The sequence below is a fragment of the Arachis hypogaea genome, chromosome 2, assembly GCF_003086295.3.
Source record: "Arachis hypogaea cultivar Tifrunner chromosome 2, arahy.Tifrunner.gnm2.J5K5, whole genome shotgun sequence".
NCBI lineage: Eukaryota > Viridiplantae > Streptophyta > Magnoliopsida > Fabales > Fabaceae > Arachis > Arachis hypogaea.
The window spans coordinates 82635548-82779726 of NC_092037.1; the positions used below are offsets into that span (position 1 = coordinate 82635548).

The 144179-nt window shown below is 29.3% G+C and overlaps 5 protein-coding genes, 1 long non-coding RNA gene and 2 pseudogenes across 9 annotated transcripts in view; 5 read left to right on the forward strand and 3 right to left on the reverse strand.

Moving 5' to 3' along the window:
- Nucleotides 1-771, forward strand: part of LOC112748075 (uncharacterized) — a 5836-nt gene extending 5065 nt beyond the window's left edge. For both annotated transcript variants that reach the window (XM_025796284.3, XM_025796289.3), the window contains 2 exons: nt 64-130; nt 220-771. In XM_025796284.3, coding sequence (XP_025652069.1) covers nt 64-130; nt 220-500 — 348 coding nt within the window. In that variant the 3' untranslated portion in view covers nt 501-771. The remainder of the gene's footprint in view (nt 1-63; nt 131-219) is intronic.
- An 11945-nt stretch (nt 772-12716) lies between these two features.
- LOC112748087 (uncharacterized) lies at nt 12717-18510 on the forward strand. 2 transcript variants are annotated; one of them, XM_025796298.3, is made up of 4 exons: nt 12717-13641; nt 15210-15458; nt 15970-16381; nt 17375-18510. In XM_025796298.3, exons 1-4 carry the CDS (start codon nt 13155-13157, stop codon nt 17451-17453), a joined length of 1227 nt encoding a protein of 408 aa, XP_025652083.3. In that variant the 5' UTR covers nt 12717-13154; the 3' UTR covers nt 17454-18510. The 2 variants fall into 2 exon arrangements, with proteins under 2 accessions (XP_025652083.3, XP_072075239.1); XM_072219138.1 differs by having other exon boundaries at nt 12718-13641; nt 17697-18510.
- Nucleotides 18511-32664: 14154 nt separating this feature from the next.
- On the forward strand, nt 32665-33648 carry LOC112748102 (uncharacterized; annotated as a pseudogene).
- Nucleotides 33649-35438: 1790 nt separating this feature from the next.
- Nucleotides 35439-44786, forward strand: LOC112748120 (pre-mRNA-processing protein 40A-like; annotated as a pseudogene).
- Nucleotides 44787-44904: 118 nt separating this feature from the next.
- Nucleotides 44905-47428, reverse strand: LOC112748107 (uncharacterized). Of its 2 annotated transcripts, none has more exons than XM_025796325.3 (3): nt 46997-47428; nt 46454-46524; nt 44905-45404 (listed from the first exon to the last, which is right to left on the reverse strand). In XM_025796325.3, exons 1-3 carry the CDS (start codon nt 47290-47292, stop codon nt 44998-45000), a joined length of 774 nt encoding a protein of 257 aa, XP_025652110.1. In that variant the 5' UTR covers nt 47293-47428; the 3' UTR covers nt 44905-44997. The 2 variants fall into 2 exon arrangements, with proteins under 2 accessions (XP_025652110.1, XP_025652101.1); XM_025796316.3 differs by having other exon boundaries at nt 44905-45407.
- A 7306-nt stretch (nt 47429-54734) lies between these two features.
- On the reverse strand, nt 54735-56984 carry LOC112748130 (large ribosomal subunit protein uL1). The gene is made up of 6 exons (XM_025796342.3): nt 56834-56984; nt 56656-56700; nt 56256-56475; nt 55618-55783; nt 55181-55386; nt 54735-54940 (listed from the first exon to the last, which is right to left on the reverse strand). The coding sequence occupies exons 2-6, from the start codon at nt 56658-56660 to the stop codon at nt 54887-54889; spliced, it is 651 nt and encodes a 216-aa protein (XP_025652127.1). The 5' UTR covers nt 56661-56700; nt 56834-56984; the 3' UTR covers nt 54735-54886.
- A 25878-nt stretch (nt 56985-82862) lies between these two features.
- Nucleotides 82863-85112, reverse strand: LOC112748138 (large ribosomal subunit protein uL1). Its single transcript, XM_025796348.3, has 6 exons — nt 84962-85112; nt 84784-84828; nt 84384-84603; nt 83746-83911; nt 83309-83514; nt 82863-83068 (listed from the first exon to the last, which is right to left on the reverse strand). Exons 2-6 carry the CDS (start codon nt 84786-84788, stop codon nt 83015-83017), a joined length of 651 nt encoding a protein of 216 aa, XP_025652133.1. The 5' UTR covers nt 84789-84828; nt 84962-85112; the 3' UTR covers nt 82863-83014.
- A 10045-nt stretch (nt 85113-95157) lies between these two features.
- On the forward strand, nt 95158-97919 carry LOC112748147 (uncharacterized). The gene is made up of 2 exons (XR_011873414.1): nt 95158-95575; nt 97320-97919. It is a non-coding gene; the product is annotated as an uncharacterized lncRNA (long non-coding RNA).
- Nucleotides 97920-144179: the final 46260 nt, after the last annotated feature.

The window sequence follows — 144179 nt, forward strand, 5'->3', positions numbered from 1 at the left end:
TCCATGATCTGTGCTGGGAAATGCAGAATTGGAAACTTATGTTTTAAGTTATAAGCACTGCAGGGTATTACTCAAGCCCAAGGAAATGCCGTAAATAATCATGGATTGGATGCAGAGCGCCTCATTGTTGGTAACGCTACAAATTTTGCAATTGTGTAACTTAATTTGTTTAGCCACTTTGTTTAAATCCGTGCTGATGCTGTTTCATATTTGTTGCAGCTGAAGCGTTTGTTGGAAAAGGATTATTCCGGAAGAAAGTTTCTTACCATTCCAAAGGAAGAGCCGGCATCAAAGTCAAACCGGAGTGCAAGCTAACAGTTGTAGTAAGAGAAATAACCGCTGAAGAAGAGGCGAAGATTGCGAGGTTGAAGGTTCACAATTTCCGCAAGCTCACGAAGCGTGAGAAACGGCTTGTGCCGCATCAGCTTATTGTGTCCAATCCTGTTTGGGGCCGCAAAAACAAATCTAGCGATCAAAACTCGAGTGCCACTGCTGCATGAGCTTTTTAAATATTTCAGATTTTCAAAATAGTTGTTTAATGGTTGTGGCATATTCTTGTTATCCATCTTCATGTGATAGAAATAGTTGTTCAGAAATATCCTGGCTAGTTTCACATCTGAGAGTAACTCCAAATGTTAGGATATGTATGGAGAAATTTGTCTACCCCTTAATTCTAAGGTGGTTACTCCAATGAAGACATTGTGAACTGTTAGATAGCTTAATATATTTGATTGAACTATTTAAAGGTTCATAATATCATTTTCACAAAAATGCTTTTATGGAAACAGCCACCTCATTCGAATAATAAAATTGTGTTTGAACAATTTCCCTCTTTTATTATTATTTCCCTACATGTCGATACTTCCTCTCTTCTCAGATTCAGCAGAACTTAAACCTTTTCACAGATTCTCTCCACTTTTTCTATTACCACTGTCTACCACCCTCCTCCTCCCTCACCGTCGTGCTTTCCCTTCTTACTGCTTCCCCCTCTCACTTTGAAGGTTACCACAGCACCGTCGTCGCGCGCCTGAGAAACCTGTCCGAGGAGAACGTCGTCATCGCGTGCCTCATCTAGCCCGAGAAGAATCGTCGTGTCAGATGCAGAACCGTCGTTGTCTTCGTCGTGTCAAAGGAGAATCATCTTCTTCGCCGTCCAGTAAGATCGTCAGAGTTAGAATCGTGTTTGTTCGTCCTCTATCGCCGTCGACAACCTCTTTTCTGTTGGCCGCTCTTCCTTTTGGTAAGTCAGCCTCTGTAATTTCTGTGATTTTCATTTACCTTGAAAGTATTTATTAATTATTATAGCATTATTGTGATATCTGTGATTTTATATTTCTGTGATTTTTCGTGATTTCTGTGATTAATCAATTAATTCTGCACTGTTATCCAACTAATTACTAATTCATGCCCAGTGGCTGAAGGGAAATTGGAATTGAATGGTTGAAGTTATTGTGGATTTGTAACGACAATTGAGGATTATTTTTTTATTTCAAATTTTTCTGTTTTTTTTTTATTTTCTTTAACTTTTAAAATACGCGAATATCTCTGGAGACCCCGATGCCCGACGGATACCGATGTCCGATGTCCGTTGCCTGTTGTCCGGGGCCGGGGCCGGGGCCGGACTATGGACTGCGTTTGTTTACAGAAACAGGGACACTGAAATCGTGTTTGACAGAAGAGACATAGGCAGAGACAATGTGTTCAGAGACACTAACAAGGAACACAATTTATTTTTCATTTTTTTTCATTATTCTTGTTAATTTTTTATAATTATATTTTTTATTATTATATTTTTCATTTCAAATTTTTTGAATGAAAAAAAGAGAATAAATTAGATTTTCATAATTTGTTTTAGTTTATCACTAAACAGAATATAAGAATACAAAATTTTGTCTTTATCTATTAGTATCTTATCCTATTATGTTCTCAATGTCTTGTCATATCATATTCTCAGAAACAAATACAGCCATGAAGACGGAGACAGAGCATGTCCCGCCCCCGTGGAACCTATTGCCATCACTAGATTCTACGCCATTTAAGCCGCTAGTTGTATTAAAAGAAAAAATAGTTGATTTGAATATTGTTCTTGTGATCCTAAACTTTGTATGACATTTGATAAATTTGCTTCGTTTTTTAATTTCCTTAAACAACCTATTGATTAGAAGTGACGAGTGTGTCACGTGCTGATGCATCTTTCTTCATGCAGGTGCAGCCCACTACACTACTTTGGCCTTTTTTTAAAACTTAAAAAATCAATTGTTTAAGATATTAATTTTCTATACATACACTCAAACTCAAGTAATTTATTTTAAAATTTCATTAGTTTTATAATTAATTAATATAATAAAAAATTGATTGCAACATATTATTAAATATTTAATACAATAATTTAATACTATTAAACGAATTATATTATTTATAGGGTGTGTAGCTTTGTTTTGAGTCACGGTCTACTCTAGTGTTTTCTGGGAGAGGGCATTTATGGAAAGTTGACAAAAATTGGAATGTCGCTGAAGTGAGAAGGACATGGATGTCTTTTTATGCAAGAGGCTAGCTATTACCAGGTTCTACAACGTTTGTCATGTCTTCTTTTGTATTTTTTTTTTCAAAATCAAACCATGTTAAAAAAAATTTCTCTCTCACTTTTTTAATTTTTTTTCATCTTTTAATGAAACTAGAGTGATAGAGTTTAAGTAGCTTGAATAGATAGCTATTAATCTTATATGGTAATATTTTTGGGTTTATCTACTGTATAGATGCATTTTTGTACAGATTTACAGATTTTGATTTAAAAGCGTATCACTAAAAGTGTTGCTTAAAGAGAAAGTGTTACCCTTAATCGTTAACTTAGCTCTGATACCAATTTTTAAAGTCATCTTTTCTTTTAATTTCTTTTTCGAAATTTCTATTAACTCTTTGAATAATTTGCCAATTCATAATAAAAAGTATTGACCGTATTACTAGTATTTATAATTCTGATTTTTATAGTGTTTCAATCTTGTTTTAGTTTATAATATTCTTTTTTGCATGGATTATTGTATATAAAATCTTTTATCTGTTTGTCTTTTTCTTTAATATAATTTCTTAAATCCTCAAAAACTTCTTTTATTTCTACACTTTCTGTTGTTTCTAAATATCTTTTTAATTTTTCAACTTCATTTTCCATTTTTTCTTTTAACAGATTTAATTCTTTTAAGTCATAATATGGTTTTCCAGGCATTTATAAATTTTTTAAGTTTAACTCCAACTTGTTTATATTTATTCTTATTTCTATCCTTTTTATTATAAGGTCATCAATTTCGATCTGAAGATTATTTAATTTCCTTTTATACTCTTTTATTCTACTTTTTAATTTTTTTGCCCTTTTCCTTTTTATTTTATTTTCTGGTCTTTCAATCTTTGTATGCTTCATTATTTATCTTAGAATTTCTGCAAATTCTATCATCGATTCATTACTATTTTCTAGAGATTCTATTAATTTTTTTAGCTCTTCGACTTCTCTTTTTAACTTGTCATAGATTATTTTTAGAGCTTCAAATGCTCTTTGATTTATTTCAGAAAATTGAAAATAATTCAACCGATTTTCTCTTTCAAAGAGCTCTTGTTTCTTGTCTTGATAAGTTACATATATTTTTTCTTTATTTATTGTCATAATTTAATGTTTAGGGTTTCATTTAATTTTTCGACCTTTTTTGTTAATTCTTTTATTTCAGAATTTTCTTCTTTAATCTTTAACTTGGATAAACTTAAAGGGCTATTAATTTTAGATTCTCTTATTTGAAAATTCGATGAAAGTAATTTTCCTGATGGTTCTTTTAATAATAGAACTGGGTTTTCAATAGCTTTATATTTTGGTATTTCTGTTTTTACAATTTTCTAAAATAATTCATCAACATAAATTCTTTCTCTGTTTTTAAATATTATACTATGATGGCTATTTGTTAAAGCATAATTTATTGCATATGTAATTGAAAAAGGTTCATCGTCTTGTTCCATTAGATTCTTTCTATGAAATTTATAAGCCAAACTTATAGATCTTCCAAGGTTTTCAGTTGACAAAGGTATAGCATATCCAAGATGGGCATTGAATTTAACATTTACGTTTGCCAAGTTCCCATGAACAATTCCAATTATTTGATCTATTGGGTCATAAGTAATTCTTTTGTCACAGATTGCTAAACTTATTGGTGAATTAATTCCTTTCATATATGTAGATTTGATTAAGACTTGTATAGTACTAATATAAATCCATCCAATTTTAGATCTTTTTTGTTGATCCTTAATTTTCTTAATCTGTTTACTCAATTCTTCATCATTTATCAAAGCTATTTCAAGTTCTCCATTGGCGAATTTTATCCTTATAGGGGCTTCAAGTTGAATTTTTCCATAGTATATTATATTTTTTCTATTAAAAACTTCTTTTAAAAGATTTTGTTTATTAAAATTTTCATTTGATTTGAGATTTAATTATGTTTTTAGAACAGCCTGTTTTTCATTATCTAATAAAGCAGTTAATCTATAATAATCAGATTCTTCTGTTAATTCTAAGCTTTCTAAATAATTCATAACTAAGAGATTAGGATAAAGGCGTACCTTTCTGGAGAAAAACTTCCTTTATTTAGTATATTTTACATAAGATGTTTTTATCTCTTGGTTGCGGCCCTTTCCCGGACCCTGCGTTAAACGCGGGACGCTTGTGCACCGGGTTTTTATCTCCAGAGGGGAGATTGTAAATACTAACTCCAGAGGGGGGTTTAGAATTGGTTTTCCCTAAGCGAATTCTTCTTTAGACTATAGAATCGCCTCGGCAGCTTCCTCCTTGCTCTCTTAGCATATGAGTACTCTTAGCCTCCTGCTTTCTATTGTCTGATGCCTTCTACAATTACCTAAGTAACCTATTTATAATAGTTAGGTTTGATGGACAATTCCCATCCTTACCCTTCTTATGACGTCATTGCTTACGTCATTGTTTGCTATTTTGTACCAGCTACATTGTTGGTGCTTTATGACCTAAGTGCTTACATCACTATGCAATAATGTTGAGAGATGCTTCAGATGTGCTGTCCTCCTCTTTCATCATGTGACCTTCAGATGCGTTGTCTTCTTCCTTTATCATGTGGGTTGATTCCGTTTCATTATTGCTTTCTTCATATATCTCTGAGGTACATAGCTGGCACTTGTGGTCTTCTCTGTCTTTTATTAAATAGCAGAGATTCCTCTTTATCCCTTCAGGGAGCTTTTCTAAAAGTCCAGATAAGTTGTAGAATGCTGATTCAAATTCCACCAAGAGTCTCATCTCTCTTTCTTCAATTTCATTTCTTTTACTGGACACAAGCAGAGTATTTCTACTTTTATAATTAATCCTTGTGTGAGATTCCTTCGTTATTTTTTGAGTTCTTTCAAAGACCCTTGCTAATGTGCTGGCTAGCCTTCCTTCATGACTGTAAATTGTTAAATCTTGAATCTGATCAATTGGTTGAAAATTTCTTGGGAAGACGGACATGAATATTACTTGGTGTGCTGGAACCAAGCATTCTTCTTCTTCATTAAAAATAGGTTGACTGTTTGTAAATTTTAGGGATATATCCCTTGAATTTACATTGTCAATCATATTTTTAAATCTGTTTACTGCATCAATGAATCCTGTAGGAAACTCACTAATAATTTTTAGATCATTAAAAATTAAAATTGTATCAATTAATCCATACTGGAAAAACTAATAGGTGTCAGATAGGAAAGCATCTGGAAATATAACCAGCTTTGTTAGCTGTTCTTTGGCAATAGGATAATATCCCAAGATTGCCCTTTTTTCTTCAGTCCAATTCAGGACTATGTTAAGGGTTTCTCTGAGATTTGATCTACAGACCCTTTTCTTTTCCTTGATTTCAGCCCTTGTAGGAATGTTTCTTATTATCCCTGTTCTCTGGGTTTGAATTGGAGCTTTATCTGCTCTTTTTAGGGTTTGCTCTGGATGAAGAGCTTCATATTCCCTGAAGGATTCCTTTGCTTCGTCCAGTGTTAAAAACCCTCCTTTATGAATTATCCTTGATTGATGTGTAAATGGTGCTACTTTTTCCCAGGCATCATATACTCCCTTCATGGGGCCATTATAAATTACATAATATTTTTTATCTTGGGTGGATTTTTTGATAATTTCAGCAATTGTTTTATTTTCTGAAATTTTTTCTTCACCTGATTTGTCCACCACGCTTAGCTGGCTGAACTCTGATGGTTTTGGTTGTTGTGTTGATTTCATTGCTTCGATGGCCTTCTTGAGGGATTGGATGTGTGTCCTTATTTGCTGACAATGCTTGCATTTTTCGAGTTCTTGTTCATATTTTTGAATTTCTTGATCTAATGCGTTGTAGACGAACTCCATTCTCTTGTTAATGTATCTTTCTAAAACTATTAATAATTTTTGAAGATGATCTTCTTTATCTTGTTTTGTAAAAATTAGTATATCATCAATGTACACTAAAACAAATTCATTTAACTCTTTTAGATTTTCTTCCATAAATCTTTGATAAATACCTGGGGCTTGTTTTAATCCGAATGGTAATACATTCCATTCATAGAGCAACACACTTGTTGATTCTTTTGTTGGGCAAGTAAAAGCAGTTAATTTTTTTGTTTCTTCATCTAAACGAAGTTGCCAATATCCTGATTTTGCATCAAGAGATGAAAACCAAGTTGCTCCTTTGATTTTTTCTAAAATAGAATCTTTTCTTGGAAGTTTATGAGCATCACCAATAGTTGCTTCATTCATCTTCTTATAGTTAATAACCATTCTTCGTTTTTCCCTTTTAATTTCATTATTGTTTTCGACATAAAAGGCTGGAGCCGCATGAGGACTTTTACTTAATCTTATAATTTCTTTTTCCAAAAGATCTCTACATTCTAATGAGAACTCTTCTCTATCTTTTGCGGAATAAGGAATTTTATTTGGAACATTTATCTCTTTTGTAGGATCTTTTAATTTAATGCTTACTAATTCGTTATTTGTATTTTTAATATCTAAAAGATTTTCAGCACAAATTTCATCCAAAAGTTCTTCTATCTTTATTTCAAGATTATTTTTTGGAATGTTTATCTGAAAGTATAAATTTAAATAAAATGTTTCTAATATAGAAAATATTTTAAATTTTAAGATCTTATCTATAGTAGTAGTTGGTATTTTTATACGTTTTGATTTTTGATTTATTGAAGAATCGTGTGGAGCTTTTAAAACTATATATGTTAATTCTTGAATGAATGGATGATATAGCTTTAAAAAGTTATTTCCTATGATAAAATCCATTCCAGAATCTAACATATATATAGATGGAACAATGAACCTATAATTTTGAATAAAAATTTCAACCATCTCTGCTTTTTGGTCAATTTTATGTATTGATTTGTCAGCTATTCTAACTCTTAATGGTTTCTTTAATTTTTTCCAATCAAGTTTTATATTTGAACTAGCAAAGCATTGTGTTGCTCCAGAATCTATGAAAGCATTTATAAACTTTTCTGTTATTTTTATAGTAATAAATGTGGCATTATTACTCAGTCTCTGAGTCTATTTCCGAGACATATTCAAGAATATAGTCTAAGTTATCATCAGATTCCTCTAATGGTTCCATGAAACAAGACTTAGCAATTTCTATTTGTTTAGTAAGATCCTTTTTATCCTTCTTTTTCGGGCATTCATTTGTATAGTGTTCTTCTTCTTGGCAATATCAACACTTACAATTTTCTTTTTTATTCGGGCAATAGTCATTTCTTTGTCTTTTGTTTTTATCGTTATTTCTTTTTCTAAAATACCTCTTTTTTCTCCAGTTTGGATAGTATTTTCTTTTTCTAAATTGATATTTTCTTTTTCTTTGAAAATTTTTATTAAGACCATATTTTTGGGGTATCTCTTCATTATCCTGACAGCAAATTCTAATTATATTCGCAAATCTTTTTTGAGTTTCTTCTTGCATACAACGTTTTTTTATTTCCTCTCTTATTGCAGAGGTTGCTCCACCAAAATTATTTTCAATTGTCCCTCTATTTATTTCTCTTATAAATCTTCCCATTATAAATTCATTAGCAGGATATGGAAGTTTTGTTATATACATACTAAGATAATGATTTTTATCTTCTTCTTTTAATTTGTAATAATGTATTCTATATTCGCATATATAAGATTCCACATTACATAGATCATATATCTGAATATTAGCTAAATGGTTTTTTACTTCTTGATATTCTTTGTTATAGACTTCTTGTCTATGATCTATAATATTTTTTCCAAAAAATTCTTTATATAGAATCATCATTATATATAATATCTTATCATAAGCTGTTGTTTTTGTTGCTAAATCTTCTATTATTTGGTTTTCTATTGATGTCATATAATCTCTTATAGTTCCTTTAGTATGAAACTCTATGTAATTCCAAATATCTCTTCCAGAAAATTCACTAAGCTTTGGATTAGTAAAAGCTTCTAATAAAAAGGAATTCAACCAATTTTCGAAAATTTCTTTTTCATTCTTTTTACAGTCTAAGTCAAGCATTCTTTCTCCTTCCATTTCTTGGATTTTAAGAACGTATTTTGATGGTATTTTTGTATATTTTGAATCTTTATGTATAAACCCTTTTTTAAAAGCATAATTATCAAAACTTGTTTCCCATTTAAATTGAGATTGATTATCCTTAGATGTTCCAGCTTCATTTTTTACTTGTATTGGAATTGCTGGTTCCTCGTCACTTGAATAATCTAGAATGTGTTCTTCATTTTCTATATTTTCAGAATTTACTAATTCTTCTTCTATTTGAAAACCATGTTCCATAATATTATTTTCTTGAGCCATTTTTAATTGTTTAAAAAGTATTGTAACTTCTTCTAATTTTTCTTCAATATTCATAATTTCAATGGTGGTTTTACTTTTAAGTCTGTTATATTGATTATATTTTGAAATTTTTCTTCTTTGGAATTTTCTTTTTCCTTATTTCTTTGAAATTTTATGGATACTAATATTTCTTCAAGCATATCTACTATAGAATTTAATTGTGGGTTAAAAGTATGATAAAGATGTGGGGAATCATTTCCATGGTAGCATTTTTTAGAAATTCCGTGTGAAAAATAAGTTTTTTCAGGTTTTTGAAGTCTTTCAATAAAACTTATAGTAAAATAAAGATTTTGAGAAAAATCATTTTGTATTGATTTTAAGAATTCGGTGTCATTACAATTAACATTAGTTAAAATCATTGATTTTTGATCTATTAATTTTGATAATTTAATTATTTTTTCTCTTAAATCTTCTAATTTACTTTTTTCCATTAAGTGACGCTTTTCTTTGTGAAAAGTTACGGTTTTAGGTGAAAAGTGTGACTTTAGAATATATGGTTTATATTTTGCCACGTAAGCATATCTTTAAACTTTGATGTGTACCTTATATTTTGCCAACATTTTTTGATTCCATATTTAGATGGTAATATAATAAAAGAGAGATTCAAGTTGATAACCAATTTTTATTTTTTTATATATTATTTATTAATTATATATTTTAAGTTATATATATTAACTTGATTAACTTTGATAATTCAATATTTATTCTCTCTAAATAAATCTTGAATATTAAAAGAATATTGTTAAAAGAATTTTACTCTTTTTTGAGTAAAATAAAGAGTAAAATTAATTAGAGGTCCATGAATTTCAATTGCTAAGTGATAATAATCCAACAAAAATGAAAAGGGATTTCACTCATTTAATAAAATATTAATTATCTTCGAAATACGATTTTCCACAGGATCGGGACATATAATCCTTATCCCATAAAATTTACAACAAAAATTATTGGCCTCATCTTATCCTTATTTTTGAATATTCCCACAAATACCCACAATTACATTGATATTGAGGCATTGTTTGTTAGCAAAAATTAGAGCGACAAAAACAAAGAGATACATAAAAAGTATTGTCCTTATATTTGATTTGGTAGTAATAAGAATTAGTGATAGATGTTTATTAATTAAGTAAACATGATTATTGATCCGTTCGTTGGCTATAATTCGGCTCAGGACTATAAATCGAAATTAATTTGGTTAAAATTAAATACACACGTGCAGGTTCAAAACTATAAATCGGAATTAATCTGATTAAAACTAAATACACACATGGAGGAATACGTGGAGAGTACGTGTTTTGCTCTTCTAACGAACTTATCGTATACAATCAAATAACTACGTGCCAACCCAGATGGCACAAGAATCTCTCCACAAATCTCTCTAAATAAACTCACTAAAGCAGTTATCACATAATTATCCCACTAAGTAACAGCTCTACAATATTAGAGTAATCGTACTACAACAATTCTATAAATACGTCCACCTCCAATCTTAGGGTACACAACACTATTCATTCTGAGTCATTTGATATTCATCTTATACTCTTACTAACTTGAGCGTTGGAGTCTCTTTGCAGGTCCCAACCTCCTCCGGTGTTCCTTGACGGCTAGCTCGGCATCTGTGCTCTTAGGACAGAAAACTCCATACACACGGAAGAAGGATTACTGGACAGGAACATATGGCGCCCACCGTGGAGCCGAGTTTACTTAACCCCACTACCGTTTTTTCTACCGAATTATTTATCCTATTTTACAGGTTATAATCAATAGCGGATCGGAAGCTAAAGCCGCGGTGATAAACACCCAAAGCTCGAGATACATACATTTTGTGGCAATACAAGTACAGGAAATATCTTTTTAATATTTACTTTTTTACTTTTAATTTTTTTTCTATTAATCTTCCTTGATCTATAAGCCATACACGATCAAATCAAAACTGAACTATACTCCAATTTCCAAATGCACAAGATACCAACTTATCTATTATGTCCAATTATCCCTAATAACCGCCGGACACTCAAGTTCAAATACAACACACACGTGATACTTTGATGCAATCATTCAACTTCAAAATATCAATCCTAAAAATACCAATAAAAAAATAAACTCGATTAGCAATGATCGTTACTTTGATACATGGGTAATGGACTCATCTCTTTTATTTTTCTATTTTACAATAATTTATGCATGTTTACTTTCAACTCATTTTATTTATGTTACAAATCTTTATTATTCAGTCAATATTCAATAATTAATTGCTTTGGACAAGAAATTCGTCAATAAATTATTGTGGGTCGAAAAAATTCTCAAAGACAATTGATCATTACATTCTCGGATCATACAATCGATTCGATAGAAAAGTATCCCCCACATAATTATATTGATCGAACAACTCTTACCATTCAATTGTTTTTGAATAAATATCGACTAACTGGCTAAGTTTGGGAGCTACCACTGATTGAATAGCCATAACTATCCCACCTTTTTTATTCATCTTTATTTATTTGTTTATCTATTTCATCTGTTACTACCATTTTTTTTTCATTTTTCTCTCTTTTCAATCTAACAAGTTGAGCTTGGGGGTTGCCATAATCACAATTTCGATTTATAGGTCGAAAGCTCAACCAGTTTAATTGAAAATTTTCACAGGTCAAGCTTGGGGGCTATGATCCGTCCGTTGGCTATAATTCGGCTCAGGACTATAAATCGGAATCAATCTGTTTAAAACTAAATACACACGTGCAGGCTCAAAACTATAAATCGGAATCAATCTGGTTAAAACTAAATACACACATGAAGGAGTACGTGGAGAGTACGTGTTTTGCTCTCCTAACGAACATATCATATACAATCAAATAACTACATGCCAACAGCACAGGAATCTCTCCACAAATCTCTCTAACTCCACAAATCTCTCTAAACAAACTCACTAGAGCAGTTATCACATAATTATCCCACTAAGTAGAGTAATCGTATTACAACAATTCTATAAATACGTCCACCTCCAATCTTAGGTACACAACACTATTCATTTTGAGTCATTTGTCTTATACTCTTACTAACTTGAGCGTAGAGTCTCTTTGCAGGTCCCAACCTCCTCCGGTGTTCCTTGACGGCTGAAGTATAGCTCGGCATCTGTGCTCTTAGGACAGAAAACTCCATACACACGGAAGAAGGAGTTATATCTCGACACTAGAAGGAGTTATACCTCGACTCAAATTACTGCACAGGAACAATTATAAAAAAAAAAAAGTCATCTACAAAGGCAACTCAACTCGGATAAACATGATTATTCTGTTAATCTAGTCGAGCAATCAGTTTCTATTCATTTTCAGGTATATATTTTTAAAGAAACTTACAGCAAAATCTCATATTTATCATGCATGATCTTATTTTTGGAGATACACAAAACATAAAAAAAATTTTAGTATTAATAATAATCAACGGTCGACTAATTTTTTTTGTTATAAAAATAAAAGTGGTGATATATTTTAATATTGTAATTTTTGGTATTTTTTAAAACTGTAAAAATGCCGATTTGTGTACCTCAAATTTTTTTATTTTTTTAACACAAATTGGACGGTCTAATTTTTTACCTTTAATAAATCGAACGATTTAATTTATACTTTTCTAATTAAACGATTTCATATTTAAGTATAACATCCTTAATAATCCACATTTCAAAAAAATACCACTGTCCAATATTAAAAATAAAAAATTCTGAAAGGTCTATAATAATTTTATTTTTTGAAGGGATGTTGTGTATATATGGTACTAAAAACAATAATATTATTTTATTAGTATGTCCCAGAGATATATACCATGCCTAGTCATAAGCTTCTTCTTCCATCATATTATATATACTTTAAATTTCTCTCTCTATCTCTATCTCTATCTCTATCTCCAATTATTTTATCCTTGGCAAAGAACAAAACCATTCCGGTTTCTAGTTTCAGCTAAGTAGCTTTAAAGGTGTCACAAAAACTAGTAGCATCTCTCTCTCTCTCTCTCTCTCTCTCTCTCTCTCTCTCTCTCTCTCTCTCTCTCTCTCTCTCTCTCTCTCTCTCTCTCTCTCTCTCTCTCTCTCTCTCTCTCTCTCTCTCTCTCTCTCTCTCTCTCTCTCTCTCTCTCTCTCAAGGGACATTGTGTACTTTTATTCTCGTTATTGTTGTTGTTCCAACTAAAGAACAAGATGCATCATTTTAATTTTTCTCTAATATAGTTTTAAGTCTTTTTTTTTTGAATAGTTATATTTATAGTTGTATTAATTTGTGGTGTTATATGGATCTTGGTGTGGTGGGTTCAGAAGCTGGGTTTGTTCCATTTGGATCTGGGTTCGTTAAGCATCAAAGATCTGAAGAGGAGGTGAGTAATAATGATCATAATAATAGAAGAGGGGCAAAACTGTCAAAGGTTAATATTACTACTGGTGATGATGATGATGTCATCACAACAACAACATCAAAGGGAATGTTGTTTTTTCAGAATCATCAGAGGAACAACAACAACAATAGCTCTTGTTGTAATGTGTTGTTGAGATCTAATAATAATAATAATAATAATAATAATAATAATAATAATAATAATAATGGAAATGACAATGTTGCCATTGCTCTCTTCAAACAAGAAGGAGAAGAGAAGATGCTGAGTTTCTCAACAACACCAACACCAAAGTCAGAGACTTTGATTGTGGAAAAGGCTTCTTCAAATGCTACATTGCACACTTCTTATCACCCTTTCTCTAGTTACAACATAAATAATAATGCAGGTATATTTATTTATTAATATTTCTTATTTGAGGTCTTTTTGTTGTTACTCATGCATATTACTCAAATATCTTTAATCATTAAGTCATTTCTAATAATGGGTTATTTTTATTTGAATTTTTTTGGGGGTTTATGGATGGTTGGATTTGGATTTGTAATTTGTAGGTTTTTTTTTGTATGAAAAAGTAATAAGAATTCAAAATGAAAAAGGTCGTCTTATTCAAAACCCCAATTATGAATAAGACGGGGCTAAAGTCCGGAAAAGAAGACCTAAATAGAGGTGCCGATTGCCTCGCTCGCAAAGGTTTAGAGCTAGAACCAGGATTACATTTTTAGAATACACCTTCTAGAGAGATTGTGAGCATTCTTTTTGATGATGAAAAAGGGGTTTCCTTGTAATTTGTAGGTTAATGAGTTTGATTTGGATGTTTGGTATTTTTCTTGAAAATGGTTCTTTTTTTTTTTTGTAATCTAGTAAAAAAATTTGTGTATTTTTTTTGTTGTTGATGGTCATCCTACAGTACCTGTGTGGAAGGTCTTTTCATGGAAAAAAAATATATTTGAGATATGCCTTGTTTTTCTGAAGTCTTGTCAAGAATTAAATAAATAAATAAATAAATAAGAAATTCTTCCAAAGAAACTATATTCCTTGTTCCTGTTTTAGGGTGAGGGATGTAAGCAAAATTTTGCACTAAAACCTAGAGTATACCAAAGGAGAAAAAGGGAAGAAAAAAAAAAGACATATGAGAGAAGCTTATTGAAGCTATTATGATAGGGAGCATGAAAAAGAAAAACAAAGCTACATAATTTGATTGGCTCTTTTACCTTATGTTATCTTCTGTACTCCTTTACTATAAAATCCTCTTTTCCATGTCTTCCTCAAACCAAAAAAGTTGACCTTAACGGTTTTTTCCCCCTCAAATCAAGATAGTAAGAAGTTAATCAAAAATGCTATTTGTATATTAAAATTAGCTTCTAAATCAGTCACTACTGTATTTGTGTATAAATATATGTGTGGTTTAATTTATTTTCAATGTGTATTTATATTTCAACATGTATTTTATACTGGTGGCTGATTTTATTGTACACGTAGCATAATCGGAGAATTAATAAATAATTAAAATGCTACCTTGTGCCAGCATTTGTTTTGATGTTTCTTTTAAGTTGTGAAATGAAATAAGTGATTAATTTTGATGTACTGATAGTAATTTTACAATTTAATGAGATTCATACGTTTGGATGATGACTTAATAAGAGTTTGGAAATTAGTTATTTTTGTTGACGTGAGAATTTACGATTAGTTATTTGAATAAATTTTTTTATAAAAATTAAATTGACAAAATAATCTTTTATAAGGCCATTCAATCAAATGCTTGTGAAATATTAAATGATTAAGTTAAACTTTTTATTGGTGTGATAATATATAATTAGATGCGTTTTACACTAAAAGTATATAACAAAATTAATATTTTTATTTATAAATTTATTCATAAAATTTTTTAGATAAACCAAATACTTTGTTAATATAAGATATTATATGAATTTTGAGTAATGATGAATAATGAAACAGGTTACAATAACAGTAATTGGGGAATGATGATGATGGGAAATAGTAGTAGTAATAATAATGTGGGAAGAGTGGTAGGAGCTGCATTATTCACTCCCTCACAGTGGATGGAGCTGGAGCACCAAGCACTCATTTACAAGTATATCACTGCAAATGTTCCTGTTCCTTCTCATCTTATTCCAATCACTAAAGCCCTTCATTCCACTTCTCCATTCTCTAACTTTCCTAATCCACTTCTTAGACCCAATCCTTGTAAGTATCTTTCTCTTCTTTTCTTTTTTCTTCATTTCTAAGATTTAGATGTAGATGAAAATAATCCCAAAACATTAAATAGTTTTCTTTTGTTGACAGAAGAGGCGACACATGTCACATTTTTGTCAACAAAATCAAAACTATTTCACATTAGTCATTTTTTTTAATGTTTAAAAATATGGGATAAAGTATGTTGTTGGATTACTAAACGAAATAAATTAGATTAAAAAAATTAAATTAATAACTAAGTGGTGGCCAAAAATAATAAATTCTGATTATCTCTTAGCATTTTTTCTTGTCATTTTCATAGGCATCCAAATCGGGTGTAATTTTCGTAATTCACTCGTTTATATAGTAGAGACTCATACACAGTTGTTTTAATGAGAAATTGATAACTGTTTTCAGCTATCAATTTCACACAAAAACAACTACGTTTAAATTTAGTGAGTGTGTTAACTAACACAAACCTTGTCACTAGATATTGTGTTTTAAATAAAATGAGTCTTTGCAGTGGGATGGGGAGGTTTCCATTTGGGATTCTCGAGCAGCACCGATCCGGAGCCAGGTCGGTGCAGGAGAACCGATGGGAAGAAATGGCGGTGCTCGAGGGACGCAGTTGTGGACCAGAAGTACTGCGAGCGTCACATGAACCGAGGCCGCCATCGTTCAAGAAAGCCTGTGGAAGGCCAATCAGGCCATGCTGCTGCCATCACCACCACCACCACCACAACCACCACTTCTAACTCAAAGCTATTGTTGCCTAACAGCAACAATTCAAGTTCTTCATTCTCCATTGTGGGGAACACTGCTTCCAACAACAATAGCAACACTATTTCATTTGGAAACTGCCATGAACACAAGAATGTTATTCAGCAGCAGCAGCCTGTTGCATCTGATGCTTCTGCTGCTAATAATATCAGCAGGTGCGCCACTAATTACTAATTTATTTTTTCTTCTTTTGTTTATAGCATATTGGTACATAATAATTGAAATTCTTAGCTTGCATGGTTTTAAAAGAAAGGGCAAGAAAAATGTTTTAGGTATCCCTTTGATCCCGAAAAATTCCTAGGTGTTTGTTATTCATTGTTTGACATCAGCAATGTGAATTTATTATTATTACATGGTTGACATGTCAAACAATGAATGACATAGATTAAACCTTTTTCCCATTAAATGGGGTCGGCTACATGGATTAAGACGTCATTGCATCATGTCCATGCTTTGAGATGCGACTTTGTTTTAGGTTGGCTGTCGCAGGCTTAACACAGCCTAATATGGCTTCAAGGACGTCATTGTGTCGTGGCCATGTATTGGGATGTGACATTGTTTTACATTGGCAGTCGCACAAACCGAAAAACCCTTGTTTTTCCGGGCTTGAGACCGGCTATGTGAACATAGGCCGAGTTAGGTTAGAGTATACTTTTAAAAAAGAAAAAGATGTCTTCTGCAATTTAACTTTTTAAAAGTGTTGTGAAAATGGGAGACGTTAATGTTCCTATCCTTTTTTAATTATGCAATAATAATTGATGTGTTAAATTGCACACATTATATATATAGTACCATCTTTTTCTTTATTTGGAAGCAACTAAGAAATTCTCTTGGCACTCATTCCTACCTCCTTATGCATGTTCCCTCTTTTAGTATTTGTGTTTCATCTTCTAATCAAAGAATCTAGTATTTCTTGTTCATCTTTTTTGGTAGATAGTGACTAGTCAATTTTGACATGGTGGTTCATATGCTTTTAATTTTTCTTAAAAGAAAAAGATGGTCTTAAGGCATGTCAATTTTTGTTTGTTACTTTACCCATGTGTTTAAAGTGTTCCTTTTCAATTATGCATTATTCAGTGTTCTTTTAAACTGTTTTATACTAATAATATATTAAAATTAAATTCAAGTTCTTAATTACTATAATGCAGGATGTTTATGAAGAAAGAGAACAATAATGCAAATGAGAGTTGTTCACTACTTCCAATGCTACCACCAAAGGAAAACTGATGACAAGTCATCTTAGCCTAGTTTTACTAGTCTTTTTCTTTTGTTTTCAATTGATTTTATGCACTTTCTTGAGCCATAAGTAAGCCAATTGGGTAGAATTTCATGTTTCCTTTGATTCAATCAACCATGGATGAATTAATGCAATTTCATGAGATTTTGTGCTATAATTGTCATAAATTATGAAAGAGAGACAATCTCATGATTTTGAGCATAGCTTTGATGTTTTTGGTTGATTGATGATAGGTGAAAAGAGCTTTGAAGAAGGTTGAAGAAAGAAGGAATGGCAAGGAGTGAGAGAGAACAAAAAGCTTGCTCCAACGTTTGCCCTCAAGCTTTTAGGCAAACGTTGGCGCCACAACAAACACCTAGGGGAGCAAAAGCTTGCGCCAACGTTTGCCCTCAAGCTTTTAGGCAAACGTTGGCGCCACAACAAACACCCAGGGGAGCAAAAGCTTGCGCCAACGTTTGCCCTCAAGCTTTTAGGCAAACGTTGGCCAAGAAGCATTCAAGGGGGATCCACGTTTGGCTCAAAGTTTGACCTCAAACTTTAGCTCAAACGTGGATGACAGCACAGGAGGCTAGCTGATATGAAAAGTTTGAGCCAAAGTTTGCCCTCAAGCTTTGACTCAAGCTTTAATGATTCATGGCCCGGTTCACAAGTGGGTTTCTCTCCAACTCCAAGAGCAATCAACAGAGGCTTTTGTCAACCCAATTCCATCAAGAGTAAAGGCCCAATTCAAGGCTTGAAGATCATTTGAAGAGAGTGTATAAATAGCTTAGAATTTAAGTTTTTCGGAGAGCTTTCTTTTAGAATTTTTCTTTTAGTATTGCTGGGAGTTTTGGAAAGCTTTTGGGTTTTGAGTTGTTTGGAGATTCTGAGTCCTGGGAAGAAGAATTGAATTTTCTTCCTCTTAGTTTTCTTGTTTTCAATTTCATCTACACTTGTCTTGAGTCTTGGGTGTTGAAGAATTGAGGAAATTCTGTCTCAATCTCACCTTGAGATCTCTCTGTTTTGATCAACTTTTGGAAATTGAACTTTAAATTTACTTTTCTTCTACTGCTTGATCTTCTTAAATTTTGCAATTGCTCTCTGAATTTGGATCTAGGAAGGCATTGAGATCTAGACTTAGTTATCTAGTCTCTTGGGTCCTGAGATCTATTGGTTTCCATTTTAATTTCCTTGTTTAATTGCTTCACCAAGTTTATTTACATTTCTGTTTGAGATCCGGTTTATTTGAATCCACCTTTTACCTTTCCTGCTTGTTGCAATTTACTTTTCTCTCGTTTAGTTTCTGCAAATCAAATTCCCAATTCCCTTTATAATTCAAGTAATTTACATTTCTTGCACTTTAAGTTTTAGTCATTTACATTTCTTGCAATCTAAGTTTCTGCAATTTATATTACTTGCATTTTAAGATTCAGCTTCTTTACTTCCTGTTCTCTTTAATTTACTGCAATTTTCCCTCTCCCTTTTAAACTTCATGCAATTTAGCTTCTGCCGGATACAAATCACTCAAATCAACTCTTGTTCGCTTGACTAAATCAACCACTAAACTAAAATTGCTCAATCCTTCAATCCCTGTGGGATCGACCTCACTCCCGTGAGTTTTATTACTTGATGCGACCCGGTACACTTGCCGGTGAGTTTTGTGTCGGATCGTTTTCCACACATCAAAAACCCATTCATGATTCATAACAACCACCATGAATTTGGAGTTGTGACTTGTGATTCACTCCTTAACCCTTCTTCCAATAATAAGAGCAATGATTCACAAAACAATTCCCTAAGGCATTTCATTAATGAGTCAACACAATTGTCAATCTCAATCCCAAATCATCAATTCATGCCAACCAATGAGAAAGTGACACTCTCACCTTTAAGGGTATCATCATCAAGGGAGTTGGAATTGGAATTAGTAGACCCTATTCAAATGGGGTTAGGAGTTGGAATTGGTGTCAACAACAACAACAACAACATTGTTAGACAACCAAATTGGATTCCAATTTCATGGGAGAGTTCAATGGGTGGTCCACTTGGTGAGGTTCTCGACCTTAATAATAATAATAATAATAATAATAATAATAATAATAATAATAATAATAATAATAAGGGATCTTTGAACCTTATTAGTAGTGATGGGTGGGACAATAGTCCTTCAATAGGGTCATCACCAACTGGGGTGTTGCAAAAGACAACAGCATTTGGTTCACTCTCTAATAGCAGTGCTGGGAGTAGTCCAAGGGCAGTAGACAACAACAAAGGAGGGGCAATCTTGTAAAATCATCTCTTGTAAACACAAACTACTGTGTGTGGAATGTGGATGTTTGCTTCATGCTTCACATTAATATTAAGTTTTTTATTTATTTTTATATAATATATGGTAATATTAGAATTTAGAAGTTGGATGAGATGTGTTCTTTCTTCTTCTTTTTTTTTAAATTATTAAATGTGATTTTGTTTGGTTGTATTTAACAGCAAATTATGAAGATGGTTGGAGTGTGTGGACATGGTATTTTTTTTTCAAGGTGATGAATTTTTTTGGTGAAGGTGGGGACTTTGATTGCATGACATGGCAGTAAATATTAATTTTGAGTTATACAAGTACTCCGCTGGAAGAAGTTAGCACTAACAAAAAAAAAATGGGAGGGACTGAAAATAAAGGAAAGGATAAAGTATTAAATTGATTTTTTTTATATTTATGTTTAATCTTGTTTTGATTTTTAAGGTTTAAAGTGTTCTATTTGAATTTAAAAAAAATTATTTAATTTTAATGTAGTCCTGTCGTGAAGTTATATTAAATAATTAACGAAATTCAGTTTTTAGATATAGAATATTTATGTAATCAAACTCTTCGGTTGTCGAGTGGAGTTTTCCACGGTAGAGGTGACGATGGCCTTATCTTTGTTGTTATCGGTGAATTTTCCTGCGAAAAGCGAGTTCTTGAAGATGTTCTCCATTTGCCAGTGACTCGCGGTGATGTATCCGCTCTTGATTCTGTGCTTTTTAGTTTGTACCTGTTCTTTAAAAAAGAACATTTAGGTTTGGTTGAACGGTGACGTTAATTATTTAACATTGACTTTATGACAGGATTATATTGAAACTAAATAAAATTTTTTGAATTTAAATAAGATACTTTAAATTTTAAAAACTAAAATAAGATTAAACCTAAATATAGAAGATCAATTTAATACTTTACCCTAGAGTAAATAAAAACAAGAAACTAGAGTCCCTTTCAACCATGTTTTCATTTAATTGTTAAGAGAAGTATATATGAATATAATTTTCTTTTAATTTAAGTAGACATGAGAGTTCTAATTTAATTTTTTTTCTTTCCAAATTTATCATTTGGATTCGAAAATTAATTTTTAATTAGTTAATATTAGTTTATTTTTCATTGTAAAATTATTTTTTAACACTTAATTTTTAGAAGGTTTAAGATTTAGAATTTATTTTAAAAAATTAACCAATATTAATTGAAAAATAATTAATCAGCAAATTTGATTCTTATATTACCCCAATAAGACAAAATTAAAGAAGTGTATTGTTATATTTTTTTTATAAAAAACAGAATGAACATTCAAAAAGAAAGAATTAAACCGAAACTAGTTTAGAAAGAACATTTCTAAACTTCTAATTAAGCTAGTATAAAAATATAAAACAACACAAGAAGGTAATTTTATTGGTCCATGGTAAGAAAACCAAAGGTGATTTGGTCATGCAATTCTTAATAAAAAAAAAGAAAGTGATAACATAAGGATGAGAATATTCATTCATATTTATTCTCCTTTAGATATATGTAATTTTATCTCCTAAGAATTCAAAAGAAAAAAATTTCAAAACAATTTCATCTTCGAATCAAGTACTAGACATACATATAAAAATACAAAATGATTATACACATTAAATTTTTTTTTTGGATTGTTCACGATATTTTCTAGTTCGATATATTAATAATTAATCCGTCGTAAATCTGAGTTTCATTATTTAAAGATGACCAACAAATTACTACATATATACAATATAGGATTCAAACTTCAAACACTTAATTAAACAGACCATTAAGTTAACCACTTACCGATCCAAATCATTATTATTATTATTGTTATTACTTTTGATGTTTTCATGGCCATTTTTATGGGTAGGTTTTTTTTGTTTTGTTTTTGGATTTGGCCATTTTGGGGTTTACTTTGACTTTTAAAATAACTCTGGGCATTATGACAAAAAAAAAACCTCTGGGCATCAATTCTTGGGGTCTTTCCAAATCTTCAACAATAGTCCTGAGGAGTTATGACCCAAATTGATAATAACCCAAAGCTAAAGGATTTTTCATTCAAGTCATCAAAGAAAAGGGATTTTCTATTGGATCAAGACTAAAACTCCAAAGTGGTCTCTGAGATTGGGCAAGTTACCCATACTTGTCCTTGACTCTCAAAATTCTCTAACAGCATCCCTGACATTCAACTCCGGGACCCATAGTGGCCCTGCAACCCTTTCCGGCGCCAAGTCAGCAAACGGAGGGATGATCTGGCACCTCCAATGCCACGCTGGAGCCAGCAAAGGCTAGCTGACGTGGCAAATCTGAATTTTGTACCCAATCTGGTCCCTGGTCCCATTAAAACCCTAAAAGTTAAGATCATCCTCTTCATCGCCTGAGCTTCAAACTGCTGCTGCTGATTCCTTCTCAGATCATCCTCTTCATCGCCTCCAGCTCCAGGTAATAACACATATAGATCATATGTCTTCCATTTTGATCTGCCATTTCTCTGTTTCCTGATTGCTAGCTGCTGCTACCATAATATGAATGTAACTTGGCTAAATTTCAGTTTTCTCTAAAACTGTAATCACTCAATACTAAAAACTATAAGCTGCCGCTGCTTTTGTCAGTTTGCAATTATTTGATGTAGCATTGCATTGTGTTACTTACTGTAGACATGTGCTGCAAATACAAATGAAAAAGGTGACAAGGCTTCCTTGATTCCTCACTCCAGACGGCCTGCACTCCCCTCTCTGCAAATACCCCCATGGTCATTAGATGCCGCATTATCTTCTTTCGCAAAGACGGATGGTCCTTCCACATCCACCTACTTCAAGGACCCTCTCTCTTAATGGTAAAGGTTCATTCTCTCCATTGTCAAAGGTTGCCCACTCATTACCGGTTACTCCAATCGCATCTTTGGGTCAAGAAAGTGTACATGGCAGACATCTGGGATGTGCTTCTGATTTAAATGTATGTCTCTTTTCATTTCATCATCTGGGATGTGCTTCTGATCTGTTAATTTGTTCTTGCCTACTTCATTTCATCATCTTTTATTGGTTCATTTCAGACAAGAAAAAAGACTTGGTGTGATATGTTTGTTTGGGCTGACATTGTTTAAGAGGAAAGTGCTGGAATAGCAGATTCTAGTAGAGTCAATGATAGAGTGAAGATGAACCTAACATGGAGGGTTAGGAGGTTGGAAAATGATGTAAGAAGTCAGAAATTCATGACCAATTTGTTGATGGTAGCTGTGTTTATGATGGTAGTGTTTCTGTTAGTGATGTGTGACAAATTTTGAAGAAAAAATTATAGAAGGATTCATGTGTAATGTAATGTAATGGAATATATATTGTGTAAAAATATTTGAATGGAATGAATAAAGAGTAATTTGTGGTATTCCTGTGACTTACACATGATTCAACAAAACTGAGTTATATGTAAATAGGATTACAATAAGCAAGTTACACAGCAAACTGGATTTATATTAAATTAGTTATCAGAGTTGAACAAAAAAGATGCATAACCAAGCATCATGAGTATTAACATCAAAAGATCCACTGTGATATCAAAATAACCAGGACTGATCTTAGTAGTCATTGTTTAAATTTTAACAAAACATTAAAGGCCTAATGCCACATACTAATTTTCATAACCTCCCTAAACACATCTAACTAATTTCTTCAAGTCTTTTTTCTTGGTGCTTTGAAACCGGGAGTAGGCACAAACTTCATTAAACTTGCCATCCTTAATGTTGTTCCTGAGCTAAGCCTTATATTTCTAGCAACCTATATCATGTAAAAATATTCAGGTTCCAAAGTTAAAATACAGTAATAGGTTATGATATAGCAATGGTATTTACATCTTTACCTGCTGAGAATCCTCTTGTTCAAAACAGGTAGGTTGAGACAACTCAAGTTCTACTGGTTGGACATCACTGGTTGCTGAAACAATAGGTGCTAAATCAATAGGTGGTACATTTCCTCCTTCACCTTGTTGGTTTGTTTCATCAGAGGTAGCAACGCATGTTTGGTCGGCTATTGGATCTCCTCCCCCTTCGCCCTCTTTGTTTTTTTGTAGCAGCCTCAGCCTCAGCCACAGCAGCAGCAGCTGCTGCTGTATCAGCCAATCTCTTCTTTTTGCAACCTCTCTTGGTGTGACCTTTATCACCACAATAACTGCAAGTAAAATTTTCAAGCTGCCTTTACCAACCTCCAGCACTAACTCTCCAAACCTTAACAAATGCAGAGGCAGAGGCATGTTTAAACTTAAGAGAACTCCTCCTACCTTTGACAGATACAAACCCTTCATCTGAATAATGATTTTCTTCAAAATGCATGTTGATAAATCCCCCATCAACTTGAATTTTCAGTGTAAGATTCAAAATTGTTCAGAGATGAAAACCCAAATTCAAAAACCAGTTTAAAATTGCATAGCCCTAACCCTATCAACATCATCCCCTGTTCCATTCATAAAAAAATAGAGCACCCCAACAACCCAACCCAACGTATAAGCAATCAAAGAAACTCTAGAAAAAATAGTTGCAACAAAGCATAAGGTTCTCCATTTACAAGAACACCAGCACCATAGAGTGCAATCATACATGCATTCCAAAAATAAATTAAAAAAAATTAAAGCCACTAAACCCCAACATTAACGCTTACCTTGGCTAAGAACGAGAGGAGAGTAACCTCCTTCCTTTGAAACACGATTCCACTCTAACCTAGTCGTGGGTTAGTTCAACTTGGGTGATGAATGATTTCAGAAACTCTTCACTGGCACCATTGATTAGAGATGAAGAAGAATGATGGAGGTAGAGAAGAAGATGAATATTTTGTATGGGGTAAAACTCGTTTCTGCTCCTTCATATACAAGTCACAGCGTTTTTTTATTTATTTGGGCGCTAAAGAGGGAAACGACGTCGTTTAGAGAGGGTCCAGCGTGGCAGCGAGGGTGCCACCATGGCACTCCGTTTGCTGAGTCATCACCGGAAAGGGCTGAGGGACTACATTGGTGCCCGGATCTAAATTTGGAGAACCAGTATAGGTAATTTTAAATCTCGAGGACTAAAATGAGTAATCGTGTGTCAAGGACCAAAATGGGATTTTAGTCATTGGATCAATGTTTCTGACATTGTAACGTCTATAATTGGGACTGTCCATCCTACTCTCTTATCCAAAAATAAATAAAAATCATATTTTTATTCTTAAAGAAAAGTTTAGTTGTGTCCGAAAAAATAAAAGTTTGTTGAATATTTTTTTTTGTGAATAATTTAAATTTTATATCGGTGAGCACCGCAAATCTTGTTCAAGTGGCATGTTTTTTTTTTTTTTAACTCGATAAGTTAAGAACTAATTTATTGCAAATTTGAACTCTTTTTAAGAATTTACTTATTGTATGTATAAAACTGGATTCAAACCCCAATGCTCACTTAAGTAAACGAGTGAGATGGCCACCCGACCAGCACAAATTGACATAGTTGTTGGTCAGTCCTGGTCAGTCCGTGTTAAAAGTTCTATATATCGAGCGAACCAAAATCTGAAGAATGATTTTGATAAGAAGCTATTCTGTTTGAAAATTGATTTTAATTAGATACTACTCTATTTAATTATAAAGTTTATACAATTTTACCAAAACTGGTTTTCTTTTTTTAAGTTAAAGGAAACAATTCTTCTATTTCAAAAGATAGGAGTGCTGAAACTGAATTATATATGATAACAAATTGGTATGACTAGTATTATTTAATAATATGTTATTATAAATATAATCCCATGAATCTCACATGAATATTTGAAAGATAATTAATATATTCGTCCTTGTACATATAAGTTGATATTTTTTAATCTCATAAAATTCCATTGTGCTTCTCAATCTATACCTAACATCCAACCATTAATATTAAATATTCTTAAGAATCCTAAGACATGCGTCTAAGTCTAGTTCCATTTCTCCCTTTTTCATTACACGCTAGCTTTCGTTAGAATTAAAATATAAAAATAATAGATGGTACAATATTTTTTGGTTTGAGTAAATTATTGGGAAAATAATTAAAAAAATATTTTTCTTTATTTATCTAAACAATAGAGTGATGACTACTGTAATTATATTCTTCTTCCAATTTGTTTTAATATAAACTCATTTGACATATTTTTTTATGGATAATTTGATATTATATTTATTAGAATATATTTTATGATGTTCAACTTTTATAAAATTTAGTATAATAATGTTTATAACAAGTGATCGATATTCTACTGTAAAATATATAAGCAATGTAATTTTAGTTAACTTGTATGTTCCCACTGTCATTTGAATCTAAATCAATTATTTAAATTATATGTATGTTAATACTTACTAATATAACTTAATTAATTTGTTGGTTTTTATAACTTCACTAACTTTGCAATTAGGTCTTTTTAGCTTAAAAATTTGTAATTAAATTTTTATATTAGATAAATTAATTTTTTTAATTGAGTCTTTGTTAAAAAATACGAAATATTATTTAACTAGTTATTTTTGTGTTTGATATAACATAACTTGTGAAAATTTTGTAAAAACAAATGTTTTAAGATTATAACCTTTTTTCTAAAAAATAATAACTAATATGAATCTAATTAAACTTTTTTATTTAATACAAGATTCAATTATAAATTTTAAATTTATAAAAAATTAATTAAAAATTTAATAAAATTATAAAAATCAATAAATAATTTAACTTAATAATATTATATATTAATGCAACGTACCATGATGAGACATTACATAATATCCAGATGTATATTAGACTTCTGAAGCTATTTCCTAATTTAATACTATGTGATTTGATTGATATGAATTTATTATAATGTTGAGTTATGAGAAGAACGTCCACCAATATACCACCAATCAACCATATAAAAAGCAAGTAAAAATAAAATAAGAATAGCATATTTGGTAAGCAACAATAATTTCCCATATTCCATCAGTGCAACTTGAATTTCTATCCTTGTTATGTGATAATTAATTATTTTAATAAATAATATGAAAGTTTTAGTAGATGATTCAAGTGTCAAATTTACCTAAAGTTTTTCCATCGATGCTAACTATATCACTGTATAATTAGTATCAAACCACATATTAATTGGTTAACAAAAGAAAAGAAGAAACTAATGGTTAGAAATATAATTATTATTTAAGTATTTTTTTATTAATTTAAGTTTTTAAGAGAAGTAATTTTATGGTATATAGTATCAAATTTTTTGTGATCGAAAAATTTAGAATTTGAACTTCATTATTTTTAAATAAAAAATACTATAAAATAAATAAAAATAAATTTATACAAAAAATTTAGATAAATACAAAATTAGACCCTTTGCATGAAGATATATATTAAAAATATAATTATTTATGTGTCTTTTAATTTTTTTGTCAGTTTAAATTAAAAAACAAAAGTGGTTTTATGACAAAAAGAAACGCGGATTTTTAAATTATTGACGAAAATTAAAGATTTTTTTTTGTCTTAAGTGCTGCATAGTTGCGTATCAGTATAAGTCACAAATTTATCTAAGAATAAAAAATTAATTCATACCCCAAAAGCCAATAAAATCTCTCATATATTTTCAAGGCCATTGGAGCAACAAAAGACGTAGAAAGCTTGAAATTAAATGATTATTATTTATCAACACAAAATTATTTTTAATTTGAATAAAATTAAACTATCTAGTATAACTATACGGCAATATTACAAGTTAAGAAAAATAAAATACTATTATTAAATTTCTCATCATCATCATCGTAGATAATGTTCCTTGATACAGCAAATGAAACTACACAACCCTATTAATTGTTACATACTTTATCATTAGGGCAAATTACATTAAGTTTTCTTATGAGAATTAGTAAGGGATCCTATGCACAAATTAAAATTTATTAATTTATAAGATGTGACTCTAAATTGCACTAATTTTATTTTATGTTTTTTCAATATAAAAAAAGGTTGATCTGGCAGGTAGTAATAAGTAGCCTACCTTAACTCCTTAGGGAAATTTTAAAACTATCTTAGTCAAATATTAATTGATTATCTACATATATAATTTATATACAAACTCATGGTATATCATAGTTTAAATCACCAACGTGGCAGCATAAAAAATTCCTACTAATTAAATTAGTTTGTTGGAGTTGGATATTAATAAGTTATATTAAAAGAATATATGAATATCAATTTAGAGGTGGATATATAGTGCTGTCGCTCCTCCATTAACATCAAAGCTGAGCCTCGTTTCTATGTTTACAATATTTCCAACATTATACATATAAATTTGTGATATGTTTATATGTAATATTCAAGATATGGTGCATGCTTACTCACACTATAATTAGAGTGTGTAACAGGAATGTATATGGTCTAGTCCGAAAACTCGCCCAGATTCAAATATTTTAAAGATTAATTTAATGTGATTTTATCGATCTAGAATTAGGTCCGAGTTTTTAAAAAGATCTAATTATTATTTAGGGTCAGATTCGGGTAAAGGCGAATTCGGCTTCATTCGACTCAGTCATTATTTATGTAGCGTTTGGAAAAGAGACAGAGATTAAAAGATTACGACTAATAGACAGAGATTGAAATAAATTTTAATATTGTATTTGGTATAAAGTGAGAAATAAAGACTTAAATAAAAATGAATCTCTAATTTAATTTGCACAAAGGATAAAGTTGGAATTAATTAATTAATTAAAATGAGAATATTTTAGGTATAAAATGTTATTCTGTTTCAAAAAATTTCAGTCTTTTGTGTCTCCACTTTTTGGAGGTACTGAAATACTTAGGGATAGAGATTGAAATTTTAGTATCAATCTTTGGGCCAACAAACATGATACTGAGTCCCACTTTCCAATCTCCCAGTCTCCGTCCCAGTACCTCAAAACAAACGCTACCTAAGAGAACTAAAAAATGTATATATGTTTTAAATTAATTCCAATATTATGTTATATTAATTATAAGCTTATTGTTTTATTTTTAATCACATTTGTTGAATTAGAAAATAGATTAAAAAAAAGCATCAAATTAGAATTTATGGACAAATTCAAGTTCAAATATAGATATCAACTTCTCGACAACAAGTTTCTTCTTTATAGACAAGTGCATCGTAAATAGATTTCTTTATAAATAAATTTTTTTATAAATTATTGTTAAATCTTTAAATGTCCGGTTTTTACCCGGTTTAAATCTGGTATAATTGTGGCTAAAAAATGTTTAGGTTTCATCGAATTTAAGATCAGGTTAGGATCTAAAAAATAGACCCGATATATATTTATAGCCGAATCTGAGTTAGAACAAACCTAATTTCACCTAGTCCATATACACCCCAAATATATAAATTGCGTGTTAATTAATTAAATTCACATCTTATAGTAGATGCAACGGTATTTCACATATCTCTTATAAATATACATACATAATATTTTTTAAAATTTTACTAGCAAAATACTTTAAGAATTATATTTACTTTTTTAAGGATATCAAAGATTAAAAATGTTATTTTTTTTAAAACAATAAATACAATTAAAAACTTAAACATTTTAGATATTTAAAAAGAAATTTCTTCATTTAATTTAATTAATTATCTGTAGCCACTAGTCAAAACAAGTACCCTAAATATGAATACTATATGATAGACAATTCTACATACAATAACTCCTCTAACAGAATTTGAATAAGCCGTTACTAAGCATGAAAAACGTGACATATGGTCCCCTGTATATTCATAGTAGGGGTGACAAAACATGTTGAGCCCGTCGGGCCGATTCGTTAAACCCGCTAAAAAGGGCAGATCGGATTATAATTTAGAGCCCGCCAAATTAAAAAAAATCCGCCAAACCTACACTACTAAGTGGCGGATTTTGGCGAGCGGGGCGGGCCGAAGATTTTTTTATTTTTATTTTTTTAATTAAATAATAGAGTGATTACTATTATGAAATTAATAATTATAGAATTTTTAAACACTTTTTTTTCATTTTTTGTTTTTATTCTTCTTTTAGTTATTAACTTTATTTATTTTATTTTACAATTTCGTATATATGCTTAAATTATGTGACTTATTTTTTAAAATAAAGATGATTCTATTGGCAAATATTATTTTGAACAATTTTATTAAAGTTAAAAATTAAAAAAAATAGTAAAAAAATTATATTATAATTTGACTATTTTTTATTTGTATTTAATTTTTTAATTATTATTTTTTGGTTAATTTTAATGAATTTTATTTTTTAAAAAAAAAGAGTCAAATGGACAAGCCCGCCAATCCGCCATAAAACAAGACGGACTAACATTTTGAACCCATATTAGTTGGCGGAGCGGGCCAATCTACCCCGTTTATGAGGCGGGTCTAGGCGGGATGGAACGGATTGAACTGACCCGCTTTGCCATCCCTAATTCATACATTTGCATAGGAATGAATTCAGCAAAATGGAGCACACAGATTTAAGCACTAGAAGGTATAGTGATGATGATGTTTATTATTATTGTGAAGGGTGCGTTATAAATGTGCCCTTTTCATGGGAACACAAGACCAGGACTCTCCAAAGTGTCAAACAAGGGCAAAATGGGTAATAATAATAATAATATGTTAGTGCTTCAACCTCCACCATGTTCATCATATGGCACAAGAAGAAGAAATTGAAGAAGAAATTAGTAGTAATTCTTTTAGGATGGTGGAGAAATTAGAAGATCTTTTTGTGGAAGCTTACAAGAGATGCACCAAAAGCCCCTTTATGGTTAATAGTAGTAATAATATTCTTCTATCATCATCATCATGGCCTAATATAAGGAAGTATATGCATATTTTTTCTTGCAAGTATGCTGGTGATGTGTCTTGTGGGAACCTTGTTTATACCTATAAGATGTGAAAGCATTTCAAAAATTAGGGTAATGTATGTCATCATGTTGAAATTTTATTTTCTTTTATTTTTTTTATGTTATATATGTATGTATCAAATGACTATTTATGTATAGTTTCCCTTCCACAAAAAAAAAAAAAAATTGTATAGTTTCCCTCTCAGTTTGATTAAATTCGTCGCTCATCAATTGAATGTGCAAAAGATCTTATCAATTTGATTAAATTTAAGGTAAATATGTCAAAAATATGAAATAAATAATTTAATATAAAGGATTCAATTTTGATCAATGATCACCAGTTTGATTTTTTTTTAAAACCAAAGATAAAAATATTCGAACTCGCAACCTCTAAATGAGTATGAAGAGACTATGTCATTTGAATTATAATTCGTTGATATGATCACCAGTTTAATTATTAATTCAGTTTTGGTAACATGTATTATAACAATGATCAATATTTTTTATAATATTAATATTAAGATAGTTGAATAATGGTTAATAAATTTGTCAAATTCTAAGTTATCTCAAATTCAAATAAGAAAATGTAAAAAAATTGTGCTAAAAATATTCATAATTATATTCTCCGAGTTGGATTAGTTGATTTTTTTTATGATGACATTTCGGTAAAGTAGGGAAAATGATTGTTTGTATAAGGTAAAGAAAATGATTGGTGAAAAAAAAGACGGGAATAAAAAGCCAATTAAGTTCCTAACTATATACGTTGTTTATCCTGCTACCGCTATATATGAACATTTTTTTTTAATGTGTTCTCTAATTATTCCATTAGAGCCAATCAAATAATCCATGTAACAACATTTCTATTTTTTTTTTTTTTTTTTGGTTTCCTAGCTACCCCGTTTCTTTATTCTGTTTTTGTTGCCTCTCTTTTTCCAAGTAAACGGTCCAAAGAGTTGCTGTATTCGATTTAAGAAATTCCACGGGGACAATGACAAATAATGGTTAATTATATTGACTCAGGAATTTATTTTTTATTATTTTTATCAATTAGCAAAAGTAAAATCGTTAGTGAAAAATGAATTCTTTCAACTTTTTTTTAAATAATTGAAAAAGTAAAATATAATCTTTTATTATTAATTTTATAAGTAAAATTAAAAAAAATATTTAAAAAAAATTAAAAATTATACTTTACTTTTTCAATTTTTTTAACCATTGAGACTTAAAGAGGATGCATTCTTCAATTAATGCAGATAACAATACCGATATACCATCTAGTCACGGAAGTGGATATAAAATTGTAAATCCATTTCATCATAGTAAATGTGAATTTTTATGAGACCCATATATATGTAGCATCCGTTAGGCGAGTAAGTTATGACCAATCACTTACCAACGAAAAAATTCTCATCACGAATTAAAATTAGTGACAAATTTATATTTATATGATCGTGGTAATCACTTGTAAAGTCTTATATTTTCGTAGCCAAATTTTATGAAATTTTTAAATGATTTTATTTGTTTGTAGTTAATTTGAGATGAGTTCTTTCAATAATTACTATAACAAAATTGAATATTTTTACTTTTAAATTTCGCACTTAATTTAATTTTTTCTTCTATCCATCTCAAAATATTTTTACGCAGTTTATACTTTTTCCAAATTTAAACCCTAATCTAAGATAAATTTAATTTGGTTTCTTTTTCTTCCTTTTGAGTACTGCTACTAAAAAATTAATAAAATATGCTAATAGTTTGATTTTAGATATTGTTGATGATGACGTATAATTTTTTCACTTCGTATGATTCTTAAATTCGGTCATCATGTGTTTTTTTACATAAAGTGTAAAAGTATTAATAATATATATATATATATATATGTGTGTGTGTAAATATAGAATTTAATTTATTTTATTTAAAAAATAAATCCTAATCCGCACTCACAATTGGTGCATCCAAACTTGAATCTTATTCCACTTCACATAAGAGGTGGTGGTACACATGGTGCACTTGTACACCAAGCATTATCATTCACAAGTTGTTTAATTATTTATATAATCTTGATAATAATTATTATATATGAAGAACAAGTCAAGCCATCTTAATTATTTTGTCTTATACCCTTCTAACCTTTTCTCCTTGTCTTCACCAATTGAGTGATTGATGATGATGATGATGCAAACCCATGGCCATTTTTTTCCACAAACTTCTATCTCTACTTCCAATTTGGTTTAGGAATTTGTCTATGCTTACGTTTTTGGTGCTTGTCCATTCACATATGATAAAACCCTAAACCATTTATTATTAGGTTTTAAGACTATAGTATATAAAGGGTCTAGTAACATCAAAATCTTATTCATTCATATATATAGGCCCTATCTATCATCATATTATTATTATTCCACTATAGCTAAAAATTCTATATCATCAATATGAGTAGTCAACCATATTCATCAAGAAAGGTATTATTCTCATGGGAAAAGAAGCCTAGTATCTCCAAGGTAATAACTACTACTACTCTTAATAATCATGGTGATGAAATTCCCATTAAGGAGAATGAAATTTTGACTAAGTTATTATTACCACCCCCTCCATCATGCACACAACAATTAGAGAAATAAGATACTAATATTATTCCTAGTAATAATAATCATCATGATTTTCAAGATATTCCACTTCCCCCATGTGCTTTTCAACCTCCATATTATAGAACATCTTCAAAGAAAGGACTTTGGGTTGGTCAAGATCATCAAGATGATCCTTTTTATAGCAGCTTACAAAGAGTGCACAAAGAATGATAATAATCATCATCAAAGAAGTGGTGATGGTGGTGAGAGGAAGAAGAAGAAGAAGAACAAGAAATTGGTCAACAAAGGTAGTGGATTGATGATTGAATCAAGGTTGAGGAAGGGCTTGTCTTTTTTCTCTTGTAAGAAGTTTTCAAGTGTTCATGACAATAATAACTTGGTTACAATCTCTAGCTTCCCAAACAACAACAACAACATCATAGATAGAGATTGATATCATAATTATATATATGTTTTTATGTATAGTTAATTAACTTTCTCTTATTATGTTTTACTATTGGTAAAGTTTCTATCTACAATTCAAATTGTCTAGTGTTTGTGAAATTATGTAAGAGTATAGAAAATTTGAGGAGCAATCCTATTTTCTTTCTCGAATAAATATTAGTAAACATTTGAACGCCAATAAAATTAACTATGAAAAATAAATTAAAGAAAAAGCAAGATCTAAGAAGTAAACAAAATACAATTGCAATTAACACATGGAAAAAATAAAAGGTTTAAGTGATAGCTAGAGAATATAGCTTAAAATAAATCCTTTTTTCATAGTTAGTTTGGACTTTGCTTAAATTTTTAGTTGTTAAAAATAGTATATTATTCTTTTTTTTTTGTATATTAATTTTTTTTGGTAAATAATCGTTCGGACCTGATTATTGGGAGGGGATCCCTTCTCTCGAAGTTATGGGACTATTTTGCCAAATTTTTCAGAAAAAAATTGTCTCCTGCCTTTATATATTCTCTATCTATCTACTAGTATCGATTTCGGGTACAGATACCATTTTGTTGAAGGTCGTTCGAACTTTTCTTGAGAATATGGTTCTACTTTTTGAACAGGGTTCTATAGTGGATGTTGAAGACATCCTTAGAATGATCTCATAATTTCTAGACGATGAGGTCGAGTGAGTGTTACTACTCCATTATCTTTATTTAATTAATTATTTATTTAAATTAATGTTAAGACTCTAATTGATCAAAGTTCTTAGCTACTAGTCACCAGAAAAAAAAGTTCTTAGCTATTAATTTGGTCATACTGATTGCTATGTATTCAGCAATCAAAATTTAAGACTCAGTATATTTGATTGAAAAAATGATGATCGAAAAAAAAGAACAAGGAAAAAACACACTGAATAGTTTTTAAGTACAAATCAGAGATAATCTTAAGATTTCTTATTTGCATTTCGATATACTATTCAAATTATACCCGAACATTTATATTATTGTTAATAATAATTTCAAAACATAAAAGATAAATAACTTACAAGTGACTTATAATTTAGTTTAACTTTTTGTGTAAATGTTTAGATACTAGAAAAAATTTTAAAAATAAAAAATATCATTTTTTTAATAATATTTACAAAAAATTATATTAAAATATAATTTCTAAATGCTTTTTAAGAATATATATTTTATATTTAATTATTTTTATTATTTTTTTTCACCCTACTCTAGGTATTTTTTATTTTAGAGAATTTAGGAAAAGAGAAAAAGACTTTGAAGTGTTAAACTCTGTTTAAGAGTTTTATTATTCGGATAACAAGGAATTTAGAGATTTTTATTAGCACTGCAAAATTCTCTAAACTCCTCATTTCCAATTTTCTCCAAAAAAGAGAAAGGACTTTTAAGAAGTTTTGAAGGTTTATTGTATATATATTTTATAATTTTATCATTTATTAAAATATTACATATAAAAAAAGTAAACAACCATTGTATTATAAATTAATCACTAAATTAATTATTTCGTATAAAATAGTGCACAAATAATATTTTCAACAAATAAAAGATTAAATGGTAATACAATAATTTATTAAAGATAAAATAGTAAATTTAATTAAAATTCTAGTACAATCATACGGGTTAAAAAAAGGAGCTGTTTATAGATTGTGATATTTGGAATTAAATTAGAAAAATGTTACATTTTTATAATCTAAGAAATCCCAATCATGTAATTCACTAAAGAATTTTGTAGAAAGGGGTCTATCTCCAAATATATCACAATACGGAGGTTAAAATATTAATTTAAATTTCCCAAACACAGAGGGTCAATATATGCCGTCGGATGCTAAGTAACTTAGATCCAACCGTTCATCCATGTTGGACTACCTACAACTCATTCACCCTCAAACGCGCAGAGAGAAAGAGAGAGAGAGAGAGAGAGAGAGAGAGAGAGAGTGAAAGAGGACCCTAATTCCGCAAACAGAACGAGAAGATTCTCTCTCGCAGTCCCAGCAATTCTTCTGGTAACGCAATCAAACCAATCGTATGTGTAATTTGATTAGGAATTTTCTTTTTACAAAAAATTGTTCATGTTATTATTCTCTTACGAGAATTATTCATCTTTTGCGATTATTGTTGCACTATTTCTTATCACTTATTGATGCTTCAATTCATAAACAGCTCTTTTTGTTTGAGTTAGTGATAATGAGTGCCGATTCCTTGTTTGGAAAATCAAAAATAGGGTTTGACTTTACTGCAAATGTTTCTTCTGTATTACGAGTTGAACTTTACGATTCAAGTTCATCTAAACTCGTGTTTAAGCTTCACGAATTTGTGTTAACTGACTTATATATTTGTGCTTCGCAGGGATTATACTGTTAAAATGGCCAATAATTCTCAGCCCCCTAGTATGCAGGTATAAATGTTCTTATCAGTAGTTCTTAATGTTTTATCAATCTATTCTCTCTATGTATCAGCTACGCTATCATTCCACATTTTAGCAAGTTTATTTGACATTCAGCTGAAGGATTTAATTGTGCTTATTTATGGAACTAGCTGCTCTTTGCTGTTCCTTTTGTTAACTACTACTTCTTGCTCTCATATGGGAATATTTTGCAAGTTTGCATCACTCTTAGAACTCCTTATCTGCAGTTTCGGCCAGTCATTCAGGCCCAGCAAGGTCAGCCATTTGCTCCAATGGCTTCCCAACAATTTGGACTTGCAGGACATGCTATTCCTTCTTCAAATGTTGCAATGCCTGTTGGTCAGAGTCCGCAATTGCAGTATTCACAACCAATGCAGCAGTTGCCTCCAAGACATATTCAGCCTGGTCAACCTGCACCTTCGTCGCAGGTTATACCTATGCAATATATCCAAACAAATAGGCCCCCGACATCCGTCCCACACACATTCACAGCCAACTGTTCCCCACTTAAGCAGTCATATGCCCAGCTTGGCTGTTTCAGCAGCAACTTCTCATTCTTCATATACTGTATGCTTGCTGTATTTTCTTTGTAGTTTTACATTGGTTGTACATTATTAGAGTCCGGTTTGATATACAGTTTCGTACTCTTTTCAGTTTCAACCACCGTATAGTCAGCAGCAGGATAATGTTAATGCAATGGCTCAGTACCAGCCATCGGGCCAAATGCATGCTCCTCCGGCTGGACAACCTTGGGTGTCCTCTGTTTCTCAGAGTGCTGCAACTGTTACACCAGTGCAACAGGCTGGAGTGCAATCATCTGGTACTCCGTCAACTGATTCTGTAAGTGTTTGATCCTTACCTGGTTTCTAATGCATATTACTTGTTTTATTATCACGTTAATAAATTTTTATTATTTACCTAGTTGTAACAAGTATTGACACAAATAACATATGCTAAGAATGTTTCAAAAATTTTGGCAGAGCTTAGATAGTAGTGAATATTGGTAGTTTGACATTTATGAGTGCTTAAATACTGTATAAATTTTGAAAATTTATGTTCTTATATTTTATGACCATGTCCTACCATTTTTAGACATTGATATGGCTGTGTCTGTCTCCATGTCGGGTTTAGTTTTCATGTACATGTACATGTGCGTGCCTTGTATATCTTCTTTTTTTCTCAATCTCTCTCACCAATTCTATCATTGTCATGGGCATAATTTTGGAGGAATTGTTAGGATCCACTGGAAGTTATTGGATGAGTCTCACATTTGAAGTATGAGAATTTAATGAAACAGTTTATAATGGCCTTGGGCTCTACTCTAGGTTGTGGCATGTATTACCCAGGATTTGTATTAGTATACTTCAATCAATTTAGGTCGGCTTTTTTTGTTATGAACTTATGATATCATTGGATTGAAGTGGATTCCTCAATAGCATAGCTTATAAGTTAACTGAATCTCTATAATTCATAAAAGTATTTTTATGATGCTTACATTAGACGTGATTCATTGATTCAGATTTCTACTAAAGGTGGTAAAATATTATTATGTTTTCATATTATAGTTTTTGAGAAATATGATCTAATATAATTCTTGGTCTGTTGCTTTGTCAAATTTAGGCAACAAGTGCCCCTAACCAGCAGTCAGCATCTGATTGGCAAGAGCATACTGCAGCTGATGACAGAAGGTATTGATTAATATCTTGTTTTTCGAGGAAACAGATGATATCTTTTACTGTTTACATTATTGGAAAAATATCTTTTACAGTTTATGATAACATTTGGATTGCATATGTAGTTTGCATTATCTTGAATCATAACAAGAAGTTTTTGTTCTTTGATCATCTTTACCAGATATTACTACAACAAGAGGACAAGGCAATCTAGTTGGGAGAAACCATTGGAACTGATGTCACCTATTGAGGTGAGTTGTTTGGATGATTGCTGATGCTGACACAATTTGAATGCCATTTTTATATATGTTCGACATGCTTGAAAATGTTGTGTGGCCAATCAAACTGGTTTCTAATGTGATCGTTGACCATATCTGAATATTTCAATCATCAAAAAAGGTTTATGGTGCAAATATCCTTTTATGTGCATGTGCTTCCACTGATTTGTAGATATCATGGCAAGTCAGGCGAAATTTTAGCAACTGCTCTATATGGTCACTGTGAAGGCGGTGGTTACACTTTCTCGAGGCAGGCAACAGTTTGCTATTTATAACCCCTTTTTTTATTTTGGTTTACAATCTTAAAATGCAAGATTGGTGTATATCTGAATTACCATTAATTGATTGTTGTCTGTACCCTTCACATCCCCTTCCTCCAGTGGCTTAAGGGTGAACAATATGGGATGTGTGAATGATATCATTTGTTCCCTTTGTAAGTTTCTTTGGCTCTTCCTACGTGTACAAAAAAATAAAATAAATATAAAACATTTATGTGTTTCTTATTGCTGTTTTACCACTTCCAACTCCTCTTTGTTTATGTATCTCGTTTCCCATTTCGTGATCTTGTTTAATCGGTTTTTTAATTGCAGTCAGGTATGCTTATGTATTTAGGCATGAGCATGTCAAAAGTTCTGTTTTGCTTTTATGCATTTTATATTATAACTGTTAATATTGGCAATGTTGTCATCTTACAGTATTCTCCAGGCATTTTATCTTCGACCCTTGATTTGTTTAATTAATGCCTCTAGTTTCTAACAGCAGCATGTGTTTAATTTATTACCTTGATATGATAATCTGTTGTGGATGTTTTATGGTTAGCATTTGCAAATATCTCTAACTTTGCTGGATTTGACAGAGGGCTGATGCATCAACTGTTTGGAAAGAATTCACATCTTCAGATGGAAGAAAGTGCGTTTTATCCCTTGGTTGTATAATTTTATTAAGAGAGTCTATTTTTCTGCTGCTTTTTTCTGAACTTTCTGTGGCACGTATTTGTAAAATTTTACTTATGATCTATATTTTGACCATGATTTCTTGTAGGTATTATTACAACAAGGTTACTCAGCAATCAACATGGTCAATACCAGAGGAACTTAAGGTAATAATTATGCATGTTATAAATTTCTATAACTATACATGGAAACATTAAGTTTCTCAATCCAAATTACAATATTTCTATTCAGTTGGCTACTTGGCTCGTGAATTGGCGCTGAAAGCTGCCAACCAGGGAATGCAGTTAGAAACAAGTGATACATCCAATACTGCTGTTTCATCTGCTGCACCATCAACAGTGACAAATACTGCTAGCTCAAACACTCCTTTGACATCAAATGGGCTTTCTTCAAGTCCAGCTTCTGTCACACCAATTGCATCATCAACTGGTCCTCAGCAGTTGGTTTCTGGATTATCAAGTGGTGGGACTGAACTGAGTACTGTGGTAACTGCGTCAACGACAGTAGCTGGACCTGCAAATCCTCTTGACACCACTACACCGTCCAGGTATAAACTCTGTTCTGTTTTCGTCTATCCTTTTGGTAGTTTCTGTTGCTAACTTATGTGTCTAAAACTTACCTGAGCAGTGTTGAAAATCAAGCATCTCAGGATTTTGCTGCATCTACCGGTGGAGCTTCTGTTCAAGATATAGAGGTAACCTCCCGCCCCCCAACTCTATTCTCAGCTTTTAGGTTTTCTTGCATTTATACAAGTGTACAAGAGCAAAGAATTAATGATTTCAAAAAGAAAAGATAACTTAAACAGAACACTAGAATAAATTTGCACCCTTGGTTTGATCCCTTGTAAAATATTTAAGCAACTGAAAAATGCACCAAACCATGTATGGCAGGGTAATAGCCGAATAGAAAGTTTTGTTTTCACTGGGACTGTTTAATTGGCACCTAGATCTTTTGTTTGTAGGAAAAGTTTCACTCACTCTCTCTCTCTCTCTCTCTCTCTCTCTCTCTCTCTCTCTCTCTCTCTCTCTCTCTCTCTCACACACACACACACACACACACACACACACACACACACACACAAAACCAGGTCATAAAGTGAGCAAATATTCCTATGTGACAGTCTTGATTTGCTGTGCGATTGAGAACTAGCATCGAGTTATTTCTCATTGAGTTTTGTTGCTATTCTTGCAGGAAACCAAAAAAGGAGTGCCAGTTGCTGGAAAAGTTAATGTGACTCTGCCGGAGGAGAAAGCAAATGATAAAGAAACCTTTGCATATGCAAATAAGATGGTAAGAGCTCCAAATGATATTGTTTACTGTATTCAAATGAAAATTTGGAATGCATGACATGGTTTTTATCTTTTTATTTTTATTGTATTAACTACAATCACAATGCTCTTTAGGAAGCAAAAATTGCATTTAAGGCACTATTGGAGTCTGCTAATGTTCAGTCTGATTGGACATGGGAACAGGTAAATAATGGACATTTTTCTAAGTTTCTCTTTTTGTTTCAAATGCTAATTACTATATTTGAATTGTAACTCAGGCGATGAGAGAAATAATCAATGACAAAAGATACAATGCTCTAAAAACACTTGGTGAGCGGAAACAAGCTTTTAATGAGGTGATAAACTAGCTTGCAGTGGCACATTGCTTGTGCCCCTTGTGTTGTGCATATATTCTATATGTATATTAATGACCATCTGGGTCTGACATGGGTCAATTTAAAATATTCAGTATTTGGGCCAAAGGAAGAAGCTAGAGGCTGAAGAGAGACGCATGAAGCAGAAAAAAGCTCGAGAAGAATTCACAAAGATGCTGGAAGTAAGTTACAGACATGATCTCAAGTTGTTTTGCTGATGTGAAATAATTCTTAATGCATGCTCTCTTTTCAGGAGTGCAAGGAGCTAACTTCATCCATGAGATTGAGGTACCTTTCTTGCCTCGTTGATTATGAATGAATTTACTAAGATAATTTTTATTCTAAACTAATCCTTCTTGAGATGCCTAACATTTATTTTGTCATGATCAGCAAAGCAATCAATATGTTTGAAAATGATGAGCGGTTCAATGCTGTTGACAAAATAAGGGACAGGGAAGATTTATTTGAGAGCTACATGGTGGAACTCGAGAGAAAGGTGACAGATTTTATCTTTTGTTTACATGTGTAATCTGAATCTTTCTAGGTATTATGTTTCATTTGTCTCTATATATATATAATAAACTCAAGAAACCTGCATAAAATTTTTTGAGTGCTTTGTGTGGATTGTACTTACTTAGTGATGCCAATTTTTCCTTCAACAGCCCTTAGCAATAAGGGGTAGTATGTGGGAAATGGGATTAAATGCTTAGTTGCTGTCGCTGCGTTCCACTTTAGCTTTTTTCATATTCTCCTCAAATTTGTATAGATTTTGTCTGATTATATATTGGGTGTAGGGAGAAGAATTATAAAATATTAGGTAGGAAAAACAGCTGTTTAGATTAAAATATAACAATACAGAGGTTAGGGTTTTGCAATCAAAGATGTCTAAAATTTTATTCCTTGTTATACTGTTTAGGAAAAGGAAAATGCTGCTGAGGAACACAGACGGAATTTAGCAGAATACAGGAAATTCTTGGAGTCATGTGATTATGTGAAGGTACATATTACTTAAAAATGTTTAACTCTGTTGTAAACTTGTAATTGTTTCTATCTTCTTCAACGTGTCCTAATTTAGTCAATTTTCTCTTTTTGGGTTTCATTTTAGGTTCACAGTCCATGGCGAAAAGTCCAAGATCGGTTAGAGGACGATGATAGATATTTACGGCTTGAAAAAATTGACCGCTTGCTTGTTTTCCAGGTACAGCTGTTATAGTTATAGTTATAGTTGGCATATATCATAGATCTGTGTGCTGAGATTGGCATTGGCAGGACTATATTCGTGAATTGGAAAAGGAAGAAGAGGAGCAAAAACGAGTACAGAAGGTAGACCCTTAAAATGTCATTTGTTGAATTGTTGTGTCTTGGCCCATATGTTTGCATGTGTATTTATTTATATGACTACATATAGGAGCGAGTTCGTCGTGGTGAAAGGAAAAATCGTGATGCATTCCGCAAGTTGTTGGAAGAACATGTTGCTGCTGGAATTCTTAATGCTAAAACTCAATGGAGAGAATACTGCTTGAAGGTAGTACATATTTTCATTGCTTGTGATGAAAAGCTGGAATGATATGGTAACAGAAATACTTTTCTTGTGTTCACATTTTCCCAGGTTAGGGATTTGCCTCAATATCAAGCTGTCGCATCAAACACATCTGGTTCCACTCCTAAGGATTTGTTTGAGGATGTAGTAGAAGATCTTGAAAATCAGGTTATCTAATTTCCATTTTGAGTCATTTCTTTTGAATATTTATTGTTTCTTATCCTGATCAAATGGAGCAAGACTTAATTCTGTATTTTATGTTTTTTTATTTTTTTCTGTTCAAATATTCTGAGTTTGATGTCAATAATTTTCTGAATTGAAATATATTTAAGAAAATACGATTTCTCATATATTTCCAGCTCCATTAATTTCTTTGATTGAATCTTCTCGGGTCATTTATGATTTGGGAATGGAATAAATTCTAGTATTGTGAGTGATCTGTTTAACTTACCGTATTTGTTAAAATTTTTGAAATGTTCACATCAACCTAAAGTATTAAATTTCCGTGTTGACAGTACCATGAAGACAAGACACTGGTAAAAGATATAATTAAGTCAGGCAAGGTATGGTCTAAGCATCAAATATATTTTTCTTTTGCTTTATCCATAGTTTTTATTTTGATGAACAACCTGCTTCTCTGTTTCATGTGTTGATCAAGTAGATCACTGTAGTGTCCACTTCGGTGTTTGAGGAATTCAAGGCTGCTATCTTGGAAGAAGGTAGTTGCGAAACAATATCAGAGATCAATTTGAAGGTAACGTATTGTGGTTGTAATTTCTGTTATTTTAGTTTCATTTCTTGCTCCAAAAATATAATAATTTAAGAGTAGTTAAATTAATGGAATTCAGAGATTAATAGTTACTCTCCCAATGTCTAAAGAGGGAATTTAATGAGGCAACACAATGCAAGAAATTGTGGGTATTATATTTTTTGATGTATAATATTTAGCTACTACATTGGAAATTACTTTCAGAAATCTTACATAAATTTAATACTCTCAGCAACATGGTGAAGAAACTTATTACATTAGTTTCAACTCTATGTTCGTTATGGATATTGTTCTATGAGGATTTGCTTGGATATTTATATTTGATATTTAAAAAGAGAAAAGAAAAAACACTATCTCAGAATAAAATGAAATGATTCCGTTGGCTAAGTAACTTACCTCGATTTGAAATTTCCCATTCACTGAATTGCTGTATGGGTCTCTCTGTGATTCTTTTGATCAACTTCAATAAACTTAGAGTCACATGTTCATGCTGGAGATTGTATTCCTTTGCAACATGGATTATCAGATTTTGATTCTTTCTCTCTTTTAAAGCTTATATTCGAAGACTTGTTAGAGAGAGCTAAAGAGAAAGAGGAGAAAGAAGCTAAGAAGCGCCAGCGCCTTGCTGATGACTTAACTAACCTGTTATATACATTCAAGGTAAACTAAGATTTTTCCAGTTATCTAATTCTTGTTTCTCATTATTTGGCTGGGTAAATTATTACTAGAAAGTGTCATCATCTAATTTTGTAGGATATTACTACATCTTCAACTTGGGAGGATTGCAAGCCACTTGTTGAGGAGACACAAGAGTACAGGTACATGTTGTTCTCTGTTTCAAGTTACTGAGTCGGTTGTGCCATGAATACTGTTGTTGTCCATCCTGGAAGTATTTGTTCTTGATGATTCTGTCCTACACTTACTTATAGATCAATGGGGGATGAAAACTACAGTAGAGAAGTATTTGAAGAGTACATTACATACCTAAAGGAAAAAGCTAAAGAGAAGGAACGCAAGCGTGAAGAGGAAAAGGTGTGCAAATCTTATTTATCTGAGTTTTTGGTTTCATAACTTATTTGAATTGGTTGTGAGAAGATATGGCTTCATAATTTAGAAATATGTCTTCTTTATTAACTTATTTTAAGGGTCTAGGGTCAATACACCGCATTTTATTCTTACAAAAAAAAAATTATCTGCAGGCCAGAAAGGAGAAAGAGAGAGAAGAGAAAGAGAAACGGAAGGAGAAGGAAAAGGAAAAAAAAGAGAAGGATAGAGAACGCGAGAAAGAAAAGTCTAAAGATCGGCATAAGAAGGACGACACAGATAGTGAAAACCAAGATATTGAAAGCCATGGTTTCAAGGAAGAGAAGAAAAAAGACAAAGATAAGGAAAGGAAACACAGGAAGAGGCGACACAGCAGTGTAGAGGATGTGGATTCCGAGAGGGATGAAAAAGAAGAGTCTAAGAAATCACGAAAGCACGGCAGCGACCGAAAGAAATATCTCGAAAGGTCATTGATATTTCTGCATCATCTTGATTGTTAGATTTTACTTGTAACATTTTAGAATAAGCATGTGAAATGAATGCAACTATCTTCCAGCATGCAAACTCTCCAGAATCAGACAATGAAACCCGGCATAGAAGACACAAGAGGGAGCACCGTGATGGTTCCCGGAAAACCGGGGGCCATGAAGAACTTGAAGACGGGGAACTCGGTGATGATGCAGAGATTTAGACGCTAGGTTGCTAACCTTTTTGCAGTTATGAGATTCAGAACTTTGCCTGCATCCTTTCAAGACTTGGGTTGTCTAATATTAGTTTAGTTCTTTTAAACTCCCCTTTTCTTGGGGAACATTTATGTTTAGGATATTTGACTTAAAATGTAAAATAATTAGAATCTGTTGGTTCTCCTTGGATTTATCAATTAACAATAACATGTCCACTTTGTACGAAGTTTTTTGAGTACTTGTGTATTTGCAAGTCCAAATTTTAAAAAATCAACTTTAGTTCTACAACCTGAACAATGTGCGGATAATTTGACAATTATTTCCAAACGCAAGTAATAAGCAGATTATATCTGAATTAGTTTTCCAAATCAATTAAACTATAACTAAAATCATTGCTCCAAAGTAGGAGAGCTTTTTTTGTGTGTTTGATTTCTGCTCTAGGATTGGTCTGCCCAAGTTGCTATAAATTCTAATACAATTTCATTGTTAATACCTTCCAATATATGATCAGTGATCTCAACACTAATGGCTTTCACTTGTTCCTCCATGTTCCTCCATTCGTTTATTGAACTCAAGTAATCCATAGTCTTGAGGTTTGCACCTTGCCGACCGCATTCTTTTTTTCCCTCACAAATGGGTCCTTTGTAACATTGTTTTACCTTTTCTTGCTTAGTTGGAATGGCCACTATGGAAATATCTCTCTCACGGGCACATAGCAGTCTTCTAATCTTTTGAACTACCTTTTTGGACGTATTTGGCCGAATAAGAAACTCTGCTGATTGCTTATTGGTATTGGTACAATTCTCTTTCTTCACTGACTCTCCAAGTAAATTCCATATGGCAGCTACTGTTTCATCAGCACATCATACTCATGAGTTCATATACAATGATAAGTCATGTTATTTTAACATAGTGTTTTAGATTAAATGTCACTTTTAGTTATGTAAACGTCAAAATAACATATTGGTTTCATCAACAGTATAAATCCATCAATTTTGTTGAATGATACATTAGCATGCAATGCGATTTATTAACAAAATAGTACCGATTTGTGAGAGACTAAAATATCTTACAAAACATAATTTTAAGAGCAACTCCAATAAGATATTTTTTTAGTATCAATTTTGATTTTTATAGTAACTGAACTGATTTGAAATTGAAACTTACATTTGATATAATCTTTGAAATACCGTATTATTTTAAAAAATGATTAGTAAAATACTGTCATATATATATCTATTAAATCTATTAAATGAACATTGTAACTTTGTTATGTAACGTTGTTAAATTGAAATGAAACCAAGCATTAGAGTGATGAATTTCAATTTTCACATGGAGTTTCAAATCAATTTTTATGATATATGGTCTCACAAATGTTTATGTGGTATTATGCGGGATCCAAAATAAAATAAAATTAAAACTAAGCATTGGAGATGCTCTAAGGACTAATTGATATTTTTGAAATTTTCAGATGTAAAATGTGCATTAATTGTAATTTTATGGACCAAATTATACACTTACTCCTTAATAATCATATTCAACTTGCATAATGAAATTCATACTTATTTAAGCTATTGTTCACGGATTTCAATGACTGTCTAAAACACAATGTGAAATTGTGAATATAACTTTTCTATTAAAGAACATGACTCAATATTTTTACTATTTCCGTTTTTTTCTTCTTTGGGAATATACACGTAAAGAAAGAAATATTTGAACATGGGATATTATACTGAAATCCACGGTGAAAAAACCGCAACTAGTAATATCTTAATCAATAAATTGGAAACAAAATATTTAGGGTTAAATATTATATAAAGACAATAATAATATAGATTTGATGCAATAAAAGTAAAAGCTGTGTTTGTATATGATAATGGCAAAGATATTTACCATGTGGAATTCTGTATACAGGTATCTTTCCCATTGAAACAAGGCTACTCTCTATGCGTTTCTGGTGCTGCCTTCCAATGTTTATAACAGCAAAAGAAAATAATATATAAATTTAAAAATTAAAAATAAAGATAGATTGAGTTTAAATGTTACATATGAAACCTTAGAACATTGTCATCCAATTAAATTTCTAAATTTATCAACCATATTATGTTATGTGTACACCAAAATTAGCAATTAGTATAACATATATATTAAAATATAAAATGCATATTGAAAATAAATTAATCAGTACATTATTTATACATACACAAATACTATACAAATACATAGTAGTTGAATTTTAGTGTGCACATAGTATTTTTGTGAATTTATATAACTATTAAAATAAGAGATAGTTAAGGTTAAGGCAAATATTTTTGTTGACGTGATAAATTGGTGATACATTATTATCTATATTAAACTTTTTTACATTGATGCATTCAAATTAAACACTTTAAAAGATTTGTAGTTAAAAAACATATTTAAGGATTAGATATATACCTCTGAAAAGTTTCTGAAGAAAACAAATTGTGATCTTCATTATTATTTGGCCATAAGGAATTTCCTTTCTTTCCATATGGTAGAAGAACTTTGTAAAAAGGAAGCATAGCCTTTTTTCTCTTTCTTGATTTCTCATCATTAGAACTCTTATTTTCATCAGAATCTCCATTGAATCTTTTCCACCATTTTGAAGAGTGTTGTCTCTCAAGAAGGTAAACCTCTAATATGAAAGGTTCTTGTTGCTCAGTGAGAAAATCTCTAATCCTTTTTTGTGGTTTGGTTGTTGATGAAGCCATAGAAGGAGGCTAAAGTTTGAAGGGTAAGTAAGTAATAATAAAAGATGTTGCAATTAGCATATCTGAAAGTTGAGGACAGACACTATATAGTCACAATAATATATGGAATGTTTTGGAAGTTAATGAAGTCACAAGCAATGATACCATACAATGTAATTAGGTACAAACGATATTAATTATAAGAGTAATCACAAATTGTCCTTCAAATTTTTTTTCCTTTTTTCCCCAGATAGAATTAGCTTCTTAGAATTTGAAAATAAGGATAGAGATTCAAATTCTTATTGGTTAGAAATTCATTTTGACAATTGCTAATACGTTCCCAAAAAAATAAGTACATTTATAGATTTGTTTAATTAACAAGGGCATCACTCTTTATTTAGTAAAAAATGTTTAAGAATAATCCATCTAATTTTTCACAATTTCAAAAAGGTCAAACATAGTATACTTTTTGTGTTAAATTTTATATGAAAGAATTAATTTGTCAACTTTTTACATTATCAAGGATGAATTTGTCATTTTAATATCCAAAACACAATTCTATCCTCCATGCTTTTTTATGAGAAAAGGATAAATGGATCATTGACCTTTTGATCCGCAGACATTTAAATTTTCGAGAATTTAAAAATACATTTAAGTCCCTGGCCTTTTCAAAACTTGGACGTATCAATCTTTCATGTTCACTTGGGTCTGTCAGACTCAACAAAAAAATTAAACGTGACTTCCGTTGTACTAATCTGGTTGATACGGATGCACACTTGAGAGAATTTTTAAAAGAGAAAAGCTCTGCTGGCTTGTATGCTTTACAAGTTCATTAAAAAATAAACCCAAAAAACGCGCTGCTACACATACGTCCAATACACGTGCTATATAAAGATCTCGCGTATATATAGCTACCAAATTTAAAAGATTTGTTTCCTTCTTCCTTCTCCTTATTTTCAGATTTGCTCATTCTTCTTCTCGCGCATCTTCCCTCCTTCTTCTCGATCGTTCTTTTCCCCTCCTTTCTCACTAGTATGTTCTTTGTCATTTACGTTAGTTCCTCTCTCTGCAACTCCAGCTTCGTTTTCTATTCGATTTCTGAAATCAAAGTTTGAATTCGTTTTTGAAGATTATGGATGATTCAAATTCAGATTGTCAGCTGAATCAGGGAGAAGTGGATTATGAGTTTGAATCTAACGAAGTTCCTGAGGTTTGATTTTACATATGATTACTCTGAATTTTGTTGCAGTCATTTGAATAGCATTGTGTAGCTGAATAATTCGTGAACATCAGACTGTGAAAATAACACGTTAACATGAATCTGTATTAGTTTTGATTAATTATCTGAAATTTATAGCAGACGCTCGGGTGTAGATCAGAACTTTTTTGGGTGTATTTTTGTGGGAAATATGGGTGTATTTACAGTATACTGCTTTTTCTATTATTTTAGCTGAGTTGTTGTCGTTCGGGTGTATTATATCAGATATGATTGGGTGTGTTTTTAGTTTTTGTCATGGTGTATTCTGCAGCCTGTGTATTTACAGTTTATGGATTTTATTGTCATTTTAGTTGAGTTGTTGCCGTTCGGGTGTATTATATTAGCAATAATTGGGTGTATTTATAGTTTTTGACATGGTGTATTCTGCAGCCTCTCTCTGTTGTTGATGACCAGTTTGTTCCGAAGGTTGGAATGACCTTTACCACCCTTGAAGATGCTGGAAAATTTTTTAGGAACTATGCCAAGGCTGCAGGTTTCTCTACAAGAGTTCGGAGCACAAATAGGAAGGGAAACGAGATTAAGAATCAATTGATTACATGTAGCAGAGAGGAAAAATAGAAATCTAAAATATCTCCGACCGAGAAGACCAATCCGATAGCCGGTTTAAACTGTCCTGCAAGAATTTATATACACACATTGAAGGATGTCGGTGCTTGGATCATTTCAAAGGTTGTGCTGGATCATTCACACCCCTGCAAATGCCACAAAGAAGAAGAAAACAAAAGTTTTAAGCGAGGTAAAAGTAATGTTCTTTAAATTTGTGGTGATTGAGTTTATTTTTTTCGTTAATAGTTTAGCTAATATGTGAGTTTCTTATATTCAGATAAATTTGTTTGATGCTGCATCAGTGGTGCATTCAAATTCCAGCCAATATCAAGGACATGTTATGAATTATCAGTTCAGGGTACCAGCAGCAGGGGATAACTCTTTGGGTGTATAGTTACAGAATATGGGTGTAAAAGCACTGTTCTTTTGGGTGTATTTCTATGAATTTTCTTTCGATTCACATTTTACATATAGATACATATATATAATATTAGGGTTTAGGGTTTTAGGGTTTACAGGTTAGGGGTAAGGGTTTAGGTTTTAAGTGTTTAGGGTTCAGGGTTTTAGGCTCAAAACATCAGGGGGGATAGATTTCAGAGTGTATATTCAACTTTCTTTGGGTGTAAAAAATTGCAGGTTATGAGTGTATATTTAATTTGATGTTTTTCTTCATATTATAGTACATGTAATTCATACGTTTTGAATACAGCACAGACAGTTTAACAGCACAGACAGTTTGGGTGTATATTTAAGCAATCTTGGGTGTATATTAAACTTCCGTTGGGTGTAAAAGTTTATAATTTGTGTTTAGATCTGCCTTGATGTTTTCCTTCATATTTTACCACCTGTAATACAGAGTTTTTGAATACAACACAGACAGTTTAACAGCACAGACAGTTTAACTATGGAAAAAATTTCATTTAATAGAAGTTGTTTATAAATGGCAAATTTTTACAGCATTTGTTCAATTTACAAACTAGCTAGCAGTTGGATTACTCAGTTTCTATATCAGTAGAATTTATCTGACAAAATGGACTCAATAATACTGATGATGGTTTCGACAGTCTTATTGCGTTACTTGCTCTAATTGCTTGATCTCTCTCTTTATTCAATTCACTGAATAGTATCCGCGAGGCATATTCTACTCTATAGTGGTCCACCTCCTCCTACTATATTTGTTCTTACATTTCTTCCAGGTTGGTTTCTCGCTGCCTTTTTTTCTGAAATGAAAAATACACCCAAAGATATCAGTAAGATACACCCATATATATGAGTCAGATACACCCATAGATATCAATAAGATACACCCATAGATATGAGTCAGATACACCCATATATATATATATATATATATATATATATATATATATATATATATATATATATATATATATATATATCAGTAAGATACACCCATAGATATGATTCAGATACACCCATATATATCAGTCAGATATCACTCAAACATGCATCAATATACAATGTCAAGCAACATTACAAGGTCAAGCAATATACACCCATGGACAAGCAAATATAAGCAACTGCTGACTATTACAGTATATCAGTTCAAAAATATACACCCAACAACTTATGCCATATACACCCAACAAATTACCTAATATACACCTACCAAACTATGGAATATACCCCCAAAAATTAGTTACCAGAAGAAGTAGAACAACAAGAACAGTAACACCTAGAAGAACTAAGAAGAACAGTGTAACATAGAACGAAGAATAACAGTAAAACCTAGAACAAGTAGAACATCATAAACTATAAAATGAGACGTAGAGCAAGAAGAACAGTAAAACGTAAAACAACGTAGAAGAACAGTAAAACCTAGTTCTTCAATTTCGAAATGTGAAAAATATACAGGAATGGTAATGTAACGTACCTTGAGTATTATAGCTTTGTTTTTTTTGGAGATTCTTGATCGAGAGTTCTATGTTGTGTTGATGGAATTTTCGAATCTTAGCGACGAGTTGTATATTTTCAGTATCGAATGATGCTCGAAAATGGAACGTTTGCTTTTTCTCTGAATGGCTTTGAGAAGTGGAAGAAGTGGAAGAGTCTGCCATTAAGGGGCGGTTTACGCGAATCGTAACCGTTTGAGTCGAGCGCGTGAATATTACGCTCCATTCAATATAATTCAGTGCGCGTGTGGAATGTTTATGGGCTGGGGGCTTGTAACACTTGTAAGGCCTTTTTACTTGTATGTGTAGCAGGCCCGTTTTTAAAATTGGATAAATTAGATTCATGTATTGATATGTCCAGATTTTGAAGATTTCAGGGACTTAAATATATTTTTAAATTCTTAGGGATTTAGATGAGGCTAAAAAGTCAAGGATCGATTTATCCTTTTCTATTTTTTTTCAAAGTTAGGAGTGAAATTCGAATCTGCAATCTCTAGATAAATATGTGGAGACTATACCATTTGAATTATAAGTCGTTGGCCTATCCTCCATGTTTAGCTGAGAACAAAATAATCGATTTACTCATCATAAAATTTAAATTAAATTTTTTCTTTTTAGAATTGTGCATTAGTGATCAACACACATTTAGTAATTGTTATGGTGGTTTAACTGAAATGTCCCGGCCAAAAGTTAAAAAATATGGAATACATAATAAAAGTGATGTAATATTGATGTGTGTCTTTCTAGAGATTTTTTGGATGCATGTATGTCTGATGTTAATGTAGCAGTCATTTTTTTTAGGTTAAAAACTTTCTCCAGCCTATGATATTCAATTACCCTTATTAGTTCATATGGATTTCACTGCATGTATCGTCCATTCAAGAATGATTAATTCCAATGATCAAGAGAATCTTGGTTTCAAAATTTCAGTCCATACAAAGAGAACAATTATTCAGAGTAGCATCATATAGGACAGAAAGCTAAGAAAGAATATAAAATGCATGCATGGTAGTTATATATTAAGAATATTTTAAAATGAGGTGTCACTTTGGTCTTTTTTATACAAACATGTATGTTGAAACTTTATTTTCACTCATGTTACTTTCAACAATCATCACGGACAGACAACAAAACATTTACACTATTTCGGTAATTTATACAATGTTGATATTTGCAATTTTGCATAGGATTCAAATCTTGTTAAAATTATTTTTAAAAAAATTAATTCAATTCTCTATTATTTACCCAAATAAATAGAGTTTCTTTACTTTTTATTGATTTCAATGGTAAAGATGTGACTTGTCAAGTTAGCAAGAAATATATTCATTTTGTAAATATATAAATTTAATATCTAGTCATTTTTTTTAGGTTGGTCTAGTGGTTAGCTCACTAATCCATTTAAACACATGTTGGGGGTTCGAATCCTACTTTATATATAAAGCGACCTATTGGCCACCGGCAAACTCTTAAATGGAACTCAAACGATTCTAGTTTTTCAGAATCCGAAGTATTATATGACTAAGTTTGAAAATTAAAGAAAAATTCTAAAGAAATTTAGTACAACTAATGGTCATGTCATGGGGGTTCGACTATATTTTTATGTTGGTTGCCGAAGACCTAACACAACCCTTATCCTTTATCCAGACTTGGGATCGGCTATGTACCGCAACTAATGATCACCTAAATAAATTTGATAAGTTTGGTTAGTATTTATTTGACATTGTAATTAAAATTAAAATGCACATTTGAGAAGATTTATAGGTCGTATTATACTATGTTTATAAGAATTTAAGAATCAAAGTATACCGAAGCCTAAGTTAGAGAAAACATAAAGAAGTTTCCCCTTTACTATATTCTGTTAACTATGAAAATTGAATTAATATAATTTTTTTAAAAGATTAGAATTTTTTAACTTTATGTCTAATGGATATAATTGAGGAGAGAGATGGAGGATATTGTCTATCCACACTTGTTTTGGTTATTCAATATTTATTTATTTTCAGTAAGGTTTGGGGTTCAACTTTTGTCAATAATTGAAAATAATAGATTAGCTAACACTAAAAGGATCTTATACTAATAGTTGATAGGGATTTTTTTAATTAGTGATTTTGTTCAAAAAGAAAATCAACACATCCATTTTAGTGTAAATTGAAAGGATAAACTCATTTAAAGTAAGTTATTCTTAAAAAGATGAGAAACTGAAAAATATTCACTCTAAGATCTTTAAAGTGTATTATGTGCTAAACCTCCAAAATAAATAAAGTTAGATACCTCTAATTTCTCAATGTAAATACAAGTGCACTTTCTTTTAAGCTTTCTACTTATGTTGAAAACTACTTATTAGTTCAAATTTCAGAATCATTATTTCCATTTTAGCGAAATTCTTAAAAAGGTATCAGTAAATGGCAAAAATGCAATGCAAACGACAATTCTATTTTCAGATGAGGTGTGGGTAAGAAAACTGGAAAATGAAATAGTACTCACTCCTCAATTAATGTAATTATTAGGCTATATATATTGGTTTTAGTTCTTGTTTAAAGAAACATCTAAGGAGTACCAATCTATTTGGTTTTTATCAAAAGTGGTACTTTTGGCTTAGTAATCTCAATTGAAAAGATAGTAGCACCCACTAATTTTGTATTGTCTGCCTTCAAATCTAAATCCAATCTTAGTCCTTTTTTAAATAATAAAAAAAGTATCTATATTAATCAAAGCTTAGTTATTATACTTTATAATTGCTTTGATGTGTCGCTATCAACCGTATATGATTCAATGAGGACCATGCACAAATATGTCCTAAGGTTATAAAACATTTATTGTGGGGTTTGTTAAGTGCTAAAACATTATTATCTAAAAATTATACGGAAACATAATTTAATTTCTTTTAATCATGTGAATAACTCGTGAGATTAGGACTTGATAGATAACAAGGCATACCCACCAAGATTGGGTCATCAATGGACTATATCATTTTACAAGCCACATATTTTAACTTATATTTTTCAATGAATGTTTTGTCTTCATAAATTAAATTGTCCTATTGTCTTTTTTCTTTCGTCAGGATATACAGAAAACGGATTTTGCGGAAGCTGTTTATTTTATGTAAAATGATATATCCTCCTATTGTCATAATTACTAAAAGACCTTTTACAATTAAAAAAACATTAAATATATAAATATTTTCAATTTAATACTATTGATGATCAACTATGTTTGGTTTATCATAAAAAATTAAAAACTATGAGTGCATAACTTTATCTATTTTAATTTAATCATTTCATTCTTTTTGGGCTGCGAAAGGTTTAACCTCCAACTAAAAAAAAACAAAACAAAAAAAAAATTCCCTATACTTGGGGGTTCACAACTAAATTGTTTTTACTTTCGAATGAATTGTTGGATGACAGAATTGACCTATGTCATAAAATTTCATAGCTTTTTTATAAATAGGTAATCCCCCTTATATGAATGAAATGTATCGACAGTGATTTAATTCCATTATGATCATCTAAAGCTATAAACTTCATGGAAATATACAGCACCAATGTAAAATAATACTAAAATCTACAACGGTAGTTTATTGTACATGATTCACCAAGTTTACGATTGTCCTTCCGCTACAAGTATTAACTATTAAATAAGTCACAGACCACGTTGAAATGGAATAAAAAGATTAAGAGAAGGGTGAGAAGGAAGTATAGGATCCAATGCCGGTAACCACTTTAGACTTTAGAGGCCAAACCATGAACAAAATATTAATAAACAAAAAAATCATCCGACAAAACTTTAATAATATGAAAATATCTGTCATGCTGGTGAGATACTCAAAATCTTGATCATAATTTCACAGAATTTTTAATTTCAAATAAAAAAAAGTCTCTTAAAACACACGGTAAGATTTTCCCATGGTACTCTTCAGATACAAGCACCTAACCTGAAATAAGTAAAATAAATATTGCACGTTACATGATTTGGCTAGATGAAAGAATTTAAATATACCCATGGATTAAAAATAACAATACAGGGAATAAACACTAATCAACAATCATGCAAACTAAGTCAATATTAAAAGGGGTAAAGTCATGAACATGTCGACATAGCCATTTAACCAGACGAGATAGATGAAGAATGCAATAGCAATGCATCAAACATCGGAGGACGGAGGAATACTTACGTTCTGCCAGTTCTTTTTCAACAGGGAAACAAGGAAGTTAACACTCAGTTGTACGTTTTGAAAGATTTGCTTTTCTTCCATACTAACATTGCCAACGGCTACTCCCATGCAGAGCACCTTCTTAAGCTGAAACTTGACCATAGCCTTTGTCTCGTTAACTTTTGACTCGAGAGATTCTTGGTGGGTAACAAGTGTGGGAAACTTTCCTGCAAAGTCAGGAGGAATTTCAAAAGCAGCAAAAGGTGAAAACTGAAATTCAAAAGATACGCGCAACATATAAGGTCTACCAAACAAAAGGAACACTACATTCAGTAGACAATTAAAAGAACTATAAACAGGAAGACTACAATGTCACACATGAATAAAATTATCTAAATCATAATAATTTAACAAGTTTCTGGAAAAGCACAAAAGTTTAAAATCCAAAAGATACATGCCTGCCTTGTTGAGACCAGGACCCAAGAGACGAGGAATCTGCTTAATGACTGCTTCAGAAGCCAAGAAAGCATGATATTTCTTGGCAAGTTTCTTCACCAATTTCTTATTTTTGTTAAGCTTTTTCAATGCTTCAACATCCATCCAATCCAATCCTATTTTCTCAGCCTGCAAATTATAAGTTCAATCAACATAACAAACATGGCAACCATTACACACAACAATCACACAAGCAGCACTGAAACACGACCATAATATCACTTCCATCAAATCATAAAATGTCATTGCTCTCTTCAAGTGCAGCCAATGTGTCATTTCAAGATACTCCATTCATACAACAAAATGGAAAGCACAGCATTTGCAAAGTCATTCAAATCAAGCATCTCATTTACACACTTCAAATACAAATACCAGATTGTTACAAACGTTAATGTTAAGCCAAAAACTTCAATTAGATACATCATTTTCTCACATAAATATGTAATTTCTACGAATCAATTTGATTCTATCATATCCAATATAAATCAAGGGTCATGTATGACAATAACCAAATTACAAAAATAAAAGCAGCTACCATTTTACTTTTATAACTAAGAAGTCTTAATACAACAACAGAAAATGAATTGGAAGACAAGCTTACCTCTTCAACATGCTGAGCATCTCCAAGCATGCAGATTTTCATCTTGGGCCTTGGGATGTGTGGCAACTTTACAGAACCACTGAAACGCTTGTCCTTTTGTGGATCATAGTTTTTGAGTCCAATTTGGAGCTCAATGGTCTCAACAAACTTCCTATTCTTCTCTTTCGAATCAGCCACAATTCCTGTGATGGCTTCTCTCAGCGCATCACTCTGAAGCTTACTATACAGTTCCCGCGCACACACACAGAGATAAAATCAACACTCATATCGCCAATTAATTAATTTCACAAAAACAAAATTATTCAAGAGATTCATTTCGTTTTCACCAAACATTTATTATTAATCCATGACGAAAATGAGGGGAAAACATAAATCTTTGACAGTGGAAGCTAAAATTTACCTCATGGTTGAAGCTAGGGTTTTGTGGAATCAAGAGCTGCTAAAACTGCGAACAAAAATTGAAATGGAAAGAGAAAGAGTTGGTATTAGGAAAAACTAAACGTCAAAATCGAATCAAAATCAAAATGGAAAGAGGAGTATTATTGTAGCGATTTGAGTGACGCAGAAAGTAGCAATACCCTGTGTCTGTGTGAAGCAGAATGGAAGAGAAGACAGTAGCTAGGGTTTTCGGCTGGTTATGGATATGACATATGAGCAGTGGCTGGGTTGGGCCGAGTTGGGCCGGGTTAAGCTTCGAAATTAATTTAATATTGGGCTTAGGCCCATTACAAATCAGACACTGCATCTTTTCTTCTATTCTAATACTAGGGGTGCACATGGGCCGGGTGAAGCCGGGTTTGATGGGACCCAGACCCGACCCGAAATATACACCGGGTCTATTTATTAGACCCGAACCCGACCCTAGACCCGATGAAACCAGTACACTTTCGGGCCACAATTATACCGGGTGAAAACCGGGCCATTAACATTACATTACGTTGATATCTTCTTGTAAGCTAGCATGTAAAAATATCCAAATTTCCAATACTCCAACCATTATTTAACATGGTAAAATTTACTTAGAAAAATATAACAAGAATCAATCCTTCTTTAAAATTAAAGCATAACCACAATCAATACTAAAGCAAAATCACAATCAATACTAATATTGTCTAATAATATCAAATATTTAAATCAATACAAATAACACAATATTATGCATTAGTCTAAAGTCTTATGCATTCTAAACATAAAACATTAACTTATAGTCTTATAATGACTAATAACACAAAATATTAAGGTTTACAATACTTAAATTCTACATAAAAATAGTCATGATCCATCACTAATAACACAAAATATTAATTATGTATGATGACCGGGCCACCGGGCCGACTTCGGGTGACCCGAGCTATGATCCGGACCCGACCCGAAATAATGACCGGGTCTATTTTTGAGACCCTAACCCGGCCCTAAACCCGATGAAATCACACCAAATTAGCCCCTAAAGTGTTCGGGTCCGGGCCGGGCCTTCGGGCCGGGCCGGGTCTGTGCACCCCTATCTAATACTATGGTCCAAAAAGCCCCCTTGCCATTCAAAGGAGGATTGGGTATGAACCCGGAGGGTGGGCAGCGCTGGGTGCTCCGATTTTGTTGCCTGGCATTTTTTTTTTTTGTTCTGCGTTGCTGTTGTTACGATTTTAGTTCTGAGTTGCTGAATTAAATTACTGTTGTTGCTGCTGAATTATTGAATTATCGTTTAATTATTGATTTTCATTTTCTCACATAATCTCTTTGAAGTGATATAATGTTTTTATTTTACTTCACTGCAAAGATATATTTATTCACTGCCACTGATTATATTATTTTCTTTTGTTATTAGTCTCTATTTCCTTTGATAAGTTAATTATTTATACTTTTTATTATATAATAATTGTATTTGATTTTAATAGAGATAAGCATTTTGAACTTTTTTTTTATATATATTCAATATTTGATTTGCAAATGTGCAAATCGGATTGAATCTGAGTATAAAAAATATAAATATTATATTCGATTTGATCCAATAAATTTATTACAGACCAAATAAAAATTTTGGTCCTATTCAATTCAATCTAATCGATGTGCAGTTCTATTTAGAACGTGAAAATGAATTATTAGAAGAATAAAATAAATGATATTAATTTTAGATTACTAAAGTATGAAATCTTACACTTAAATTTTTATTTATTTGTATTTTTTAATAATATTGTTATACGAGATAATACTTAATTTAATCTCTAAATTTGTATATGAGTTTTAATTTAATCCCTAAAGTTTCAATTGCCTTTATTTAGTCCCCAAATTTTGCGAACATGACTTATGTTAGTTCTTGAAACAATTTTCAATGTATAGACGTTAATAAAATGTTGTCATGGATAGGAGGACGCCACGCTAGACTCTGTAAAATGATGTCATTTTGGTTTTGACACTCAAATAACCTAAAAACAATATCATAAGTGGTGTTTATTGAAACTTTACTTAACAAAACAAGTAATACGATATCATTTTTTGAGTTATTTAAATGCCAAAACCAAAACTACAGCATTTTATGGCATTTGATTGTTCATTTCAACGCTCCATTAACATTTTTGAACTAAAAATCATCTTGGGGACGAATGTGAGGCACGTTTATAAAATTTGGATACTAAATAGAGAAAATTAAAATTTCATGGACTAAAGTGAGACTGACGTACAATTTCAAGGATCAAATTGAGTATTAACTCATTATTATACTTTGTCCTTTGACGTTGCCATTAAATTTTTTTTTTTTAGTAGATAATGAAAACATAGGAAAAATTTGGTATGCAATTATCCTTTTAAAATATCATTTTCAAAATATAATCTATATTTACGTATACAATATATAATTAGGAATATAGAAAAAAAATTTCTAAAAATATTTTCATTAACCATATATAATTTATAAAAAAATATGGTTTGCTATTTTCAAAACAAATATTCTCTACATACAAGTCATTTTTTCAAACAAGTCCATACAAGTCATTTTACCCTAATTCATCTCACGCGCCTCTTCTTAACACGTACAATCCACGCGCCTCTTAATTTAATTAATTTTTCAATCAACGGCGAATATATAACTTCCTTTTTGAAACGATTTCATTTTCTTTTTCGAATTTCGTCAGCATTTTCTGCCTTCTCTTCTTTCGTTTTCGTGTGTTCTCTTTCGTCGTTTTCGTGCGTTCTCTTTCTTCGTTTTTCTTAATTTTCTTCGTTTTCTATGTTCGTTTTTGAAATCAAGCTCCGAAATCATTTTGAAGATAATGAATGATTCAAGTTCAGATTGTCAACTGAACCAGAGCAGAGTGGATTATTGTTTTGATTCTAATGAAGCGCCTAAGGTGTGGTACAATTCCAGTTAATGTTTTCGTTAGTAGTTTATGATTATGTAGGTAAATAATGTTGTGAACCTTGCTTGTGAAAATTGCTCTTCATCGTTGATTGTTTGAATTGAATATAATGTAGTAGTTCTCATGAATCTATTGCATTGTATATTAGATTTTTCGGTGTAAATCAGAAATATTTTGGTGTATTGAAGGGACTTTTCAATGTATTTACAGGTTCTGACATTTTCAATTGAACGAGGGTGAATTTGTATTATTGTTTTGAATTGAATCAAGCAGTGAGGTGTGGTTTGAATCTAGATAATATAGTTTGTTTATCGTTTATGATTCTATAGTTGAATTGTTTTAGTATCTGTTTGATGATGAATTCTGAATCTTATTTTTGTTATTTTTTATGATGATTCTATAGTTGTAGTTGCATTATATAGTTTATCCTAGTTTTAATATGGTGTATAGTGGACTATTTTTGGTGTATTTTGTAATTTTTGTGCGATGTTGATGAGCAGTTTGTTTCGAAGGTTTGGATGACTTTTAACATGCTTAAAGATGCTGCGAAATTCTACAAAGATTATTCGAAAGTTGCAGTTTTTTCTACAAGAGTTTAGAGCACAAATAAGAAGGGAAATAAAATTCTACAAGATTGATTTCCTCGAGTTTTGGCGACGATTTTGACAGTTTCTTGAGAGATTTCGAGAGTCGTTTCAATCTTTAGGGTTGGGATTTTGATCGAGGAAGAAGAAGAACCGTCTTTCATAATGGTAAGTGAACGCACTATTGAAACTATTGAATTAGTGCGTGTTTAAATACTCGCATATGTAAGGGTTGTTATTGTTGGGCTTGACCCTACTTGTATAACTTGTAAGCCAAAAAAACTTGTATGTGTAGTAGGTCTATAATAAAATAAAGTAGGTAATAACCAAGTTGGGTTGGTCTAGTGGTTAGCTCACTAGTCCGCTTAAGCAAGTGTCGGAGGTTCGAATCCCGCCTTATGCATGCAGCAACCCATTGGCCAACGGCAAACCCTTAAATGGAGCTCAGTACCGCGACGGATTAGTCCTTGACCTGTCGGGTTGGGGGATACCGTGGGAAACCAAAAAAAATAAAATAGGTAATAAGATAAAATAAAAAGAAGTAAGTTAAATTAATAAATGTGTATCATTGAATTTATGTGAAATAATATAAATCATTAAATGGTTGTAATTCAATCCATATAAATATATTATCTATAAAACATACTAACCAATATAAAAAAACTATATGTACACTAAAATAAGTCCCAATATAATATACACATTGAAATACAATGTTATAAGTAAGGTTTTAGAAATTGAATCGATCATTGAATTGCTCTGCTTATTAGTTTACCCAATTTAAAAGTTCAATCTTAATTTAACCGAAATAATTGAACTATAATAAAATAATAAATAGAGTTATAAATATTCAAGATTCTATAACTTATTTTTTGTTATCAACAGGATCATTTTTGATACGCAAGATCTTTAACACGAGACACATACTTGGTATATACTAATAACAACACCACCACCACTAATAATTTAAACAATAACAACATTTATAATAAATATGTTTTAATGAATATGAATACTGAATATTATAGTAATTGCTAATTGGATAAGATGAAGAAACAATTTGATTGTAATAATTTTAACCGCAGTAAGAATTGCCCTATCTCTACTTACATCTTCAAAATCAATATTTCAAAAATACTTAAGAAAGATTGGATTTTTATATAAAAAAAATTACATTTGCATCATCACAAGTTACAACAAAATCCATTAAAATATATTAAGCTAGGTTATAATACTTACAACATCCATTTTTTTAGAATTTTTTTCGATGTAAAGATAAGGAAAATTTTAAGAAAAAACAAAAAAATAAAACACACACATTTGAACACGTCAAAATACTAAATTTCGCACAAACAAAAATATCAAAAGTGAGAGTAAGACGAAGAAATGCTTGAATCTACTAAAAATAAAAGAGAGTATATTCATAACTAAAAGTAGAATACATATTATAATTATATTTTAATATTTTTGACATAAAAAAAATTTAACTACAAAATTAAAAATAATGAATGAACTTAAATGAAAAGAAAAAAAAGTATAAAAATCTAATTGTAAATTTGATAAAATTACAGTGATCAATAAAATAATTAAATTTAAAAAATAACATGTGCACAAAAAAATCAATCATCTAATTAGGGTATGTTTAAAATGAACACAACAATTATGTACTTAGTATTGGATGTGCCACATTTATATAGACCATTAAATTTTATTAGATAAAAATCAAAGGCTAATATAGAAGAAGAGTATTGATAGACTCTAATAAATACAAAATATCCTAATACATAAATAAATGTTTTAAATGACAATACTTTAATACATAATACTTTAAATAGTAACAAAAGCTTTTATTCTTAAATAGTTAAATATAAAATATATAAATACAAAATATATGAGTTTTTTATTTATTAAGATTAATTATTATGCAAGAAATTTTTATGATATTAAAAAATTATATTAATATAATTTTTTAAAATGTAACATAAAATTATAAAATAATTAACATTTTATTTTATATTACTTGACAAATAATTAGATTATTATATTCAAAATTTATTAACTAACTACTTTTGTTAAAGATATTATTATATAATATAATTTTTCGTCAAAATATTTTAAAAGTATAATTTATTTAAAATATTATATATAATACAAAAAATATTAACTTTTTCACTTTTTTTAATTTTTTTAGAAAATAGAATAAATAATATAATTCTAAATACATGCCTATCATATTATATATTTACTTATATTAGTAAGGCCTAAACTAATCAAACTTACGTAATTAAAAATATAAAATATATAAACACAAAAAATATAAATATTTTTTATTCATTAAAATTAATTATTATTCAAAAAATTTTCTATAATATTAAGAAATTATATTAAAATAATATTTTTAACTGTAACATAAAAGTATAAAATAATTAAATTTTATTTCATATTATTTGATAAATAATTAGATTATTATATTTAATATTTATTAACAATTTTTTTTAAAATATTATTATATAATATAATTTTTTATAAAATATTTGTCAAAATATAGTTTATTTAAAATAATATATATAATACATGAAATATTATTTTCTTATTTGTTTTTAGAAAAATTGAATAAATAATATGTATTAACTATGTATATGTATTATATGCGTATATGTAATAGTGACTGACATAGAATTGGTATATATTCTTTTTCTTTAAACTCTTTAATATATGTGCCACCTCAGGACTTTCTCTTCTAGTCTTTCTTATTTCTATTTATTTTGTAATAATATTTAGTAAATAATAATTTAAAATTATTTTTTAAATTTAATATTTATAGTTTCATATATATAATATTTATAATTATATATCTATAATAAGATCACATTTTATTTTTTATTATTTTTGAATATTTTTTTATTTTTCTAGTTAAATTTTTTATTCTCTAACTTAACCAGACTTTTATATATATAAAAAATTTGTATACAAATATCTTTCACAAAATATCTTTCATCATATATAATTTATTAAAAATATATTTTGTTAAATTTAAGAATAAAATACATAATTCTTAGTTTTATTGTAACAAATTTAATATGTTATCTGATTTTAATGTTATTATATTGTTATAATTATTTAATATATAAAAAAATTATTATATAATGGTGGAAGTTTTTTGTTTCAAAAAATATAAAATAGATAAATACAAAAAAATAAGTATTTTTTATTCATTAAAATTAATTATCATACAAGAAATTTTTTATAATATTAAAAAATTATATTAAAATAATATTTTAAACTACAATATAGTTATAAAATAATAAAATTTTATTTTATATTATTTAACAAAAAAATAAACTATTATATTTAAAATTTATTAACTAATTATTTTGTTAGATATATTATTATATAATATAATTTTTTATTAAAATATTTGTAAAAATAAATTTATTTAAAAAATATATATAATACATAGCAATATTAACTTTTTGTTTTTTCTTTTTTTTTTGAAAAACTAAATAAATAATATAATTTATTTTTTCTATTTTTTTAAGACAAATCCATATATATATAGGTGTAATTATATATAGGTTAAATTACACAGTTAGTCCTATACTTTTAGTAAAATTGTAAATTGGTTTCTATACTTTAAAAATTTATAATTGGGTCCCTAAAGAAAATTAAAATTTACAATTTAGTCCACGCCGTTCAAAAAGTGTTTGATTTAACAAAATATTCTCAATATATTCCTATTTTAAATATGTGAGCGGCACATGTTTGACAATAGGGATCAATTTACAATTTTAGTGAAAGTATAGAGACCAACCGTATAATTTAACTATTTAAAAATGACCAAAAACTCCATAGACTATCTTAACCCATCCTGCCCCTCCCCGGCTCTCTCACTCTCACTTTCTCACTTTACAAAATGGTACCCCAACTCCAGCGCTCTTTATCACCTCGGCTCACCATTGCCGTGCCTCTCGCCTCCGTTGCCATTGACATTGAATTGTTCGCATTGAGCATGTTTGGGATTGGAATTGTTCTCTTTCATTTATCGGTGTTCAGTATCGCGATTGGAAGAGAAGAAAAAGTCGTTGGATGAAAGAGGTGAGTTGGAGGAAGGAGGCAAGACCCGACCCGTGAGCACAAATGCGGTGGATCCGGCATGACGACGGTGAATCGAGGTGAGTAGGGGTGTTTGCGGTGCGGTTTGGATTGGATGATTTTTTTAAAAAAATCTGATCCAATTTGATCCAATTTTGAGCGGTTTGGATTGGATTGAATTTGTGGTTTTGTAAATTAAAAAAATTAAATATATATAACAAGTCTCAACATCAAATTTTAAATAACCAACAATGACATAACAAGTCTTAACAATATCTTAAAAAACCAACGATCACATAACAATAGAAATAAAATTATAGGTTAGTTAAAATAAATAAATAAATCATATTTTGAACATAAAATATTTATTAAATAATAATAATACATAAAAAATATAAAAATATATAACAGATTGAATATGTTATAAGTATAATTGTAAATATAATAATAAAACAATAATATTATAACACATTGTGTGGTTTGGATTAGATTGGATCGATTGTAAAAAGTAGATCCGAAATCCGAATTAGTGCGGTTTCAATCGATTTTCAGTTTAGATTGGATTGGATGAGCGGTTTAATTTATATCGATTTAGATTTGAACACCCATAGAAGTGAAAAACAGAGAGCGCTGGAGTTGGGGTATCGATTTGGAAAGTGAGAAAGTGAGAGTGAGAGAGTTGGAGAGGGGCGAGGTGGGTTTAGATAGCCTAAAAATTTTTTTGTCATTTTCAAATAGTTAAATTACACGGTTAGTCCCCATACTTTCACTAAAATTGTAAATTGGTCCCTGTTATTAAACACGTGCAGCATAGCCTTTTTTTTCTTTCTTGATTTCTCATCATTAGAACTCTTATTTCCATCAGAATCTCCATTGAATCTTTTCCACCATTTTGAAGAGTGTTGTCTCTTGATGATTAGATTTTTGACGGTTTAGAATTTCTCAAATAAAATCTCGTCGAAGTATAGTTTCTAAACCAAGCAATAATCCTTTCATACAAAAAGTTATTTGTCACTAAAACAAACCCCTAAATTTATAAACCGAAGTATTGAACCTCAGGTCGTTCTCCCTAGGAATTACAATAAAGTGTCTTGTTATTGGTTGTGAGTTATTTTGGGGTTTTGGATAAGAAGCATGAAAAGTAAATGGCAATGAAAATAAACTAACAACTATAAAAGGCTCTTGGCAAGTTATGAGAATTAGAAGTCCTATCCTAGTTATCCTCCTCAATTGTGATGAGAATTGTTCATGGCTACCACTTAGTTAACCTCTAACCATGGAGAAAAGTCAAGTGGATGAATCAATTTGATTCCTCAAGTCCTAATCAACTCCTAAAGGAAAGACTAGCTTCAGAGGTATTCAAATCAATTAGCAACTTCTAATTATCAATCAACAAGGGAATTAGATAACTCAAGAGTCACTAATTACTCTTCCTAGGCCAAGAGGAACAAAACCTACACTAAAATCCAACCAAGCATTTCATCAAACACTTGGAAGGCACAAAAGGAAAACATAGTAAATCAACAACAAGAATAGAATCTAACAACAATTATTGAAAGGAATTAACAACAACAATCAAGGAAATCACAATTATCATGAATTACCTCAAATTGCATTATTGAAAGAAAACAGAGGAACAACAATCTATCCAAAACAAAATGAAGAAGAATTACAATTATTAAAGCACATAACTAGAAAGAGGAAGAGGAGAAGATTAAGAATTGATAAATGAAAAGTGAATCAAAGCATGAATTAGACCTAGATCTAAGAAGAGAGATTAACCTAAACCTAATCCTAATTCTAGAGAGAAGTGAGAGCTTCTCTCTCTAAAACTAACTCTAAACTAATCCTAATTATGCTATATGATTCCCCTAGATTCAATAATTGCCTCCCCCTTCAACCCTTGATCCTTTTATCCCTTCCTATCAGCAATTGGCGCCAAAAATGGGTTCAGAAACCCTCTCAAATCGCCAGGCACGTGTTGCATTAATGAAGTCATGTGCTGTCACCGGCGCGTGCACGCACGGTACGCTTGCACGTCCCTGGTCGATTCTGTAATGTACGCGCGAGCGCCTTGTGCGCGTGCGCGTGCTTGGCCGAGATCAATTCTTTTGTCTTTTGTGCTTCCCTCCATTTGCATGCTTCCTTCCTTGCTCCTTTGATCCATGCCTAGCCTATTTCAATCCTGGAATTACTAGCAAACACGTCAAGGCATCTTATAGAATCAAGGAGAAATCAGAATTCATCAAAATAAGGCTTAAAAAGCATGTTTTTACACTTAAGCATAAATATGGGAGAGATAACAAAACAATGCTAATTCATAGGCTAAATGTGATAAAAGGTTATCAAAATACTCTAAATTCAATACAAGATAAACCCTAAAAATGGGGTTTATCAACCTCCCCACACTTAGACCTTAGCATGTTCTCATGCTAGAATAGGAAGGAACTAAGGGGTGTGACATTTATTGAATGCAACTAAACTATATGAGTCCTATCTAAATGCAACTACCTAAAGCAAATGCAAATGCTTAGTTCAAACATATCAATTCCCAAGAGACATGTGTAAGCACAATAGTTAGGGCAATAGGGGCTAAGTCCAAACCACAATTGTATTGAATTATTAAAAAGAGTTCAAACTTGCAAGTATATAGATAATATGGGTGAATACATGTAATTGAACTTTTGAACCCCTCACCGGATGTGTATCCGCTCTATTCACTCAAGTGTTTAAGGGTTAATTCACTCAATTCTCTTCTATTCAAGCTTTCCAAAATTTGATTCTCTTCTAGCAATCAACACTTATTCAATGCATGCATACCTCCATCATGAGGTCTTTCATTTAGGTTGTAATGGGGTTAGGGTCAAGGTAGGATCATTTATGGTTAAGTGGACTAGGATTTGAATCTTTGATTAGCATAGACTCCCCCACCTAACTATATAATGACCTATACAAATTCAAACTATTCTAACTACCCATTCTTCACTTTTTCTTACATACTCATGCATTCTATTCTTTAATTCATAACACTTATGCATTGATTCCTTTTTGTTGAACTTCACTTTGGGGCATTTTGTCCCCTTTTTATTATTTTTCTTCTTTTCTTTCTTTCTTTCTTTTCTCTTTTTTTTTCTATTCTTTTGTTTTTCTCATTTTCACTCTTATTTCTTTTTCTTTTCAACTGTACATAAGAACATCAATGCATAAGGTCTTATACATTTAATCAATACATGAATATGTTCTCGTTTCTAAAACATGAAAGTGTACTACCCTTTTTATCCCATCCAATGTTCCCAAGCCTCGCCAACTTTGAATAATAAACACTCTCACTGGCCTAGGCTAATCAAAGATCCAAACAAGGATTTTCATTGGTTTTCCGCCTTGGGCTTGTAATGTGTTAAAATGAGAATAAGTTGGTTAATCATAGGCTCAAAATTGGCTAACAATGGGGAGTAAAAGGTTGGCTATTTGGGTAAGTAGGCTAATGAAATAATGGCCTCAATCATACAAATGCACAAATACAATGAATAAATGGACATATAGAATCAAGCAAATCAAGGATCACAATCATAGAAAGAGAACAATTTCACACAAGAATGGAAAATAAGTGGTTATAAAACGTAACCACATCAATAGGCTCAAATCTCACAAGCTTGTGTTCTAGGCTCAATACATGCTTCACAAAGTATGAATTCAAGCAAGTTTCACCAAAAATTTTCTTTCAATCAATTGGGTTAATGCCCTATAATTAAATTCTCTTGAAAAATCTCAATATTTGACTAAGCATTGTTGTGATTGAAAAAATTCAAAAATTTTCCTTAGTTTACCCTTTTCTTTTCCGCTCAAAACCAATTTCTTATGCAAAAAGGGTGACTAAGTGTTTGCAATTCAAAATATGTTTTCTAATCACAACCACAAACTAAAAGAAATATATGCAAAAATGTATAAAGAAAATCCAACTAAAAGTATGGAATCTATCATCTAAAACATCTAAAAATATCCATAAGCATCAAAATATCTAAAATCCAAAATGAGTAGTAAAAGTATCCAAAGTAAACTCAAAATGCATCAAAATATATACAACAGATATGCAAAATAGGATAACTAGGAAAGTGTCCAAAATGTTCACCGGTTCCCTCCCCACACGTAAGATCAAGCATCGTCCTCGATGCTAAACTGGAGGATCAGTGGAAGGGACAACGGTAGGTGCTGAATCTGTCTAAGGCGGTGGGACCGGCTCCTCATGGGTCTGTGTGGGCTCTGTGGTGGCTGGGGCATCCTGCTGAGTTGGTGCCGCCGCATCCTCCTCTTGATGATCCTGCTCATCGGAGGCCGGAGAGTCGGGAAGCGGAGGTAACACAGCACCCAAAGAAATGAGCGCCTGGTCCATCCGATCTAAGCGGCGTCTGACATGGAGTCTCTCTCGCTCCAAAAACTGGAATAGACGCTGGACCCGTAGGTAAGTAGGCTTAGGGACTGAAGGTGGAGCTGTAGATGAAGATGGAGCTGTGGCTGTAGAAGAGGATGGGGCTGCTGTAGGGGCTGATGGTGAAGGTGTCCCCACTACTGCTCTAGCCCTAGAACGGCGTCTAGCTGGGGGCTTCTCGTGCACCCAACCACCCCAAGGAATAGTAACCTCCCTGTCATCTGCATCAGGGGGTGGTGGTGTCACATCATCGTCCAGCCAGGGGACCTCAGCTAGGGCCGCCATACTCGTGACCAAGGTAGGAAATGGAAGCAGGCCACAAATATGCGCCCGCCACATACACTGTCGGATAAGTCGAGGAAAAGAGACATCCTTCCCCTCCATAACACACCCAATCAGCAAAAGTATCTCCATAGGGATCTCAGAGAAGTGAGTAGTAGGCAAGACATAGTGGGCAAAGATCATCTGCCAAGTCTTGGCCTCTCTAGTCAAGTGAGCAAATAGCATCCCCTTAGGCTTGGTATTGTTTGCATCCATAACCCATGTAGCATTCGGTAAACCAATGACGCTCCTAAGTGCCTCATAATCAAAAGTCATGGTATGGATAGCCATCTCTGCCTGCTGATGGGCACACAAGTCATCAGGAATATGCCGGCACTGTAATGCCTCCCCGATGGCAGTCTCAGTAATCATGATCTCTCTACCCCTCACCTGAACCGAATCCAAAGTAGGACGGAAGAAGTTGCAATAGAATTCCTTAACCCAAGAAATGTTGATATCCCCCAAATCTCTGTCAATAAAGTCTATACCCAACTCAAGGATCCGACTAGTAATGGATCGTCTCACATCATTGGGTAGGAGCAATTTCTTCTCAGTATTTAGCTTCGTTGTTCGATATTTGGAAAATCGAAGCTCACAGTAGAGATTAGGGAACTTTGTTGGGTCAGTAGAAGGTAACTGCTGATTTTCTTTTTCTTCGTCATTCAGTGGGTTCTTAGCATAATGCTTGTAGATGGAGGGTGTAGAAGGTGTAGAGAGTTTCCTTTTCTTGGAGGCAGTGGCTATAGCTTTCTCTTTATCCGACATCCTGAAAAATATGATAGAATATAAGCAATAAAACACTTAGCATGTAACAAAGAAGGCGTGTTCAGGATGTAATTGGCTAATAACAAACATGATGTTGAAATGAACTTGAAAAAGACTTGGTTAACAAGTAAGCATAAGTGAACAATCAAACCAAGAATGCAAGCTTCATTAAAGTCAACAACTCATACTTATTAAGCATAAAATCATCACACTTTAGAAAGAATGGTTAAAGAGGGTTAGAGGTGAGTAAATGTCAAATGGTTAAAGAAATTAGTAAGTTAGAAAAGTGGATTAGTTGGCATGATGATATTTTTGCTCAAAGACAAGAGAAGTTGCGGTTCATATTCACAATGATTGATGCAAATCCGGGAGGTTTAAAAAGGAAGCGAAAATTGAAAGAAAGAACAAAATGAAACTAATTTTCTGGAAAATTGGGCAGCATTTCGGCTTAAAATTGGACGTTCCCGGATAGCAAACTAGCACAAGTAGCATAATCACAACATCAATCAAGTACAGCAGCAGTGGTATAGCATGCAGGCAACACAATTTGCACAAAATAGCAACCCAAAAAGCAGTATACATACCCAAGGAAACCAACAGAAAATATGCACATACGGAGCACTTATCAGGCCTAGAATCTTCTATCCAATCCTAGCTACCTAACAGCAGATATTTCTATCTAACCTAACATGTAACATTCGAATTCAAACTAACTAATAGACAATTACAGTAACTAACAGAAATGAACAAGTAAAAACAGAAAGTGAGCAGGAACCTGGAAGCGGGAAAGACTGAGAATGGTAAGGAGAACTAGGATAGGGGCAGCAGAGGCAGAAGCTTGCGCCGCCGTGGACGGGGTGGTGGTGAAGATGGCCGGCTGCGGTGGTGGTTGAGGTTCGACCGAGGAGGAGATAGTGAGTGGATAAGAGAGAGTGAACGAAGTGAATGGATGAGAGATAGAGGGTTGATGGTGGACGATGGCGGCCGCGGTGATGGCGGCGACGGCGGCTACTGCGGCGGCCGAGGTGAACTGGATGGGTGAGAGGGGGAGAGGGAGGGAGAGGCTAGGTGGTGATGAGAGAGAGAGGGAGAGAGAAAGAAGAGAAGCTGGCCGTGCGGTGGTGGTTGCCGGCGGAGCGGTGGCTGAACGGAGGTGGTTATGGGAGATGAGAGGAAGAAGATGAAAATGGTGAAGGGGGAGAGAGAGTGCGCGACTGCGCAACGCTCTTCGTGTCTTAGGGTTATCCCCATTTTTGAATCGGCGCGGGTGGGCACCTTGCGCGTCCGCGTACATTTGAGAAAACTTAGGACGCACGCGTGAGCGTGCTGTGCGCTCAAGCGTGGATTGGCGGGTTATGCAACGGCGCGTGCGCGTACAACGCGCGCACGCGTACATGGGGTTAGGCCTGAGGCTTAGAGTGGGCTTGACGTACGCCCAAGTCTCGGGGCGAAGGCCTAGAGTGGCGGCAGCATGTAAGGGCGCGCGCGTACAGCGCGCGTCCGCGTTCATTGGTAATTGGTGATCAAGCGCGCTAGCGCGATGCGTGCGCTCGCGTCTGTTGCACTTTGGACATATGGGCGCGCACGCGGTGAGTGCGCGTCCGCACAAATTAAGTTGGGCTAGGGGCTTAAGGTTCGCCCAGGGCCGGCTCAACTCTCTGGGGCTTGGCTTGAAAATTTGCAGCAGCAAATCGGCGCGGGCGCGGCTTGTGCGCGTCCGTGTACATGTTCTTGTTCTTATGATTGGCGCGCACGCACGTAGTGCGCGTCAGCGTGGGTCAGGTTGGGCTCAGGGCATAATGTTTGCCCAAGAGAGGCCCAACTCTCGGGTACGTGGGTGATGATGCATCCGCACAGGGACGCGTGCGCGTACATTGTGCGCGCGCGTCCACCCTCCCTTTTTTTTCAGAAAAATTATGCTGGGTGCTCCCCATACTGTTCACAACTCTTTATTCAATCAACCATCATACAATTCACAAAAATGCAATTTGATATTATTCATCTACTACTAAACACAAGATACATGTGACTAAGCTAACAATTAAGTTGTACAAACAAATTTATGTGAAACATCTACCTACAATGGTAACTCAAATCACTTATTAAGCAAATTTAAAAGAGAGTGGAAAGAGTTTACCATGGTGGGGTGTCTCCCACCTAGCACTTTTAGTTTAAGTCCTTAAGTTGGACATTTTGAGGTGCTTATTGTCATGGTGGCTTATGTTTGTACTCATCCTTGAATCTCCAAGGATCCTTGCTCCTCAATTGGTTGACAGAATTTCCAACCATTTTCATCAAGCTTGGGCAAAGTTCTACCCAAGATATGAGGTCCCATAGTTGATCTTCACATAGCGAACCGGGATCCCATATCTTATCTTCACACCCGTCTTCAATTTGATCTCCATACTTTTTCTTCCCGGGTGGTTGACATATAGAATTCTCTTTAGCATACCAAGTCTTCCTTCGATACCCTTGTAAAGTGACATTCTTCCAATCATCGTTCCTATACCTTGAAGCTTTGACCTTAATGAGCTTAATTCCTAACTTGCAGCCACTACATAACTCATTTTTACTTTTAGTTCCACAAAGAGCTCTAAGTTGACCATCATTTTCAATTAAACCATATTCAAGTGAGAAAGTAAAGCTTAGGGATAAGAATTTTACCCACTTGAATGTTGTGATGGATGGTGACGTGGGAAGGGAGACTTCCCCACACTTAGACAATGCAAGGTCTACTTCCTTGTGCTCTTCTTTAGTTGTTTCTACCTCTTCACAAACTTCTTCAATTTCAACCTCATCTTGTTTAATGGAAGGTGATTCAACTTTGGATAGGAATTCATTGATGAATGAGTTCATCTCTTGATCAACCTCTTCATATTCTTCAATTTCAATATATATCATGCCATTTTCGTTATCCTTGGGAGGTTGTGCACACTTTTTTATAATTTCAACTTCGTGTCCAATGGGAGAGGATTCCATTGTAGAGAGGAATTCATCCATGATTGAATCCATTTCTTGATAAACTTCTTTCAAGCCTCCAACGATGATATGCCTTGGAGGTTGCGCACCCTCCTCAACATCAATATCAAGCTTCTCGGAAGAGTTCTCCATGATGCTACATTCCCTTGGACTTTCAACATCTCCTAAATCTTCAAACACTTCTTCCTTTTCTTCAATGATCATAGGCTCCTCCAAATGTTCTAACACAAAATTCGACTCCTCCTTCTCCACCGGATTTTCCAATTTCTCCTTCATACTTTGCTGTTCTTTCGACCTCTCACATGTGGCCACGGGAGTACCTTGAGTATTCAAGCATCGATGGACCAAAGTATGCACTACCTTGGTCAAATTGGTCACAAACTCAAGTGTATCCTGCTTCATGGCTTCTTGTCCTTGAAGTAACAAAGTGAGAGGATCGTCTTTGGGGCTTGGGGTGAGTAGGAAGGTTCATTATTTTGGAGAGAGAATTCATGGTTGGAAGGTGGTTCTTCTTGATAAGGTTGTGGAGATTGTGTGTATTGAGGTGGTTCTTGGGAGTAATCTTGATAGGGTTGTGGTGGTTCTAAAGGTTCTTGCTCAAAATGGTCATAAAAATATGGTATGGATGGTTGGTCATATGACGGATATGGATTATAGGAAGGTGCTTGATGTGGAGGGGCTTGTGAGTATGGTTGAGGTTTATGTTGAGGATATGGTTCATAGGCATATGGTGGTGGTTCTTGAAAGTCACAAGGTGATTCACCATAACAATTGGATTGGTATGCATCATAGAATGGCTCTTCTTCATAGTGCATTGGTGGGGGTTGTTGCCATGAGGATTGATCATAAGCATATGGCTCCTCCCACCTTTGGTTATCCCATCCTTGATACACATCTTCATTATAGTCCTCATCACCTACAACATAATTGTAATCACACTCATAGCCAAAATGAGAATTCATGATAGCAAGAGAGGGCAAAAACAAAAAAAAAATAGTAACAAATAAAGAGAACAAACTAAAAACTAACAAAGAAGCAAAAAGCAAACATATTCACAATATTCACATATATACAATAACCAATAACATAACACCATTGCAATTCCCCGGCAACGGCGCCATTTTGATGATTAGATTTTTGACGGTTTAGAATTTCTCAAATAAAATCTCGTCGAAGTATAGTTTCTAAACCAAGCAATAATCCTTTCATACAAAAAGTTGTTTGTCACTAAAACAAACCCCTAAATTTATAAAACGAAGTATTGAACCTCGGGTCGTTCTCCCTAGGAATTACAATAAAGTGTCTTGTTATTGGTTGTGAGTTATTTTGGGGTTTTGGATAAGAAGCATGAAAAGTAAATGGCAATGAAAATAAACTAACAACTATAAAAGGCTCTTGGCAAGTTATGAGAATTAGAAGTCCTATCCTAGTTATCCTCCTCAATTGTGATGAGAATTGTTCATGGCTACCACTTAGTTAACCTCTAACCATGGAGGAAAGTCAAGTGGATGAATCAATTTGATTCCTCAAGTCCTAATCAACTCCTAAAGGAAAGACTAGCTTCAGAGGTATTCGAATCAATTAGCAACTTCTAATTATCAATCAACAAGGGAATTATATAACTCAAGAGTCACTAATTACTCTACCTAGGCCAAGAGGAACAAAACCTACACTAAAATCCAACCAAGCATTTCATCAAACACTTGGAAGGCACAAAAGGAAAACATAGTAAATCAACAACAAGAATAGAATCTAACAACAATTATTGAAAGGAATTAACAACAACAATCAAGGAAATCACAATTATCATGAATTACCTCAAATTGCATTATTGAAAGAAAACAGAGGAACAACAATCTATCAAAAACAAAATGAAGAAGAATTACAATTATTAAAGCACATAACTAGAAAGAGGAAGAGGAGAAGATTAAGAATTGATAAATGAAAAGTGAATCAAAGCATGAATTAAACCTAGATCTAAGAAGAGAGATTAACCTAAACCTAATCCTAATTCTAGAGAGAAGTGAGAGCTTCTCTCTCTAAAACTAACTCTAAACTAATCCTAATTATGCTATATGATTCCCCTAGATTCAATAATTGCCTCCCCCTTCAACCCTTGATCCTTTTATCCCTTCCTATCAGCAATTGGCGCCAAAAATGGGTTCAGAAACCCTCTCAAATCGCCAGGCACGTGTTGCATTAATGAAGTCATGTGCTGTCACCGGCGCGTGCGCGCACGGTACGCTTGCGCGTCCCTGGTCGATTCTGTAATGTACGCGCGAGCGCCTTGTGCGCGTGCGCGTGCTTGGCCGAGATCAATTCTTTTGTCTTTTGTGCTTCCCTCCATTTGTATGCTTCCTTCCTTGCTCCTTTGATCCATGCCTAGCCTATTTCAATCCTGGAATTACTAGCAAACACATCAAGGCATCTTATGGAATCAAGGAGAAATCAGAATTCATCAAAATAAGGCTTAAAAAGCATGTTTTTACACTTAAGCATAAATATGGGAGAGATAACAAAACCATGCTAATTCATAGGCGAAATGTGATAAAAGGTTATCAAAATACTCTAAATTCAATACAAGATAAATCCTAAAAATGGGGTTTATCATCTCTCAAGAAGGTAAACCTCTAATATGAAAGGTTCTTGTTGCTCAGTGAGAAAATCTCTAATGCTTTTTTGTGGTTTGGTTGTTGATGAAGCCATAGAAGGAGGCTAAAGTTTGAAGGGTAAGTAAGTAATAATAAGAGATGTTGCAATTAGCATATCTGAAAGTTGAGGACAGACACTATATAGTCACAATAATATATGGAATGTTTTGGAAGTTAATGAAGTCACAAGCAATGATACCATACAATGTAATTAGGTACAAACAATATTAATTATAAGAGTAATCATAAATTGTCCTTCAAAAATTTTTTCCTTTTTTCCCCAGATAGAATTAGCTTCTTAGAATTTGAAAATAAGGATAGAGATTCCAATTCTTATTGGTTAGAAATTCATTTTGATAATTGCTAATACGTTCCCAAAAAAATAAGTACATTTATAGATTTGTTTAATTAACAAGGGCAGCACTCTTTATTTAGTAAAAAATGTTTAAGAATAATCCATCTAATTTTTCACAATTTCAAAAAGGTCAAACATAGTATATTTTTTGTGTTAAATTTTATATGAAAGAATTAATTTGTCAACTTTTTACATTATCAAGGATGAATTTGTCATTTTAATATCCAAAACACAATTCTATCCTCCATGCTTTTTTCTGAGAGAAGGATAAATGGATCATTGACCTTTTGATCCGCAGACATTTAAATTTTTGAGAATTTAAAAATACATTTAAGTCCCTGGCCTTTTCAAAACTTGGACGTATCAATCTTTCATGTTCACTTGGGTCTGTCAAACTCAACAAAAAAATTAAACGTGACTTCCGTTGTACTAATCTGGTTGATACGGATGCACACTTGAGAGAATTTTTAAAAGAGAAAAGCTCTGCATACAAGCCATTAGGGCTTGTATGCTTTACAAGTTCATTAAGCAATAAACCCAAAAAACGCGCTGCTACACATACGTCCAACACATGCGCTATATAAAGATCTCGCGTATATATAACTACCAAATTTAAAAGATTTGTTTCCTTCTTCCTTCTCCTTATTTTCAGATTTGCTCGTTCTTCTTCTCGCGCATCTTTCCTTCTTCTTCTCGATCGTTCTTTTCCCCTCCTTTCTCACTGGTATGTTCTTTGTCATTTATGTTAGTTCCTCTCTCTGCAACTCCAGCTTCGTTTTCTATTCGATTTCTGAAATCAAAGTTTGAATTCATTTTTGAAGATTATGGATGATTCAACTTCAGATTGTCAGCTGAATCAGGGCGAAGTGGATTATGAGTTTGAATCTAACGAAGTTCCTGAGGTTTGATTTTACATATGATTACTCTGAATTTTGTTGCAGTCATTTGAATAGCATTGTGTAGCTGAATAATTCGTGAACATTGGACTGTGAAAATAACACGTTAACATGAATCTGTGTTAGTTTTGATTAATTATCTGAAATTTATAGCAGACGCTCGGGTGTAGATCAGAACTTTTTTGGGTGTATTTTTGCGGGAAGTATGGGTGTATTTACAGTATACTGCTTTTTCTATTATTTTAGCTGAGTTGTTGTCGTTCGGGTGTATTATATCAGATATGATTGGGTGTGTTTTTAGTTTTTGTCATGGTGTATTCTGCAGCCTGTGTATTTACAGTTTATAGCTTTTATTGTCATTTTAGTTGAGTTGTTGCCGTTCGGGTGCATTATATTAGCAATGATTGGGTGTATTTATAGTTTTTGACATGGTGTATTCTGCAGCCTCTCTCTGTTGTTGATGACCAGTTTGTTCTGAAGGTTGGAATGACCTTTACCACCCTTGAAGATGCTGGAAAATTTTATAGGAACTATGCCAAGGCTGCAGGTTTCTCTACAAGAGTTCGGAGCACAAATAGGAAGGGAAACGAGATTAAGAATCAATTGATTACGTGTCGCAGAGAGGGAAAATGAAAATCTAAAATATCTCCGACCGAGAAGACTAATCCGACAGCCGGTTTAAACTGTCCTGCAAGAATTTATATACACACATTGAAGGATGTCGGTGCTTAGATCATTTCAAAGGTTGTGCTGGATCATTCACATCCCTGCAAATGCCACAAAGAAGAAGAAAACAAAAGTTTTAAGCGAGGTAAAAGTAATGTTCTTTAAATTTGTGGTGATTGAGTTTATTTTTTTCGTTAATAGTTTAGCTAATATGTGAGTTTTTTATATTCAGATAAACTTGTTTGATGCTGCATCAGTGGTGCATTCAAATTCCAGCCAATATCAAGGACATGTTATGAATTATCAGTTCAGGGAACCAGCAGCAGGGAATAAGTCTTTGGGTGTATAGTTACAGAATATGGGTGTAAAAGCACTGTTCTTTTGGGTGTATTTCTGTGAATTTTCTTTTGATTCACATTTTACATATAGATACATATATATAATATTAGGGTTTAGGGTTTTAGGGTTTACAGGTTAGAGGTAAGGGTTTAGGTTTTAAGTGTTTAGGGTTCAGGGTTTTAGGCTCAAAGCATCTGGGGGATAGATTTCAGAGTGTATATTCAACTTTCTTTGGGTGTAAAAAATTGCAGGTTATGAGTGTATATTTGATTTGATGTTTTTCTTCATATTATAGTACCTGTAATTCATACGTTTTGAATACAGCACAGACAGTTTGGGTGTATATTTAAGCAATATTGGGTGTATATTAAACTTCCGTTGGGTGTAAAAGTTTATAATTTGTGTTTAGATCTGCCTTGATGTTTTCCTTCATATTTTACCACCTGTAATACATAGTTTTTGAATATAGCACAGATAGTTTAACAGCACAGACAGTTTAACTATGGAAAAAATTTCATTTAATAGAAGTTGTTTATAAATGGCAAATTTTTACAGCATTTGTTCAATTTACAAACTAGCTAGCAGTTGGATTACTCAGTTTCTATATCAGTAGAATTTATCTAACAAAATGGACTCAATAATACAGATGATGGCTTCGACAGTCTTATTGCATTACTCGCTCTAATTGCTTGATCTCTCTCTTTATTCAATTCACTGAATAGTATCCGCGAGGCATATTCTACTCTATAGTGGTCTACCTCCTCCTACTATATTTGTTCTTACATTTCTTCCAGGTTGGTTTCTCGCTGCCTTTTTTTCTGAAATAAAAAATACACCCAAAGATATCAGTAAGATACACCCATATATATGAGTCAGATACACCCATAGATATGAGTCAGATACACCCATATATATATATATATATATATATATATATATATATATCAGTAAGATACATCCATAGATATGATTCAGATACACCCATATATATCAGTCAGATATCACTCAAACATGCATCAATATACAATGTCAAGCAACATTACAAGGTCAAGCAATATACACCCATGGACAAGCAAATATAAGCAACTGCTGACTATTACAGTATATCAGTTCAAAAATATACACCCAACAACTTATGCCATATACACCCAACAAATTACCTAATATACACCTACCAAACTACGGAATATACCCCCAAAAATTAGTTACCAGAAGAAGTAGAACAACAAGAACAGTAACACCTAAAAGAACTAAGAAGAACAGTGTAACATAGAACGAAGAATAACAGTAAAACCTAGAACAAGTAGAACATCATAAACTATAAAATGAGACGTAGAGCAAGAAGAACAGTAAAACGTAAAACAACGTAGAAGAACAGTAAAACCTAGTTCTTCAATTTCGAAATGTGAAAAATATACAGGAATGGTAATGTAACGTACCTTGAGTATTATAGCTTTGTTTTCTTTGGAGATTCTTGATCGAGAGTTCTATGTTGTGTTGATGGAATTTTCGAATCTTAGCAACGAGTTGTATATTTTCAGTATCGAATGATGCTCGAAAATGGAACGTTTGCTTTTTCTCTGAATGGCTTTGAGAAGTGGAAGAAGTGGAAGAGTCTGCCATTAAGGGGCGGTTTACGCGAATCGTAACCTTTTGAGTCGAGCGCGTGAATATTACGCTCCATTCAATATAATTCAGTGCGCGTGTGGAATGTTTATGGGCTGGGGGCTTGTAACACCTGTAAGGCCTTTTTACTTGTATGTGTAGCAGGCCCGTTTTTAAAATTGGATAAATTAGATTCATGTATTGATATGTCCAGATTTTGAAGATTTCAGGGACTTAAATATATTTTTAAATTCTTAGGGATTTAGATGAGGCTAAAAAGTCAAGGATCGATTTATCCTTTTCTATTTTTTTTCAAAGTTAGGAGTGAAATTCGAATCTGCAATCTCTAGATAAATATGTGGAGACTATACCATTTGAATTATAAGTCGTTGGCCTATCCTCCATGTTTAGCTGAGAACAAAATAATTGATTTACTCATCATAAAATTTAAATTAAATTTTTTCTTTTTAGAATTGTGCATTAGTGATCAACACACATTTAGTAATTGTTATGGTGGTTTAACTGAAATGTCCCGGCCAAAAGTTAAAAAATATGGAATACATAATAAAAGTGATGTAATATTGATGTGTGTCTTTCTAGAGATTTTTTGGATGCATGTATGTCTGATGTTAATGTAGCAGTCATTTTTTTTAGGTTAAAAACTTTCTCCAGCCTATGATATTCAATTACCCTTATTAGTTCATATGGATTTCACTGCATGTATCGTCCATTCAAGAATGATTAATTCCAATGATCAAGAGAATCTTGGTTTCAAAATTTCAGTCCATACAAAGAGAACAATTATTCAGAGTAGCATCATATAGGACAGAAAGCTAAGAAAGAATATAAAATGCATGCATGGTAGTTATATATTAAGAATATTTTAAAATGAGGTGTCACTTTGGTCTTTTTTATACAAACATGTATGTTGAAACTTTATTTTCACTCATGTTACTTTCAACAATCATCACGGACAGACAACAAAACATTTACACTATTTCGGTAATTTATACAATGTTGATATTTGCAATTTTGCATAGGATTCAAATCTTGTTAAAATTATTTTTAAAAAAATTAATTCAATTCTCTATTATTTACCCAAATAAATAGAGTTTCTTTACTTTTTATTGATTTCAATGGTAAAGATGTGACTTGTCAAGTTAGCAAGAAATATATTCATTTTGTAAATATATAAATTTAATATCTAGTCATTTTTTTTAGGTTGGTCTAGTGGTTAGCTCACTAATCCATTTAAACACATGTTGGGGGTTCGAATCCTACTTTATATATAAAGCGACCTATTGGCCACCGGCAAACTCTTAAATGGAACTCAAACGATTCTAGTTTTTCAGAATCCGAAGTATTATATGACTAAGTTTGAAAATTAAAGAAAAATTCTAAAGAAATTTAGTACAACTAATGGTCATGTCATGGGGGTTCGACTATATTTTTATGTTGGTTGCCGAAGACCTAACACAACCCTTATCCTTTATCCAGACTTGGGATCGGCTATGTACCGCAACTAATGATCACCTAAATAAATTTGATAAGTTTGGTTAGTATTTATTTGACATTGTAATTAAAATTAAAATGCACATTTGAGAAGATTTATAGGTCGTATTATACTATGTTTATAAGAATTTAAGAATCAAAGTATACCGAAGCCTAAGTTAGAGAAAACATAAAGAAGTTTCCCCTTTACTATATTCTGTTAACTATGAAAATTGAATTAATATAATTTTTTTAAAAGATTAGAATTTTTTAACTTTATGTCTAATGGATATAATTGAGGAGAGAGATGGAGGATATTGTCTATCCACACTTGTTTTGGTTATTCAATATTTATTTATTTTCAGTAAGGTTTGGGGTTCAACTTTTGTCAATAATTGAAAATAATAGATTAGCTAACACTAAAAGGATCTTATACTAATAGTTGATAGGGATTTTTTTAATTAGTGATTTTGTTCAAAAAGAAAATCAACACATCCATTTTAGTGTAAATTGAAAGGATAAACTCATTTAAAGTAAGTTATTCTTAAAAAGATGAGAAACTGAAAAATATTCACTCTAAGATCTTTAAAGTGTATTATGTGCTAAACCTCCAAAATAAATAAAGTTAGATACCTCTAATTTCTCAATGTAAATACAAGTGCACTTTCTTTTAAGCTTTCTACTTATGTTGAAAACTACTTATTAGTTCAAATTTCAGAATCATTATTTCCATTTTAGCGAAATTCTTAAAAAGGTATCAGTAAATGGCAAAAATGCAATGCAAACGACAATTCTATTTTCAGATGAGGTGTGGGTAAGAAAACTGGAAAATGAAATAGTACTCACTCCTCAATTAATGTAATTATTAGGCTATATATATTGGTTTTAGTTCTTGTTTAAAGAAACATCTAAGGAGTACCAATCTATTTGGTTTTTATCAAAAGTGGTACTTTTGGCTTAGTAATCTCAATTGAAAAGATAGTAGCACCCACTAATTTTGTATTGTCTGCCTTCAAATCTAAATCCAATCTTAGTCCTTTTTTAAATAATAAAAAAAGTATCTATATTAATCAAAGCTTAGTTATTATACTTTATAATTGCTTTGATGTGTCGCTATCAACCGTATATGATTCAATGAGGACCATGCACAAATATGTCCTAAGGTTATAAAACATTTATTGTGGGGTTTGTTAAGTGCTAAAACATTATTATCTAAAAATTATACGGAAACATAATTTAATTTCTTTTAATCATGTGAATAACTCGTGAGATTAGGACTTGATAGATAACAAGGCATACCCACCAAGATTGGGTCATCAATGGACTATATCATTTTACAAGCCACATATTTTAACTTATATTTTTCAATGAATGTTTTGTCTTCATAAATTAAATTGTCCTATTGTCTTTTTTCTTTCGTCAGGATATACAGAAAACGGATTTTGCGGAAGCTGTTTATTTTATGTAAAATGATATATCCTCCTATTGTCATAATTACTAAAAGACCTTTTACAATTAAAAAAACATTAAATATATAAATATTTTCAATTTAATACTATTGATGATCAACTATGTTTGGTTTATCATAAAAAATTAAAAACTATGAGTGCATAACTTTATCTATTTTAATTTAATCATTTCATTCTTTTTGGGCTGCGAAAGGTTTAACCTCCAACTAAAAAAAAACAAAACAAAAAAAAAATTCCCTATACTTGGGGGTTCACAACTAAATTGTTTTTACTTTCGAATGAATTGTTGGATGACAGAATTGACCTATGTCATAAAATTTCATAGCTTTTTTATAAATAGGTAATCCCCCTTATATGAATGAAATGTATCGACAGTGATTTAATTCCATTATGATCATCTAAAGCTATAAACTTCATGGAAATATACAGCACCAATGTAAAATAATACTAAAATCTACAACGGTAGTTTATTGTACATGATTCACCAAGTTTACGATTGTCCTTCCGCTACAAGTATTAACTATTAAATAAGTCACAGACCACGTTGAAATGGAATAAAAAGATTAAGAGAAGGGTGAGAAGGAAGTATAGGATCCAATGCCGGTAACCACTTTAGACTTTAGAGGCCAAACCATGAACAAAATATTAATAAACAAAAAAATCATCCGACAAAACTTTAATAATATGAAAATATCTGTCATGCTGGTGAGATACTCAAAATCTTGATCATAATTTCACAGAATTTTTAATTTCAAATAAAAAAAAGTCTCTTAAAACACACGGTAAGATTTTCCCATGGTACTCTTCAGATACAAGCACCTAACCTGAAATAAGTAAAATAAATATTGCACGTTACATGATTTGGCTAGATGAAAGAATTTAAATATACCCATGGATTAAAAATAACAATACAGGGAATAAACACTAATCAACAATCATGCAAACTAAGTCAATATTAAAAGGGGTAAAGTCATGAACATGTCGACATAGCCATTTAACCAGACGAGATAGATGAAGAATGCAATAGCAATGCATCAAACATCGGAGGACGGAGGAATACTTACGTTCTGCCAGTTCTTTTTCAACAGGGAAACAAGGAAGTTAACACTCAGTTGTACGTTTTGAAAGATTTGCTTTTCTTCCATACTAACATTGCCAACGGCTACTCCCATGCAGAGCACCTTCTTAAGCTGAAACTTGACCATAGCCTTTGTCTCGTTAACTTTTGACTCGAGAGATTCTTGGTGGGTAACAAGTGTGGGAAACTTTCCTGCAAAGTCAGGAGGAATTTCAAAAGCAGCAAAAGGTGAAAACTGAAATTCAAAAGATACGCGCAACATATAAGGTCTACCAAACAAAAGGAACACTACATTCAGTAGACAATTAAAAGAACTATAAACAGGAAGACTACAATGTCACACATGAATAAAATTATCTAAATCATAATAATTTAACAAGTTTCTGGAAAAGCACAAAAGTTTAAAATCCAAAAGATACATGCCTGCCTTGTTGAGACCAGGACCCAAGAGACGAGGAATCTGCTTAATGACTGCTTCAGAAGCCAAGAAAGCATGATATTTCTTGGCAAGTTTCTTCACCAATTTCTTATTTTTGTTAAGCTTTTTCAATGCTTCAACATCCATCCAATCCAATCCTATTTTCTCAGCCTGCAAATTATAAGTTCAATCAACATAACAAACATGGCAACCATTACACACAACAATCACACAAGCAGCACTGAAACACAACCATAATATCACTTCCATCAAATCATAAAATGTCATTGCTCTCTTCAAGTGCAGCCAATGTGTCATTTCAAGATACTCCATTCATACAACAAAATGGAAAGCACAGCATTTGCAAAGTCATTCAAATCAAGCATCTCATTTACACACTTCAAATACAAATACCAGATTGTTACAAACGTTAATGTTAAGCCAAAAACTTCAATTAGATACATCATTTTCTCACATAAATATGTAATTTCTACGAATCAATTTGATTCTATCATATCCAATATAAATCAAGGGTCATGTATGACAATAACCAAATTACAAAAATAAAAGCAGCTACCATTTTACTTTTATAACTAAGAAGTCTTAATACAACAACAGAAAATGAATTGGAAGACAAGCTTACCTCTTCAACATGCTGAGCATCTCCAAGCATGCAGATTTTCATCTTGGGCCTTGGGATGTGTGGCAACTTTACAGAACCACTGAAACGCTTGTCCTTTTGTGGATCATAGTTTTTGAGTCCAATTTGGAGCTCAATGGTCTCAACAAACTTCCTATTCTTCTCTTTCGAATCAGCCACAATTCCTGTGATGGCTTCTCTCAGCGCATCACTCTGAAGCTTACTATACAGTTCCCGCGCACACACACAGAGATAAAATCAACACTCATATCGCCAATTAATTAATTTCACAAAAACAAAATTATTCAAGAGATTCATTTCGTTTTCACCAAACATTTATTATTAATCCATGACGAAAATGAGGGGAAAACATAAATCTTTGACAGTGGAAGCTAAAATTTACCTCATGGTTGAAGCTAGGGTTTTGTGGAATCAAGAGCTGCTAAAACTGCGAACAAAAATTGAAATGGAAAGAGAAAGAGTTGGTATTAGGAAAAACTAAACGTCAAAATCGAATCAAAATCAAAATGGAAAGAGGAGTATTATTGTAGCGATTTGAGTGACGCAGAAAGTAGCAATACCCTGTGTCTGTGTGAAGCAGAATGGAAGAGAAGACAGTAGCTAGGGTTTTCGGCTGGTTATGGATATGACATATGAGCAGTGGCTGGGTTGGGCCGAGTTGGGCCGGGTTAAGCTTCGAAATTAATTTAATATTGGGCTTAGGCCCATTACAAATCAGACACTGCATCTTTTCTTCTATTCTAATACTATGGTCCAAAAAGCCCCCTTGCCATTCAAAGGAGGATTGGGTATGAACCCGGAGGGTGGGCAGCGCTGGGTGCTCCGATTTTGTTGCCTGGCATTTTTTTTTTTTTTGTTCTGCGTTGCTGTTGTTACGATTTTAGTTCTGAGTTGCTGAATTAAATTACTGTTGTTGCTGCTGAATTATTGAATTATCGTTTAATTATTGATTTTCATTTTCTCACATAATCTCTTTGAAGTGATATAATGTTTTTATTTTACTTCACTGCAAAGATATATTTATTCACTGCCACTGATTATATTATTTTCTTTTGTTATTAGTCTCTATTTCCTTTGATAAGTTAATTATTTATACTTTTTATTATATAATAATTGTATTTGATTTTAATAGAGATAAGCATTTTGAACTTTTTTTTTATATATATTCAATATTTGATTTGCAAATGTGCAAATCGGATTGAATCTGAGTATAAAAAATATAAATATTATATTCGATTTGATCCAATAAATTTATTACAGACCAAATAAAAATTTTGGTCCTATTCAATTCAATCTAGTCGATGTGCAGTTCTATTTAGAACGTGAAAATGAATTATTAGAAGAATAAAATAAATGATATTAATTTTAGATTACTAAAGTATGAAATCTTACACTTAAATTTTTATTTATTTGTATTTTTTAATAATATTGTTATACGAGATAATACTTAATTTAATCTCTAAATTTGTATATGAGTTTTAATTTAGTCCCTAAAGTTTCAATTGCCTTTATTTAGTCCCCAAATTTTGCGAACATGACTCATGTTAGTTCTTGAAACAATTTTCAATGTATAGACGTTAATAAAATGTTGTCATGGATAGGAGGACGCCACGCTAGACTCTGTAAAATGATGTCGTTTTGGTTTTGACACTCAAATAACCTAAAAATAATATCATAAGTGGTATTTATTGAAACTTTACTTAACAAAACAAGTAATACGACATCATTTTTTGAGTTATTTAAATGCCAAAACTAAGACTACAGCATTTTATGGCATTTGATTGTTCATTTCAACGCTCCATTAACATTTTTGAACTAAAAATCATCTTGGGGACTAATGTGAGGCACGTTTATAAAATTTGGATACTAAATAGAGAAAATTAAAATTTCATGGACTAAATTAAGACTGACGTACAAGTTCAAGAACCAAATTGAGTATTAACTCATTATTATACTTTGTCCTTCGACCTTGCCATTAAATTTTTTTTTTAGTAGATAATGAAAACATAGGAAAAATTTGGTATCCAATTATCCTTTTAAAATATCATTTTCAAAATATAATCTATATTTACGTATACAATATATAATTAGGAATATAGAAAAAAAATTTCTAAAAATATTTTCATTAACCATATATAATTTATAAAAAAATATGGTTTGCTATTTTCAAAACAAATATTCTCTACATACAAGTCATTTTTTCAAACAAGTCCATACAAGTCATTTTACCCTAATTCATCTCACGCGCCTCTTCTTAACACGTACAATCCACGCGCCTCTTAATTTAGTTAATTTTTCAATCAACGGCGAATATATAACTTCCTTTTTTGAAACGATTTCATTTTCTTTTTCAAATTTCGTCAGCATTTTCTGCCTTCTCTTCTTTCATTTTCGTGTGTTCTCTTTCGTCATTTTCGTGCGTTCTCTTTCTTCGTTTTTCTTAATTTTCTTCGTTTTCTATGTTTATTTTTGAAATCAAGCTCCGAAATCATTTTGAAGATAATGAATGATTCAAGTTCAGATTGTCAACTAAACCAGAGCAGAGTGGATTATTGTTTTGATTCTAATGAAGCGCCTAAGGTGTGGTACAATTCCAGTTAATGTTTTCGTTAGTAGTTTATGATTATGTAGGTAAATAATGTTGTGAACCTTGCTTGTGAAAATTGCTCTTCATCGTTGATTGTTTGAATTGAATATAATGTAGTAGTTCTCATGAATCTATTGCATTGTATATTAGATTTTTCGGTGTAAATCAGAAATATTTTGGTGTATTGAAGGGACTTTTCAGTGTATGTACAGGTTCTGACATTTTCAATTGAACGAGGGTGAATTTGTATTATTGTTTTGAATCGAATCAAGTAGTGATGTGTGGTTTGAATCTAGATAATATAGTTTGTTTATCGTTTATGATTCTATAGTTGAATTGTTTTAGTATCTGTTTGATGATGAATTCTGAATCTTATTTTTGTTATTTTTTATGATGATTCTATAGTTGTAGTTGCATTATATAGTTTATCCTAGTTTTAATATGGTGTATAGTGGACTATTTTTGGTGTATTTTGTAATTTTTGTGCGATGTTGATGAGCAGTTTGTTTCGAAGGTTGAGATGACTTTTAACATGCTTAAAGATGCTGCAAAATTCTACAAAGATTATTCAAAAGTTGCAGGTTTTTCTACAAGAGTTTAGAGCACAAATAAGAAGGGAAATGAAATTCTACAAGATTGATTTCCTCGAGTTTTGGCGACGATTTTGACAGTTTCTTGAGAGATTTCGAGCGTCATTTCAATCTTTAGGGTTGGGGTTTTGATCGAGGAAAAAGAAGAACCGTCTTTCATAATGGTAAGTGAACGCACTATTGAAACTATTGAATTAGTGTGTGTTTAAATACTTGCATATGTAAGGGTTGTTATTGTTGGGCTTGACCCTACTTTTATAACTTGTAAGCCAAAAAAACTTGTATGTGTAGTAGGCCTATAATAAAATAAAGTAGGTAATAACCATTGGCCATTGGCCAGCGACAAACCCTTAAATGGAGCTCAGTACCGCGGCGGATTAGTCCTTGGCCTGCCGGGCTGGGAGATACCGTGGGTAACCAAAAAAAAAAAATAAAGTAGGTAATAACCAAGTTGGGTTGGTCTAGTGGTTAGCTCACTAGGCCGCTTAAGCAAGTGTCGGGGGTTCGAATCCCGCCTTATGCATGCAGCAACCCATTGGCCAGCGGCAAACCCTTAAATAGAGCTCAGTACCGCGACGGATTAGTCCTTGACCTGTCGGGTTGGGGATACCGTGGGAAACAAAAAAAATAAAGTAGGTAATAAGATAAAATAAAAAGAAGTAAGTTAAATTAATAAACGTGTATCATTGAATTTATGTGAAATAATATAAATTATTAAATGGTTGTAATTCAATCCGTATAAATGTATTATCTATAAAACATACTAACCAATGTAAAAAAACTATATGTACACTAAAATAAGTCCCAATATAATATACACATTGAAATACAATGTTATAAGTAAGCTTTTAGAAATTGAATCGATCATTGAATTACTCTACTTATTAGTTTACCCGATTTAAAAGTTCAATCTTAATTTAACCGAAATAATTGAACTATAATAAAATAATAAATAGAGTTATAAATATTCAAGATTCTATAACTTATTTTTTGTTATCAACAGGATCATTTTTGATCCGCAAGATCTTTAACACGAGACACATACTTGGTATATACTAATAACAACACCACCACTAATAATTTAAACAATAACAACATTTATAATAAATATGTTTTAGTGAGTATGAACACTGAATATTATGGTAATTGCTAATTGGATAAGATGAAGAAACAATTTCATTGTAATAATTTTAATCGCAGTAAGAATTGCCCTATCTCTACTTACATCTTCAAAATCAATATTTCAAAAATACTTAAGAAAGATTGGATTTTTATATAAAAAAATTACATTTGCATCATTACAAGTTACAACAAAATCCATTAAAATATATTAAGCTAGGTTATAATACTTACAACATCCATTTTTTTAGAATTTTTTTCGATGTAAAGATAAGGAAAATTTTAAGAAAAAACAAAAAAATAAAACACACACATTTGAACAGGTCAAAATACAAAATTTCGCACAAACAAAAATATCAAAAGTGAGAGTAAGACGAAGAAATGCTTGAATCTACTAAAAATAAAAGAGAGTATATTCATAACTAAAAGTAGAATACATATTATAATTATATTTTAATATTTTTGACATAAAGAAGATTTAACTACAAAATTAAAAATAATGAATGAACCTAAATGAAAAGAAAAAAAGTATAAAAATCTAATTGTAAATTTGATAAAATTACAATGATCAATAGAATAATTAAATTTAAAAAATAACATGTGCACAAAAAAATCAATCATCTAATTAGGGTATGTTTAAAATGAACACAACAATTATGTACTTAGTATTGGATGTGCTACATTTATATAGACCATTAAATTTTATTAGATAAAAATCAAAGGCTAATATAGAAGAAGAGTATTGATAGACTCTAATAAATACAAAATATCCTAATACATAAATAAATGCTTTAAATGACAATACTTTAATACATAATACTTTAAATAGCAACAAAAGCTTTTATTCTTAAATAGTTAAATATAAAATATATAAATACAAAATATATGAGTTTTTTATTTATTAAGATTAATTATTATGCAAAAAGTTTTTATGATATTAAAAAATTATATTAAAATAATATTTTAAAGTGTAACATAAAATTATAAAATAATTAACATTTTATTTTATATTACTTGAAAAATAATTAGATTATTATATTCAAAATTTATTAACTAACTACTTTTGTTAAAGATATTATTATATAATATAATTTTTCGTCAAAATATTTTAAAAATATAATTTATTTAAAATATTATATATAATACATAAAAATATTAACTTTTTCATTTTTTTTAATTTTTTTAGAAAATAGAATAAATAATATAATTCTAAATACATGCCTATCATATTATATATTTACTTATATTAGTAAGGCCTAAACTAATCAAACTTACGTAATTAAAAATATAAAATATATAAACACAAAAAATATAAATATTTTTTATTCATTAAAATTAATTATTATTGAAAAAATTTTCTATAATATTAAGAAATTATATTAAAATAATATTTTTAACTGTAACATAAAAGTATAAAATAATTAAATTTTATTTTATATTATTTGATAAATAATTAGATTATTATATTTAATATTTATTAACAATTTTTTTAAATATTATTATATAATATAATTTTTTATAAAATATTTGTCAAAATATAGTTTATTTAAAATAATATACATAATACATGAAATATTATTTTCTTATTTGTTTTTTGAAAAATTGAATAAATAATATATATTAACTATGTATATGTATTATATGCGTATATGTAATAGTGACCGACATAAAATTGGTATATATTCTTTTTTTAAACTTTCTAATATATGTGCCACCTCAGGACTCTCTCTTCTAGTCTTTCTTATTTCTATTTATTTTGTAATAATATTTAGTAAATAATAATTTAAAATTATTTTTTAAATTTAATATTTATAGTTTCATATATATAATATTTATAGTTATATATCTATAATAAGATCATATTTTATTTTTTATTATTTTTGATTATTTTTTTTCTAGTTAAATTTTTTATTCTCTAACTTAACCAGACTTTTATATATATAAAAAATTTGTATACAAATATCTTTCACAAAATATCTTTCATCATATATAATTTATTAAAAATATATTTTGTTAAATTTAAGAATAAAATACATAATTCTTAGTTTTATTGTAACAAATTTAATATGTTATCTGATTTTAATGTTATTATATTGTTATAATTATTTAATATATAAAAAAATTATTATATAATGGTGGAAGTTTTTTGTTTCAAAAAATATAAAATAGATAAATACAAAAAAATAAGTATTTTTTATTCATTAAAATTAATTATCATACAAGAAATTTTTTATAATATTAAAAAATTATATTAAAATAATATTTTAAACTACAATATAGTTATAAAATAATAAAATTTTATTTTATATTATTTAACAAAAAAATAAACTATTATATTTAAAATTTATTAACTAATTATTTTGTTAGATATATTATTATATAATATAATTTTTTATTAAAATATTTGTAAAAATAAATTTATTTAAAAAATATATATAATACATGGCAATATTAACTTTTTGTTTTTTCTTTTTTTTTTAAAACTAAATAAATAATATAATTTATTTTTTCTATTTTTTAAGACAAATCCATATATATATAGGTGTAATTATATATAAGTTAAATTACACAGTTAGTCATATACTTTTAGTATAATTGTAAATTGGTTTCTATACTTTAAAAATTTATAATTGGGTCCCTAAAAAAAATTAAAATTTACAATTTAGTCTCCGCCGTTTAAAAAGTGTTTGATTTAACAAAATATTCTCAATATATTCCTATTTTAAACATGTGAGCGGCACATGTTTGACAATAGGGATCAATTTACAATTTTAGTGAAAGTATAGAGACCAACCGTGTAATTTAACTATTTAAAAATGACCAAAAACTCCATAGACTATCTGAACCCATCTCGCCCATCTCCAGCTCTCTCACTCTCACTTTCTCACTTTACAAAATGGTACCCCAACCCCAGCGCTCTTTATCACCTCGGCTCACCATTGCCGTGCCTCTCACCTCCGTTGCCATTGACATTGAATTGTTCGCTTTGAGCATGTTTGGGATTGGAATTATTTTCTTTCATTTATCGGTGTTCAGTATCGCGATTGGAAGAGAAGAAAAAGTCGTTGGATGAGAGAGGTGAGTTGGAGGAAGGAGGCGAGACCCGACCCGTGAGCACAAATGCGGTGGATCTGGCATGACGACGGTGAATCGAGGTGAGTAGGGGTGTTTGCGGTGCGGTTTGGATTGGATGATTTTTTTTTAAAAAATCTGATCCAATTTGATCTAATTTTGAGCGGTTTGGATTGGATTGAATTTGTGGTTTTGTAAATTAAAAAATTAAATATATATAACAAGTCTCAACATCAAATTTTAAAAACCAACAATGACATAACAAGTCTTAACAATATCTTAAAAAACCAACGATCACGTAACAATAGAAATAAAATTATAGGTTAGTTAAAATAAATAAATAAATCATATTTTGAACATAAAATATTTATTAAATAATAATAATACATAAAAAATATAAAAATATATAACAGATTGAATATGTTATAAGTATAATTGTAAATATAATAATAAAACAATAATATTATAACACATTGTGTGGTTTGGATTAGATTGGATCCATTGTAAAAAGTAGATCCGAAATCCGAATTAGTGCGGTTTCAATCGATTTTCAGTTTAGATTGGATTGGATGAGCGGTTTAATTTAGATCGGGTTGGATTTGAACACCCATAGAAGTGAGAAACAGAGAGCGCTGGAGTTGGGGTATCGATTTGGAAAGTGAGAAAGTGAGAGTGAGAGAGCTGGAGAGGGGCGAGGTGGGTTTAGATAGCCTAAAATTTTTTTTGTCATTTTCAAATAGTTAAATTACACGGTTGGTCCCCATACTTTCACTAAAATTGTAAATTGGTCCCTGTTATTAAACATGTGCAGCTCACATGTTTAAAATAGAGAATATGTTGAGAATATTCTATTAAATCAAATACTTTTTGAATGGTAGGGACTAAATTACAAATTTTAATTCTCTTTAGGGATTCAATTATAAACTTTTAAAGTGTAAAGACTAATTTGTAATTTCATTGAAAGTGTAGAGACCAACTATGTAATTTAACCTTATATATAATAACTTATCTGTATTTTAATTAAGATAGTATATATATATATATCTATATATATATATATATATATATATATATATATATATTATGTTGGAAGAGGTATAAAAGGAAACATTATATTTATGTGATTATATTTCTGCAATAGCTCTGATTTTGCATACAGTTTTAATATTTTTAATTTTGTAAATTTTATTAGTTTAGGTCTTATTAATATAAATAAATATATAATGTGATAGGCATATACTTAAAATTATATTATTTATTCTGTTTTTTTTTTTAATTTAAAAAATAAAAAAGTTAATATTTTTATGTATTATATATAATATTTTAAATAAATTATATTTTAAAATATTTTGATGAAAAATTATATTATATAATAATATTTTTAAGAAAAGTAGTTAGTTAATAAATTTTGAATATAATAATCTAATTATTTGTGAAGTAATATAAAATAAAATTTTAATTATTTTATATTTTTATGTTATATTTTAAAATATCATTTCAATATAATTTTTTAAAATTATAAAAAATTCTTGCATAATAATTACCCTTAACGAATAAAAAATACTTATATTTTTTGTATTTATATATTTCATATTTAATTATTTAAGAATAAAATATTCTGTTACCATTTAAAATATTATGTATTAAAGTATTGTCATTTAAAGTATTTTTTAATGTACTAGGATATTCTGTATTTATTAAAATTCATCAATGTTCTTCTTTTATATTAACATTTGATTTACATATAATAAAATCTAATGGTCTATATAAATGTGGCATATTCAATAAATACGTAATTGTTATGCTCATTTTAGACATACTCATCAAATCGGATCAGTTATCATGTATTTGTATATAAATATTAGAATAATATTTGAAAAACAATAAAAAATATCCCAAACTTGCCTTATTTAAAATTCATTATTAATTGTCGCTAGAATAATTGTGTAATTTTAGATGTACTAAGTATGTAATTACGAATATTATATGCATAAAATTATGGAGGTTTAATTACTCTATTGGTCTCTATAGTTTTGCAAAATTTTCAATTAGGTCGCTATACTTTTTTTTGCTTTTAATTAGGTCCCTTTTAGTAGTAATTGGTTTAATTGTATAGGGACACAACTAAAAAAAATTGGTGCAGGGACTCAAATAAAAGGGAAAAAAAAGTATAGGGACTCAATTGAAAAAAATTTGTTACAGGAACCCAATTAAAAGGAAAAAAAGTATAGGAACATAATTGAAAATTTTACCAAACTATAGAGACTAATAGAGTAATTAAACCAATTATGGATGTTATGTTATATAAGGTAACTTCAAATATTGTCTCCCTAACATTACCGATAAATATATGTATAATTTAACTCATTTTTAATATATTTTATATTATAACATGTATTTTATACAAATGACTGATTTTGTGACTAATTTTTTATATGCACACAATGATATTAGATATAGAAAACATAAATAGAAAAAAATATCTGGATATTAATTTGTTCAATTCACAAAGCTAATTCATTTCTTAAAAATATTTATTGCCATTTATACTAATTAATTTTTTACATAAATAACAATAAAAGGTTATTAAAAGATATACCTTTGTCCACCTATAAATTGAGTACATACATGTCACTAGCATTCAAACAACCAAAAAATTAGAATTAGTGCTACAGCCAATAAGAAAGTTAAGAAAGTGCTATGGCATCATCTTGTGACATGAAAAATTTTGTTGCTATAGTGGTTATAACTATGCTAGTATTGGTACAAGGCGAAAATATTGCTACAACAAAAAATTTTGAGCCGGACTTTAAATTTAAAAAACTTATTTGTCATGGCAAATGTGTCTTGAAATGCGCTTTACAAAAACGAAATCCGTTTTTTTTGGCACTGTGCCTAGGTCTATGTATAAGCGATTGTATACATCATTTGACATCCTTTCATCTTAACGATGATTCTCACTGCATTGTAGCTTGTGCTTTGTCCAAATCCATTGAAGACAAATTAGGTATATATTCATACTTTTACTTTCTATTTTCTTTTCATTCTTATTATTGTTATATAATTGCGGGTTTTTTTGGAATAAATTAAAAATTATTTTAATAGAGTTTTGTCTGAATCTCTAACAAAGTTCATTATGTATTTTTATAAATATCAAATTAGGTGAGAAAAAAAGTTAAAAAATTAACAATGACAGTATTTTTACTTATAATAGAAAAAATTCTGGTTAAATATGCTTATTTCTAGGGGTGGGCAAAAAAATCCAAATTTTGGATTTTAATCCAAATCCAAACCAAACCATTTAAAAAAAACCAGTTTTAAACCAAAAAAAATCCAAACCAAATTATATTTATTTTATAATTTAGTTTTTGATCCAATCCATTTAAATGGTTTTAAATCCGGATCCAGATCCAGATCCACATTAAGATCCAAATCTTAAAAAAACCCTAATTTCGGATTTCTGATTCGGTGAGTCTCCACTCTCCTCTTCTACTCCTTCGCTTCATCTCCTTCGACCGGGGAGTCTCCACTCTCCACCGCAGCCGGCACCGGAGCAGAAAACTGGCATCGTCTCATTCAACGTTGAACGGGTCTCAGCTCTGTTTCTCTTCTTCTGCCTTTGGTCTTCTCCGCCGTCATCTTCAGTTCTTCACCGTCGCTGACTCATTGTATCAAGCTTATCAATCAACTCTACAATTTCTGTCATAGTGTGGGACATATCTGAATCTAGTTCCAGCACAAGCAGAACAAACAGTTCCAGCACAAGCAGAACAAGCAGTAGCCCCTGTTCTAGTTTTCTGTTCCAGGTTTTTGTCCATTTTCCATTTTATTTTATTAAGTTTGATTAATTTCCAGGTTCTTTGTGATTTAAGACCAAGAGAATTATACTAAGAGAAATTAGCTACTAAGAATAAGGGTTAGGGTAGTTAGAAGCTCAATCATATGATATATAAACTGAAATTATGAAGCTGTATTGGTTGAGTTTGTATTGCTGGATTTGTGCTTGATTATGTTGTGGCGAATGTTTAATTGATCTTCTGAATATGTGATTTTATATTGTGATGATTGAATGCTAATGTTATAAGGAAAATTGGTTTGTCAATTTGATGAGTGGTGCTAATGTGGATCAGCCACATGTATTTGGAGATGCTAATCAACAGAGTGGATTTTGGCCTAACACATTTTTCCATTGAAACAAACAAACGAATAAATTCAAGTGTTATAAGTGTGGGTTCCTTTGTTGGAGTTGGATCTTTTCATGTTTAAAATAACTATGATTTGGCATAGGCATATTTTTATATGAGATGATTGCTCTTAGAAAATAAAATATTAAACTTCTGACAGTAGAAATATGATTGCTCTTATATTTCAATTCACTCTTATAGATTCATTTCCCAACACACCAAAACCTATATTTCAATTCACTCTTATAGATTCATTCATCATTACTAATAAGGTGAGATTTGGTAACAACTCACCTTTTATATTGGATTCAAATTCAGTAGAATGTAGCATAAATGATATTATGATTTATAACAATAACAATAAGTTATATAATCTGATTCCTCTGAAAAAATGGCTTTATGGTGGTCATGATTTCTTCAACAGGGCTTGTCTCATCTGCACAGTGCCTTAAACAATTCCAAAACTGGTTGTGTTTTGTCTCTCTGTATTGGTTAGTGCAGGCAGGTGTAGATAGTAGGATATGATTAGTCAAAATTCTAAAATTCCAAAATTCTTGTTGAAGGTTTGTTGTTACTGCTGACACAGCAACCCATTCGCTCTAATTGGGAGTAGATTTTTTTGTGTTAGTGTTCCTTTGATGCTGTGGATGCTTGGTCCTGTCACAGTGTTCTTAGCTTCATTGGGATTGGTTTGTTTGTTGCATGAGTTTGATTTTGTTAGTAAAGTCTCCAACTTAGCCATAAACAATGTATCAATATAATAATGTAACATAAGATACAAAGTATGAAGTAATTAATGGTGTGCAAGTGTGCATATAATTAGTGTTATATTTCAAGATTATTCGATGACAATTAAGATTAAAAATAATTATATTTAGCGCTCTAATTTTTTTTTTAGAAATTATTTTCATTAGAAACATTCTTTTTCTACGATTGGAATATTCATCAGGTATATATGTAGACATCTTATTTTTTAGACATTTTTTACTTGCATAACTTAATAATTGACGTGTTCAAAATCGAAAAATGAGTAGCATGCGAGGATTGACCTTAAACAAAATGAGCAACCCATTGGAGTAGTTGCCTTAACACAAGATAGTATAGAGTTGAAGAACAAGTTTATAGACTGTATGTTATTAAGGATGAAGCTTTTTAGAGACTAAGGTTATGGTTTGATGCAGTATGTATCCCGAAAGAGGTAGATTGCCATTATTTTGAGACATGTAGGGGTGAAGGCTTAATATTCTTAATGATGACTAGGTTTAATATTGATGATGACTAGGTATGCTTAATATTCTCATTTGGTTTAATACTTTCATTCAAAGATTTGTTTTAAAATGACAAAGGTATATTTTGTTATTTGCAGATATATTTTCCTCAAAGGTTGTGGTTGTTTGATGATCTTGTTGGCAATTTGGCATCTTTTGATATTTTGTTAGAGAGATATTTTGGTGGTATTCTTTTGATGTCTTGAGAATGATTAAATGTTATATAGATTAGTTATTGTCATTAGATTTATAAAGAACCAAATTCTAGTTGTAATAAACCTATACACTTTAAAATGACTTTAGTATTAATTTTACTTTTTAAAAAAATTATGGTTTAAAAATTGAATTTCTAAAAATTGGTTTTAAAAGTGGATTTTTTGTTAAAATATTTGGTTTAAAAATTGAATTTTTGAAAACTAGTTTTAAAAATTGGATTTTTGGTTGAAGAAACTGGTTTTAAAACTGGATTTTCAAAAACTGGTTTTAAAACTGGATTTTTGGTTACCAAAAATCTGGTTTAAAACTGGATTTTATAAAAAAAACCGGATTTTAGATTTGGATTTAAAAAAAACCGGATTGAAAATCGGTTTTGCAAGTAAAACCAGATTTAAAACCGGTTTGTAAATAAAACTGGATCTAAATTTTAAAACCGGTTTAGAACCGGTTTTTGTTTTTTCAAACCGGTTTAGAACCGGTTTTGCTCTTCAATCCAGTTCTGGTTTGGTTTTCTAAACCATAAAACTGGTTCTGAAGTGGATCCAGTTTGGATTTTTAAAAATCCAAACCATGCCCACCCCTACTTATTTCTGTATACCTGTATATTTATGGAGACGATGATAATAGTTGTCATTAGCACCAGCGATATTGAAAAAGTTATGTTTGTTGTTTGTATATTTTTGTATACTCTTATATACCATTAAAGACAATGATAATGGTTTAAAAATTTGAATTTCATTCTCAACCAAATTTTTAGGGAGAATTTGAGTGAAATTTCGCTGAAAGTTTGGGTGAACTCATCCTAAAAAACGCATTCTGGAAATTAAAGTTGAAATGACGTGTTTTTGGAAATGATTTTTTTTTATTTTAAAAAATCCCATAATTACCATATAGTTTAAATATATGATCTCATGCATATTTCTCAAATTTAAGAAGAAAGTTAAGATTAGCTTTTTCTTTTATATAATTAATTAATTATTTATTTAAAAAATTTTATTTCTTGTACCAGATGATCGTGCCATGAATGAATACGCGAGATCTTGTTTACGAATGTGTAATGTCAAATGAATAAGGGAATTGGATCCTCTTAATATATTTTTTACTTGAAAGAATGAAATGTGATTTTTTATTATACATTTTATTGGTAGGACTAAAAAAATATGAGAAAAAATATTAAAAATTAGAGATTATATTTCATTCTTTTAAAAAAAATTTGAGAGGATCCATTCCCATACATAAGTGAAATGTCACTTGCACTTCCACATATAAGTTATCATTTGTAATTAGTAATAAATCTTTATCATCATCGATTTCTTCTTCTTCGTTTTTTTATACATCTAATATCCTATTTTTCATTTATTTTTCTTCTTTAGTTTAGAGTAATAATAATCGTGAGTAATAGCTTAAATGACATAGTCTCTCCATACTCAATTAAGAGGTTACGAGTTCGAATCTCCTATCCTTGGTAAAAAAAAAACAATAATAGTAATTACATGCTTGAAACTAAATCGGCTAAAAGGGTATAATTATTTATTTCAGCCAAATTAAAGGAGATTCAAAATAAGAAAGGAAGCAGTCGGTTCATAAGTTAACTAATCAAATTCATCATTAGAGATGAGAGAGAGAGGGGGGGACACTGAGTGGGGTAGAACTAGAAATTTTCAGAAACGAGATCCTAGGATTTGGAATCGAGAAGAGTACCAACGTTTGGAAAACGTTTCCTTTTCAATTTTTGTCAACAATCTACCGAATGATGTTTCAAAGAAGGAATTATTTCACTTGTTCCATTGGACAGGACGAATTAACGACATCTATCTGGGTCGAAAGCTGAAAAATGGTTCTGTGTATATGTTTGCTTTTATACGGTATACAACAAAAGGGGGAGCGATGAAGGCCATAGCCGAGATGCATCATACAAGGATAAGGGGGAAGGTTATCTACGTAGGTGAAGCCAAATACAAAAGGGCTATGGGAGGAGAGAACACTGGAGGATGCAAAGGGGATTTGGCAAGATCTGAGGCGGAGACCAGACAGCTCGAGAAGGGTGAAAGTTCTACAAGAGTTTAAGAAATTAAGAAGATAACACCAGTCAAGGATAACCACGGAAAGGGTTGGACGAAAAAGGTTGAAGTGCCAGTAGCAAAAGAGAATTTCGTTTGGCTCTTAAGGAGTTTAGTAGGTGGAACCACAAGACCGATGGACTTCAAAGCTTTACGGAGAGCCATCGTCAACAACTTTCCCCATGTTGTTGAAGTGAGAGAGCTTGATGTGTACAAAGCTCTACTGTTCGATTCGGTGAAGAATGCGGAGGAAGCGTTTACCTTCAAAATGAATAGCTTCTTACAATTCTTTTATAGGGTTTGGAGGTAGGAGGAATCTGAACGTAGTGAGACTAGAAGAGTATGGTTAGAATGCCATGGAGTGCCTTTACATGTCTGGTCAGTGGAGACGTTCAACATAATAGGCGGTTTATGGGGTAAAGTAATCAAATGCGATGATGTGACGAAGTCTGCATTATCCTTCAGTGTTGGGAGAGTGTTAATTGATACTTGTGTCTTTGACGATATCAAGAAAAGGATTCATATCACGGTTGGAACTAGTGGTTTTGATATTTTAGTGAAGGAAATAGGGCATGCAATATATGAAGATGAATGCTTTTTGGAAGACGCAAGCGTGAAGTCAATATGTGCAAATGCTAGTTCACAAGGCGGAGAAATATTGTTGACGGCAGCAATGTGTGATCCAGCGGTTGACCTAATCAGAACACGAGCTTATGACGGTAGTGAAGACAAGGGTACAATGGTCACAACAGACATTTTTTTGAATGATTGCAATCAAAAAAATTTAATGGAAATGAAGGGACAACAAATGACGGATCAGGTCAAATTTAAGGGTGTTAATGACAATGCTGATTTTGGGGGATTTTGATGAGTGTATAGAGTGTGAATAAGAGAAAACGGTTACACAGATATGCACTGGAATAAGAAGTGGGTCCAAACAGCTAAGGAATTTTAACGGTGGAGATGGGACAAATGGGTTTGTACAAAGGAGAGAGGCCCACAAGGTTAGTAATAACGGGAAGCAGCTGTTGGGGCATTCAACCTTTGGCTTGAGAAAGAACTTTGGTTTGATGGGCTGCTGAATGGAGTCCAAATGCTCCATGTAGGTGAGGGCCAAGGCAAGCTGAGTGGAGTGCAAGTCCAACAAAGGGACGGAAATGAGGCTGGGCTGGGCTCCGTGTCTCCTAGCGGATCTGGGCCTAGAGACATTGATGAGAGAAGCCAGAATGTAGAAAGCGGAGACGAGGACGGACCGGGTCAGCAGTGGGCTCGTGGATCCGGGTCAGAGAAGCAGGGTAGGGCAGACCAGCAGCAATGACGCGGGACTGGTCAGGGTCAGCTACCTCCCTCCACTCCTGGATCGAAGTTGTATGAAGGTGACTCGACCAGGGGCGTTCTCAATGAGACCAGCCGCGCGTCGCTTCCCGTGGTGGATGCGGTGGATAACCGGGACTGCGCGCTTCACTCTGCGTCGAGGAAAGCCACTGCCGACTGTCCTGGCGGCGCTCCTGGCTGGCCTGGCGGGGAAGTAGAGGAACGAATCCTTGCCCTGGTACAATGCGCCGGTGAAGGAGCTGGGAAAACGGTGGGACAAAAACCACTAGCTCCATTGGATGACGAACCGGAAGTGGAGAGTTTGGTTAATGAAGTAAGCGGGCAGTCTGTACATGGACGGAAAGTGGAAGGTGTGGGTCAAGACAATATGAATAACTGGGATAATGAGGATGCTGGTTCTGAGACAGATATTGATAATACACCACCAGATTATGATCAGAAGGGCTTGCAGACAGGTCAGATAGTAGAGAACAAGGAAACATTGAAATTAGCAGTGGAGTCAGGTGCAGTTTTTTATGATGATGAAGAAGATATTATGGCGATCTTACAAAGTCAGAATGAAGCAATCACAGCAAAAAGAAAGCAGGCAAAACAAAAAGAGAAAGCTAGGAGGAGCAGGCCAAAACAACATCACAAGGTGTGTAAAAAATTTTTTAAATGATTTATAGTTGTTGGAATGTTAGAGGCCTAGGAAGGCATGGTAAGTGGAGTATGGTGAAAGAGTTGAAGAAAAAAATATAGATTGAATATGCTAGGTTTGATTGAAACCAAGAGGGAGGTTGTGTCTAGGTATGATGTAGCACGCTTGTGGGGCTGTGATTCAGTGGAATGGGATTTTGTGGAATCTGTCGGTACATCGGGTGATTTATTATTAATGTGGGATAATGTCTTATTTACAAGAATGAACTGTTATTAAGGGAATGGTGGCTGTGCATTGAAGGTTTGCTGACAAAAAGTAATTTCAAATGTGCTATTTGCTTGGTGTATGGTGCACATGTTCGGAGTGAGAAACTGGTGATGTGGGAGGAGTTAAGCTACATGGTAGGTCTATGTCAGGTTCCGTTTTGCTTCATGGGAGACTTTAACGAGATACTACATTTGGAAGAAAGGAAAGGAGCTACTAGCCTACCGGCATCTGCGGAGGATTTTAAGGAATGGGTACAAGATTTACAGCTAGTCGATTTACCGTTAACTGACAGGAAGTTCACTTGGTTTCGAGGTAGATCTTGTAGCCGCATTGATAGGATTGTGGTCAGTTTGGAGTGGCTTGAGGAGTTCCCAGATACCCGGTTGAAAGGAGGACCGCGAGGCCTATCAGATCATTGCCCTTTGATTTTAGAAGATTCTAGTATCTGTGCGGACCCAAGACCTTTTCGCAGTTTAGATTCCTGGTTTACACATGAAGGGTTTCTGACATTGGTAAAGGATGAGTGGAGAAAATTGGGAGGTGGCATATTTACAAACAAGTTGAAGGCGTTGACAGAACCGCTCAGGAGATGGCATAGGGATAATTTTGGGGACATGGACAACAGGATAAAGAAGTTTGAGGAAGAGATTAAGAAGATTGATGATAGGGTTAGTGCTGGTAGTCATGACGGAATAATGGAGGCTAGACGTAAGGCTCTGGTGACTTGCTGTGCGAAGTGGTATGTCAGAAAAGAGATGCATTGGAAACAGATGTCCAGATCTAAGCATGCTAGAGATATGGATAAGAACACTAGGTACTTCCATAATCTAGCATCGGCAAGAAGGAGGAACAACAGAATCGACTCTCTAGTGTTGGATGGAAGATTAGTACGGAATCAGGCCAGAATAAAGGCTGCGATTGTGGGTTTTTATAAAGAGCTGTATAGGCAGGAGCATGCCCCTTTGGTTGGAATTTGTGATGGGCTGGTTAAGCAGATTATTGAAGAAGAGGCAACAGTGTTAGAGGTAATGCCATCGACGAAGGAAGTACGAGAGGCAGTGTGGGATTGTGAGTCCAGTAAAGCTCCAGGTAGTGATGGCTATAATATGAACTTCATAAAGAAATGCTGGGACGAGCTTGGTCAGGAGTTTACTGCAGCTGTGTTGGGCTTTTTCCAGAATGCAAAGCTACCAGCAGATGCAAATGTTACTTGGGTGGCGTTAGCTCCAAAATTTGTGGGGGCCAAGGAAATCAAAGACTTAAGGCCGATTAGTATGGTTGGCTGTCTCTATAAGGTGATATCCAAAGTGCTAGTAAGAAGAATGCGATCAGTGATGCCACATCTAGTGGGGGAGACTCAGTCTGCATTTGTAAAGGGCCGCAAAATACACGATGGTGCCCTCATTGCTTGTGAGACGGTCCATTGGCTTAAGCTGCGGAAGAAGGAAGTGGCAATTATTAAATTGGACTTTCAGAAAGCCTATGACAGAGTGAGATGGAGCTTTGTGGATATAGTGCTTCAGAAGATGGGTTTTGGTATTAGGTGGAGGACCTGGGTGAAGGAATGTGTGACTACAGCATCTATGTTAGTGTTGATCAATGGGTCACCAACCAAGCCGTTCAAGATGGAGAGGGGCCTCAGAAAAGGCGATCATCTCTCTCCTTTCCTGTTTGTTCTTGTTGTTGACGTTCTGCACAGGATGGTGGGGGAGGCGGTTAGAAATGGCAGAATTTCCCCACTGCTGGTGGGAAGGGACAATGTAGAATTGTCGCATCTTCAATTTGCAGACGATACCATCTTATTTTGTCCACAGGAAACGAAGACTTTAGTGAATTACAAGAGGCTCCTGCGCTGCTTTGAGCTAATGTCTGGCCTGAGTATCAATTTTGAAAAGTCGAACCTGATTTCAGTCAATTGTGAGAAGGAATGGGTGACAAATATGTGTGGTTTGCTAGGATGTGCCGAAGCGACTTTACCGGTCAGGTACTTAGGAATTTCCCTTGGGGCGAATCCTCGGTTAGTGAAGACCTGGAAACCAATCATAGACAAGGTGGAAGACAAGCTGAGCTTGTGGAAAGCGAGATCTCTCAACAAAGCGAGTAAATTGATCCTCATAAAATCTGTTCTCAAAAGCCTGCCGGTTTACTACCTAAGCTTGTATAAGATGCCAAAGGGGGTTGCAGAGAAGATCATTGGGCTTCAAAGAAGGTTCTTGTGGAGTAAAGAAGATGGGAATAATGGGATACCACTGGTGAAATGGGAGGTAGTTCAAGCTCCGAAAAAGCTAGGTGGCTTGGGGGTGGGAGATGCGTTAATTAGGAATGCATCGCTTCTGTTCAAGTGGTGGTGGCGTTTTTCTAAGAAGGACTGCCCGCTTTGGAAGAAGATTGTTTGCTCTTGTAATCAGTTGGACCCAACGGTAATGTTGTCAAACCAACCGTTGCCATCTAGAGGGGGGCCATGGAAAGATATTTGCCAGCTTAATATTAAAGAGCAACAGGTTCGAGATATGATGATCCGGGGCCTGTCCATGGAAGTGAGAAATGGCAAAAAAATCCATTTTTGGGAGGATGTTTGGTTACAAGATGGCTCTTTGAAAGATTGTTTTTCGAGGCTCTTCTCTGTTTCAAATCAGTAAGGATCCGTAATAGGGGACTGTGGGTTTTGGGATGGGTTAGAGTGGATTTGGGACTTCCAATGGAGGAGGGAACTCTTCCAATGGGAGTTAGAGTTGCTCAATCATCTTCACGACCGGATACGGGTTGTAAAGTTATCGGGTAATAGAGAGGATTCAGTTGTATGGAAATTTGATAAAAATAGAGTTTTTTCTACTAATTCTTTTGTGCAGGTGCTACAAAAAGAGACTCTCTCAGCTGACATCACGAGCTACAACTTTACAAGCTCCATTTGGAGAGGCCTAGTTCCTCCAAGAGTTGAACTTTTTACTTGGTTTGTACTAGTAGGAAGGGTAAACACGAAGGAGAGGCTGAGTAGACTTGGCATTATTAATCATCATGACAACATGTGTGTATTGTGTAAAAAAGATATAGAATTTGTGCATCATTTATTTTTTGCTTGTGAGTTCACGTGGCAGGTGTGGTGTGCATGGTTGACGTTTACTGATAGAGCTTGGGTCATTCCGGGAACAGTCAAGGAGTTCTTTGAGAGTTGGACTGGAGTAGCAGGTGGGAAGTCTGAGCAAAGAAAATGGCTGATAGGCTTCTGTGCGGTTATTTGGAACATCTGGTTGGAGCGGAATAGCAGAGTTTTTCAGAGGGTAGAGACAAGGCAGTTGAAGGAGTGAAGATTATGTCCTTCTTGAGTTACAAGGATTGGTGTGGAGTTGATCCGTTTGGTTGTTGATGGCAATGCCGGAGATGACAACGGACAACAGCTTTCTTTTTGGTTTATGTTTGTTTTTTCTTGTCCTGTGTTCTTTCTGCTCCACTTTACTGTGTTGAGCTACCTATGTTAAAAAAAAAGAAAGAAAGCATTCACATTTTTTTTGGGACTTGATGAAAATTTAGTTTCATTTGACACTTTTGACCAATCGTCAATTTTGGAATGGCATCATTAGTTGTTGTTTCAAAGTGGTTCTGAAAATTAATGTTATCGTTATAATGTTAGATACTTCTTCGTTTAACATCAGCTCCCCAATTGAATTTTTTTTTTTTTTTTTTTTGCATGGAATCAGAAATTCATTCTAAGTATTGAAGAAATGTCAATTCACCAAATTACATTCAATAAGAGTTGCAACATTATTGCTAGAATTTCAATTTCAAAGTGGGAGAAAGAGAAGGTTATGCATCATAGATATGATAATTTTTCTCCATTTTTTATAATGTCGTTTCACATCATTATTTACATTATATGGAACATAAAAATTGTAAAAAAAAAGAAAAAGAGTGACATTATCAAAATTGAAGTGACAATATTTTTTTTTTCAATTTCTAAAATTCAAAACATTTTGACATCAAACTTGCTGATATGGTGTCCTCTCTCACCAATTTTTATGCATCTCTCTTCTTAAAGTCGTTTATGAAAAATATTATATATTAATATATAATAAAATTAGTGTATGTAGTTAACAATGCACGAAAAATATCTATCAAATTTATGTTTTTATTAGTATATTTTAAATTTATTCTTAATAATTTATTTAAAAATAATTAATAGTTTTAGCTCAACCTTTTAATTATTCTCTTAATTTATAAATAAATAAAGTTTTGTATTTTTTATCTTTTTAATGTTAAAAAAAAAGAACATATCGAATACTATCTAATCTAATATAATACTATCTACTTATAAATATTGAAGATATAAGAGCCCTTTTTCGTTTTTTTTTTTCTTTTGGGGAAAAGAATCAAAAGATCGTCTCATCTGCATTTTTTATATTTTATTTGAGAATAATATTACGTATTTAAATTTTTTATTAATTAAATTTAATAAAATTGATTTAATATAATAAAAATTAATTATAATTAATATTATTTTAAATTTTATTATTTAATTTTATTGAATTTAATTTATAAAAAAATTTAGATATGTAGTATTATTCTTTATCTAGTGTATTATATATCCATGTAATAAATGAACGAGTTTTTGACCAACAAAATGAAAATTAAATGCAAGAATGCATAGTAGCTAGCCCTGATTTAATTGAATTGTACGTTTTCTCTCTGCCTGATTGTTTAAGGCATTGGTGTACAAACTTCGATATTTGAATATAGAATGTTTTATTGAGTTAAACTCTAAAATGGTTCTTGGCATTTTGTATTAAAATCGTCTCTGAGATTTTAATTGTATTAATTATGTTTTTGAAATTAAAAAAAATACATCATTTTAGTCTCTGATCTATTTTTTATTAACGATGTGATGACATGGCATGATGACGTGAACTGTAAGTGACATGTGTCACTTCATGATTTGGCCACGTGTAATGATATAATGATGTGGTGACCAGTGACACGTGGCATGCTGACGTGGATGGTTGTGCCACGTGTCACAATGTTATTTGGCCATGTCGCAACAGTATTCGTCCACGTGTCATCCATTATATCATCGTTGTATATGCACCAAATTAGTCCCTCACTTTGCATTAAGTGACTCATTTTAGTTCCTGAAATTGAATGTCATGCACCAAGCTAGTCCCTTCACCAGTTTTTTCTCATTTTTTTTCGATAAATTCAAAATTCTCAATTTTTTTAATGCATTAATTTCAATTCTATTTTTTCACATGTTTTTCAAATAAAAGTGTTTTTATAAAATATTTTTTCTCTTGCGAATACCCTAATCGCCGACTTAGAGTTGACGTGAAGACTTTTCAAACACCTTCACTACCATCTCCGACCTCTTTCAGTACTTTTATAAAAAAAAATTTCTTGTGGATACCTCTAATAGTCGCTATCTTGGAGTTTACGTGAAGGTATTTCAAGCTTCCCTTATTACTATCTCCGACCTCTTTCGTCTAGACTGCAGAGGTCAAAGGTGGTAATGAAGGTGCTTGAAGTTCCTTCAATCTAGCTCATTTATACATAACGAAAACGTGTATTTTATAAGAAAAAATGTTTATTTTAATTATTAATTTCTTGTTAAAAACACATATTTTTTTATGAAAAAAAATGTGTCTAATCAATCATATAATAATTTTTTTATAATAACATACTTATATATTACAAAATTTACCAATGTTAAATTATTAAAAAAAATTATATAATTAAAACTAAAATCTTAAATTTTTTTATAAAAGCACTTGTATTTAAACGATATATGAAAAAATAGAATTGAAATTAGTGTATCCAAGATATTAAAATTTTAAATTTAAAAAAATGAGAAAAAATGGGTGAAGGGACTAGTTTTGTGCACGACATTCAATTTCAGGGACTAAAATGAGTCACTTAATGCAAAGTGAGGGACTAATTTAGTGCATATACAACGATGGCATAATGGATGACACGTGGACGAATACTGTTGCGACACGTGGCACAACTAGACACGTGGCCAAATAACATTGTGACACGTGGCACAACCATCCATGTCAGCATGCCACGTATCACTGGTCACCACATCATCATATCATTACACGTGGCCAAATCATGAAGTGACACGTGTCACCAGGCACGGACCTAGGCACAACAGTGAGGGGGCACTTGCCCCCACTGTGTTATCAATTTTTTTTTTAAAAAATAGTTATATATGATGTGAATCCACTTCAAATTTTAAATGATCCTATTACAAATAAATTAAATTCAATTAGCCAAAGTTTTAAATTTACTTTTTTATTTTTCTATCATTTTGACTATTATTTAACCTAATCAAATTTAGTCCTTATGTCGTTACTCTTTTATTCCATTAAACCCTTCTCTTATTTTTATATTTTCAACTTTTTTTTTCTATTTCTTGTCTAGTGGTCATCCTCTCTTCATCAAAAGGTAAATTTTAAATTCTCCATATTTTTTATATAGCTCTCCATGACTCTATATATGTATTTTCCAATTTCATTGTTTCTCTTTTGATATTTTCAATTGAAAATTTTAATTCAAACAATTATAGTTTAGGTATTAATCTAATGTTTTATTCTTTTCATGACTTTATATATTTTATTTTATTCTCAATTTATTCATCCTTATTACTTGTTTTTTTTACTTTTGTTCTATTATATATACCTATATTGCATATAAAATTTTAAAATAAATTGATTAATTTAATAATTTAAAATAAATTTTTTATTTTTAGAAATAATAATAAAAAAATATTTTAATTACAATATATAATTAAACAGATGCATAAAATTTTTCATCTAACATTATATCAAAATTAAATAAAAAAATATATAACAAATTTAATTATTTTAAAAAGAAAGAAAAAATTATAAACTAAGTTTCTATTATTTTATATAAACATACTTTTCATATACCGATTTAATTTTTTTTAGTATTTATATATAATTCTAATTTCAAATTATAAATACCAGTGTATCGTTAGGTGCTAATGTGCCAATTGATTCAGTTTTTTATTATTAAATGTGTATAAAAAAATTAGTTTGGATAACAAATTATCTATAATTTAATTAAAATATTTTAAGTTCAAGTTTTAGAAATAAAAAGTTATTTTTTTTATTAATTATATATAATAATAAATAGTATTTTAAGAATAAAAGTGTTTACTAATTCTTTTTAATTTTTATATCTTTATATAATTAATAAAATTTAATAAAATTTATTTTAGTATATATATTTTTGCTCCCATTTCTAAAATTTTTTGAGTCCGTCACTGCGTGTCACTTATAGTCCATGTCATCATGCCATGTCATCACGTCGTTAATGAAAAATAGGTCAGGGATTAATATGGTGCATTTTTTTCAATCTCAGAGACGTAATTGGTGCAATTAGAATTTCAGAGACGATTTTAATGCAAAACACCAATCTCATAAACCATTTTAAGGTTTAACTCAAGTATATACTATTATTTGTTTTATTTTTATATGTCGCTTACATTATTACAAATTCAATTTTATTAGATATATTATTTCTATACATTGAATTTCTAATACATCAAATATTCAAATGATATAAGAAAACAAATTAATGAAGGTATGTTGTAAAAAATAATCTGAATCCCACCAAAGGAGTGGTGGATAGTAATATAGGCTTACAAAGTTAAATTATTCATATCTTACAATGAGGAAACAATCAAATATAAGATATAAAACAATATTCCGATTCCGAAAATCAGATAACAAGTATTAAAAAAATAATAGTGTTAGGTATATATTAAATTCAGTCATTATTATTATAAAATATATATTAAAATATATAAAATATTATAAATAAATTAATATATATATCTATATATATATATTAATAATTTATTTTAATAATTAATTTTAATATATAAATAATATTTTTTATAAAAAAATATTATAATGTTTGGTCTAACGAATTTCTAGGAACCGCTGTCTGCATGCTTAAGTACCAACTATACATTTTCACTAAATTTTGTTGTGAAATAAATAAAGAAAAATAAATAAATATAAAATCAAAAATATAAATAAAAAATTTTAATATTAATATTTACTAATATTATTATCTCAATATTACTGAAATGATTCATATATATTAACTTTTTATATGTTGCATCGTACATATAGAAAGAAGTGTTTATATTATTGTTGGGTGTATATGTAGGTGTTGTTTCTAGTGCCCACATTAGTGTGGTGACTATGGTGACTAAGGTCTATCAATCAATCCAAACTTAAAACGTAGCATGTTTGAAGTTATGAGAAGAAAAGTTTGATAAGATGTAATGATCATAAATGTACTAACGAAACACCGTAATAATTATAAATCAATAAACAACTACTAGTTAATATTTTTATGAAATCAATAAATTATTGTGAAATTTCAAAAATCAAAATTACAAAATTTGGGTAAAGTGGATCGAAAATTTGAAAAATTCTCAATTGCAATAGCAGAGGGTGTGATTCTCTTCAAGTTATAAAAAACCCTGTAATTACTAGACTAAATTTATTTTTTTTGTAATATATTGTGTTTTTTATAAATATATTATTAACTATTAGACATATCCCTATTAATAATTTTATGTAATAACTTTTTTAGTCATGCAATTTTAAGATATTTTTTATTTTTTTATTCTAATAAATAATATTTATATTAATTTAATTTTTTTATTTTATATTTATTTTTTTAAAATTAATTATTTTTTAATTATATATAATTATTTAAAAATAAATAAAAATTTTTTGTTAATCATAACATATTTTTGTTGTTAATAATTATATGACATTTATTAATATTAATATTTTTTAACATATATTTAAATAATATAATAGATATTAATTGATTAATAAATTAGAAAAAAAAATCTAATATAAAAAATTAAATTTTATATAATTATTTAATTATGACCGAATTAACCAATTTAATTTGTGACTTACTAGTTGAATCAATAACTTAATGATCCAATAATTTAGTTGGATCGATTGTCTGTTCGATTTTTATAACTATAATTTCGGTCCTTCAAATTTTAAAGTCATTAAAACAAATTAACATTTTTAACTTTCATAGATCATCAATTTATTTGCAATGCTATATGCATATTAACAAAAGAAAAAATTACCGTATTTAATGAGAATAAAATAAAATCTATTTATCATTTTTTTATTGGAGGTGTGTCTCACAGTCACCACTAGCCACCATAAATGCGGCCACCATAGACTTAGCCGTATATGTATTTTGTCTCGGATTATATATGTACAAAATTTACTTTTCAAATTTCGTTAAGTTTACTTTATATTGAGAACTTGAACTTTTCATCATAGAAAAACTAAGTCCCCATATAAAGAAGAAAGCCACAATTCATTAAATGGATATCTATTCATGTTACAACGCTTTTTTTTAGATGTCCATTTAGGATTATATTTTATTAAAATCTTACTAAAGAAAAATTCAATAGATAAAAATTTTAATGAAAAAAATAGTATATCCTTTAAGAAATGCCTCATTAAAAACCTTGTCAACAAAAATCCAATAGGGATAAAAATATGATTAAGGAAAAAAGAGTACAACATCCTCTTCTTGTCTACATTATTTAATATCTCAAAATCGATGCATCCCAATCTGATGTATCAATCTTTCAAAGGAGGATTTTAAAAGTGACTTTGTAAATAAATCTGTCAGATTATCGCTTGAACGGATCTGTTGAACATCAATTGTTCATTGATTTTGAAGGCTATGATGAGTGAAGAAGAATTTAGCAGAAATATGCTTTGTTCTATCACCTTTGATGTATTCATCCTTAAGTTGAGCAATGCATGCTATACTATCTTCAAACAGAATAATTGGAGCTTTTTTCCTATCAGTCAGTCCACATGATGATAGAATATATTGGATTAAACTCTTGAGTCAAAAATACTTGCGACTTACTTCATATATTGCTAGTATTTCAGCATAATTAGAGAATATTGTTGCTATTGTCTGTTTTGTAGATCTCCATGATATAGCTGTATTACCATATGTGAATAGATATCTTGTTTGAGATTTTTCTTTACGTGGATCATACAAATATCCTGCATCAACATAACTAACTAATTGTGACTTGGATTCATATAAATGAAATAGTCCCATATCAACTGTTCCATGAAGATATAGACAAAGCTATTTGATTCCATTCCAATGTCTTTTAGTTGGAGATGGACTATACCTTACTAGTAAATTCACAGCAAATAATATGTTAGACAGTGTATTATTAGCAAAGTACATTGGTGCTTAAATAGTACTGAGATATTGTACTTCAGAACCAGTGATATCTTCATTTTCTTCCTTAGACCATAATTGATCATTTTCCATATCCAAAGATCTTACGATCACTGGGGTACTTAATAGATGTGATTTATCCATATGAAATCTCTTCAAAATATTTTCTGTGTATGTTGTTTGATGAATAAAGATCTCATTATTTGTATGCTTGATCTGCATGCTGAGACAAAATTTAGTCTTTTCGAGATCTTTCATATCAAACTCTTCTTTTAGAGCTTTAATAATTGTTGAAATTTCTTCAATAGTTCTAATTATATTTAAATCATCAACGTATATAACAATTATAATGAATCTAGATGCAGATTTTTTTATGAAAACACATGGGCAGATATCATCATTCTTGAATTCGTTTTGAGTCAGATACTCAATAAGACGATTATACTACATTTGTCCAGATTGCTTTAGACCATATAAAGATCTTTGTAATTTGACTGAGTATAACCCCTGCGAATATTCATTGGACGGTTTAGATATCTTTAGTCTTTCAGGAATTTTCATATAGATATCACAATCTAATGATCCGTATAAAAATATTATCACCACATCCATTAGATAAACTGATCAAATAATGCAATGTTATTGCAACTACTACAGGAAAATATGTCTCTTCATAATTTATATTGGGCCTTTGTAAAAAATTTTTTGCCACAAGTCAATTTTTGTAGCATACAACTTCATTTTTCTCATTTCGTTTTCTTACAAATACCTATCTGTATCCAACAGGTTTTACATCTTTTGGTGTACAGACTATAGGTTCAAAGACTTCACATTTTGCAAGTGAGTCTAACTCAACCTTCATAACTTCTTCTCATTTTAGCTAATCATTTCTTTGTCGACATTCTTCGAATATTCTTGGCTCAAGATTGTTACTTTCATGCATGATGTGTAATTCCACATTATATGCAAATATTTTATTGATAATTGTTTTATTTTGGTTCTATTTTTCTCCTCCAAAGACATAGTATATTGAGATCATCATTTTCATAATTTTCATAATTTTTAGGTACTTGAACATCTTCTAATCTGGCGTCAAAATTATATCAGAATTTTGGACAACTACAGTTGTCTTTACTATGTCTTTATCTTTTTTCAATAGGAATAATATTCACCTCTTTTCTTTTTCGAAAATTTTTGTCTTTGAAACCAACAGGCCTACCACGCTTCTGACGTGAATTTGTTTCGGTGGCCATTTGTCCGACTGGGACATCAATCGAATTGAGGCATTTTTAGTTGGTATATAGAATTTAGTTATCCTCTTTGTATCAAAAAATTTATCAGACAACTCATTTGCTATTCTTTGCAAATGTATAATCTTTTGAACTTCTAGTTCACATTATCCTGTTCATGGATATAGATGCATTAATGATGATACGTTTCAATTAAGTTCTTTCTCAAGTGGCTTATTATCTCTGCCTAATATTGGAAATATTGATTCATTAAAATGACAATATGCAAATCAGGCTTTAAACACATCTCCTGTTTGTATCTCAAAATACCTCATTATAGAGAGATAATCGTATCCAACATATATCCATAATTTTTTTGGGGTCCCATTTTGGTGCGATAAGACGGGACAATTAGAACATATATCACATACTCGAATATTCTCAAATGAAAAACATTTGGCTACTAACCAAAAGCTAATTGCAGAGGAGAGAATTGGTTGTAACTTGTTAGCCTTAAGCGAATAAGTATTGCAGCATGTAAAATAACATATCACCAATCAGAGGTTGGGAGATTTGTTATCATAAGTAAGGGTCTAGCAATTAATTTGAGGCGTTTAATAAGTGATTCTGCTAACCTATTTTGTATGTGAACATGAGTTACTGAATGTTCAACACCTATTTCGTTAACTATACAATAAGCATCAAAGGTTCAGGAAGTGAATTCAACAGCATTATCAAGGCGAATTACTTTGATTGGTTTTTCTGAAAAATGTGCTTTTAATCGAATAATTTGAGTTGTGAGAAGACAATAAGTACACATGTAACCATCTCAAGGATACGTCTATTAGGACTATAAAATATCTAAAAAATTCACATTGTGGATGAATTGGTCCACATATATCTCTTTGCATGCTTTTTAGAAATTCAGGATACTCAAACTTAATTTTTACTGGTGATAACCTTACAATTAACTTTTTTTAAGAATATGCAGCACAACAGAATTCACTAGATTGAAGAACTCTCTAACTATTTGGTAAATGTCTATGGGAGTTTTTAATAATTTTCTGTATCATAGTTGTTTCAGGATGCCATAATCGATCATGCCAAATTATGAATTCATTTGGGATAATAAACTTCTGGTTTACAAAGGTATGTGATTTAATTGTACTAATTTTAGTATAATATAACCTAGAAAAAAGTGGGGGTAACTTTTCTAATATAACATTTTTATTTAAATCATAAGTTGTGATACATAAGTATTCATAATTTTTTTTCATTCATTATTTCAATATGATATCTATTTCGGCCAATACCTTTAAAACTCAACAAGTTCCTTAGAGACTTAGTAAACAATTTTGTATTACTTATTATGAATTTTGTTCATCCAGAAAATGAAATTATAGCTCTTTTAGGGCCTTCTTTTACATTACCTGAGTCAATAATGGTATTAACTCGTTGTTCATTTGGTATAAGATGAGTAAAATATATATTACTTTTGGGAATGGTATACGAACTTGCACTATCCGCAAGACAAAACATTTTTGTTATATGTCCTTGCTTTTTTTTCCAAGGACAATTAATAATAAGATGATCATAACATAAAATTAGTAAAAATACATGCGCAGTAAAATTGTATTCTTGGTTGGAACGGTTTGTCTAAGTAGTATTATACATAAAAATAGTATCATATACTAAAAAAATATTATTATTATTATTATTGTAGAACTTGACATGTTTAGTAATTTTGAAATTCTTAAAGTGTCCTATTTGAATCCAAAAAAGTTTCATTTAGTTTCAATGTAGTCCTACCGTGAGGTCAAAGTTAAATAATTAACGGAATGTCCTACACGACAGTAGTACAAGCGTTTGGTGGAGAGATAGAGACAGAAAGACTGAGACCAAGAGACAGAGACTAAGAGACAGAGATTGAAATAAATCTCAGTATTCTGTTTGGTACAAAGTGGGAGACAGAAATTGAATCAAAAATGAAAATCTAATTTAATTTGCACAAAGGATAAAATTAGAATTAATGAATGATGGTATTTTAGGTATAAAATATTTTTAAAATTTCAATCTCCATCTCTAAAAATTTTAGTCTCCTGTGTCTCTACTTTTTGGAGGTACTGAAATATTGAAATTTTGAAGACAGAGACAGAAAATTTAGTACCAGTCTCTAAACCAACAAACATGATACTGAGTCTCAGTCTCCCAGTCTCTGTCTAAGTACCTCAAAACATGAAGAACAAGATCAATAATCTGGAGAACAAGTACAAGTTCCAGAGACACAAAATCAACCGTGGATACATCAATATATTTATTTATCATTTTTCTTACAATTTAAATGAAATATTTTTTATAGAACTACGAAGAATAATAAATAAATGTATTGATGCATCCACAGTTAATTTTGTGCCTCTGGAGCTTGTACTTATTCTCCAGATTATTGATCTTGTTCTTCATGTAAGACATTCCATTAATTATTTAACTTTGACCTTACGGTGGGACTACATTGAAATTCAGTGAATTTTTTTTGGATTCAAATAGGATACTTTAAACCTTAAGCACAAAAACAGGATTATGCCCAAACGTATGGGACCAATTTAGTAATTTACCCTATAAATATTTTATTAAACATTATTTATATACATCATACTTAAAATTTAAATACATAGAAAATAAAACTTAACAAGAAATTTCTTACATTATTTATTGACATAAGTACTTAACGAACCCAAATATTAAACTCTTTCATCATTGATTAAATGATCAATATTTATTTCATGATCCTCAAAGAAATCAGATACTTCATAATGAGTGGTGTAATTTTCAACAACATCATTTGGATTAAAATTGATCCCCTTTCCTTTCTCATTAAAAATAATGATTGATAAAGATCAACTAAGTGCCTTAGGGTACAACAGGTACATGATCAATGGCCCTTTCCACCACAACAAAAATATTTATCCTCTGTTGATTTATTTTACCAATTATTTCTTTCTTTATCCTATTTCTGGTGAGATTCTTTTTTGTGAATATAATTTTTCTTCCTTCCATAATTTTTCTTCTTACTAAAACCTTACCATTTACCTCTTCTGGGGTTATAATTTGCCATACTTGCTTAAGAAAATGAGACAGCGTCAAATGGGCGTGCTTCATGATTTTTTAAAAGCAATTCATTATTTCGTTCAGCAACATGAAGACAAGAAATTAGTTCAAAATATTTTTAAAATTTTTTTCTCGATATTGCTGCTGTAGGAGCACATTCGAGGCATGGAAGGTCGAAAAATTTTTCTCTAACATGTCAATATCAGTTATTTTTTTTCCACATAATTTCATTCGTTAAGTAATTCGATACATCGCTAAATTGTATTCATTTATGAATTTAAAATCTTATAGACGCAAGTGTGTCCACTCATATCGTGTTTGAGAAAGTATCGCTATCTTTTGATGATTATACCTGTCTTCAAGGTTCTTACACAGATCTACAAGATATTTTAATGTTAGATATTCATTTTTCAATCCTTCATCAAGATGAGAAAAAAGGAAGATCATGGCTTTGACTTTATGTTTTTGAGATGCTTTATTTTCAATCTTAATGGTACCTCCAAGATCCATTGAATCAAGATGAATTTTGGTATCTAATATTCATGATAAGTAGTTATTTTTAGATATATCAAGAGCATTAAATTCAAGATAAGAGAACTTTAACATAATAAAAATTTATTACCTATGTCTTAAAATTTTATCAAAGCCTTGGCTGATAATATGTTGTGAAATAAATAAATAAATAAATAAATAAATAAATAAATATAAAATAAAAAACTGTAAATAAAAAATTCTGATATTTACTACTATTATTATCTCAAAATGACCGAGATGATTCATACATATTAACTTTTCATATGCTGTATCGTACATGTAAAGAGAAGTATTTATGTTATTGTTGTGTGTACTTTGTTTTTTACCATATTTTTATTTAGGGTTAAGTACTTTTTTCGTCATTAAGGTCTGAGGCCAAAATCAAAATCACCTCCAACCTTTTTTTTGTTATTAAAATTATCATCAACGTTACAAAACGTTATAAAATTGTCCTTTTCTATTTCAATTATATTTTTTTGACTAAATTACCCTTAACTATTAATAAAAATAATATTAAAAAAATCCACCCCACCCCACTCCCCAGCATCTCTTCGATTGTCTCTCCCCCCTCCCCACACCCCCAATTCCCTTCCCCCCACCCACCCCAAATCCCATCCCACCATCATCATCAGCTCCCCAAAAAAATTAAACCCCGTTCCACTATCATCATCAGTTTCCAATAACCCTCTCTCGTTAACATTCTCTCATCTTTCTCACCCACATAACTGCGCCATTGACTCATAATCGCTGCCAAAGAGCTTCCATCTGTGGTAAGCCGCTGCCTATCAACTCACCGGCAACGACGACCGCATCCACTACGAAGGGAGCCCCATCCCGCATAAACCCCACCCCTTGCCGTCCGTTCCCTCGACGAAACAACTGTCAGTGTCTCCTTACCACAAAAGACGACGTCAACAACTACGTAAAGGTAACCTATCTCTGTGTGACGGTGGGTTATGAAGATGGGGCTTTGATTTTATTACGTTGAAGATGGTGAGACTCTAGACTATGGAGAGTTTATCAAAAAGGCACATGCTCATGGGGTTAAGGTTGTTATGGCCACTGATCTTTTGGCACCCACTATACTGAAGGCTCATGGTGAGTTGGGGGTAGGTATTATTGTTGGCTTGCCTTAGAGGTTTGGTGTTTTGATAGGCTATGGAGGGCTTGTTCATTGTGTTCTTTTTTTTAGCTATTAATTGGAATGAATAATGAATAAATTAATTATTGTGATTGTTGTTGTTAACAGAAGAAAATTGTTGTTGAATAAATTAATTATTATTTTGTATGTTTTTTTTTTCTATTGGTATTGTTGGTAGTGTTGGTGGATTATGAGAAGGAGATTGTGGTGGAATGAAGTTAGAGGTGTATATGACTGGGTAGGGTTCAGTGGTTCACTGATGAATGAATGAGGTTGAATGGTAGTAAACGATGAAGATGATGAACGAATGAAGATGAAATGGAGGTGAAGGACAATGATTGTGGGAATTGAAAACTAATGATGGTGGTAGAGATGGCGTTTGGAGTGGGGAGTGGGGGAGTTCCAAGAGACTCGAAGAGAACGATCTTAATAACAAAAAAAGGTTGGGGACGATTTTGATTTTCACTTCAAACTTTAAGAACGAAAAAAATATTTAACCTAAATTCAAGATGAGAGAACTTTAACATAATAAAAATTTATTACCTGTGTCTTCTTAAATTTTTATCAAAGTCTTGGGCTAATAATAAGTTGTGAAATAAATAAATAAAAAAAATAAATAAATAATTTTAATCTTCACTAACATTATTATCTCAATATGACTAAGATGATTCATATATATTAACTTTTCATATATTGGATTGTATATATAAAGAGAAGTATTTATGTTATTGTTGTGTGTACTTTATTTCAGATCATACTTTTATTTATATACGTACAAAATTTATTTTTTTAAACTTCGTTAAAGTCACAACTCACAAATCATTAAATAGTTATCTATTCATATTATTATAAATTTGTATTTATATTGTATTGTTAATTTAGCACTCACTATTAAATAATTTATCTTAATAAATACACAATAAATATATTAAGAATCTAAATTATAAAATTAATTATAAATTTTATCATGTGTTTTGAAAATAGATATGAGCTAAGTCTTTAAATAATTAACACTTTTTTATAGGTACATAATAATTAATTGCTTTCTTATATGCATGCATTCTTTGCCTTTCTCACTGTTTGACGGTTTGACCACTTTATTGATAGAAACTACAAAGATAATTGGCTATGTTTGGTTGGAAGGAAAGAAATAGAAAGAAAAGAAATAGAGAGGAAAGAAATGAAAAGAAAGAAATTGAGTGGATTTTTATTTTCTTTAGATGTGTTTGGATGAAAGGAAAATAAGAAGGAAAGAAATGATATAAAAAGAAAATTTTACCCTTATATTATAAAATATATTAAAAAAAGTAAAGGGGTAATATTGGAAGTAGAGAGAGATAAATAGTTTTCTCTCCATTTTCTCTCCATTGTTGGAAGGAAAGAAAATTGGTGAGTTCCACCAATATTTTTCCTTTCATTTTCCTTCTTCTCCCATTTCTCTCCTCAACCAAACAAAGAAAAATAATTATTTTCCTTTTAATTTCTTTCCCTTCCTTTTCTTTCCTCCCATTTTTACCTCAAACAAACACACCAAAAAGGAGATATGTCTTCGTGCACTTGCTTGACTGCTTGCTTTTTAAATAAAATAAAATAAAATAAAATATTGTAAAAAATAAATTGTATTTAAAAAATAAAAAAAATAAAAAAATAAAATTTGATATTTTTAGTAATATTGAATGCAGACAAAAAATTATATAGAAAGTTTTAATTTTATTTTCTAGACTAGTATTAGAAAAAGGAACAAAATTTTGGGGACCAACTAATTAATGTCCATGTTCTATGGCCATCAAGCTTGTGCACCACCTTTGTGGTCCTCCTCTAATTTTGTGCTGGAAATTGATTATTTATTACTGTAAGTGAGATCAAGGAACATGTATTTGAATTGAATTGTATTGTATTCACAAAATTCAAGCAATTGAAAAAAAAATAATTATATCCGCTATTAAGAAAAAGCGAATGTGTTATAATAATGCCCAAAAAGTTGGTCTTACAAAAATATTTATTCAATATTCCAGTCAAAATCATAAAAAGAAAGAGAACCAAAAAAAAAAGAGAAAGTGCAATTATTGTCAATTTCGTTGAAAAATCAAATACAACACAAAAGTATAAGGGTAAAGAGCAAAGAGAATGATAATGTTTTTTAAATTTTTGTTTCATATAAATCTATTTATTTATTCAAAAAATAAAAATTCAGGATCTAGAAAGAGAGTGTTTTTTTTTTCAAAAAATTTTAAATACAATTGTGAATCTTGAATTTTTGTTTTGATGGAATCCACTTACCTTTTTGACTATCTGTCCCAGGTTGCGTCTTCAAGTTCAAGATTGTCCCTTTTTGGGGCCACAAGGTCCCACATAAAAAGTATTATTAACCCTTTTCTTTCCATTTCCTTTCATATAAAAAGAAAATAAAAAATTGAAAATCTGTGACACTGACTCAAAAGCTCAATGGCTGCACGTGTGTTGCAGGGTCATGCTAAACTAGTAGCCAATCACTTCTGAAAACAACTCTTATTTTCCCTCAATAATCTTTAATAATCTAATTTTGAATATGGGTGATGGTTTCATAAACCCACCATTAGACTTAATTACGTTATAATTTAGGTTATTGCAATTCACCATCCAACATCTTACATTTACAATTTGAAAATAACTCGAAACTAAGTATATACGCGTCTTTTAACATAAATTTCTTATATTTTCTACCATTATAAAAAATTTAAATAAATAAAGCATTCATATTTTATATCTTTATTTTATTAGTATGAACACAATCTGTATGGTTACTAATTGTTTTCTTTTCGTACTTTTTATTTAAATAATAAAAAAATAAAGTCCAGCAATATCTAGTAAACAACAGATTTGTAATTTTACTATTTTTTTTAAATTTTAAATTAAAATTTTTTTTTCTAGTTGTAAAAATATAAAAAATTTCAAAAATATCCAAAAAAAATTAAAGAATTAAAATTTTTAATTTTTTAAATTAATTTATTCTTAATTTGTGAACAAGTGCAGCAAAAAAAGTCAACTGTCCGGATGTAGTATTATCCGGTGAAAAAAAATTAAAAATATTTTTTAAAAATTAAAAAATTTTAAAAAACTAAATTTTTTATTTTTGAATTTTAAAATTATATTATGAAATGTTTTACATTTAAATAAGGAAAATAAAATAAAGTCCTGCAATATCTAGTAAACAACGGATCTGTAAATTTATTATTTTTTTAAATTTTAAACTAAAAAATATTTTTTTCTAATTGTAAAAAAATAAAAAATTCAAAAAAATAAAAAAACTAAAATTTTAAATTTATTAAATTAATTTATTCTTAATTTCTGAACAAGTGCAAAAAAAACTCAACTGTCTGGGTGCAGCATTATCCGGTGAATAAAAAAATAAAAAATATTTTTAAAAAAATTAAAAATTTTAAAAAACTAATTTTTTTTTGAATTTTTAAATTATATTATTAAATATTTTTATTTAAATAATAAAAATAAAATAAAGTCTAGCAATATCTAATAAACAATAGATCTGTAAATTTATTATTTTTTTAATTTTTAAACTCAAAAAAATATTTTTTTTCTAATTGTAAAAAAATAAAAAATTCCAAAAAATAAAAAATTAAAATTTTAAATTTATTAAATTAATTTATTCTTATTTTTTGAACAAGTACAGAAAAAAAGTCTATGATCTGAGTGTAGCATTATCCGGTGAATAAAAAGTATTTTTAAAAAAATTAAAAATTTTAAAAAACTAAATTTTTTATTTTTAAATTTTTAAATTATATTGTTAAATATTTTTTATTTAAATAATAAAAATAAAATAAAGTCTAGTAATATCTAATAAATAACAGATCTGTAAATTTATTTTTTTATTTTTAAACTAAAAAAATATTTTCTTCTAATTGTAAAAAAATAAAAAATTCTAAAAATATCCAAAAAATAAAAAATTAAAATTTTAAAATTTTTAAGTTAATTTATTCTTAATTTGTGAACAATTGCAGCAAAAAAGTCAACTATCTGGGTGTAACATTATCTGGTGAATAAAAAATAAAAAATGTTTTAAAAAAATTAAAATTTTAAAAAAACTAAATTTTTTATTTTTGTATTTTTAAATTATATTATTAAATGTTTTTTATTTAAATAATAAAAAATAAAGTCCAGCAATATTTAGTAAACAACAGATTTGTAATTTTATTATTTTTTTAAATTTTAAACTAAAATTTTTTTCTAGTTGTAAAAAAATAAAAAATTTAAAAATATCCAAAAAAATTAAAAAATTAAAATTTTTAATTTTTTAAATTAATTTATTCTTAATCTGTGAATAAGTGCAGCAAAAAAGGTCAACTGTCTAGGTGTAGCATTATCCGTTGAATAAAAAAATAAAAAATATTTTTAAAAAAATTAAAATTTTTAAAAACTAAACTTTTTAATTTTTAATTTTTAAATTATATTATTAAATATTTTTTATTTAAATAATAAAAATAAAATAAAGTCTAGCAATATCTAATAAACAACAGATCTATAAATTTATCATTTTTTTAATTTTTAAACTAAAAAAATATTTTTTTCTAATTGTAAAAAAATAAAAAATTCTAAAAAATTAAAAAATTAAAATTTTAAATTTATTAAATTAATTTATTCTTAATTTGTGAACAAGTGCAGAAAAAAATTCAACTATCTGGGTGTAGCATTATCCGGTGAATAAAAATATTTTTAAAAAAAATAAAAAATTAAAAAAAACTTATTTATTTATTTTTGAATTTTTAAATTATATTATTAAATTTTTTTATTTAAATAATAAAAAAACTAAAGTCCAGCAATATCTTGTAAACAACAGATCTATAAATTTATTATTTTTTTAATTTTTAACTAAAAAATATATTTTTTCTAGTTGTAAAAAAATACAAAATTCCAAAAATATCTAAAAAATATAAAAAATCAAAATTTTAAATTTTTTAAGCTAATTTATTCTTAATTTGTGAACAAGTGCAGCAAAAAAAAGTCAACTGTCTAGGTATAACATTATCTGGTGAATAAAAAATTAAAAATATTTTTAAAAAAATTAAAAATTTTAAGAAACTAAATTTTTTATTTTTGAATTTTTAAATTATATTATTAAATATTTTTTATTTAAATAATAAAAAAATAAAGTCTAGTAATATCTAATAAACAACAGATCTGTAAATTTATTTTTTTCTAAATTTTAAACTAAAAAATTATTTTTTTCTAGTTATAAAAAATAAAAAATTTCAAAAATATCCAAAAAATAAATAAAATTTGTTTTCAATCCTTTTTGGATGATTACATCAATTCTACATGGAAGTGTCACACTAAGATTCTAAGTTTGGTGTGCCACTTAATTTTCTATGCAATAAATCCAGCAACATCACTTGTCTGCATAATCATATTACCTTGCAGTGTTATTTTTCTTCTTAGTTGGATAATTTTTGTTTTCTCTTTGTTTCATTCATTTACTTGTTTTTAATGCTCTCTTTTATTAACTATTTTTGTTAATACATCACCAAGACATCCTTATTCATAACAGACTCTTCATTTGGTGATTGTATTTAACATATAGCAGTTTCTTTTGTCTAGTTTTAATTCAAATAAAGTGACATATGGTTGCATTCTAAGTTTGGTGTTGCTATGCAACAAAATTTGGTTCCAATATCTACTAGATACTTGCATCAATTCCAAGTGAAAGTGTCACACTAAGTTTGGTGTGCCACTTATTCTTTATGCAAAGTATTGTGCACACCTTCTTATGCTTGCAATCACAATGTTTCTGTTTCTCTGTGCCTTGATTGTTATACTTAATTTTTGCTTGCTTGAAACATATGTGTTACTAACATTTCATTGTGTAAGACATTCATGACCTATCTTAACCCCATAGCCACTGTTCTAATTATTGCTTGAGGATGAACAAGCATGCTGAGTTTGGCAAGGAAAGGAGGAGAATGGGAGGAAAGTGACAACAATAGAGAAGATGGACTACAATGTTTTAAAGTTCCTTTTCCTCTCATTTGTTTACAGCACTTTAATTTACATGATTGTCTTTATCTTCTCTGTATGCATGTGTGTATGAAAAAGCATAATTTGAATTTTGATTTGTAACATGTTGCTGTGACATTATAACTACCAACTTGAATTTTGTAAAGTTCAAAGCAGTAAATTATCATGATCATAAACAAACAAGGAATTAAAGAAGAATTTAGCATGGGCATACAAGTATTGGAAAGCTAGTATGTTTGATTGTTGCTCAATTGCATTAGATTTTAATTAATTGAAGTTTTCATCTAGCACATTTTGTGAAATCTTTTAAAATCATGAAAACCTTGAAGAAGCAATTGCAAGTTAAATTAAGAAAAGCAAAAGGGAAAGAATGAGAAAGCTGAAGGCTCTGAGTACCAATGACAATTCTATTGTTAAGTACTTGTGGTGCTTATGTATCAAGCCAAATGCTTGAAAACAAAACACTTAGAATTCAAGGCTAGGCTCAAGTGCAAAAGCACTCCCTCAAAGCTCAAGGTTCTGAGCATCAATGATTTGAGAGTCAAAAAAAATGATGAGCTTAATAAAGTCCTCTAATTCAAATGCTTGTGGTGCTTATGTATCCAGTGGTAATACTTGAAAACAAAGCATTTAGAATCGTAGCTTTGTTATCAACTCATGGGGAAAAGCACCCAAAAGGAGAAGCTAATAAGAAAATCAAAAGCTTGTTTCAAGGAAAAATTATAAGGAAAAGATTTCATAAATTGAGCTAGATAGAAGCATCAATCATTTACATTTCTTTGTGATTGTAGCATGCATAGAAAACTAGCTTGCCATGAACATTAACTTGCTATTCTTCTCACCTTGGATTGTCAATCTTTATTGCATGATTCTTTTCTTGCTTGGGGACAAACAAGATTTAAGTTTGGTGTTGTGATGACAAGTCATCATATGCCTATTTTTTAAGCTAATTTCACTTGTTTCATTAGTTTTTATGCACCTTCTTGCATTGTAAGTAGGTGATTTGGAGTGAAATTTCATGGTTTCTTTGAATCAAGCAACTACCTTTTAATTGACACAAAATCATGAGGTTTAAGCTAGAATTAATTGAATTTTGATTGAACTTTGAACCTTGTGAATTTAGTGATACTTTGATTGGTTGTTTTGATTACTTATAGGTGAAGAAAAGAAAAAAAATAAGAAAAGCGTTGCCTAAGGAGCGTGTTCAAAGGAAACAAAAAGCGTAGCCAAAGGAGAAGAAAAGCGTGGCATCACCAAGAAAGAAAGGAAGCTAAGTTGGGTGAATGAACCGAGCTTCACAAAGAATGAAAGAAGGAAGCAAGGCACAAAGCTCAGTTAACTTAGTCAACTGAGCATGCAAGAAAGCAAGGCAAGAGCATAAAGCTCAGTTCACTAAGTGAGCTTTATCGGGCTTCTTCAAAAATAAATTCAAAGCAAAATTCCAAGAAATGAAGCCACCAAGTTTTAAACTCATGACCCAAGAGAAGCAAGGAACGCTCCTTGCAAGGAAAACAAGCAAAAATGGCCAAAAAGCTTCCCACAAGGTTCGAACAAGGAACCTAACACTACCAAGCTTGCAAGGAAAATAAGCCAAGATAAATTAGCAAGGATTCGAACCTGGGAGCTCCATGGAGAACAAAGGAGGAGCGCTACTCTTTGTGCAAAGAAAATAAGCCAAAATGGCTCTCCCAAGGTTCGAACTCAAGGCATCACACTCCAAGGTGGGACGCTACACAAGGAAAGAAGGGAAGCTCAGTTCATTTTTCAAACTGAGCGCTACTCTCCCCCACTCCCCACACTTTGGCACGCCAAGGAGCAAGTGAGGCGCACAAGTGACACGGCCAAGGCTGGGACGCGCACCAAATTGGACAAGGACAGCAAGCTTGGGCGCTCAGTTTGGTTTTTCAACTGAGCCGTGCCCTGGGAGCAACACCCATGACCCATGGTCCAAAAATCAAATTAATTCAATCCTGCACCAAAATTTAAAAGCCCATTGACATCACTTCAAGGCACAAGAACAAGTTAGCTTAGGAATTTATTTTAATTGTAATTTTGTTTAGAATTTCATTTTTCATTTTCGTTTTTATTTTGTGAAAAGCCTATATAAAGGCATCAATTCCATTTTATAAAAAAGAGGCTGGCTCCACTAGGGAGCATTAGGAGTAGGATAGAGATCTCTCTCTTTAGTTTCTTTTCTGTTTTAAATTTTGGATCAAGAATTGAAGGAATTCTGTTTCACTTGGTCTGAAAGTTCTTTGTTCTTCTGCATAATCTTAGTGAATTGAGAATTGAATTTGAGCTTTCATTTACTGCCTTCATCTTTCTGTCATCTACAATTTGTTCTATGTTGGATCAAGGAAGGAATTGAGATCTAAACTTGTTTTCTAGTCTCTTTGATTTCCTGAGATCTTCAATCTCATTTTGCAATTAAACTGAATTTAATTTCTGTTTGCTTCTTCAAGCAATTCTACTTTCTATTTAAGATCTGTTGCAAGTTACTCTTCTGCTTGATTGCTCCTTACATTCTCTTGTTGAATTTTAATTCCCAGCACCCAAGTCCTTTTACTTTTCATGCAATTTAATTCTTCTGCAATTGTTCTAAGTTCTGATTCACTGTAATTTTGCTTCTCTGTTTACATTGCTCCTAATTTACTTTCCTGCAATTTAAGCTTGCTACAAGAGTTTTGAGTTCTGATCTATTACTCTATTTAAATTCCCTGCACCCAATCCCCTTTACATTTAATGCAATTTACATTTCTTGTCATTTAAGATTCTGTCAATTTACATTTCTTGCTCTTTAAGTTTTCTGCCTATTTACATTCTGTCATTTACAATTCTTGTCAATTTACTTTCTGTTGGCTACATTTCATTCAATTTCCCTTCAATGTTAGCTTGACTAAACTAATCACCCACTAAAGTTGCTTGATCCATCAATCCCTGTGGGATCGACCTCACTCTAAGTGAGTTATTATTACTTGATGCAACCCGGTACACTTGCCGGTTAGATTTGTGTGTTTGGTAATTCGTTTTCCACAAAAACACCATCAGGTGTAGTAATATCCGGTGAATAAAAAAATAAACAATATTTTTTAAAAAATTAAAAATTTTAAAAAACTAAATTTTTTATTTTTGAATTTTTAAATTATATTATTAAATATTTTTTAATTAAATAATAAAAATAAAATAAAGTCTAGCAATATCTAATAAACAACAGATCTGTAAATTTATTTTTTTTAATTTTTAATTTATTCTTAATTTGTGAACAAGTGCAAAAAAAGTCAACTGTCTGGGTGTAGCATTATTCGGTGAATAAAAAATATTTTTAAAAAAATTAAAAATTTTAAAAAACTAAATTCTTTATTTTTGAATTTTTAAATTATATTATTAAATTTTTTTATTTAAATAATAAAAAAAGCCCAACAATATCTAGTAAACAACAGATATGTAAATTTACTATTTTTTTTTTAAATTGTAAACTAAAAAAAAATTTCTAGTCGTAAAAAAATAAAGAATTCCAAAAATATCCAAAAAAATAAAAAATTAAAATTTTAAATTTTTTAAATTAATTTACTCTTAATTTGTGAACAAGTGCAGCAAAAAACGTCAACTGTCTAGGTATAGCATTATCCGGTGAATAAAAAAATTAAAAATTTTAAAAAAGTAAATTTTTTATTTTTGAATTTTTAAATTATATTATTAAATATTTTTTATTTAAATAAAAAAATAAAATAAAGTCTAGTAATATCTAATAAACAACATATCTGTAAATTTATTTTTTTTAATTTTTAAACTAAAAAAATATTTTTTTCTAATTGTAAAAAAATAAAAAATTTCCAAAAATATCCAAAAAATAAAAAAATTAAAATCTTAAAATTTTTAAGTTAATTTAATCTTAATTTGTGAACAACTGCAGCAAAAAAAGTCAACTATTTGGGTGTAGCATTATCCGGTGAATAAAAAATAAAAAATATTTTTAAAAAAATAAAAAATTTTAAAAAACTAAATTTTTTTATTTTTGAATTTTTAAATTATATTATTAAATATTTTTTATTTAAATAATAAAAAAATAAAGTCCAGCAATATCTAGTAACAACAGATTTGTAACTTTATTATTTTTTTTAAATTTTAAACTAAAAAATTTTTTTCTAGTTGTAAAAATATAAAAAACCTAAAAATATCCAAAAAAAATTAAAGAATTAAAATTTTTAATTTTCTAAATTAATTTATTCTTAATTTGTGAATAAGTGTAGCAAAAAAAGTCAACTGTCCGGGTGTAGCATTTCCGGTAAAAAAAAATTAAAAATATTTTAAAAAAATTAAAAATTTTAAAAAACTAAATTCTTTATTTTTGAATTTTTAAATTATATTATTAAATGTTTTACATTTAAATAAGAAAAATAAAATAAAGTCCAGTAATATCTAGTAAACAACAGATCTGTAAATTTATTTTTTTTTTAATTTTAAACTAAAAAAATATTTTTTCTAGTTGTAAAAAAGTAAAAATTTCCAAAAATATCCAGAAAAATAAAAAAATTAAAATTTTTAATTTTTTTAATTTAATTTATTCTTAATTTGTGAACAAGTGTAGCAAAAAAAGTCAACTGTCTGTGTGTAGCATTATCTGGTGAAAAAAAATTAAAAATATTTTTAAAAAAATAAAAAATTTTAAAAAACTATATTTTTTATTTTTTGAATTTTTAAATTATATTATTAAATGTTTTACATTTAAATAAGAAAAATAAAATAAAGTCCAGCAATATCTAGTAAACAACAGATCTGTAAATTTATTATTTTTTTCAAATTTTAAATTAAAAAATATTTTTTCTAGTTGTAAAAAAAATTCCAAAAATATCCAAAAAATAAAAAATTAAAATTTTTAAATTTTTAAATTATGTTATTCTTAATTTGTGAACAAGTACAGCAAAAAAAGTCAACTGTCTAGGTGTAGCAATATCCGGTGAATAAAAAAATAAAAAATATTTTTTAAAAATTAAAAATTTTAAAAAACTAAATTTTTTATTTTTGAATTTTTAAATTATATTATTAAATATTTTTAATTAAATAATAAAAATAAAATAAAGTCTAGCAATATCTAATAAACAACAGATCTGTAAATTTATTTTTTTAATTTTAAACTAAAAAATATATTTTTTTCTAATTGTAAAAAAATAAGAAATTCCAAAAAATAAAAAAATTTAATTTTTAATTTATTCTTAATTTGTGAACAAGTGCAAAAAAAAGTCAACTGTCTAGGTGTAGCATTATCCGGTGAATAAAAAATATTTTTAAAAAAATTAAAAAATTTAAAAAACTAAATTCTTTATTTTTGAATTTTTAAATTATATTATTAAATTTTTTTATTTAAATAATAAAAAAAGTCCAGCAATATCTAGTAAACAATAGATATGTAAATTTACTATTTTTTTTAAATTGTAAACTAAAAAAAATTTCTAGTCGTAAAAAAATAAAGAATTCCAAAAATATACAAAAAAATAAAATAATTAAAATTTTAAATTTTTTAAATCAATTTACTCTTAATTTGTGAACATGTGCAGCAAAAAAAAGTCAACTGTCTAGGTATAGCATTATCCGGTGAATAAAAAAATAAAAAATATTTAAAAAAATTAAAAATTTTAAAAAAGTAAATTTTTTATTTTTGAATTTTTAAATTATATTATTAAATGTTTTTTATTTAAATAAAAAAATAAAATAAAGTCTAGTAATATCTAATAAACAACAGATCTGTAAATTTATTTTTTTTAATTTTTAAACTAAAAAAAATATTTTATTCTAATTGTAAAAAAAAATTTCCAAAAATATCCAAAAAATAAAAAAATTAAAATCTTAAATTTTTTAAGTTAATTTATTCTTAATTTGTGAATAACTGCAGCAAAAAAGTCAACTATTTGGGTGTAGCATTATCCGGTGAATAAAAAATAAAAAATATTTTTTAAAAAATAAAAAATTTTAAGAAACTAAATTTTTTTATTTTTTAATTTTTAAATTATATTATTAAATATTTTTTATTTAAATAATAAAAAATAAAGTCCAGCAATATCTAGTAAACAACAGATTTGTAACTTTATAATTTTTTTTAAAATTTTAAACTAAAAAATTTTTTTCTAGTTGTAAAAATATAAAAAATTCCAAAAATATCCAAAAAAAATTAAAGAATTAAAATTTTTAATTTTCTAAATTAATTTATTCTTAATTTGTGAATAAGTGCAGCAAAAAAAGTCAACTGTCCGGGTGTAGCATTATCCGATGAAAAAAAATTAAAATTTTTTTTTAAAAATTAAAAAATTTTAAAAAACTAAATTTTTATTTTTTGAATTTTTAAATTATATTATTAAATGTTTTATATTTAAATAAGAAAAATAAAATAAAGTTCAGCAATATCTAGTAAACAACAGATTTGTAAATTTATTATTTTTTTAAATTTTAAACTAAAAAAATATTTTTTCTAGTTGTCAAAAAATAAAAAATTCCAAAAATATCCAGAAAAATTAAAAAATTAAAATTTTTAATTTTTTAAATTAATTTATTCTTAATTTGTGAACAAGTGCAGCAAAAAAAGTCAACTGTCTGTGTGTAGCATTATCCGGTGAAATGGAAGAAGATGCTTATGCTAGCAGAGTATTATTGGTAGCTCATGGGGTTTTATGTAGATATGTAAACACTCACTTCTTATTGACTTTTAGGCCTAGAAAGTCTCCTTCAAGCATTAAGCAACACACTGCTATGACCTCTCATTATTCCTTTGTCCTTGACTATTATTTTTCTCTATAAACTTTAGTTCAGTGTCATGTGTAACAAGTTCTTTTCTTTCTTTATGCTTGACACATTATTCACTATAGACACTTGGCTCACATTCCTTCTTAAAACATTGATGCCCAGCACCTCTTTGGGTTACTAAGTGCCTTGTAATTAGGTTGCTCTTGATAGTGGACTTTCAGTTGATGATCCCGGATTAGTTAACCCAAGTCACCAAACGTTGATGCACTCCAAAGAACTTAATAATCCAAGCAGATCCTAGTACAAAGACACCACAAGTATATATTCCAAGGTTCAAGCTATTGGTGTCTGGCTTTGTTTCTTTTTTCTTTTGGTCTATTACCACTTTTGGCTTTTTCTTTTCTCTTTTTGTTTTTCTTTTTAACCAAGGACTTTTAATTGATTGAGATTCGTAGACAGTGAGCTACTTTCTACTTAAAAGGAGACAGTCTAGTTCTTTTATTCACTAAAAGTGAGCTATCATACAATCACACATTCATGCCACCACTTACTATTATTTGACTTTCAACTAGCAATGAACTATCTTACTTCACATTCCAAACATTTCTTTTTATTGAATTAAAGATTCAGGGGACACATCATGCAATTAGTAAGGTGAAAGTAAACACACAAGCACACACTTAGACTAACTTACTTATTTCAAAGAGTATTCAAGATACATAACTACTAAACTAATAGTTACTGTTAAGATGGGCATATTCAAACTTCCAATTTAGAGTAATTCAATGCTGATGGAGTTAAGTGACAATACAACCTCTTGGTGGCTTCTTTTTCTTACTCTCAGCTAATGGTGTGTAGCCCTCCCAAGAGAGTGATTGAATTCCTGCAGAGTTAATGGAAGTTGTTTGTTTCTCAAGCCCTTAGGTAATTGGTTAGTGTGCAAGACTTTCTTGTAGGCTTTTGAACTCACTTTGGTGTGTGAACACCAAACTTAGTCCCTTGTCACTGCCTCTAATGCATCAAGTTAACCACATGTGAAATCCTTGTGTCTTTGCTAAAGGCAATAAAACTAAAAACTAGAAACAGACAATGATTAAATGATTCATCTGATTGCTTGGAGCTAGCAACCCTTTATGCAGAAGGTGAGAATGTGTTTTTAAATGAGATTTTGATGGAACACCAAACTTAGAATCCTTCATTCTCTCTTAAATTGTTTTGGTGTGCAACACCAAACTTAGCTTCTTGCAATACAGGTGAATCTACTTAACCTTTTTTTAATTTTTAAACTAAAAAAATATTTTTATCTAATTGTAAAAAAATAAAAAATTCTAAAAATATCCAAAAAATAAAAAAATTTAAATCTTAAATTTTTTAAGTTAATTTATTCTTAGTTTGTGAACAACTGCAGCAAAAAAAGTCAACTATTTGGGTGTAGCATTATCCGGTGAATAAAAAATAAAAAATATTTTTTAAAAAATTAAAAATTTTAAAAAACTAATTTTTTTATTTTTGAATTTTTAAATTATATTATTAATTTTTTTACATTTAAATAAGAAAAATAAGTCCAGCAATATCTAGTAAACAACGGATCTGTAAATTTATTATTTTTTTAAATTTTAAACTAAAAAAAATATTTTTTCTAGTTGTAAAAAAATAAAAAATTCCAAAAATATCCAAAAATAAAAAATAATTTTTTTTTTAAATTTTAAATTAATTTATTCTTAATTTGTGAATAAGTGCAGCAAAAAAAGTCAACTATCTAGGTGTAGCATTATCCGGTGAATAAAAAATAAAAAATATTTTTAAAAAATTAAAAATTTTAAAAAAACTAAATTTTTTATTTTTGAATTTTTTCATGATATTATTAAAGGTTTTTTATTTAAATAATAAAAAAATAAAGTCCAGCAATATCTAGTAAACAACAGATCTGTAAATTTATTATTTTTTTAAATTTTAAACTAAAAATAATATTTTTTTCTTGTTGTAAAAAAATAAAAAATTTCAAAAATATCCAAAAAATAAAAATATTAAAATATTAAATTTTTTAAATTAATTTATTCTTAATTTGTGAACAAGTGCAGCAAAAAAAGCTAACTGTCCAGGTGTAGCATTATCCGGTGAATAAAAAATAAAATATATTATTAAAAAAATTAAAAATTTTCAAAAACTAAATTTTTATTTTTGAATTTTTGAATTATATTATTAAATGATTTTTATTTAAATAATAAAAATAAAATAAAGTCTAGCAATATCTAATAAACAACAGATCTGTAAATTTATTATTTTTTAATTTTTAAACTAAAAAAATATTTTTTTTCTAATTGTAAAAAATAAAAAATTCCAAAAATATCCAAAAAATAAAAAATTAAAATTTTAAAATTTTTAAGTTAATTTATTCTTAATTTGTGAACAACTGCAGTAAAAAAATTCAACTATCTGGGTGTAACATTATCTGGTGAATAAAAAATAAAAAATGTTTTTAAAAAATTTAAAATTTTAAAAAACTAAATTTTTTATTTTTGTATTTTTAAATTATATTATAAATGTTTTTTATTTAAATAATAAAAAATAAAGTCCAGCAATATCTAGTAAACAACAGATTTGTAACTTTATTATTTTTTTTAAATTTTGAACTAAATTTTTTTTCTAGTTGTAAAAAATAAAAAATTTCAAAAATATCCAAAAATTAAAAAATTAAAATTTTTAATTTTTTAAATTAATTTATTCTTAATTTGTGAATAAGTGCAGCAAAAAAACTCAACTGTCTGGGTGTAGCATTATCCGGTGAAAAAAATTAAAAATATTTTTCAAAAAATTAAAAAATTTTAAAAAACTAAATTTTTATTTTTGAATTTTTAAATTATATTATTAAATATTTTTTATTTAAATAATAAAAATAAAATAAAGTCTAGCAATATCTAATAAACAACAGATTTGTAAATTTATTATTTTTTTAATTTTTAAACTAAAAAATATTTTTTCTAATTGTAAAAAAATAAAAAATTCCAAAAGTATCCAAAAAATAAAAAAATTAAAATTTTAAAATTTTTAAGTTAATTTATTCTTAATTTGTGAACAAGTGTAGCAAAAAAAGTCAACTATCTGGGTGTAGCATTATCCGGTGAATAAAAAAATAAAAAATATTTTAAAAAAATTTAAAATTAAAAAAAACTAAATTTTTTATTTTTTAATTTTTAAATTATATCATTAAATATTTTATAATTAAATAATGAAAATAAAATAAAGTCTAGCAATATCTAATAAACAACAGATCTGTAAATTTATTATTTTTTTAATTTTTAAACTAAAAAAATATTTTTTTTCTAATGGTAAAAAAATTAAAAAAATCCAAAAAATAAAAAATTAAAATTTTAAATTTATTAAATTAATTTATTCTTAATTTGTGAACAAGTGCAGAAAATAAAGTCAACTGACTGGGTGTAGCATTATCCGGTGAATAAAAAATATTTTTTAAAAATAAAAAATTTTAAAAAGGTAAATTCTTTATTTTTGAATTTTGAAATTATATTATTAAATTTTTTTATTTAAATAATAATAAAAAGTCCAGCAATATCTAGTAAACAACAGATTTGTAAATTTACTATTTTTTTAAATTGTAAACTAAAAAAAAATTTCTAGTCATAAAAAAATAAACAATTCCAAAAATATCCAAAAAAATAAAAAAATTAAAATTTTAAATTTTTTAAATTAATTTACTCTTAATTTGTGAACAAATGCAGTAAAAAAAGTCAACTTTCTGGGTGTAGCATTATCCGGTGAATAAAAAAATAAAAAATATTTTTAAAAAAACTAAAAATTTTAAAAAACTAAATTCTTTATTGTTGAATTTTAAATTATATTATTAAATGTTTTTTATTCAAAAAAGAAAAATAAAATAAAGTCCAACAATATGTAGTAAAAAACAGATCTGTAAATTTATTATTTTTTAAAATTTTAAACTAAAAAATATTTTTTTCTAGTTGTAAAAAAATAAGAAATTCCAAAAATACCCAAAAATAAAAAAATTAAAATTATAAATTTTTTAAATTAATTTATTCTTAATTTGTGAACAAGTCCAGCAAAAAAAAGTCAACTGTTTGGGTGTAGCATTATCCGGTGAATAAAAAAATAAAAAATATTTTTAAAAAACTAAATTTTTTTATTTTTGAATTTTTAAATTATATTATTAAATGTTTTTATTTAAATAATAAAAAAATAAAGTCCAGCAATATCTATTAAACAACAAATCTGATAATTTAGTATTTTTTTAAAATTTTAAACTAAAAAAATATTTTTTTCTAGTTGAAAAAATAAAAAAATTCCAAAAATACCCAAAAATAAAAAAAATAAAATTTTAAATTTTTAAATTAATTTATTCTTAATTTGTGAACAAGTGCAGCAAAAAAGTCAACTATCCAGGTGTATTATTATCCGGTGAATAAAAAAAAATATTTTTAAAAAAATTAAAAATTTAATAAACTAAATTTTTTATTTCTGAATTTTTAAATTATATTATTAAATATTTTTTATTTAAATAATAAAAATAAAATAAAGTCTAGCAATATCTAATAAACAACAGATTTGTAAATTTATTATTTTTTTAATTTTTAAACTAAAAAATATTTTTTCTAATTGTAAAAAAATAAAAAGATCCAAAAATATCCAAAAAATAAAATAAAATTAAAATTTTAAATTTTTTGAATTAATTTATTTTTAATTTGTGAATAAGTGCAGCAAAAAAAAGTCAACTATCTAGGTGTAGCATTATCCGGTGAATAAAAAAAAATATTTTAAAAAAATTAAAAATTTTAAAAAACTAAATTTTTTATTTTTGAAAATTTTCATGATATTATTAAAGGTTTTTTATTTAAATAATAAGAAAATAAAGTCCAGTAATATCTAGTAAACAACAGATCTGTAAATTTATTATTTTTTTAAATTTTAAACTAAAAATAATATTTTTTTTCTAGTTGTAAAAAAATAAAAAATTTCAAAAATATCCAAAAAATAAAAATATTAAAATATTAAATTTTTTAAATTAATTTATTCTTAATTTGTGAACAAGTGTAGCAAAAAAAAGCTAACTATCTAGGTGTAGCATTATCCGGTGAATAAAAAATAAAATATATTATTAAAAAAATTAAAAATTTTCAAAAACTAAATTTTTTATTTTTGAATTTTTTAATTATATTATTAAATGATTTTTATTTAAATAATAAAAATAAAATAAAGTCTAGCAATATCTAATAAACAACAGATCTGTAAATTTATTATTTTTTTAATTTTTAAACTAAAAAAATATTTTTTTTCTAATTGTAAAAAAATAAAAAATTCCAAAAATATCCAAAAAAGAAAAAAAATTAAAATTTTAAATTTATTAAACTAATTTATTCTTAATTTGTGAACAATTGCAGCAAAAAAAGGCAAACTGTCTGGGTGTAGCATTATTCAGTGAATAAAAAATATTTTTAAAAAAATAAAAAATTTTAAAAAACTAAATTCTTTATTTTTGAATTTTTAAATTATATTATTAAATTTTTTTATTTAAATAATAAAAAAAGTCCAGCAATATCTAGTAAACAACAGATCTGTAAATTTACTATTTTTTTAAATTATAAACTAAAAAAAATAAAAAATTTCAAAAATATCCAATAAAATAAAAAAATTAAAATTTAAAATTTTTTAAATTAATTTATTCTTAATTTGTGAACAAGTACAACAAAAAATGTCTACTGTCTGGGTGTATTATTAGTAGGTGAATAAAAAAATAAAAAATATTTTTAAAAAAATAAATTATATTTTTAAAAAAATTTAAAATTTTAAAAAATTAAATTTTTTATTTCTGAATTTTTAAGTTATATTATTAAATATTTTTTATTTAAATAATAAAAATAAAATAAAGTCTAGCAATATCTAATAAACAACAGATCTGTAAATTTACTGTTTTTTTATTTTTATACTAAAAAATATTTTTTTCTAATTGTAAAAAAATAAAAAATTCCAAAAATATCCAAAAAATAAAAAGAATTAAAATTTTAAATTTTATAAATTAATTTATTCATAATTTGTGAACAAGTGCAACGAAAAAAGTCAACTGTCCAGGTGTAGCATTATCCGATGAATAAAAAAATAAAATATTTTTAAAAAAGTTAAAAATTTTCAAAAACTAAATTTTTTATTTTTGAATTTTTAAATTATATTATTAAATATTTTTTATTTAAATAATAAAAATAAAATAAAGTCTAGCAATATCTAATAAACAACAGATCTGTAAATTTATTGTTTTTTTTCTATTTTTATACTAAAAAATATTTTTTTCTAATTGTAAAAAAATAAAAAATTCCAAAAATATCCAAAAAATAAAAAGAATTAAAATTTTAAATTTTTTAAATTAATTTATTCTTAATTTGTGAACAAGTGCAACGAAAAAAGTCAACTGTCCAGGTGTAGCATTATCCGATGAATAAAAAAAATATTTTTTAAAAAGTTAAAAATTTTAAAAAACTAAATTTTTTATTTCTGAATTTTTAAATTATATTTTTAAATATTTTTTATTTAAATAATAAAAGTAAAATAAAGTCTAGCAATATCTAATAAACAACATATCTGTAAATTTATTATTTTTTTAATTATTAATCTAAAAAAATATTTTTTTCTAATTGTAAAAAAATAAAAAGATCCAAAAATATCCAAAAAATAAAAAAAAAATTTAAAATTTTAAAATTAATTCATTCTTAATTTATGAACAACTGCAGCAAAAAAAACTCAACTACCTGGGTGTAGCATTATCCAGTGAATAAAAAATAATTTTTTTTTATAAAATTAAAAATTTTAAAAAAATAAACTTTTTATTTTTAAATTTTTACATTATATTATTAAATGTTTTTTTATTTGAAGAATAAAAAAATAAAGTCCAGCAATATCTAGTAAACAACAGATCTGTAATTTATTATTTTTTTAATTTTTAAACTAAAAGAAATATTTTTTTCTAGTTGTAAAAAAATAAAAAATACCAAAAATACCCAAAAATAAAAAAAATTAAAATTTTAAATTTTTGAAATTAATTTATTCTTAATTTGTGAACAAGTCCAGCAAAAAAAGTCAACTGTTTGGGTGTAGCATTATCCGGTGAATAAAAAAATAAAAAATATTTTTAAAAAAATTAAAATTTAAAAAACTAATTTTTTTTATTTTTGAATTTTTAAATTATATTATTAAATGTTTTTATTTAAATAATAAAAAAATAAAGTCCAGCAATATCTATTAAACAACAAATCTGATAATTTAGTATTTTTTTAAAATTTTAAACTAAAAAAAATATTTTTTTCTAGTTGAAAAAAATAAAAAATTCCAAAAATACCCAAAAATAAAAAAAATAAAATTTTAAATTTTTAAATTAATTTATTCTTAATTTGTGAACAAGTGCAGCAAAAAAGTCAACTATCCAGGTGTATTATTATCCGGTGAATAAAAAAAAATATTTTTAAAAAAATTAAAAATTTAATAAACTAAATTTTTTATTTCTGAATTTTTAAATTATATTATTAAATATTTTTTATTTAAATAATAAAAATAAAATAAAGTCTAGCAATATCTAATAAACAACAGATTTGTAAATTTATTATTTTTTTAATTTTTAAACTAAAAAATATTTTTTCTAATTGTAAAAAAATAAAAAGATCCAAAAATATCCAAAAAATAAAATAAAATTAAAATTTTAAATTTTTTGAATTAATTTATTCTTAATTTGTGAATAAGTGCAGCAAAAAAAAGTCAACTATCTAGGTGTAGCATTATCCGGTGAATAAAAAATAAAAAATATTTTAAAAAAATTAAAAATTTTAAAAAACTAAATTTTTTATTTTTGAAAATTTTCATGATATTATTAAAGGTTTTTAATTTAAATAATAAGAAAATAAAGTCCAGTAATATCTAGTAAACAACAGCTCTGTAAATTTATTATTTTTTTAAATTTTAAACTAAAAATAATATTTTTTTTGTAGTTGTAAAAAAATAAAAAATTTCAAAAATATCCAAAAAATAAAAATATTAAAATATTAAATTTTTTAAATTAATTTATTCTTAATTTGTGAACAAGTGCAGCAAAAAAAAGCTAACTATCTAGGTGTAGCATTATCCGGTGAATAAAAAATAAAATATATTATTAAAAAAATTAAAAATTTTCAAAAACTAAATTTTTTATTTTTGAATTTTTGAATTGTATTATTAAATGATTTTTATTTAAATAATAAAAATAAAATAAAGTCTAGCAATATCTAATAAACAACAGATCTGTAAATTTATTATTTTTTTAATTTTTAAACTAAAAAAATATTTTTTTCTAATTGTAAAAAATTAAAAAATTCCAAAAATATCCAAAAAAGAAAAAAATTAAAATTTTAAATTTATTCTTAATTTGTGAACAATTGCAACAAAAAAAGGCAAACTGTCTGGGTGTAGCATTATTCGGTGAATAAAAAATATTTTTAAAAAAATAAAAAATTTTAAAAAACTAAATTCTTTATTTTTGAATTTTTAAATTATATTATTAAATTTTTTTATTTAAATAATAAAAAAAGTCCAGCAATATCTAGTAAACAACAGATCTGTAAATTTACTATTTTTTTAAATTTTGAACTAAATTTTTTTTCTAGTTGTAAAAAATAAAAAATTTCAAAAATATCCAAAAAATTAAAAAATTAATATTTTTAATTTTTTAAATTAATTTATTCTTAATTTGTGAATAAGTGCAGCAAAAAAACTCAACTGTCTGGGTGTAGCATTATCCGGTGAAAAAAATTAAAAATATTTTTGAAAAAATTAAAAAATTTTAAAAAACTAAATTTTTTATTTTTGAGTTTTTAAATTATATTATTAAATGTTATACATTTAAATAAGAAAAATAAAATAAAGTCCAGCAATATCTAGTAAACAACGGATCTGTAAATTTATTATTTTTTAAATTTTAAACTAAAAAAAATATTTTTTCTAGTTGTAAAAAAGTAAAAAATTCCAAAAATATCCAAAAATAAAAAAATTAAAATTTTTTTAAATTTTTAAATTAATTTATTCTTAGATTGTGAAGAAGTGCAGCAAATAAAAGTCAACTGTCTTGGTGTAGCATTATCCGTTGAATAAAAAAATAAAAAATATTTTTAAAAAAATTAAAATTTTTAAAAACTAAATTTTTTATTTTTGAATTTTTAAATTATATTATTAAATATTTTTTATTTAAATAATAAAAATAAAATAAAGTCTAGCAATATCTAATAAACAACAGATCTGTAAATTTATCATTATTTTAATTTTTAAACTAAAAAAAATATTTTTTTCTAATTGTAAAAAATAAAAATTCCAAAAAATTAAAAAATTAAAATTTTAAATTTATTAAATTAATTTATTCTTAATTTGTGAACAAGTGTAGAAAAAAAGTCAACTATCTGGGTGTAGCATTATCCGGTGAATAAAAAATATTTTAAAAAAATAAAAATTTTAAAAAAACTTATTTCTTTATTTTTGAATTTTTAAATTATATTATTAAATTTTTTTATTTAAATAATAGAAAAACTAAAGTCAAGCAATATCTTGTAAACAACAGATTTGTAAATTTATTATTATTTTTTTAATTTTTAACTAAAAAATATATTTTTTCTAGTTGTAGAAAAAATAAAAAATTCCAAAAATATTCAAAAAATAAAAAATAAAATTTAAAATTTTTTAAGCTAATTTATTCTTAATTTGTGAGCAAGTGCAGCAAAAAGAATTCAACTGTCTAGGTATAGCATTATTTGGTGAATAAAAAATAAAAAATATTTTTAAAACAATTAAAAATTTTAAAAAACTAAATTTTTTATTTTTGAATTTTTAAATTATATTATTAAATATTTTTTATTTAAATAATAAAAATAAAATAAAGTCTAGTAATATCTAATAAATACCAGATCAATAAATTTATTTTTTTATTTTTAAACTAAAAATATTTTTTTCTAATTGTAAAAAAATAAAAAATTCCAAAAGTATCCAAAAAATAAAAAAATTAAAATTTTAAAATTTTTAAGTTAATTTATTCTTAATTTGTGAACAAGTGTAGCAAAAAAAGTCAACTATCTGGGTGTAGCATTATCCGGTGAATAAAAAAATAAAAAATATTTTAAAAAAATTTAAAATTTAAAAAAACTAAATTTTTTATTTTTTAATTTTTAAATTATATCATTAAATATTTTATAATTAAATAATGAAAATAAAATAAAGTCTAGCAATATCTAATAAACAACAGATCTGTAAATTTATTATTTTTTTAATTTTTAAACTAAAAAAATATTTTTTTCTATTGGTAAAAAAATTAAAAAAATCCAAAAAATTAAAAATTAAAATTTTAAATTTATTAAATTAATTTATTCTTAATTTGTGAACAAGTGCAGAAAATAAAGTCAACTGACTGGGTGTAGCATTATCCGGTGAATAAAAAATATTTTTTAAAAATAAAAAAATTTTAAAAAATAAATTCTTTATTTTTGAATTTTGAAATTATATTATTAAATTTTTTTATTTAAATAATAATAAAAAGTCCAGCAATATCTAGTAAACAACAGATTTGTAAATTTACTATTTTTTTAAATTGTAAACTAAAAAAAATTTCTAGTCATAAAAAAATAAACAATTCCAAAAATATCCAAAAAAATAAAAAAATTAAAATTTTAAATTTTTTAAATTAATTTACTCTTAATTTGTGAACAAATGCAATAAAAAAAGTCAACTTTCTAGGTGTAGCATTATCCGGTGAATAAAAAAATAAAAAATATTTTTAAAAAAACTAAAAATTTTAAAAAACTAAATTCTTTATTGTTGAATTTTAAATTATATTATTAAATGTTTTTTTTTCAAAAAAGATAAATAAAATAAAGTCCAACAATATGTAGTAAAAAACAGATCTGTAAATTTATTATTTTTTAAAATTTTAAACTAAAAAATATTTTTTTCTAGTTGTAAAAAATAAAAAATTCCAAAAATACCCAAAAATAAAAAAATTAAAATTTTAAATTTTTTAAATTAATTTATTCTTAATTTGTGAACAAGTCTAGCAAAAAAAAGTCAACTGTTTGGGTGTAGCATTATCCGGTGAATAAAAAAATAAAAAATATTTTTAAAAAAATTAAAATTTAAAAAACTAAATTTTTTTATTATTGAATTTTTAAATTATATTATTAAATGTTTTTATTTAAATAATAAAAAAATAAAGTCCAGCAATATCTATTAAACAACAAATCTGATAATTTAGTATTTTTTTAAAATTTTAAACTACAAAAAATATTTTTTTCTAGTTGTAAAAAAATGAAATATTCCAAAAATAAAAAATTAAAATTTTAAATTTTTAAATTAATTTATTCTTAATTTGTGAACAAGTGCAGCAAAAAAGTCAACTATCCAGGTGTATTATTATCCGGTGAATAAAAAAATAAAAAATATTTTTAAAAAAATTAAAAATTTAATAAACTAAATTTTTTATTTCTGAATTTTTAAATTATATTATTAAATATTTTTTATTTAAATAATAAAAATAAAATAAAGTCTAGCAATATCTAATAAACAACAGATTTGTAAATTTATTATTTTTTTAATTTTTAAACTAAAAAATATTTTTTCTAATTGTAAAAAAATAAAAAGATCCAAAAATATCCAAAAAATAAAATAAAATTAAAATTTTAAATTTTTTGAATTAATTTATTCTTAATTTGTGAATAAGTGCAGCAAAAAAAGTCAACTATCTAGGTGTAGCATTATCCGGTGAATAAAAAATAAAAAATATTTTAAAAAAATTAAAAATTTTAAAAAACTAAATTTTTTATTTTTGAAAATTTTCATGATATTATTAAAGGTTTTTAATTTAAATAATAAGAAAATAAAGTCCAGTAATATCTAGTAAACAACAGATCTGTAAATTTATTATTTTTTTAAATTTTAAACTAAAAATAATATTTTTTTGTAGTTGTAAAAAAATAAAAAATTTCAAAAATATCCAAAAAATAAAAATATTAAAATATTAAATTTTTTAAATTAATTTATTCTTAATTTGTGAACAAGTGCAGCAAAAAAAAGCTAACTATCTAGGTGTAGCATTATCCGGTGAATAAAAAATAAAATATATTATTAAAAAAATTAAAAATTTTCAAAAACTAAATTTTTTATTTTTGAATTTTTGAATTGTATTATTAAATGATTTTTATTTAAATAATAAAAATAAAATAAAGTCTAGCAATATCTAATAAACAACAGATCTGTAAATTTATTATTTTTTTTAATTTTTAAACTAAAAAAATATTTTTTTCTAATTGTAAAAAATTAAAAAATTCCAAAAATATCCAAAAAAGAAAAAAAATTAAAATTTTAAATTTATTAAACTAATTTATTCTTAATTTGTGAACAATTGCAACAAAAAAAGGCAAACTGTCTGGGTGTAGCATTATTCGGTGAATAAAAAATATTTTTAAAAAAATAAAAAATTTTAAAAAACTAAATTCTTTATTTTTGAATTTTTAAATTATATTATTAAATTTTTTTATTTAAATAATAAAAAAAGTCCAGTAATATCTAGTAAACAACAGATCTGTAAATTTACTATTTTTTTAAATTATAAACTAAAAAAATAAAAAATTTCAAAAATATCCAATAAAATAAAAAAATTAAAATTTAAAATTTTTTAAATTAATTTATTCTTAATTTGTGAACAAGTACAACAAAAAATGTCTACTGTCTGGGTGTATTATTAGTAGGTGAATAAAAAAATAAAAAATATTTTAAAAAAATAAATTATATTTTTAAAAAAATTTAAAATTTTAAAAAATTAAATTTTTTATTTCTGAATTTTTAAGTTATATTATTAAATATTTTTTATTTAAATAATAAAAATAAAATAAAGTCTAGCAATATCTAATAAACAACAGATCTGTAAATTTATTGTTTTTTTTTCTATTTTTATACTAAAAAATATTTTTTCTAATTGTAAAAAAATAAAAAATTCCAAAAATATCCAAAAAATAAAAAGAATTAAAATTTTAAATTTTTTAAATTAATTTATTCTTAATTTGTGAACAAGTGCAGCAAAAAAAAGCTAACTATCTAGGTGTAGCATTATCCGGTGAATAAAAAATAAAATATATTATTAAAAAAATTAAAAATTTTCAAAAACTAAATTTTTTATTTTTGAATTTTTGAATTGTATTATTAAATGATTTTTATTTAAATAATAAAAATAAAATAAAGTCTAGCAATATCTAATAAACAACAGATCTGTAAATTTATTATTTTTTTAATTTTTAAACTAAAAAAATATTTTTTTCTAATTGTAAAAAATTAAAAAATTCCAAAAATATCCAAAAAAGAAAAAAAATTAAAATTTTAAATTTATTAAACTAATT

What these genes read in the sequence shown, in the direction of transcription:
- LOC112748087 (XM_025796298.3), top strand. Translation starts at nt 13,155, where the DNA reads ATGGATCTTGGTGTGGTGGGTTCAGAAGCTGGGTTTGTTCCATTTGGA. An exon ending in ACTTCTTAGACCCAATCCTT is followed by an intron (nt 15,459 to 15,969) that starts GTAAGTATCTTT and finishes GAGTCTTTGCAG; the next exon opens with TGGGATGGGGAGGTTTCCAT. An exon ending in GCTGCTAATAATATCAGCAG is followed by an intron (nt 16,382 to 17,374) that starts GTGCGCCACTAA and finishes ACTATAATGCAG; the next exon opens with GATGTTTATGAAGAAAGAGA.
- LOC112748130 (XM_025796342.3), bottom strand. An exon ending in ATGCTCAGCATGTTGAAGAG is followed by an intron (nt 55,784 to 56,255) that starts GTAAGCTTGTCT and finishes TATAATTTGCAG; the next exon opens with GCTGAGAAAATAGGATTGGA. An exon ending in TGAAAAAGAACTGGCAGAAC is followed by an intron (nt 54,941 to 55,180) that starts GTAAGTATTCCT and finishes TACTTATTTCAG; the next exon opens with GTTAGGTGCTTGTATCTGAA.
- LOC112748107 (XM_025796316.3), bottom strand. Translation starts at nt 47,292, where the DNA reads ATGGCTTCATCAACAACCAAACCACAAAAAAGGATTAGAGATTTTCTC. An exon ending in TCTTCAGAAACTTTTCAGAG is followed by an intron (nt 46,525 to 46,996) that starts GTATATATCTAA and finishes AAACATTGGAAG; the next exon opens with GCAGCACCAGAAACGCATAG. An exon ending in TGTATACAGAATTCCACATG is followed by an intron (nt 45,408 to 46,453) that starts GTAAATATCTTT and finishes CTGATGAAACAG; the next exon opens with TAGCTGCCATATGGAATTTA.
- LOC112748138 (XM_025796348.3), bottom strand. An exon ending in TCCTGGTCTCAACAAGGCAG is followed by an intron (nt 83,515 to 83,745) that starts GCATGTATCTTT and finishes CTGACTTTGCAG; the next exon opens with GAAAGTTTCCCACACTTGTT. An exon ending in TGAAAAAGAACTGGCAGAAC is followed by an intron (nt 83,069 to 83,308) that starts GTAAGTATTCCT and finishes TACTTATTTCAG; the next exon opens with GTTAGGTGCTTGTATCTGAA.